General features: G+C 28.2%; 5 protein-coding genes and 3 long non-coding RNA genes across 12 annotated transcripts; 3 read left to right on the forward strand and 5 right to left on the reverse strand.

Annotated features, from left to right (window-relative positions):
- Positions 1-34,050: 34,050 nt before the first annotated feature.
- Positions 34,051-38,576, reverse strand: LOC114119818 (protein odd-skipped-like). Of its 2 annotated transcripts, none has more exons than XM_050201305.1 (3): positions 38,168-38,576; positions 35,674-36,361; positions 34,051-35,258 (listed from the first exon to the last, which is right to left on the reverse strand). In XM_050201305.1, the coding sequence occupies exons 2-3, from the start codon at positions 36,324-36,326 to the stop codon at positions 35,045-35,047; spliced, it is 867 nt and encodes a 288-aa protein (XP_050057262.1). In that variant the 5' UTR covers positions 36,327-36,361; positions 38,168-38,576; the 3' UTR covers positions 34,051-35,044. The 2 variants fall into 2 exon arrangements, with proteins under 2 accessions (XP_050057262.1, XP_050057261.1); XM_050201304.1 differs by having other exon boundaries at positions 35,674-36,366; positions 38,168-38,575.
- Positions 38,577-43,822: 5,246 nt separating this feature from the next.
- LOC114119838 (protein odd-skipped-related 2-like) lies at positions 43,823-48,075 on the forward strand. The gene is made up of 3 exons (XM_027981557.2): positions 43,823-44,209; positions 46,439-46,842; positions 47,536-48,075. The coding sequence occupies exons 2-3, from the start codon at positions 46,454-46,456 to the stop codon at positions 47,807-47,809; spliced, it is 663 nt and encodes a 220-aa protein (XP_027837358.1). The 5' UTR covers positions 43,823-44,209; positions 46,439-46,453; the 3' UTR covers positions 47,810-48,075.
- A 23,848-nt stretch (positions 48,076-71,923) lies between these two features.
- On the forward strand, positions 71,924-74,162 carry LOC114119837 (uncharacterized). Its single transcript, XR_007604065.1, has 2 exons — positions 71,924-72,074; positions 73,628-74,162. It is a non-coding gene; the product is annotated as an uncharacterized LOC114119837 (long non-coding RNA).
- Positions 74,163-76,210: 2,048 nt separating this feature from the next.
- On the reverse strand, positions 76,211-81,613 carry LOC114119830 (nucleolar protein 6). The gene is made up of 17 exons (XM_027981545.2): positions 81,220-81,613; positions 80,576-80,758; positions 80,194-80,506; positions 79,959-80,119; positions 79,771-79,891; positions 79,531-79,706; positions 79,352-79,467; positions 78,996-79,284; positions 78,702-78,929; positions 78,000-78,285; positions 77,794-77,948; positions 77,560-77,723; positions 77,243-77,496; positions 76,953-77,173; positions 76,674-76,862; positions 76,494-76,595; positions 76,211-76,426 (listed from the first exon to the last, which is right to left on the reverse strand). Exons 1-17 carry the CDS (start codon positions 81,514-81,516, stop codon positions 76,268-76,270), a joined length of 3,414 nt encoding a protein of 1,137 aa, XP_027837346.2. The 5' UTR covers positions 81,517-81,613; the 3' UTR covers positions 76,211-76,267.
- A 240-nt stretch (positions 81,614-81,853) lies between these two features.
- Positions 81,854-116,158, forward strand: LOC114119817 (CREB-regulated transcription coactivator 1-like). 3 transcript variants are annotated; one of them, XM_027981522.2, is made up of 14 exons: positions 81,854-82,618; positions 104,703-104,994; positions 107,668-107,770; positions 107,832-107,991; positions 108,157-108,354; positions 109,200-109,253; positions 109,432-109,674; positions 109,739-109,846; positions 110,689-110,856; positions 111,051-111,059; positions 112,325-112,396; positions 112,667-112,732; positions 112,806-112,944; positions 113,500-116,158. In XM_027981522.2, the coding sequence occupies exons 1-14, from the start codon at positions 82,502-82,504 to the stop codon at positions 113,718-113,720; spliced, it is 1,950 nt and encodes a 649-aa protein (XP_027837323.1). In that variant the 5' UTR covers positions 81,854-82,501; the 3' UTR covers positions 113,721-116,158. The 3 variants fall into 3 exon arrangements, with proteins under 3 accessions (XP_027837323.1, XP_027837325.1, XP_027837327.1); XM_027981524.2 differs by having other exon boundaries at positions 108,160-108,354; XM_027981526.2 differs by lacking the exons at positions 111,051-111,059; positions 112,325-112,396 and having other exon boundaries at positions 81,855-82,618.
- LOC126550499 (uncharacterized) lies at positions 83,344-86,625 on the reverse strand. Of its 2 annotated transcripts, none has more exons than XR_007604627.1 (4): positions 86,533-86,625; positions 84,660-84,768; positions 84,529-84,591; positions 83,344-83,483 (listed from the first exon to the last, which is right to left on the reverse strand). It is a non-coding gene; the product is annotated as an uncharacterized LOC126550499 (long non-coding RNA). The 2 variants fall into 2 exon arrangements; XR_007604626.1 differs by lacking the exon at positions 86,533-86,625 and adding an exon at positions 84,905-84,997.
- Positions 116,102-119,343, reverse strand: LOC114119822 (uncharacterized). The gene is made up of 2 exons (XM_027981535.2): positions 119,176-119,343; positions 116,102-116,767 (listed from the first exon to the last, which is right to left on the reverse strand). The coding sequence occupies exons 1-2, from the start codon at positions 119,209-119,211 to the stop codon at positions 116,240-116,242; spliced, it is 564 nt and encodes a 187-aa protein (XP_027837336.1). The 5' UTR covers positions 119,212-119,343; the 3' UTR covers positions 116,102-116,239.
- A 366-nt stretch (positions 119,344-119,709) lies between these two features.
- On the reverse strand, positions 119,710-120,927 carry LOC126550498 (uncharacterized). Its single transcript, XR_007604625.1, has 3 exons — positions 120,668-120,927; positions 119,877-119,961; positions 119,710-119,806 (listed from the first exon to the last, which is right to left on the reverse strand). It is a non-coding gene; the product is annotated as an uncharacterized LOC126550498 (long non-coding RNA).
- Positions 120,928-124,081: the final 3,154 nt, after the last annotated feature.

Consider the following 124,081-nt stretch of genomic DNA (forward strand, 5'->3'; position numbering starts at 1 on the left):
TAAAACGAGTAAACTAACACTCACACAACAGATCCATGAAATCTAGAAGTCTGTCTTCCATCCCCGACACCATGCCATAATAAAAATAAATCTCGTCTTCGCGCCGTCACGTTCCTGTCATTTTATTCGTTTGTTTTATTATTTTTATTACTATTATAATATATATATGGAACCTAATAGTAGTAGTAGGTACCTTGTAACAGAATTCGTTGTGTAATCGGGTCCACTGAACTGAGGCGGGCGCGAGATAGATTAAAATCTATATTGGCTTGGGACGTGCGAGCGTTTTTTGTTTTTAAACCGCCGCGGGGTGGTCCTCGTTTGTCTTTTGCGGCAGCCGTCGAGTAGAAGAACCGTACCGGACTGAGCCCGTCGGATGTATTATATTATTTTGTCGTCACGATAACAGTGCTGCGACCGACACGGAATTTATGTTAACGCTCGTCGGTGGCTGTGGTACAATATTATTATAAATTATATTATTGTATACGTGCGCGCAAGCGGCGGCGTCGTGTGTGGCGGCGATGGCGATAATATGGCGACACATTCGACCGACCACGTGTAGTAATAAAATTAAAAAAAAAAAAAATGTAAACGTCTCCTCCGGAGAATAGGCGAAACGTCATACCATACGACGCAATTCAATTATCTATAGTGGTTTATGCTATATGTCTACATATAATATACGATAGACCTATCATATATTATTCTTTCGTGTTTACCCGATCACCGATACACAACGCGAGAATATAGCCATATAGGTATAGTGTCATCCAAATCAACTAACCTGTCTAGTACACGTCATTAGGTCCAAACAGTAACTTAATCAACACCTTCCAATATTAAGTCCCATCTTATGTGAGCCCTATACAATAGTCCCACAATATAATATTATACTACTATACATGTATATCGTACATCATTATTCATTATATACAGGCGCCAGTCGATACACAATATATCTACACATTTACCTACCAACAATCAAGTCACGCTTCTGTCACAATTTGCTAAATTATAATAAATTTTAGATAAATAATTTAAGGGATTGTTATTTTGCCCTTTTTAATTTTACACTATAAATCATAAAGTTATGATATCAAGTGCAATGTGATATTTACATTTGTAAGGTCAAAAGTTAAAATCGGACAAAACGTGGACTGGGTTTGTTCGGAAAAAAATCGATACATAACTTTTTACCCAAGTAACTTGGGCAGTTCGAGTTTTACCCAAGCATTTCGAAGGCTTAGTTTTGTTGTAGTATTGAAAAATAAAGTTTAAACAAATCGTACTTCTACTTCTTAGCCATAATGAGATATTTTATCCGTGAATTTTGATCCGAAACATTTATACTAAACGTTTCAACTGATTAAATCTATAACTAATGAGTCCGATAATATAAATTGTCAAACATTACTTATGGTATTGATTTATTTTTTTTTCAAAGTAATTAATATATTTTTTGATATAATTTAAAAAAAAAATTATTTATATTTGTTAAAAAAAAAAAAAAAAAATTATCCAAATTTTAGTTTGAGTTCTGGTACAAAATAGATCAAATGTAAAAAAACTTTCCAAAATAAATAAATGTTGTAATGTGTATAAACACCAATGGAGGACTATTATAATACTCGTAATTCGTGGGTAACTTGGTATTTATAGCAGTTATTATGTTTTGCTACACTTGATTACTTTTAAAGCACATTAACTGCAGGATAGTCAAAGTGTCAATGAAGCAATTACTAACCTAATACCTACATTTTATTAGTGTAATTTCGTCTCCATTAAATCTAGAGGTCACGTTTATTGTGTTAATTTGGGTATAATTCTGACCACTAAAGGCTAAACTGTTACATTACTACATTTAATAATATTATGTTTTGTATTGCTTGTTCAATGTCATGGACTTTTTATTTCAATAATCTATTAGTAGATTTTCTTTAAAATTATCAATTGTACGACTTATAAGTTATATTATATACCCATATGGCTATAGGTATATGATAAAAAATTAATTATATTCGTTTAAATGACCTATTAAAACGCAATAAATTAAAAAATTTTAAATCAAGTCTAATAAAAATTAACTAGTTTGGATGAAAAATGGTCAGTTATAGAAAAACTATATAAATCAGAAAAAAATTACAGCTAATACTAAAGAGTTATTTTAAATCTAAATTTCTGCAGTTCTGTGCAATAAATAATCAAATCACTCAAAATAATGATTAAGTACATAAAACATAAACCTTAAAAAACATTTCTTTTCTAAGCTTAACACACAAAATGGTAAACGGAAGTACCAGGATCGCAGCTACAAGTAGTTTCGACTGTAAAGTAGAACATAATAATATAATATCGTAATCGACAGTCATATGTACCGGGAGTCCAACGAGACTGTTAAATATGATTTCACTACAGTCATAAAAAAAAAATGATAATTTTAATGTTATCTCGTTGAATCCAACAACGATCGATCTCGCATAAGTTCCTGATACGGATATAGCTGCCATGATTTCCGGTGACAAAAAGAACCAAACAATATTAATAATGAAATCAAGTACCTACCAACACATTTAATATAGTTTATACTTATGTATTTGTGCTTATAATTTTTAGATTATTGATATAGATCTCGGCTGTAGAATATCTTAGAATTTGGATTAACACTCGACCACCGTCTTATACGTAAATGACTAGTCTCGCCATATATAAAGCCGAAATATTCTAACTAAACTCTACTCTATAATACTATTACTATTAAAACACTAATTTCAATAATAATCACTTAAAATTAAATACCATACTGCTCATTTAAATATCCCTCTTCCAATCAATTTATACGTACCTACTCACTTTTTTTATCTTATGATTAGTAGGTATATACAGTATTAATTATAGTATAGATCATTTGAGTTCACTTTTTTTTATTTATTTGAACACGGGTACTCTATTTACCTTTATTTTTTTTATTATCAAACATATCACATATCATTTAAAATACACATACTAATTATTTTATTCATGATATAGATGAGTACTGAGTTATGTTATAATAAATGATTAATGAATAATGTTGAGCGTAACATATAATAATAAATTTATTATTAAGATATTGGAATGTGATTTACCACTGAATGTAAATAAAATTAACATATTATATTCAATTAAACTGTAGATGTTTATATAAATATTGTAACTTGTAAGACATAGTTGAACAAATTAATGCAAATCTTATGAACATTAGTATATTTTTAATCTTAAATAACACATTAAAGTGTATCTACATGTACATGTAAAAGATAAAAAATGTAAGTTCAAGAATTTTTATTAGCAAATTATACAAACATACACAAAGTGCAAAACGATTTCAACGTAATTTATTTTTGTTTTTTTAAATTCAAGACCCATATAATCTACATATGATAGGTATATACTATATACATAGGTACATATATTATATACATAATACTTATGTCTTATGTTTAATATGTTATATTATAATAATATATAATCCATATTAATTAACTAAACAAATATATAAATTAATAAAATAATTGTATATTATGTTTTCAAATGTTTCTGAACTGAAATATTCTTGAACAGTATTAATCTTAATCTTATTTATTAACTCACGCTAAAGATTTTAGTCACGTAAAAAAATTCTATAATTAGGTAATGCTTGGAAAAATAAAGTCATCCTTATTTGTTAAAAGTTAAATAATATACATCTAAATGGATAGTATCATAAAGGATTGTTTTTATTATTAACTACTCTCTTAGCTTTTTTTTTTTTTTTTAAATAATAGTTTTTTTTCTAGTGAATAGTTCAATATTGTTTGAACTGTTTCTTATTATATTAACTATTATTAATAAAATTGTAAATAAATAATTAATTTGTGTACGATGTACACAAGTAAGTACTGTATAATTGAAAGATAATACATTTAATGACTAAATTTTCATAAATTTATATTATATTTTGTAATAGAAACATTTAGATAAAAATTAAAAATTGTTTATCTATAACTTCTTGACTCTTGAAATCTCGCAAATTGAGATGTCTTTATCTTACTAACACATGACATGGAAAATTTTACATTCAGAATAATCCATTTTACTATGCTGTTTTTAGTATAAGATTAATTTAATCTTATTTAAAGCTACTAAATTTAAAGAGGAGAATATTATTCGAGGTTTCACTTTTTTTTGATATTTTAATTTTAAAACAAGTCATGAACATTTTAAAATATTGTATTTTTTTAATTTAAAAATATTCATTGCTTGTTTTAAAATATAAATATTAAAAACCCAATGGGGATCCTAAATGATATTTTTACAATCTTAACTTATACATACCTATTACCTATAAATAAAAAGGTATTTTATATAGCATATCAATTAAGGTACTTCAAAATATTAAGTCATACAAAAGGCTTTTGAAAACCAAATAAGATGAGATTAGAGAAGCATATTCTATAAGATTTGACATTGAATGTAAAATATAAATTTCTTAGAGCATTGAGATTATCAAAATTTGAACACGTAAACACATTTAATAAAACCTAAGTTCAAAAAAGCTTCATCTGTAATTCATTTGATAATCGATATGACTATAGTTTAGATAGGTACATAATAAAAAATAGCTACAATAATATTATTGTTAATAATTTTAAAAAATGGATTACGCTCTACTGATAAAATAATTAAATTCTAATTGGTCGCGGAAACACGCCGTACATGTTATTACGTATTTAACGTATTTTATTCGCTAGTCGTACTATATGCAGATTGTCCGGTCCGCGTCTATATCCGTTTCCGTTCTTCATTATAATAATAATATATGTTATATACTTAATGTGTGATTTCGATTAACAGACAAATTATAATTTCTAGTAATTATTATACGCGGCGGGGTGGTCGATCGGTCGTCATGATGTACTTTGAACACCTCATTTATTTATAAGTAAGTATAATAATATGATGTGTATATTATATAAAATGGTAATGTATATACACTCTACATTATATATATATATATAACATTAAGTGTATGAACCGTACATGTATGGCTATATAGTATATATATTATATACTATACTGATGTTGGCCGTCGGGGTGTGGCGAAGAAAAAGCGCGTTTATATTATTATTTCCGTATATATATATATATAATATTATTATAATGTAATATTATGTTTGTTTCTTCCCCCTTCCCCTGCTCCACATCACACACGACGTCCAACGACACGTCGGGTCTCGAAACCGGTGTTTTGTCACCTGCGCGCACCGGTGTGTGGGCCTCCTTATCACATCAACCTCGGCTCCCGGACCATAAATCCCCCGGGCCCCGAGAACTATCTCTATCGTAAAATATTTACTTAAATTGTATATTGTACGTATATAATATATTATTATACACCTATTATTATAGTAGTGTTCAGGGGAGTTAGGTTAGGACACATTGTTTCGTCGTTTTGTCAATGAATGAATGAACACCAAATAATAATAACTCAAGTGCACGCGCACGTGCAGGATGCAGCAGCGGCCCATTCCGATACGCGGACGCGCGTATTCCAGTACTTACCTAGGTATGGTATATTATTATTTATTATTATATGATAACCATCGGATTCCTTCAAAGATGTGACCGGTAACGGGTTCCCGTATACATAAAAGGGCCAAAACATATAATTCATAAGATATACGGTGTCCAAAGCCTAAAAGTGAATTTACGAGTATGTGACACTAAATGTTTTTGAAGTGTAGTGTGGTGATATTTTAATCATCGATTTGAAATCTTCGAAATCCATAAAATAATCGATCATTGTTCAATCGTTGATAACATTTTTTAGTTCTTTTTAAACAATACAACATATTAATTAAAAAGGCTGTTTTTGTACTCCTGCTTGGACCGTTACTATAGGCAATAGGAATAATAAGAATTTTAGTTTTTTACAAAACCTGTATTTTAATGTGTATTATAATTTATACTATCACCAAGTTTATTCTAAATTTTTTAGGAGTTTATTTAAATTAGGGTTACTTGTAATATTTAACAGTTTAGCTGCGCACTACACAGTATAATTTTATACTATTATAATATATTAAATAGGTATTTAATATAATATGACTTTAGTAAAATGTATAATGTTTGTCATTTGGCATATAAATACATAGTTTTTTGGTCAGTAAAAATAGCTTGTCATTTATTTAAGTTCCTGAAAAACAGGTCGAATCTTAACATCCACAGTATCGATTATTATTGAAATACCTATTCAATTATTATATTATGTATTAAATAATGTTTTTTGTTGTTTTATATTTTATGCTTAAAGTGATATCAATAAGTGGAAACGTATAATAGATTAAATATTGATTCAATCTGTATTTTTTTCCAAGGAAAAGCTGAAACGAAAATTGTTAAGCTTTTAAAATTTACCTTCTATAGATCTACAAGGTTTAGATAAATTGTAAATTAAAATAGTTGAGATATAGAACCTGCATTATAATAGTTCGCGGTATTTTATTTTTAATTAGTGCCTACCCAATAGTATTTTAAACATTTTTATTAGGTAAAATATAACTACGTTGAACTTTTTTAAAATATTATGCTCACTATAATATTTAAAACTTTCGGAAACTTATTTTTTTCTTTTGATAACGAGTATAGTTTCTTATATGAATTAAAAATACGACTATTTTTATACACATATTGATTATTATTTATTTATTTAACATCAAATAGATGTTTTATATTATTATTTGTACAATAAGATCATAATTAGTTAACTCAATAATAATTATTATTTGGTTACTTTTTTAGATTAAAATATTTAAAAATCACAATATCATGACTGGTTTTATAATATTTAAGTATTATTTATACTACTAAGTATATATTTATTATAAAATACCACTATAACTAGAATTATTTGCCTCAATAGCTTACAATGCTTATACGACAGTACTATAATACTTAATAATAATACAGTTGCTTACAAGCTATAAGTTTATACCTAATTACAGGAAAATAAATAATTTATTTAACTCTATACTATATTGTTCGACGTTCGTACAGTGGATTAACACATCAAACAATAATATTGTTTAACTAAAATAAAGGTCATCCATTAAAATACAATAAAAACGTTTTTAAAAAACGTATATTTATCGATTACGAGTAAATCACGTTTATTTCTATGTCTATAACTAGTTATACATTTTATAGTTTTCATTCTTCCGATATTAATATTAATTGTGTAAATAGGTACTTATGGGTACCTTTAGTTGGCACTTGGCCACAGTGTAAGTGAGATACTCAAAAAATATTATACCAAATGAAACGCCAAAAACAACTATCGTTAATAATTGGTTTTATATGTGTAAAAACTATCTGCATACCAAGCAATACATACACGATTATACATGATTATAATATATTCTATTCCCTTTCTCTATTTTCATATCAATAATCACTATGTTTTTCAAATAAATGATTTCCAGATGAAATTCATGATCGAATAAGCGCGGTGTACCGTGTACCTATATAATAACGTATGTCTTTGGGGACGATCACTTACATTATTATTCAACCTCGTTTAAAAATAATAACAACAATCATATTATGTACTAAATACTAAAATATTACAATAATATGCACGTATAATGTATATCTATTATAATTATTAATAATATATGTATTGTATTATTGTATTATGATTGTCGTGTTCTCGCTGCCTTGCAGACGTGCAATAATTATCGAGCGCGGATCTTTCCTTTTTAGGGACCCTATTAAATAGTTATGGACTTATGGCCTTCAAACCGAATAGCATACGAGCATCAGACCCAACAATACGCCACCGGGACAAAAAAAAAAAAAAATAAAACAATAATAATAAAGTCTGAGATTAATTGAGTGGTATATAATATACATAAAATATATCTACGCACATAACATGATCACGGTGGTCGAGCTACACATTGTTTTAGATGTGTAGTATTGGAAACCTCGAAAACATTTACGACATTATTATATTATATTAATATGATTACAATGTATATATATACATACAAATATATACATTATATTTGAAATCAAGACACGACGTGCCACACGCGCTGTTCGAACAAATGACACAAACCTCTTATATGGGTGTCGGGCGCTATATATATATAATATAAGCACTTAACTATATTATAATGTAAACTTGTTTGCCGCGACATTGTCGACACCCACGATTTTTCCAGGACGTATAAACATTTGTGATGTTAAATTGATCGGGACATCGTCACACGTGTGTATATTATAATAAATATACCATATATTCTAAGGTACGCGCATTTATTTTTCTTTCAAGTTCTCGACGATTGTTACAAATTTTAACGTCGCCGCTTGCATTAAGAAGTACGAGTATAAAGGCGGTCGCCACGGTGTAGCAGCGAGAACTGGATTTAGTGCTCAAAACATGGATATAGAATTATGTTATTGTGATATTAATGGAAAAGCTTATACAGAGTTGACTTACTCAAAAAATCACGTAAGAAAAAAACGAGAATTTATTATACGATACGAAGAACACCATGGAAAATAAATTAATTTTAGTGATCAAAAAGAACAAGTTTCAACAATTTTATAATTTAGGTTACAGGATATATTTTTTTTTGATTTATCTATTTACAGTATTTAAATATCGATATTTTTTTGACTCCACAGTCATGACTAACGAACGTTTGTATTAGAGTATAATATCAATATGTACCTATGTAATAGCGAGCGACAACTACTAATCAGATGATGATAAGTGTAAAAAATTATGTTACTGCGATGTTCAATGTTATAAAAAAATACATGTTTTCGATAACATCTATGGTTGCGGGCTAATTTGATAAACATCAAGGATGAAAATTATTTCATTAACAAACCTAGACCAAACCTTATTATAAATAAAAAACAATTCCTGTGGGGTAGTAGGTATACTACATTGAAGGTACCTACTTATTGTTAGTACTAGTGATTATCACACCAATAATTAAAATCTTAAACCCTTATAAATTACAATATGAGTGTTAGTCGAATACGACCCTTCTTAGGCGGTCGAATAACATGGCCATACGTTTTTACTTTACTTCGTTTTAAATATAGGTCCAGTCAGATGAATTTTTAGTTAGATCATTAGTGTGATAATAGTTAAAGGCGTTGTTTTCAATAAGGAGAATTAGTTAATACATATGCAATTTATCTTACCTGATCATTTAGATGTCGATCGTTATCATTGTGAGCATTAATGATGTTAACACTGTGAGCGTACGTATTATTCATAATCACTATGCTGCAGAAGTTATCGTAATGATTGCAAAATCACATATTTTTATTATATTTTCATATTTTTGGTGTTTATGTTAAATTTTAGATAAAAATATGAGCATAATACGAAGTTTATGATGGAATAATTGGCTTATATAAATATATTATATATAATAATATTACATTAAATTGGTAATTCTATTTACAATATTTTATTTGGTATTTGTGACTCGTCCAAATAAATTAACGTATATTACAATATCATATTATACGAGTATTAAGTCGAACAAACACTACATTAGTATAGCGAATATTCTTTTGCCGATTTACCGATTTATTGCAAAAATTAATATATTATTGTTTATATGAGGGTTATACAGTATCTCTATGCACGTACAATTATACTGCTAATTATTATAATATAATGTTTTACAGGGTGCGATAAAACTATTAAAACAGCTGTTGGCAGTTGCTATACATATTAATATACATATCGTGTTATACACACGAGCACTGTGAACCGGTGTGCGCGCGTTATAGCAATACATTACACTATATTATATTGATGCCTACGTTTTACAAAACGTTTCGTGCGATAAACATTTTTAAATGCGTGTGCCGGTCAAGTTTTACCGCGAGATATAATCACAAGCACGTGGAAAATACACATAATACGCCGATAGACGGTGTATTTTTTTTTCTTTTTTAGCTTCGACGCGTGTTGCGGGTATTCACACACATACCTCTAACTGATATATACCTGTGCTGCGGTCGGTTTTGACATATCAGGGGGTGGGGATGGGTAATATATATACATATATAGATACCCGGAGCACGAGGTGGCGGCGCGGACAGATGCCGAGACGTGCTCACGACGACGATATTGTTATTATACATATTATAATACTTATATACACACAAACACACATATATATATATATTATTTCATAATAATCGAGTAAAAGAAAGAAAAAAAAAATCCGTAAAGATAGGTCCCCGCCGATGGGCGTTGTGTGTGACCATTACCGATCATTACCATTAAGCGGCGGCGGCGAGGTCCACGTGATGTTTGTAGTACGACGGCGATTCCAGGTGTACCATGGGAGAGTCCTGAGGGCAACGGGCTAACGATCCCCGCCACTGCCGCCACTGCCGCAACGATAGCCACCCGATTGCCGGGCCGTGCGACGACGGCGACGACTGTTTTATGTACGACGGCGGCAACAAGTGGCGTGCCGTGGATTTCTCGGCAGTCGCGGACTGCGCACATACACACACACACACACACACACACACCATCACATCATGACCCCGGCCCGGGTCCTCGGGCTCCGTTCCAAACACCGCTACGTACACTATGGGAACGAAAAAATTTTTCCTACTTCTCCACCTCCACCGATCGTCGTCTCGTCTCGGTTTATTTTTTTCACAGAGAGACGTTTTACGATTCATAATACATAATAATGTACATATTATAACCAACCGTATTACTAACCGCACCATAGTTTCGTGTAATATATAATTATATATATATTAAAAAAAAAAAAAAAACAATAACAAAAACAATACTACACAAGATAATATAGAACCGTTCTGGCCGTCGATGGTAAATATTATTATACAATACAATCGTTTGCATTTCTTCCGAGATTTCACCGGAAGATATTATTATATTATAGTTTCGAGTGCAACGTTGTATAAGACATAACATTAAATCGGTAAACGCGCGATTGTCGAACCTCTATAGAATATAAAAGAGAGGCCGGCCGAGTAAATGACATTCGGCCCGTGATTTATGGCTCGGGAGACGTTGATTTTCACCATTATTCCGACCGTGATCGTTTGCCCAGATAACGATATCGCAATAACATTATTATCATTATATACTATACAATATAAATGTACGCAGGCAGACGAGAGGTTATTATACTTATATCATAGCTATGCGTTCGGGTCACAGGATTCCGCCGAGAATGGGGTTTATTTTCGTCCTTGCCAGACCGGTCTTATCATATTACGTACATAGATCCCGAACTTCTTGAACGTCTGAGCAGCCGACGAAAAAGCTGTCACACGATCGGACCGATGGTTGATAAATAAATAAATGTTAAAATTTAATGGTTACCTATATATTATATAATATTATTAGTGTAACGACATGATTTCGCCCGCTAAATCGCTAAGGAATAGTACTATAATGTAGAATACCTTCGTGTTATAATGAATAATAATATCCACCACTTTATTCTGAATGCACATCACTCGAAAACATTATTCTTATTCATATTATATCGGTTTGTTCGACCGTCGTGTAGGATTCTTTACGCGTGTTTCATTTTTGTTCAAACGGTTTCAATAACCGGTCCGCCCAGTGTATCGTGAAATAGGCAACTAATATTGCTTACTCGCCCGCGTTCGAGTTTCATTTGGAATTATTGCACCGCAAGGGATACGGCGACGACTAACCGTTCTCAGATAGACCCTATTTATTTTTATCTCGGATGATTGCAGTTATAGTTCTAACCCGTGCCCGTTATTCTTGCAAACTATCTACGTCACCACTAGACGAAATAAAATATTCACTTTTTACTTATTTATGGCGGAAGAACCCAACCAACATGACTTATAATCCCATATTTACAAAAATACAAAAAATTAGGTACTTATAATAATGAGAAAAGTTTCAAATTGACCACTCATACATCTATGGGTTTCATTTGTCGTTTTAATAATATTTTTTAACCGATTTTTTCATAGGTTTAATTAACTCGGTTGTCATCAGACAACAACAACTTGTTAATTCAAGTTACATAAATGTTAGTCTGCTTAGTTATGAATATTAAATTCCAAGTTATTTGTTGATGTCCGTGTATTTAACAGTTATAAATTATAATAATTGAGTATTAAATGATTACAAGAAAAAAAGAACATAACAGTGAAACACGTATGAATTTAATTTAAAACGTCATTATAATATTACAAAGATAGAGGACTTTACTACATCATTAATAGTAAAATATTTGTTACTATAATAATATATTATGATCATTAAAATAATATTATTTCTAAAAAGAAATAATTTATCTTGTCAAACTACATTAAAATTAGAGGCTTATATTTATTTTCTAGTATTAATAATAATTATATAACAGTGATGTATAAATGTCAACTATTTCAACTACTGTAACTTACTGTTATTTTAGTGACATAATTTTTTAGTTTATAATAAGCTCAGTTCATTTAATGTATAAATTATTATTTATCATCGACTAATAATTATCTAAATAATGAATTCGATTATACACACGTATTAAATATTATATATACATATAGCCACATAGGTATACGTCGTATGATGTGTATACTTAAACTAGTTAAACTGTGCATACAAATTTAAAACAAATTGTCAATACATTTAAAAAGGTCCAATTTGCTACTTGATAATCTATTATTGCTAAACCAATTATGCATACACAATTATTTTAATGAATAGATTATGCTCAGCAGAATAAACGTACTTAACTATTAAAAATAGTTTGCTCTCCTAAATATGTTTAAGGCGCATTGATGCAATATATATATATATATATATTATATTATACATATCAAATATATAAATTTTATGTTTAGGCCATTATACTCCAATATAATAGTCACTAAATGTCAAGACCGTACAAAATATGAAGTTCATTAGGCATGATAAAATACTTGAACAAATTTATGTAAATTAGATATTTAGAATTTAATATTTTGACCTGTTTATCTATGATTAGGTATTCGTCTTTATATACCTATGAGTAAGTTTCTATACTTTATTAAAATGTAATTTGTTCAGGATATGTAGTTTAGCTAATAATTTGTGTTAAGTAAATATTATTATGTTATAAGTACTCAATATTATTATTGAAATATTATAAAATATTAGTGTTTATAATTTTGTAATAACTCAATAATTATTGTCGCTATGGGTTTTTAGTTAACAGTTTAACATTCCTATAAGAATAAAAAATATGTCCAAAATTATTATAATATTATGTTTCGGGCTTGTAAACGTTTATTTATTTTATACGACACCTCGAGATATTTTGAAGAATTTCAAACAGGTCGAGACGGGAGATTGTCACGAATGTGATACATTAATAAATTACCGACATAATCACTGCAGCAAGGCCAGACTGTACTGCTACAGTGGAAGTATAAAAAAATCAAACAGTGAAACGTGCACTGTAAATTTTATTATAACATAGAGCAGACGTTCAATAAACTATAATTGTACGGGTAAACATTTAAATCGACAATGTGTTATTACTTATTATAATTACAAAGGGTGGTCACGTTGTTCTAAAACGACACTGTAATATTATTCCTACGCCGAAAAATGAATATTCAACGAGGCCCATTATAACATTAATATGTATACACTTTACACATACATAAACCAGCGAGCACAATAATCGAGTAATTTACGTCAATGTCGGGGAAACACATTTCGCCGTTTTCGTCATGTGCGTTGGTCAAAATACGTTACGCGACTTATCTGAAGCGGCTTGTTTGCTCTCGTTTATCCTTCGGAACAATAGGAAATAGTTATGCTGTTGTCGGACCACAAAATTCTATTCACTCGCTATAATAATATTATTGTATGTATATTGTGCTTATTATATATTACAGTGGCCTTACGAAGGAGGCATCTCGTCGCACGCGTTAAATAGAATAATATGTTCACTGTGCAACATATAATGATAAAATACATTTTTTTCTTGTAATGTATACTATATGCAAATATAATGAATAATAATAACCATCTAGCCCACTTACTCACTTAATTTACTTAAAAAAACACACACATAATATTATAGATTCACTCATTTATGCATACTTCAAGCTCATCAAGAAATGTACTTTAACGATTGCTTGTTCAGAAAAGTATAATATGATTCTACTGATAATGAATAGTCCGTGATTGGGAAATAGGCAATAGGTTTAAATATGAACTTCCGAGAATAAAGTAGCAAAACGTCTGTATCCGAAGAAAAATCAAAATTATGTATTTTGTATTATTTTAAAATAAATAAGTTTTTTCCAAACGTATAAACGTATAAATATTGTTTTATTTTAAATAAACTAATTCAATAATTTATTCACGTAATAATATTAATTGTAAATTGTAACGCTCGTTCAATAAATATGCCACTGATTTGGTGAAGTCGGCTCATGAAACTATAATAACATGCGAGAAAAAAAAACGGGCAAACTTTGAAGGGTCGAGAATTCGACAATATAATATTATAATAAATTTGAAAAATATGAGATGATCGTTTTACGTTCATCGATCGTAATGTAAAGCCGAAACGATTATTAAAATCTTTGACGACGCATAATCATCGGATCGGAACGCATCTCCCCGCCATCGTCATCGCGTATCTAAAACTACAAGTTATACACAAATTGCGCGAACACCCGCAGACCAGATCACGCGCGGGCGCGGTGTGTAATAACTGGCGCAACAGATACATATTATAATAACGTGAGCGGCGGGCCACTTAGAAAGCCGTTTAAAGTGTGTGTGTGTGTACACTGACCGCGGTGATTTACCGTGAGAATTTTACGACCCAGGAGATAAACTCTTCTACTTGTGCTTCTGGCGTTTCATAAATAACGTTATTGATCCAACCGTATGGCTGCAAGTCGAGTATTATTATATTATATTATTATATACACACCGTCAGTCCCATACACAGGTTTAACGCGGCCGGCACGTGATTTGTCCGCGTTCGATCTCTTTTTCTTCCCATCTATCTGTGGTTCTCTCCGTCTCGCTCCCCGTAACTATTTTTAAGTCTTACTCGCTCTCTCTCTCGTGTCCTTTTCAATGACCACGTCGATCCGGTGACCCTCGAACCTTTATCGGCGAAGTAATTATACGTGCGGACTGCGCATTCGCTTATTATCCACCGCCACCACTTATATTCATTATACTATAACGCTTTATAAGGCATAATATTATAGTATGGTACCGGAAACAACGTCAACAGCTATTAGCTAGCCATCCACACATTCTTCGACCTGATGATTTCGTGTTTCTCAAAATCACATTCTTTGTAGTTAAACATTCTTGTTTTTTTTTTTTTTTTTTTTTTTTATGGGGTACCCAATAAATTATTATTGCTGTTGTTGTCGTGGTGTAAGTATATTATCAGTAATCAACGCATATTAGGCATATAATATTGTTAAATACTTAAATATGTAGATATCTCACATTTTTGTTGTTCTTCTTAATAAAATAATTCATCACAATCATGTTAACTATTATAATATATTACTATATATATTGAATGAATATTATTTAAAAAGAAATTTGAAAACGTAACACTATTAGTATGCGTTAAAACTACATTTCAATATGTCATTGTCATAATATCATGAGATTACTCATATCTTCCAGATACACTCTCCAGTATTTATATTTATTTACACATTTTAAAGCTATCCTTTTTTAAAATCAATTCTAAAATAATGTCTAAATTAAATTCAATTTTTTATAATATTTTATTGACAAATTTAAATTAAACATGTTAAGAATTTGATTTGAATCTGACAAATATTTTATTGAGAACATTGTATTTAGAAAACTAAGTTCTATTCTATTCAATATTTTTTTACAAAAGGTTTAATAAATCTATTTATTATCTACCTATATTAAATTACAGAAATAAAAACAATCCTGATGAGATAGAGTATATTATAACGATGTTATTTAATAACTATATAAATGTATAATGTATAAATAATATAGGTAGGTAGGTATATAGATTCCATAATACCGAAAAGACTTCTGTACGGATTAAATTGCAGGTCAGAAGAATTGTATAAATAAAAAAAAAGATCTCGTTTCATTGCGAACCCAAAAAAAGGACGAACATTTTTTTTTAGCTGCTCTTAAGTATAGTCTTCGAGGACATTGATGATCGGCAGCAGACTCTATCGAATGGACTTAAAAAAAACAATTAAGAAAATTACATGGGTTCTCTCGTCTTCCATACTGAATATAAGCCTGTCACGTGAATATAATACCTCTGCCTACTGTTTCTGCACACATTTTATTTGTTTCGATTACCTGCGGCGTTTTGTATAGGTTACCTACCTGTAGAGTAGTAATTTTGCGGTTTTATTGTTATAAGACCCACTGGCTGCTGCACATATTTATTATATGGTTACACAATTTAACATTCCTCTGTTATTATTATTTTTTTTAACTTCTCGTTAGTGACAATGTCAAAACAATATACGTGACTGACGAGATTAACCATGTTAATTATAAAATATGGTTATTTTATATATACCAGTATAAATGATTTAAGCTTATAAAGATTACATATTACGATACAATAATATACAATATGTCAATATGTATGCTGTATGGATAGTAGATAATATGCAAAACCTAAAATTTCACATAGTAACATTATAATAACTATGTGTTTTATTTTATTAATCAGAATAATTTTAACTCATTTAATGTGCACCTGTTAGGTACATAGGTTTTTATACTTAACTACCTTTATCATTAGGTATTAGTATTGTTTCTAAAGTAGGTTTTGTATTTACTTATAATTAATAAAACTTATTTGCTTGACTATAACGATGCTAGTATAGACAAAGAAAACAGTATATAAGTAATATTAATATGTTAAACAAATGACTTTTATCTTATTGCTAATTTAAATAGGTACTATTCATGAAGCATAAATACAATTGTAAGTCTTGGTTTATCTTCAATTGATTTTAATGTAACTGCATACTTTGCATGCTTCTATAATTTTGTTTAAGCATGTTAAGTGTTAAATAATGATAATCTACATAATATAATTCGACTCTTTTTATTTAAAACAGTTTTAGCTAATTTAGTGTACAATTAGTAATAAGATATTACAAATAATATTTTTCGAGTTTAGAACATTTTTAAAATATTATCAACAATATTACACGTTAAAACTTGAAAGACATAATATTAATCATCAATATGAAATTTATTTTATAATATGTGCCCTGAAGCTATCTAAACCACCTGTAGAAGTGTAACCCGTGTAGTTGTGGTAGCTAGCATACCTATTAACTCCCCGAGGCTACAGCGAATTTCAGGAAGCCACAAAAACCCCAATATATTTGATTTATAACCTTCACATTGGAATCATTGCGGGGGTCAGACAATTACTAACTGCAAATTTTCATCGATATTGAAAATAATTTCTTTATTCCAAAATATCTATTATATTTATTTATAGTTTTAAAAAATGAAGAAATAGATTATTAATTTTTAAAAAACTTTCAAAAACAACAGTTTATTAAAACTGACCTAAACACAATCAAAAACATTTCTTAAAATGTCTATAAAATGTTTGTTTTAGAATATAATATCAAACGATTTCAGTAAAGACAAATCGTTTTTATTTTATACATCAAATTTCAGTTTAATACATTTTTTGTTAATACCGCGTGGTTAACCCAAAACGTGGACTACAGATGTATAGATATAATAGCGGGGTGTAAGAAACGATTAGTCCCTTGATTACGATTGTGTCTGCGTTTAGTGGCAGTATTCACTGTCACACAATAATATATTATATCGCGGACGTCACGTCAAGACTCGCGGGTTAACCCGTTGCAGTCGCTCCAGACCGAACGCAGAAAAACAAACTCTCTCAAAGTGTCGCGATCAAATCAAGAGCTCGCGAGACGAGCGCGAGTGTACACTTATGACGCATTATAGGTATTGCGTCGTGTTCACAGGTATAAGTGCAGGCGGACTTACGCCGTCTCGACAGAGGGGCGGCGGTTCCTGCATTCGCGCGTATATATTACATGTACGGCTTGTGTAATGCTCACCCAAGTACATAATATAATACATATATATATACGTTGCCGATGCCGCAATGAGAACAACTATACACTGCACTCCGCTGCAGTAGAGATCAGCAGCCGAGGGTTCAAAGGGGTTGCGCGCTTCGGCGGCGGCTGCAGTCGCGCCCCCCGAAACGGTCTAATTGACGGTTAGGCAACGGTGGTTGGCGCCGTCGGCTCGGCCCGAGGTCTCCAGTCGCACGCACACACACGCACACAAACACACACCTCCGTACGCGTGTGTATATATTTCTTTTTGGTTTTTTTTTCCCCTCATCGACACTGCACGACTCGCGAACCCGCTATTATGCCGCCGTCGTTTATTAGGACGATATTATATATACTGCGCACCGAAAATCCCGTGACCGTGTGATGATCGCGTACGTGTACACCAACGTCTTTGGCGGCGGTCCGGTACCTAGCTGATATATACACAGGTACGCGCGTGTACCGCCGTTGCGTCTCGATCGACGCCCACGTGTAAACGGGACGCTTTCTCACGGGACGCGCAACGTCTAATTTCGTACGGGGCTTTATTAAAACGATAAAAACACTGGACGGAACGCCCTCGACGCGTACCATGTAATATCTATACCTGCAGTGTGTGCGCGTATATAATGTGCCGGCCGGACTTGACGAGACGCCGTGTCTGAGACTTTTTTTTTTTCATAATATACCGTGTCTGTTATTCCTCCGAACTCGCATATATACCGTATCACTGCGACGAAAACGAAACTGATAAACCGTTTACCGCCTCCACCCTTATACGGTATTATATGAGACCTCTTATACGACCACGGTCTCGAACAATCTGTTTTCGTATAATCGTCGGCTAAAGTCTTTTTCCTACTCGACCGCAACAGTAACTCTTGCAAGTAGAAATAAGTATATTGTTATAATAACGCTTATAATATTATACGGTTTATCGCGTAAACCCCAATAACTCAATATAGAAAATATACATTCGAACAATTATTATATCTAATCTATAAGAACACGTCCATAGAGTTCCGAATCAAATTGCGTTACTCCTATCTGGCTTACATTATTTATTTATAAGCAACATTCGTTCATAGAGATCGTACAAAGGTTCGTGTGATCTTATATCTTCTCAATATTGTAGTTGGTGGCCCATAATAAAGAATTAAACATTCCACATTATCGTCACTTTTGTTCACGCGGTTTATTATGTAATATGATAATAATAATATGAAGTTGATAATAACCGTTTTAATTTACCGTCAACGATTATTAAGTTAAAATTTATACCGAATGGCGGATATTGGTTACTGGTAAATTATTTTACATGTAAATCAAAAGGGACTACATACGAGGATATATAGCACTGCATTGAGACACGCTTATACTTTATACGTATATGCATATTATAATATTATATATATTACTATGGGAGTATTATTACATAATAGTATAATACCTTCTAATGTTCAAGAATTTTTAACTTTGGCCGAAACTTTTTTTATCAGTAAAAATAATTTTGCTATAGAGGAACATATCACAGTAGGTATATAAACCTTGAAACTGTATACTGAAATATTTAAACTAAACACATACGATATTATATACTTGTCACGAACGTTATTATTACACTTATAACGCCATGGGCTATTTGCTGTTTTGGTTATTAAATTATTCGGTTTTGCAAAGTAACCATTATAATAATAGACTATAAACAGTATACACTAAACAGGATATACAGATTAATGTATTACAGAGTTTGTGACCATGTGTAATGATGTGCAGCATAATATATTATGTCGTTGCAATTATGTTAAACTCTATATTAAAATTCAAACTCAACGCATTATTATTAAATAATGGTTTTGGTAATAATATATTATAGTATAGGAAATCAAAATATTTCACTTAACGACTGTTTGGCATTAGTATAATATGGAAAATATGTTTTAATAGTTTTTTTTGATTCAAGACTCAAGTATAAAATATAGTAAATAAAAACCGTCATAATACTATGTGTTTAAAATATTTCAAAAATTGATAATATATTATAAGCCCCTGCTCACGATCAAATATCCCCAAGAGTAGTGTTTAGGGAAAAATTATTTAAAATAATTAACGTTAATTAACACCATACGCAACATTTAAAATCAGATATTAATAATAATTATGTATTATAATATTGTTTATACTAAGGTTTTATAGGGCTATTTCTCATGACCCTGTTGTGTGCTGTTCTCCAACAACCAACTATAATATAATAACAATACAACAAATGATTAACACAGTACGATAGATACCTATACGTATATCAAACGATTTAGCGATAAAATCATACAATGTATACTTATAACGATATTATTATCTTATCATGTTTTTTTTTAATTTAACAAGATCCACTATTAATCTATAAAACTATCATTTAAAATTTTTTTTTCTTTTGTTTTGTGAATTATAGCAGTGTGGTTTTTGTAGACACGGAGGGCGTTAAAAATGAAAAGGTCGGCTAATCTCTTTGTAAGAAAACATTATATATAAGCATCAAGTTTGGGTTTTATGGGGAGGCGTATATAGTACCTAAAATAAAACCCATCCCCTTATTGTGTAGTGAACATCAATAAGAAAACTGATAACAATGATATAATATATAAAAATAAATCAAAATTAAATTAAGGTGTGTTTGATTGAGATTTGCATAAAAGTTAGAACTTTTGACTATGTAATATAATATGTGCTCCTTTAACAATACTATATAAAATAATGATACAAAAATAACTATTATACGACAATTAACTTTGAGTACTTTTAAAACAACTTTAAAATTTAGATTTTGAGCAAAGTAATGAATGTGTTGGTTTTCCACTTATGTATTTTATATGTGATGTCTGTCATCACAGTTAGAATAATAGTTTAAATACTTCAAATTTCAACGCTGAAAGAGGTAATACAAAAATAAATAACTGCATACTTAAAATTTTCAATTTTTTTTTTTTTTTTTTTGGATCTTTTTGTGCTATTTAGAGTTTACAGACATTTTAATTTAAAAACAATGGAAAAAAATTACTATATTTTTATATGTTTATGGATTTATTTTTGGCTAAGATTAGTTAAACTTATTATATCTAATTATTTATGGCAATATGAAGGAATGATATAAGAATAAGACCATTTGAAATATATAGGCTGATAGATCGTTCCCGCTTAGAATTATTTCCCGTACTCAATAATTAATATTAAATTCAAATTTAACACATAGGTACATCGCTGTGACCTACTTAAGAACAAGCCAACAAAGTACACTCAAAACCTAATACATATAAGCAAAGTAATTTTTTCCTTGTAATTTCATGAAATATTGTACATTTATACTCGTGATTCACTTTCAAATTGAAAATTCAGGAAGTTATAAGATTCTTGTAGTTTAAATTGTATTATAATATATAATAATTATTAATTGTTCATAAAATAGAAAATAATCATTCACAAAGTAATAGATGTGTCGAACTTTAAAATAAATTAACATTGTAAAGCGAGATTCGTGTATGTGATATGTGAACGATTACACTCTTACAAACTTTCCATATTTTTCTTTTATCTTGTACGTATATTATGAATTCATGATAATGTAAAAATAACCGATTGGGTTTTTAAATCTTTTTTGGGACACGTCACGGCAGTAATGGGGGTAGTTTACTATTATACGCCCCTACATATGTTACATATAGGGTTGCTGTAAGGCATAATATTACTTTTTATATAATATATACCCATCGTATATCCCGCAGTGTACACGATACGACCCGAGTGTGAATTCGTTCTATGCATATGTTTATGGTTTATTATGACATGATTTCGATCGATTTATTTAGGTACCTACTATTATAATATTATCGAAAATACTATTGTGGCGTTATTGCCGACGATCGTGCGGTGGCTCACAATGATGACGTCCATAAACAACTAACTGCAGATGATGATGTTTCTCGATTATTACGTATTACCGTTGAGCATTAAGCATAGGTATATATGCAATAAATAGTGATTTATTATTCAATATTATATACTCGCCTATATAAATATTATAATAACATTATTATTCGATTATTATGATATACAAGCTTAGATTCGTATATTGTTTATCAGTTGCCAATATACAGATTCAGTTATAGTATGTTCGTATGGATAATTATATTATTATTGACCGTTTTGCGATTGTGTATATCGTAGTTGCTATGCACGATTATAATATGATAAATAATAATATATATTAAGGGTTTAGGGTAGGCAACGATAATAGAGTTGCAAGCCACTCAATAAAATGAAAAATATGTATAAAGCGCAATATAAGAATGAGAAAAAATACGGTAGGCTAGGTTTGATAGTTATTATAAAAATCTAATCGCATTTATTGTGTTTATTATTCGACTTATCGAGGTTCCACTGTATATAAAATGTTATATTATGCTGTTGCCTGTTCGTAATTAAAGTAGTATACAGTACCTAGTATGAACATAGAAAGTGACTGTAAAATGTACATTTTTGATTGTAGGATTAATAATATCAATTCAACTTGATATTAAAAGAAAATCATAGCCGATAATATTATGTAATTGTAACAAACCAGCCGTTCCACATGTATACAATCTGTATTTTCCGTGAATAATCGTAATTCAAAAATCTAAACCATCTTCTGATTTATGCGAAAAAACCACCTACACCTCGTGTACCTACATAGGTTACACGTTAGAGTAAACAGCTTATGAATTTTTTCTTCTATTTTGAAGGAAAAGGTCAACATCGTTACTTGAAAATGGGTTTCGATTGTTTTGTTCGTGCGTGAATAAAAAATATAACACTATTAAATACTCTCGTAAAATATATATAATATAATATACTACAATATTGTCAAGTCTTTGAAATCGTTTTTATATTACATTGACCGGCGGCGGTGGTGGATCGCACGTCAGTGGTTATGTTATTACGAGTATTATTTTTTTTCTCACGCCGCCTAAGTTCCGTGACCGAACGTCGGTCGTAGGAATCTCGGGTATTGGCGATTTTCGTTTCATTTTGATAGGTTTTTTTCGTATAATTACTATAGATGTTAGCAATGTTAGCATTCGCTTTCGTTGTGAACGCCTTCCTCCGTAAACAGATGGCGAAATCCGATCAAAATCGCGCAGATAAATACCTGCAGCCGCAGCGTGTAATAATATAATATGGGTATTGGGCATTATAATATATATATATATATTATTATTGTAGGCCACGCGCGTTCCTTCGTGGTTCTGCCCCGGGAGACAAACGCGCCCGTCCGATAATAAAAATATAATAATATAATAATTTTCGCTTTATTTCCCACCGTATCCCGCACATATACCGATGGGCATGCATATTGCACTATGATTTGGTACAGGCTATTAATAGGTACAAACACAGTGCTCGCCAACCATTATATTTTATATTATTATAATATAATATTATACACACAAGACGAGCGCACGACTGGTTTCGCACGCTTTAACGATAATATGCTGCACTCATCATAAAATTATACCTACGTATTATAGTGGCGTGCCGATGAAATGTTAGCAACCGCGTCGGAAAAAAGTTTGGATGTGCATGTGCGTTGATAGATTTTTTAATATCTATTTTTTTACAACATCATATACCTACGTATAATTTCATATTACGAATGCCTCTCATTATAAACGATTAAAGGCCATAAATAATATACAGCTTTTATTAGGTCTGAAAAAAGTTCTGAATGCCACTACTATAGTATACTAACACACTATTTATTTGTAGCAGATATTTGTTTTTACCCTTTTATACCTAGGGTACCTATGTATATTGTTTATAATAATATAATACATACCCATATACTAAACAAAATTATTAGTCGACTTTTGATCTAATACTTATCTTGGGATCTACAAAACGAATACTCAAATCAAGAAAAAATATAATTAAACAAATTATAATATGACATTAAATAATTTAATAATATATACAATAATGTATACCCTCTATATCATGTGTGGTGGTCAACGAGGCGCTGTCGTAAATCCTTCATTTGCGTATAGAGATACCTAATTCTCATGTCGGTTTAGATATATCGAAAAATTATACGCGTTTTTCATTTTAAAGTGGTTTGACGAGTAAATATTATTCATAAATCTATATAATATTTATCTCTGCCGACCGAAAATGGTTAAATAGTTAATATGGAAAGATATCATATTATGAGTATTTGCCCGAAGGCAACATAACAACAATACGTTCACACACACAACCGTATTATAAATTATAAAATATTATCCGTAAACCCAACTCACTGCTATACATATATTGACATTTTAAATGATTTTTAAGTTGTTATAACCCCTACTTTATTTGAATATTATATTATTTTATGTTTACCATACAGATCCCATATTCGATTAGTTACACCAGGTATAAGGTATAAAAAATTTTGAAGTTCATCATTTTAATTAAACTTGTATTATAGAACTTGCAGTAATTATTATAATAGTTGGTACTGTCATAACAATTACGTGGCTTACTGGAAACATTTATGTATTTAAATAAAAGTAGATTATAATATGAATATTGTTGACGTCAAAGCCTTGCAGATAATAATATTAAAAATAAGTATTACACACTTCACATTAATTTATTTCAAACAAATTAATTCCTCGGTAAAAAAAAAATAGGCATGTTCAATGAACTCCTTAAATTTTAAATACTTACACAACATTTATGGTTTTTATGTTTTTTATAATATTATTTTACAGGTATAATTTAAAATTTAGTTCTGAACTTATAATTTTTAACATATATCTTTGAAACCTAATTTTGTATTTTATTTATTTATATACATACAAGTATATACCAATATAGTATAACTAATAACTACATAGGTACCTAATAATATTATGTTCAATGGCTTATGAAGATAAATTTGACGATATGAAATTTTGTTTATCTACTATTCACATCTAATCTAATCTAACAAGAGCAGTTTTTCGAGGTAAATGATCAATTTGATAAATGTCTATAGTCATTCAGTTTAGGTAAAATATGTTAGTTCCACAGCTTGAAAAATTCACATTTGACGATCACCCTTAGATAGGTACGTTATGTTGTCTATGGAGGATTACTAACAAACATTAACTATTAAATATTATTATTATAATTTGGAGTATATTGTAATTACAGGTTTTTTTGCCAGCTAAAATTATTATTAATGATAAACGTTTAATTGATTTCGTCTGGGTATTTATATAATCGTTTTTTCTCTTTGACATAAGAAAATAATTGAAATATTAATAACGACATTTATTAAAAAATTGAGTCACTAAACGGTAATTATTACGGTAACTAACCAATATTGTAAAGTAGTAAAATCTTATATGCAATATATATTCGTAACACAGCTACAAAAAATGTAGGAAAATTACACAAGTACAATATTATTTATTTTTACTGTATTTACTATTTGAACCACGGGTTGCCAAATTTTGAATTCTGCTAAGTATTTAGAAGTTTTAACATTTTTAGAATTTTATTTAATAACTGCTATAGAAATTCGTCAAAAACCGTTATAAATATTTATATTTAATATTGATCATTAATAAATAATCATCAATAATTTGAATACCACTGGTTTGGTAAGTTTGGTTAGGTTAGGTATTACACATAAAATGTTTGTTTTCCAGTGTCCAATTATTCTGTGAAATATTTTTAAAGAACGTTAAGCGATAAAACCATTTATAGGTAAAATTATATTACAACCTTTAAGTTGTAATATTTATACTTTTTAAAAAAAACATTTTGTAGTCGTATTATATTAATACCTATAAACTTTACTAAGTAAATAAAATAATTACCACTAAATATAATATAATATAATATAATAAAAGCAACAATACATATTGTCTGACAAAACTGCATGACTACAGTCTGCTGCAGATTGAAACGACAAGAACAACGGTCTACGATGATATTGACAATATAATGTTAATGTGATGAAAATAATATTTCGCTTTTAGTCCACAGAACAAATATAACTTAGGATTTAATTTATGGCTTTATATGATAAACACGCAGAATAATAATTACAGTTAAGCAAACTCAACAGTTGTCAAGTGGACATACTTTACGAGAAAAAATTAAAAACAATTACTATGTGCATTGCGCATATATTTTATACTTAGTAATATTTATATATTAAATAACTATCATACATTTGACAGTGAAAATGTGAAATAGATTACTGATTAGTGATTACATAAATTATTTTAAGTTCATCTCAATGAAAACGACTTTTAAATGTAAAATAGTAATTTAAAAACTTATCAAGAAGTTTGGATTGATTTATTTCTTTAAAACATGAACGGTGTTATATAAATTTATCTAAATCAATGTAAATTTCATATAAATATATTTAAGCTCAAAGTTAGAGTAGAAAAAGTTGAAATAATTTATATATATATATAATTCATGCGACGACTAAAAATTAAATCGGAAGTATGATTTAATAAACAATTTGAATAATCTGAAAATAGTTTTTTTTTTATAAGATCCTGCTATATAAACGATTATGATTTATATGAACACGTATTATAGGTTATACTAATAAGATATAGTCAGTAGGTTGAACTAATGTTAAAGGTTGTATCTCGTAAAAGTGAAGTGCATAATAGTTATCATATTCTATATATTCTACACTTTGACGTCATGAAGAATACATAATACATATCAAAAGCTTTTTAGACTTAAAGGCTTGATTTTGGTTTTAACCTTGAAAGTATGTTTAACATGTTCAATTATATGTGGTTTCATTATAAAAACTGCATTTATTATTAAAGTTATTTCCTAGAAAACAAACTACGCTTTACAGTTACAACATATATAATATAGCCTTCGTAGTTCGTATGTGCCCATATTAAATATAGTATTTTGTATATTATAGGAGGTGCACGCGTAAAAAGTCACAACGTCTTATACGACCAATGTTTTGGGGATTTTTTTTAAAATTTTTTTTTCCTTTTTGTAGATATGTTTACCGCTTCGACACAGTATTTAGGTGAAATTATTGGTCTCTCGCAGGGCGTGAGATACACGCGCGAGCACGCGGGAGAGTGACTAATTCGATTTTGTCGTGTATAATACAGGCGTGTGTGTTTGTGTGTAAACGGGACGATAAGGAAATTTCACGCGATTATACCATTGCAGCCGAGTAAAGTGTAGCACGTATAATACTATACGGGGAAGTAAAATAAAAAAAAAAATGAGAAAAAAAATTGTTAGGACCGTATAATATGGCGTACGCACACATCGCGATGAACCGACGTGGGAAAGGGTCACCAAACTCTACGTGAACCCGGAACGACGACAAATCCTTTACGAACGCACACAAACACAAAAGACTCGCCAGTCTCACGTTTGTGTGTGTGATTTACAGCAGTACACAAGAGAGTGTATTTTTTTCTTCCTGGTGGACGTCACATTGTTTGACCACATTTCCCTGTTCCTGGCCCAAAACAAATCCACAATATAAAGACGATAATATAGCGTTTACGCGCAACACACGCATATATGGTTAAGGTATATACATATGTATATTCGAGGGGATCCCATTTGTCTCGAATGCACTTACCTATATATATATATTATATTTAGGTACTACATATCTATAACAAAGTAATATAATATAATATCCCGTCGTCGATACGGTTATTAACGGCAAACGACCAAAAGAGAAAAAATATATTCTACTTTTTTGAAGTTTAAAAAAAAAAATGTTTTCGAAAGAAATGAATATAGCGTTTAAGTGTTGTTTCACTTTCGTTTGATAAAAAATACACTAAATTTTTTTTTCAACCCTGAACGTTTGACAGTAATATATTATATACTTTTTTCGTCCGTTATACTCATACACCGTAGTATAATATTAGGTACGCAATACGCATATACGATACGACGAAATAACTGCAGTTTCACTTTTATCCATAATACGGTTTTGTCGCTCGTGCAAGAAAAAAACAATTGACAGTGATAGTAATATATTATTATATTTTACGGTATATACACAGCACTGTTATTTTCCTTTCTGTTCCGTTTATATATAGAAGTGACAACGCGTATACATACTACATAATATATACGTGTTGTCGTCGCTGATTTGGAAAAAAAAGAATAAAAATCTTTTAAAGTATAGCCATTCTATACAGATAGGTAGTAAGTAAAATAAGTACCTACATGGTATTTATACTTATGTATCTATGTTCATTATCCAATGTAATATTCTTATAATACATTATTGTAAGAAGTAGGTACATACAATATTCGATTCATAATAGTAGATATATAATGTTTTCAACAGATATTATATTTTAAAACAATAAAAACTAGAAAACCGTATCAGAGTTACAAATATGAATAAATGTGGCTAAATCTTCTAGTTGGTGAAATAGTTTTATCATTTTGCGCATAATTTTTATATTAGACCGAAAAGAGGAAATAATTCAAATGTCAGAGAAATATTTTAAGTTAACACTTAAAAAATAAAGAATAATGTAGTACTTACATAATATGAGAAACGGTGTGTTGAGTATTTTGCTTTAGAAGATTTTATTTTTCCGAAATGGTATTTATTCACTTTTGAAAACGGGAAAGAAAAAAATCAAAGGCGAGAGCGAAAAACAAATAACGATAATATAGGTACATCAGTAGGTACATGAACCTAAACTCAATTCTACGATGTGAATTTTAATACATATGGGGTAAATTATATTTTATAAGTCCATTATTAGTATGACTTTATGCTGCGTTTATACCGCGAATCAAATTGAATTAATATAATATAGGTCAAAAAATACCACACACCGTCAAATAATGTATAATATACTTCCGAGTATAATGCAATCGTATTTAAGATCCAACTGTTATATAGGTACGAGTACTTTATAACAAACGCCGCTTATATTATACTAAAGGCGTACGTGCGGCGTACTAGTTCTTTGAGTCACCTTTTATGTTTGCCGCTCAGTATCATTTTCCTTTTAAACAATAATAGTGGGTATTCCGGAAAACGACAACTCTCCTATGTCATTTATACAATATATTATGTAAGTAGGTACATACTTAGCTATATGATATATATTTGTTTATAATATTAATATATCAAACGTAATCCACTGCTGCAAAAGTAAATATATAAAAGTAATATGTATATATTATAATAAAGTGTTCCGCCTTTCTTATATCCTCGAACAATCATACATTGCCTAGTCATGCCGCAATGTGTTTCTTCAAAGAATTACCAAATAAAAATCCGACCAACATTTCGATATGGCTGTTTGTGCTGAACATACTCATATAATATCAAAATAAGCAAACGTAGCTTTATGATGACAATGTTACTGTATAATTTATACATTACTTTATTTATAACTGTGTATACCTAATCAACTGAATATTATAATATGTACTATGATTTAAAATCAAAAACTAATAACCTTTGCTGTTGATGTTTTTTAAGTTCATTAATATAATATGTATTATTGTATTATTATACCATAATATATTATGTAAGAAGATCTATATTATTTGATCTGCAGATATCCGTAAACTACTGGTGAGTGTATAACTGTTCTATAATAACACATGATGGTATTTTAATCACGCAAATGGTTTAAAAGGACTGTATGAGATTAAATTATTGCTTATTAGTAATTAGTTGCAACTGTAATGGCTTAAAATCATCGACAAACGATAAGGCTACCTATATTATAAAGTAATAATAATGTACTATAATGTTATTACAAACTTAAAATTATAAAAAAAAATATTGTTTTTATAGTTTTTAAACATAATGAACAAAATATTATAATTTGAAATTTCTATATACCTATTTTTTAATCGCTATAAGAAAAAAGTATAAAGAATTTAAAGTTTTATACCTACAAGGCTAGAAACAAAACTGTTATTAAATATAAAACAAAAATTAACTCAAAAAATCCATATGTCTATAAATTGTTTAAAAACATAATATTTTGAAAATGTTGTTAAAATATTTGATATTTACAACTATGTAATAAATTAATATTTGCCAATATTTACTAATTGTTTAAAATATTTGTATTAACACTATATTATACACTGAATAGTGATTATAGTCTATATTATAATTTATAGGCTATAGACTATAATAGACTATAATAGAGTAACTAGACACGTCAACTCTTGAAGAAACATTTCCATTGATGAAAATATTTAAAATTTATTTTATAGAAATACTCGAACACTGCAGTGATTGAAGTAAGAAATCAGTAATGAGTTTTTTTTTCTAATTTACCTAATTTTTATCTCAAAGGGATGTTCGAGATAATGATCTCAAAATCAGGAAATTTTTAAATACTTTTATATACTTTTATTACAATAACCTTTTATTTTTTAGATATGAGACATAGTAAAACTAATATTTATTTAGTTTTGATGTACATCTTAATTCTATTATTATTGATGGGGGAATTATGACCCCATGACTAACTACATACATTCAATCTATGTTTTCATGCTTAGACCACCCCATAAATAAATCCTAAGAACAATAAGAACGTCACTGTGTGTACTGTGTATGTAATATATGTGTGTGTGTGTGTGTGTGTGTGTGTGTGTGTGTGTGTGTGAGTGTATACATAAATATAACATTATAATAAAATATTTATTTTAAACTTTCACTTGTATTAATTAATGAGTATATATAGCTAAAAATGCATACTTAATTCAACATGTAAAATATTAAGATCTTACAGATCGGTTATATTAGATTTATTTGTACTTAAATAAAAAAAAACTTATGTTTAAAACTTAAATTTAATTTTTTTCAGTTTTCATTGTTTTCAACAATTTAAAAAAATACAAAAATTAGAGTAATACTAGTGACTATTTTATTATAGTAATTATTTTTAAATATATTAACTAGGAAATAAGTTATTGTCGTTTATTTATTGTAATGTTTATATAATTTTATTTTTTAAATACGTATATTATAATATCATACAACTTACAACTTTTCTTGTATTTTTTAAAAATATGAATTTATTTAGAAACGGAAATATGTAAATAAGATCGAGTACTATTAAAAATATATATATACTTAAGAGTAATTTTTACATTTGTAAGTTATTTGGTACTATAGTTAAACATGTTTACTTAAATTTACTAACATAAATAAATTTCTATATGAATAATAAAATATAGTAAACGAATATTGCTCTCGGAATCTTTTTCTACGAATGTGAAGATACAGGTACTATTACACAATCACACCAATAATAGTTTATAAAATTGAAAAAAATATCCGCTTCAATATCGTTGTCTATCATTCACTTGCCTTGACTGTCTTACCATGAATGCTTTTTTTTCTGGTTTGTAAATCAAAATAACAAATGTATCGATTTCTTACAATATTATGTTTAATTTAATGACAGCTTAGGTTTATCAATTTTATATAGGAACTGTAATTATTCATCGTGTCATAATATTATTATCGATGTATTAGAATTTATGATAGGTTAAATATAATTTTTTTCTAGAAGTTATACTAAAATGATGTAATACAAGTTTAACATAATAATCGATAATCAGGTATTTTACAATTTTCATTTTTTTCTTCTGTTTTGTTAATAATTTGTTTATTTCAATGAATCAATATACCACTTATTTTAATTTCACTAATTTCAGTTAATCTTCTAATCAATAAAAAAAAATATTAATACGAAGATAAACTGCATCACATGGACGGTGAGTGCAATCTATATTAAATAAAAAATATCATAAGCTATTTATTTTAAACCGAGATTAAATTTTCCTATTGTTTTCAATAAAATATTTTTTTTCTTGTGTTTTTAATTATTTATAATATTATATTATAAAGTTACACTTTATGACATAATTTTTCTCTATTATCATTATTTTTTTTAGTAAAAATATTATTATACTTTTTTAGGTAGAACATTCAGTAGTATAATTATAAATTTTTGAGATAATTACAAAATATATTATGTACATTATATACCTATTGTCGATCGTTTATATTTTTTATGCATATACCTATATAATAATGTAAACAATATAAATCAGCCGGGTAATAAAATAATCAAATTGGTCTTTGGTAAAAGATAATTTAGAACAGATCATATAAAATTATTTAATCGGGTCATTTCGAAGTTTCCAACCTCCTAGAAAACAAATATTAATACCACAGCGATCATTCTGATATTGGCCAACTATATTATAATATTATATAATATATCGGATACCTGTATAATGATTTATGTTTTATTATTATGTATACATAATAACAATGCAATCCTTTCAGTCTCTGCTCGATTTCATATATACCTAATATCTACATATCTATATTTAGACGTAAATAGACATATTATAATATCATATATAGTATAATATACTATACCTACACGTATTTATTATAATATTATGTAAAAATTATAAACAATACCATTAAATTATTATATGTTATATAGGTTGTGTGGAATTCATTATCAAAATATAGGTATATAGTATATACATATATAACACACATTTTACTTACCTATATATTATTTTGACTGCCAGACTGACTCGGCTCGACACTACGCATTATTATTGCAGCTGATCGCCGACGGAGTTGTAAAATCAGCTGCCACTGCTGTTTTATTTTTATACACAACACATTACTTAAAAATTATTATTCTCGCTATAAATACACTATTACTATACCTAAAGGTATATGATATATAATCATTTATCGGCCACCGGAGTAAAATAATGCAGAAGTAATGCACATATATTGTACATGCGTATATACCTAGGTATGTTGCGGTAGTAAATACATTATACTATTGGCCGCGAGTGGTATACAGTAGTGATACTATATTATATAAGCTAAATATCTTAAGTATAATATTATTGTGATGCAGGAGGTGGCGGCACGACTTGAGGGCGTCGACCAAAGACGAAAACGCATACATACATTATAACAGGTATATTATAGGTATACGTTTAATCAATACGCTGGTAGGTATGTATAATCGGATTCCGCTGTGTGTGCATAGGTTATACGCATGTATAATATTCAATTCAATTATAAAAACAGGCATCCTTAACACCGGTAGCAACTAGCACGTGACCGTAATATATAATATACGGACGCGAGCGACGCCGGTCCAGGTGATGAGGAAGAGTGAACACGGGAAGGGGTGGGAGGTATAAATCACGCAACGGATATTATATATATATATATATAAAGGAGTACCTACCGTATGCTTGTATTAAATCTAATTAAGGCGCTTTCGATGTGTACAGGTATAATAGGTATACACAGGAACAACTGCTGCTATACATCGCTACCGTGTTCGGCTCGAGGACATAATACATTATATATTTCGTGATAACCAACTTGTATATTAAATATTAATGTTGGCGGTGGTCTATTTACCTCTGTGTAGGTAGTAAATAATATAATATAAGTTTATATACGCACGCGTGCGTCTCCCGCTGCCGGTTGCTATACTCATATATACTGGTACTTACGTCGTTGCCACCTGCTCCGGCTCGTTTTTTTTTTCCATTCGCGAACATCTGTTTCGTGTGATATCACATTAAATAATTACATACACCCCTTAACTTATAATAAATATACGATGATTATAATATTATATTATTATACAGTATGAAAAGAATATCACAAATAATTTATATTTAAAACATCGTATCGCACACATTTATTTTTGACCGAGTATTAAATAGGTAATAGTGTGCATAAAATATATTATGTATGTGAAATTTGTATAATATCAATAAAAATAATAATATTTATATTTATATATATATAGGTATATTTTATAATACAAAGTACATTAGTTTATTTTCAAAACATCTTTGGTAAAAACAATTTCAAAACAAAATGTCATAGTAATAAACAAAAAATATTATTGCGTTATCGAACAATATGATAAAATATTAAAAAAAAATAATCAAAATAATTATTACATGGCCTCGACAGATTATAACCTGCAAGGATTTACATCTAAATTATCTGTAATGCGCGGTAAAATAATAACAAAAAATAAATACTTTCAATCCTTAAAAATGTAAACATATAATAATAATAGATTAATAGGTATACCTAATAGTTCTAATAGTCCTAATACCTATGGTATAATAATATATATTATATACAACAGGATGATATGGATCTATAATCTACAGAGCCGGATCTAAGGGGGACGAACTGGAGAACTTGCTCAGGAAGTCTTGGTAGGGGGCCCGAATTACCAAACAACAGTGGCATAATAGAGGGGACTGAATTATGAGAGGGCGTTAATTTTATAGTTTGTCTCGGATAAAAAATATTCTAGATCCGGCCCTGATAATCTACATAATATAATACATATTATAATATGCAAATGTCATTTTAAAATGACGTGTTACATTTACCGCGTTGTAGATTAGACATATATAAAAAAAATGTTATTTAGGCGAAGAATCGATGAGCGGTAAAATAGTAATTATAATAAATCTTCGTTCTTTGATTATATATATATAAATCATAAATAAATATAAACCACGTTACATAACGGACTTCTACAATATTATATTACGTGCTGTACCGAACATTTAAAATAATCAATTTTACATTGATAGTCACGTATAATATCAATAATAATAATAATAATAAAATAGTCTTTCACCTTCTTCAAACGTCACATAATATACGCACTTGAGATCAAAATAATCGAGGAGTTAGAAAACAAACAATATAACTGTATATTGTGTACGTGCAGATTTACTGCAAGTTCAATATAGAGTTGATGGAAAAGTCTGTGATCATTTTGGGCCTGCGTACGTTGCCGGTGGCGTCCCGTTGTTGTTGATGTAGAACAGTCGTGTCCAAACACATAGAATTCCTGTTGCTCCGATGACTGGACAACGTCCTGGATTGACAGAAACCTTTGCCGCACACTGGACACCTGAATGGTTTTTCCTTGACGTGTATGTACCTACAAAAATAGATACGTTTATATTATATTAAATATGATTGACAAATAACATACGGTAATGTTATAACTTAATAAGAATCAGTTACGCTGAGCTAATATTTTTATTTAATATCGATGTAAAGTTACAAAAATATCTTAGTCGTTTTATGAATACATAAATAGGTCGAAGCGTAAAAAAAACTAGATTTTTAATAAAATACCTATATATACCTATATACTTATTATTTATTAATATAGTGATTTAATAAAATATAGACTGCAGCAGCTTCAACTGCACATATTATATACACGTATTATAATATATGTATTTAAGACATTGATGATCAGATTACGGTCAGCCCGGTGAAGTTATCGTTGACTATAACCGGGGTATAGGTAGATACTTATTATTTATATATTGTTCATTAATGCGTACCTGTGGTCTCTCAAGTGATCCTGTCTGCGGAACGCCTTGCCGCACACGTCACACGGGTAAGGCCGTTCGTCGGTGTGCGTGCGCTCGTGTATGAGCAGGTTGTACGACTTGCTGAACTCGCGCTGACAGTACGTGCAGATATACCGTTTCTTCGGACGGGAAGACGTGGTGGACGTGGTGGTCGGCGGTGACGGCTGCGACCCCGCCGTCGACTTCCGGCCGGCCGACGGACCGACGCCGCAGATGGCCGGCACGGCGGACGGGCGATAAGTGGCAACGGCTCCTCGGCCCCGGCCAGAACGGGCGGCCGCAGCCCTATTCATGTGGTAATAGTTGACCAGCACGTTGCGCCACTGATCGGAATCCCGCCAGAACGTGGCCGGATTCAGCCACGCGGTGAGCGCGGCCGCGCTGGCCACTGCGGACGCAGCCGCCACTGGCCGGCCACCGTTGATGCAAACGCGGCGCGAGTGTTCGTCGGCTGACAGTGACATTTGTGGCGGTGGCGTGTCCGGCCGTTCTACGTCCACTATCGCCTCTTCGTCCGTGCTGTGAGAGTCGTCCGACTTGCCACAGCCGACGTACGATCGCGACGATGACGACGAAGACGACGAAACGACGTGACCGTACTGCTGTCTGGATACCAGATTCATCTCCCGCTGTCCCGTAAGGTGGAGCGGCTACGCAACTGATCTGACAACAAAAAAAAAAACGACGAGATTAATTTTATTTATTTAACGGGCGCGATGCCAAAGTTTAACGACAACATCAACAGTTCACAGAAAAAAATCTCAAATCATAACTGACTATATATATAAGTACTGAAACAATTAACTATATCATACGATTTATGATGAAATAATTACAAACTAAAAAAATAGTGAGGTGTTCAATAGTCATTAACCAAACGCATCATGCGATCAATTAAATGACGGCTATAGTTCCTCCCATAATTATAGTATGAACAATTATAACTATATAACATGTATTGTTGAACTAGGAGATACTTTAAAGTTTATTTTATAGAGTTTCTTTCTCTACAAAAATATAAACTTTGTGGTATATAACAGAATAAAAGCATTAACTATTGAGAAAAAATATAATGAGAAAAGAAACATCAATTTTTTCGTTATAATTATATATAGTTATCATATTTTTACTCTACATTCGCGGGGTTACCAATACGTAAATATATACTGAATATTATCCTCGATATTATATATATATCGACTCATATAAGTCGTTAATCATACGGATAATGTGTAAGCTAGTAGGTACCTATAGTCATTTTTTTATGACGGACATCATAAGTATACATAACGCTCCCAGTCTTGGTTTTCTAAGTTTAACAAACACAAAAATACAGTTTATTGTACGAGTATTATACAATATACATATATATATATACCTAGCTTACATAATATTATAATATACAATACAAACAACTATTTGGTGATTTTTTTTAAGGATGTATGATTTCAACGAAAAAAATAGAAGTATACCGTTCAAAATACGATGAACGAGTCACATTTATCGTGTAACGTTATATTGCTATGTAGGTATATGTATATAACAACGTACAAACTGTCACAACTCTTATAATAATATATAATAGTACGAGGAAACGGCGAGTTTTTTTTTTTATTTTTTTCCCCTCATAAAAAGTGGCAAGTCGTCGAGCATAAAAACGAAAAAAATATATATACACAACTACTCGGTGAGGATCTCGGTCGAACTCGTTGACAACCATTATTTTATACATTGTATACACGTGTAATCCTTTTCACGTCAGCACAATAGGACCGTATTAAGTATAAATCACTATGAGTTCTTTTCATCGTTCACTTTAGAGCGTAGGTATACCTACCTAATGATATATAATATATACACCCAAACCTATATATAAATATATTATATGCGTGTACAGTAGACTCAATAATTCAAAATTCAGGGGAAAATTCGGTAAATAATAGGTATACGATAATGTAATGTGCACCGCACCTTTATAAAATTGTATAGGTATATTATATATTATTACTTATGTAGACGTTTGATACTTCACCTTTTCGTCGAACGGGCTATAATCAATTATGATTAAGTGTGATTGTAATTTGACATTTCGAAAGTGTCATTTAAAAAAGTTGGACAAAAGCGAAAATACGAGCAGGTAGGTACTCGCCTACATATGTGGTGTATTAGCACCCACACATCAACCTGTATGAAAATACATATGAAAAAAAATGTCTTTTCCCTTTCGTTGCAGCCTTTGTAACAGGTACCTATACAATATCATCGCGATTCCATCGATTTGTACGACAACAATACTGTTATGTTTATACACGGGTACTTAACAATAGTAATAATATTATGTACACCAAAAACATTCAAACGCATAACGAGTGCAATAATATTTAAAATATTTCATAATATTATTTATCAATATAAGGGTGCAGTGTTATGTTTTTTGTAGTATATTATTAGTATATATATTTACCTATATCGTGTTCTCTATAAACGTGTGGGCGTATATGCAATAATCAGTATTACGTTACGCGTTGTAAGCGGTGAGCTCGCGAATTTAAAACGCGACGGCACAATGTACGTTTATCGTAATCAATATCGAAATATTTTAACTAAAAAATGTATAAATAATATTGTGTCGTTGTGTATTGTTATTATTATTATTATTGTTGTGGTCGATCCACTCTTTTCGACTGGTGTAAGGTGTATGGTGGACGACCCGTCCGGTGCACGCTGCAACTGGAGCAACGGTGGCGGCGGCGGCGGCGCGAATACGTCGACGACAACGTCGGTGGCGTCGGTGGCGGCGGCAGCAGCGGTACGTTTGAGGGAGCTGACGGCGCGCGGGGCACTGATGCGGCGGCGGCGGCAGTGGCGCGCGAGAGCAGCTGCCGCCGCGTGTGTTGCGCGCCCGGACCACTCCCTGCCGCGCGGTAGGCGGCGACACCCGTCCGCGCCCGCAGCCGGCCATTGGTGCGACGCGCGGCCGGTTTAACGTTTTAAACTGCCGCAGCTCCTACTACGATCGTCATCAAATCCTGGCCGCCGCTGACGATCCTGCGGGGTCACGCTCACCGGTATATTATGTGTACCGTTGCTGCCGCTGCTTCTGCCGCTGCCGTCGCTTCTGCTTCCGCCGCCGCCGCTGTAGGATTTTCTACGCGTGCAGTATATTATACGAGACGACCCGAACTCGCTTAATCTCTCCATCTTTCATATACTGCTCGCTCTCGACAGGCCAAATCGACGACCGAGATTTTTAAAATAATATAGAAGTGGGCTTGATTTACTGTTTTTCGCACATTGCGCTATATTTTATGCTCGTGTACGCGTATATAGGTATATATGTTGCGAACACGAATAACGTTTAAGTGTCGAAACGGATTAATCGATTTTTATGGGATTTTCACTCGGGCCGCAAGTAGAGCACTTGCCACAAGGGCTATAATATAAATTAATATGCTACGTTTCATCCAAAAACTCGATTCCGATAGAGTGGCAGACAAATGCGTTTTGTCGCAAAGTACAAATTGTATTAAATTATCGTTGTCATAAGGATGATATACAAGTAAAAAAAAACCAATTGTTTTACCTATATATTCAATTTACTACTATTGACACTGCCAAACGTTTTCCATTGAAAGTATCATTCGTATTCGTTTATTACCTATATTCTTAATAGTTTAGAATCTATATAGAAACAACTGGCTATGGCTACTGGCGTTACACACTATACAGTATACATATTATACTAATATACCATTACATTAACATTGTTCATTTAATATAAGGTATTACATGCACGATATGTAGTATTCATCGCATATAGCAGTTATTGTATATAATAACATTCGCAAAATGCACCTACTCATTCTCGTAGGTTTAATATAAAGTTCAAAACGTTGATGTGGTTACTGTAATGGTGAAAAAAAACGTCATACGAAAATTAATGAAACATTTTAAACTCAGCTTGCTATAATAGCGCATTATAATGCTACTATTTTATGAACAGTGCGTATAGAGTATATTTTGCAGTTTATATATTGCAACTCATGTTATAGAAGTCTACCTGAAATTTTAAGTCATTTTTATATAATCTACAACCTACGGGCTACGATTCATAATTGTTTATTCATAGTGTATAGTGTATAGGTAATGTAGGTATATACTTGCATATAACATTCCAATTTCCAAACACGTATAGCATAAATAGCATACAACCTAACCTTTGGGAATCGACTTCTATAAAAAACATTGTATAATCGAAGTATTTTTTACCTATAATTATTAAAAAAACATACTTGTATAAAATAATAAAATTATAAAATATAGTTTTATTAATATAAGGAAATGTCCCAATCTCATATCATTATCTGGAAAATCTAGACTGCTAAAGAAGACAATGAGTTCTAATAATGACCATCGGAAACTGTAGTTTGAAAATGTAATAATTTTCTTGTGAGAAAATACTGTTTCATACAAAATTTAAGAAATAGATAATTTCCGGTTATTTAATTTGACCAAAGATGGGCATTTTGATTAAATTTACTTAAAATAAAGTCTACATAATCGACTCTGAAATCATTCACGATTGACCGTTTGTCTGCAACTGATATAATATGGGCTATGATATGCATTATTAAGTTTTGTGGGTAGGTGAAAATCGTCTTAAATACGTTCAAAAATCAATATTATTATAATATATAGGTATATACATAATCGTATAGTAATTAATATTATAAATAATATTTACGATATATCTATACATCTCTATATAATTTATATAATAGTTATAATATATTGTTTAAAAATGTAAACATAATATTATGCGCAGTGAGTATCTACTAATCAAACTGCATAGTTCACATTTGAATAAAAACAATATAATAATAACCAACTATATACATTAAACATTAATAATAATTGTACTCAGTATAATTTAATGCATTTTACATCAATTTAATTATTATTTATTATTATACGAGCAGAACATTGCCTTCTTTACACTATCTCAATGACTATCATAATATAGTAATACCCACTAATACCAATTGTTTTTACTATATAAACCTACTGAATAATTTTAATATATAGTATATTATATACATCGATATTGAATAATACGTATTTATAGCTACTACACGTCGTAACAATATAATATATATTATTTATCTGTATACAAAATAACATAATTAACAATAATTCAAAATTTTAATTTGATGTAGTTTAAGTATATAATGATATGTATAGATAATTATTAGAACCATATTGTACAATAATATTATATATAGCATCGCAGCATCTTACTTCTTACTTAAATTAAACCAACGATGAGATAAAACTAATTTATATAAATATCTCTCGTTATGAAAAGTTGCAATTGTGTTGTATATAGTTATAGTATGAGTATTAAATATCGGTTGCTAGTATAATTGTAACTTAACAATTTATAATTTATCATAGAAAAGAAGCTGTTTTCTTATTTAATTACTTTGTTATTTAATTATTATATAAAATATATACCTATCATTGACTATTAATATTTGTTATTATAGTTATTCATCATATTACAATTTATTTAACAGTATTCAGCAATGAATAAACTATCTAATAATTTTTCATTTCACCGAAGCAATATACTTATTTCACAGTAATAAATATTAATTGAAATCCATCGATTGAATGTGAAGATTATCAGTTTAAATAAATCACACTGTTTTCTTTAATCCAACAATCAACATTCATGTGTATAATAAATTATATAAGATAGCTACATAATAATATGAAGGTTTAAAATCTGATAAGTTCTGTAGTGAAATATTTTAACTTAACACAAATACATTTCAACGAATCATCGGAATAAAATAATAATTTTAAATAGAAAAAATTACAATGTCTTGTATTAATAATAATCGGTTATAATAATGAATAAATTTATATTAAAAATGTTCCTATATATTGGATATTATATGTTTAAAATATTTAAATGTATATTTAACACTTTTATTTTAGAAAATTAAAAAATATCATTTCAGTACCTTCTAACACCCATCATACTTACAATGTTGGTACATAAACATGTGTTTATTATTTTCTGAATTTTTGAAAAACTTGTATTTCAATTCATTCAATAATAAATAAAAACTTGAAATAAAATTTTATTTTTATCGAAAATTTTCGTTTTTATAATTCACATTTTTGTCAAGCGTACTTCTCATCATCCCAAAATATTGTGGCACTGTACACAACAAATTAGTTGAGTAACACAATAATAATACATTAAAACACGTATAATATAAAAACAAAAATACACATTATGACGTACAAATTATGTACAACAATATACAACTAATACGAATTACGATGTTCACACTGTATGAAGTACTAAAGTACCTACTTTGCGCGAGGCTGAGTTGAAATATTAGTGCAATTTAGAGCGGTAATTATGATGAATGCGATGTCCGCCCAAATAACAATGTAGCTTAATTTATACACTTAGGTCATATGCGTACTGTGTACAAAATTATATAACCGAATCCATTGGCTATTGCGCGTGATCCACGTTTTAAGCTCAAAAGTAAAAAAAAAAAAACTGTGGCAATATTATAATAGCGACTACACGAGTGGTGTATACAACATAACTGCAGGCCAATTGCAGGTAAGTATTTGCGAAACCGGAAGAGAAAGCAATAATAATATCGTGATGAATACAAATATAGTGAATATCTAACATTTCTATGACGTAGGCAGTATAAACCATAAGGTGGATGAGATGACCAAGAGAGTTAAAGAGCCTTTTTTGTCAATAATGCGGTAACTTATTAATCTGCACCGGCATGGCGGCATATCACAAGGACATAATAATATAAATCTCAACATCTGAATTAAATTACATCCGAAAATTTTCTTAACAGACTAACCGTCAATATGATCTTGTGTGATAATAACTCATCGTGGTTATAGTGTACAACGTGATATTGCTCATGATGGACGCGTTGGTTACTTAATGTTTTATAAACATAATTTTAATTTTATTAGGCAATAACAGATTTCTACTTCTATAGCTCGTAACTCGAATCGTGTGATGTTAACAATAATTTTTGGTCAATGATATTATGCATTTGTAAATAAGATTCATAAAGAATATAATGTGTGTTTACCATCCTAATAATATCGTATTCCTGCGAAATTGCGTATGTATATCATATTATAGAAGTATGATTTCTCCAGAACAGTTCAACTGGTTCCGCTGTTTTGACCACTTCTGGTCTGGACAAAATTATTTAAAATGAAGCAATCTTCCTGCCTCTATTTAATAACGTCAAGACGATAAATTTTTCATCACGCGTTCGTGAATATCACATTGTATTATATTATTATATATTGCAGTATAATATTATAACAATTTGTTTTTTGAATTTTCACTACATCAGACTAAAATATAATATTTTAGCCTTTAGATACGCTGCACCCATGTAGTCATTATAAAATATTATTGTCCCGTGCAGCAAAAGCGGCCACATCATTATATATTATATTATTATTATTCTACTATTATAGTATTGTCTTACTATATAACAATTTCGTCGCCGCATCCAAATCATGACTTTTGATGCGTTCCAATGTAATATTTTATCGTTTCCATTGTTTATCAACACACATTACAATTACACACATATAATATACATAGTATACACATATGTATTATAAATTATAATATATGCATCACGTACGACCGTATAAGAGCTTGTTTACTTGCATTATAATGTTATTGTACTTGCGTCATACTCGCCGGAGGGCTGTACCATTGTATAGAGTGTATTTTTTTTTATTTAATAACAGCTCCGGGCAGGTTTTTTTTTAATTACAGGCTTGAGCCGGGGATGACACTTACACACACGCATACACACAAGTGGAGGCGTAAAACCGTATCATTAAACCAAAATCCGTATATATAAATATATATAAAGCCCGTCTCGTCGCGCCCTGACAATATAATATAAAAACCCGTCGCTTATGTATAGGGATGATTTTTATTATTATTTCCCTTTTACACGTATATATATATATATATATGTATACTGCACTAATCGTAAGTACGCTACACCGCCTCGCGCTTGTGTTATATAGGCGTGCGGGGACAGACAGAAATTTCACGGATCTTAACGCCGCCGCCGTCGATGTTCGCGACCAATGGGCGCCCGCAAGAACCCACCCTCGCCGCCTCCACTGATTTCAACCCTTATCGGTCGCAGCGGTGGCGGTGGCGGTGGCCCACGGCGGCGCAATCGTCAGTCACCCGACAACGGACCACCGCTCACCATCGACCGTCGACAATCGCATCCCCTAGCTGCCAACCGCACAATATATCCATCTACGTTCTACACCATAACATAATATAATTATTTTTTATTATACGATCGCTGTCGACAATAGTTTGGAACACATTACATAAACACTTACGACGTCGGCCGAGCAAAGTGCTGTAACACTATATCCTGATCAGAAAACCAAGGTAAATTTTTATGATTTTTTATTGCTTTTCAATTCTCTACAACCGTCTTTAATACTTCGGAAATTTCGAATTTTTTTTCGAATTACTTTAATGAATACCAGTTATTAACTTTTTATCATTTTAAAATGAATCTACACTACGATAATACAAAATTATTATTTTATCTATTCTGAAATCGAATTAAACATGCGTATTTTTACTAAAGATGATAATGACATGATTACAATTTTACATACAAATTATAAGTCACATAGTGACCGTTTAAAAATATAGTTCCAATTTAACCAACAAAATTTCAATATGTAACCTACTTGTATAGTTGTATTAGGTAGGTACACTTTATATATTAATGTATACTTATTTTAATGATTATAATAATATTTATTAAATAAAATAATATCAACAACGATAACAGAAATCGACATTAAACTAATATAATATGTTTGAGGTAAAAAATATATAACTATTTGATAATACACTTCAAAAATAAAATACCTCCCGTTTGACTATACTTATACATAATTTTTTTTTTATTCTCAAGTATAAAACGTTTTACTGCGGTAATAGCTATAACATGCATTTATTAAATTAAATTTATTTTTTACCCAACTTAGATAATACCTAATAATCAAAACTGAGTAAATATACGTTTTGTGCGATTTTATAACTTGCCCAATCATAGTATATATAATAAATATACTATATATGTATAAATTTAGTTCATTTTTGAGTCCGAGGTCTATACTCTATATCATACGTAAAATACGCAGTTATCCACCTATATAATAATATAATGTCGAATGTGAACCCGATAATCAAATTAAACTGCAGGACCCAAAAGTATGACCCTATATATTAAATATAATATATATATGTATATACACATGGTGGGAGTCACGGCTACTATTCTACTGAACGCACAGTCGTTTAAAATAAAACACTTACCTATTTCATACATAATAACCCAGTAATGAAACTCCTCCCGGTGTTTTCGGGACCTTCTCGCCACAGCCACGGTATATCAGCTAATATCGTCATTATATATTATACAGATACCGTATACTCGTTCTCGTTCACGGTCATTCATCAACTAAACATTAAATTATACATTATTTGAGCATAGATCTACCCACTAATCAACCTTTAACTTTTAAGCTATATTATAACTTTATCAATAGGTAATTCAACTAAAAAGTATTTAGGTAAAATCAGCTATATCTGGGACTATTATCACTAAAACAAATACGTTCATTTAAAGTTTAGCTAATAAACGAAGCAATATTTATAAAACTATAATAAACGTGTATTTTCCTTTAAATAGTAATCATCTTTAAAAATCATATTAAAAAATATTACATTATTATAGTGTTATAAAGTTATCGACGGTAGTAAATACATTGTGTGTTTACGAAACACTCGCGTAATATACTAATACGGATATCGTAAAATAATATTTTACAGTAGCTTATGTAAATAGCACTTATGCCTCGTATAATATTTTCATTTTTAACTTTGAATTTTGGACTTACAAACCATCCATCAAAGTAATGCCTTCTCATGAATTAATTTCTACTATTTGTTGCTGCTTTTCACTGCAGTACTTCTACCTTTCATTTATCTCTAACCTATAATAATATATTCTTACCCAATCATTCCAACACGGGCTTTCTAATGAACGATATTAAATTTGATATATTTTTCGGATTTATTTCAATTATCAATCCAATTGACCATATAATTGCAGGTGCACGATCCTTAGTCAATGTTTTTTTATGAATTTGCTTTATAGAATTTTACCGTTGAAATATTACTTATAGTTTATGTATTTATATACGTGATAGTTTTATTACGTAAATCCCTACATTTTCTAGTCTATACGGTTACGTGATGTCCACAAATCCGTCTAACGTAGTCAATACAGTATTACTCTTATAATGTATTTCCGGGTGATTTACCATAATATGATAGGTACCTATATCATATTATAACAAAATAAATTCGAATCATATGTGTGCGGAATCACCGTGGTCAGGACCAAGACGATTACTCCATTATAAACTCGTCATTCTTCCATTTCATATAACGTTCGTGTTGTATTTAATTGTATAGTATATATACACGCAGTAGCAGAACGGTGTTAGGTACCTCCCACTAATTTTTTAACATGTACTTATTATTCAACTTTCTGACTTATCTAATATTTTGATCAATGTATCGTTGATTTCATAGACGGACACTACTACCATGATGGCCACCGGAGATTCGATGAAGTTCGCCGCCGCTCGATTCGGTGGCACAGGCGGTCTGCTGGACTGCAACTTCCCATCGTTGTACGTAGACGCGGTCTGGGCGAGATTCCGGAGGCATCCGGGCGCGTTTGCTAGCAGCCAGATAGAAGGCTACGCCCGGGCCGTGGCTCTGTCCAGGAACGTCCAGAAACAGATGGCTACGATCACTGCAACTACGCCGGGTGGCAAGCCCAAGAAAAGATACATTTGCACGTACTGTGACCGAGAATTCAGCAAGTCGTACAACCTGCTCATACACGTCAGGACTCACACGGACGAACGTCCGTACCCGTGCGACGTGTGCGGCAAAGCGTTCCGCAGACAGGACCATCTCAGAGATCACAAGTAATTATATTAAAATAGATATTTTCTGTAGACAATAGTAAAATTAAATTTAACTTACGAAAAATTACTTTTTTTTATAAATTCACTCGGCAGTGATATAAAAATGTCAACTATCCCCAAGAAACTAAAATATCAACCTTTTTAAACGCGTATAGTGGTACTTTAAAATCTTATTTCTAACATTATACTCAAATATAAGTATATATTTATATGTTATAAACGTATTGTCTATTAAGTTAAATAATTATAGTGAACACGACCAAAATTTCAATGATCTTATTATATAGTTGTATTATATTCCACTATTTTTAGTTTAATATTGTGTTCATATACATACCTATTACCTACACATAGGTACCTATATTACACAATTGATATCTATCTGCAGTTGTATATAATATATACCTATGTCAATATTAAATTTTTTTTCTTATTTAACTTTAAATTTTATTTCTGTATAGGTTTAGCTGTATAAGCACAATATTCATGAATAATATAGATAAATCAATGTTTTTTTACGAAACAAAAAAAACTATCTTATAATACCTAGAGTTGCCCAATATCAGAATCTTTATAATAAATTATTTAAATAAAAATATTATCATACAGTTTAAATAAAAAATAATATAAAATATGATTATAAATTGCGTGTTTCTTGTTTTATTTTTTTAACGTTCCAACTTGTGTTTATAGATACGTTCACATGAAAGATAAACCATTCTCTTGCGAATCCTGTGGCAAAGGCTTCTGTCAAATGCGCACGTTGATCAGCCATCGAAAAAACGCACAATGTCAATGGTACCAATACCAACGGCATCAGGCGATGGCAACACAGATTTCCTCCGCCGGGACCGCTGGGACTGTTGCCGCTGCAGCGGCTGCGGTGGCATCCCCCGAAACGGTCCGAAACGCCAACCTTACCGATTTTAGTATTAAAACCTTACTGGGAATCAGCGATGATCAATAACAAAGTAGATAGTAGTACCTATATACACTTAACCTATACTAGCTAAAATATATAGTTGGTTTACTATATTTATCGCTCTCTTTCATACGGTGAAATGTACAAAAATAAGTATGTAAATACAAAATATTGAATTGTATCATTACTATTAACTATTATTTAATTATTATATTGTTGTTATTATTATGTTATTATTATATATTATATGTATAGTATTATTAATATTTAATGTATTATATTTTTTACGAATAAATCGTTCCAATACTGCATATCATCGCATTTATTACTATTGCAAAAACAAAATCAATATACATATATAATATTTAATAAATAGTAAAATATGATCTACAGAAGAGTCGAGGAATGTTATTTTCTCGCGTTTCGTGTAATTTAAAGAGGGCTTACAATTTGACACGTCGTATCGATTGCTGGTGTATGTGAGTGGTTGTATTTGGTAATAAGGTGTGAAACGATATCGAACACCACACGGTTTTCGGGACCTCCTCAGAGTTACCCAAGTAAGTACTATGTATACATAATATGCTAATATACCTAGTATTCTATTGCACCGGATACACATTAGCTTACTATTACAGGCGCTATGTAGAATATAATATACTCAAATAAAAATAATTTAAATATTTACAACGGTAGCCAGAGTTGTAGGTAATAGGTATATGCTGTCTCATGAGACACCACTTGTGCGAACGTTCGCGTTCTTGTTTAAAATCATTAATCATGACACTCTGATAATATATTATATTATTTTATCTGATAAATATAGTTACTATAGCTGAGATCTGAGAGCAACAAATGTTATTATTCCTAACATTCAATGTTTTCTGGATTAGATATAATAAAAAATAAAAATGCTATTGCAGTGATTATTTGTGTAAAAATTATAAAATGTAAATCTCTTATTCCCGATGATTATTCCGATATGTATAGTTTTATCAATTTTAGTTATTTTTAGTATCCTGGTAGAGCTAGATCTGTGAAAATTATAAGTATAATATACTAATGTAGTTAGGTTAGGTATATACTATATAGTAACAAGGAGGACGTATGATTGCGAGGATAATACGTAAGGTAAGACGCACTTTGTAACGTCTATAATTGCTCAAAATGTGTAACTAAACTTATCTGCGTCGTGCTGAAAAAACAAATACCTGCTACGGCAGATTGTGTGATTCAATGTTAAATAATTGTATCTTTATAACGGAAATTTTTCCATTTATCGACGATTTTCGGGCAGACTTGGGCTATTAATAATTTTCGTTTACATTTTATAAAAATACAACAATTATATACATTACAAATCATATTATACATTAGGGGTAGGTACCTCCTACTCGTATTTATAGCTGAGGTTACTTTTTTGTAATATGGATACGTGTTTATAGTTACCCTGCAAAACGATGTGATTATATAGTGGTAGTCTTTAGTCGGCTGCACGCGGCAGGTAAAAGCCCGGTAGGACGATTACATTGTGTAAACGTGTATCCTACAATAGGTTTCCTACCTACGTTATATTAATTATTATATCTAATAATAATAATACCGACGGTTGGGTGTAATAACATAGAGCGACAGACGGGACGACTGTAATAAACTGGCGAGCTTGTGGAAAAATCGTAAAACGCCCTATTATAATACACATCAATATAACTGCAGTTCGTTCGTTCTATATAATATAATGTTAAGCCCGTCATCGGAGATATTATTATTATACACATCCAAATAACAACGATCATAATATTTACAGCTGCACCTTTGGCCCATGGAAATTGGAAAGTACCTCTTCTGTTTTATTATATAATAATAATATTTTAAATTATATCATGTATGTAAAATTACTGCGTTTAGAAAAATATACAATATAATATGACTTAATACTAGAATACCCGTCTTTGACGTATTTAATTTAAGTAAAAACTAAACCGAGGATGTTGGTATATAGGTGCTAGATTATTTTTTGTAGTAATTAAGGAATATCCTATGGATATACAACCATCCGTTTTCAAATGAGAAACTTTCTGTAATAAATTAATTTGTTGCAGATGGTTTTTTTTTAAATGTTGTTATGTCAAAGTCAAATTCAAACAAATAGTTCTTGAGCTATTTAACTAATATTAATAAAATATTTGAAGATATTTTGTAATATTTAAAACATTAACCCAAATAATGTATATGCATATGTATACTTAAATGTATTTATATCACACTATAATACTCTATACTATAGGACATAGAGGTTCCCAAACTGTGGATCGTGACCCAAAAATAGGTAGCGATTATATTTTTGGTGGGTTCCGCTATTATTTTATATTAAAAATAAAAATAATATTAAAAATTTATAAAATTTATCTTTAAATATATTTTTTGTTGTAAGCAACTGATTCACTAAAAAAAGGTCATTCATTTATATTATGGGTCGCTAAATTTTATAAAATTCCCATAATGGGTTGTACAATAAACATTTTGGGAACCTCTGTTCTATGGTCTATGCCCAAATTTCATAAATTGTAAATAACAGTTATAGACGCTTCCTAGTATGAAGTTAATTTTAATTGAATAATTTAAATAAATTATAACTTAATTTAATTAAATCATATTTTACAATACTTGTTGGCAGTAATCTAATAGAAAAATTTTAATTTATTAGATATAGTACTACTATAATTTTTTTATAGTTCTCTGATTATACTCGTATTTTTGCATATATTATATTTGTAATACAAACTTTAACCCAACCCTGTGAACTGGAAAACCAAATAGTTAACAACCGTGAAAAACAAACCGAAGACTTAGCTTTAGCAATATTGATTAACAAAGAAGTACGGAACACGGAAATAAAGAAATTTAAAAAACTCACTTATCCGCTCCAACGGTATAATTTAACACATTAGTATCTACACTATTGTGTAAGTAAGTATGATATTACTCGTTATAGTTTATAATAAAAGGTCTAATAATTGCCATTATTATGATTTATGATATTATATTGACATATTGTGATCATAATAATCGTGTTATATAAAGATACATTATTCTAATATAATATAATTTTTACACAAATTACGAGTGGATCAATTTTATAGCACATAATATTATAATGTTAATGCATCAGTAGACTATTGAATTATTGAATAGTGACGTATATACATATACATAATATATTGTGATAATAAAAATAATATTAATTTAACGTCCATAGCCCTCCGCAATTATAATATTATTATGTAGGTACCGGCCACCGGGTTATCGTTTAATAAGTACGTACAGTAGAGTCTTGATATTCCGGCATTATTACGGCCAAGTACTATATTATTATAATATCATATTATTACTCGATACGATAACGTGTCAACGTGATGAATATTGCACTCTGACGGTTCTGTTATTTCTTTTCTTTTTTCTTCATTTCAGTTTATTTTTCGTCGGATGTTGTTTTTCGTGTCGTCAATCGTCTGTCGTTCAGTCGTTATGTTATATTATACCTAGAGGTTATCATCACACCAACCGCGCTCCTGACGCTTGTCACGACGTGTGTTGTTTATCTCCTCTATAAAACATCGTTATATACGTATTATATAAATTATATGTGTAGGTACAATTATTAATGTTTTAAATGTGTATGATAACAGAAAAGGAAAAAAATCAAAATTTAATTGTCGCCAGTCTGCTTGTTTGATATTCCTATTATTTGTCGTCCGTGCCGTCTCTTGTCGTCCAGACAATAATAATTCGTCACGGCAGCCCGCGGCGGCGTCCCGCGAGCGTACACAAATGTTACAATACTATTATATTATATTTATATTACATACGTATTGGATTTCGAACTATATATACATTGTATATTAAACATAATATCTAATTTATCGACCATAAACACCCAAACACGGTTGTCAGACCTGATGAGGTTCGGACGGCAGAAGGTGAAAGAAAAATTCAAAAACACCGTCACGGTTCTTCACGTTCTGTATAATATATATTATATTATTATATACAAGTACGTGCGTATACGTGCATACACGTGGTGATGTGTACTATATCCGTCTAAACCCTTTGAAGCAATTTATTTTTTTGTGTTGCCCCTGACCCCGTTTTGATAGATATTTTGTCGCGTGTTAGTCAATTCACGGACCGCGACGCTGCTACAGTAGACATAATATGATATTATTTGTATTCGTACTACGCTCAATGCGTGTTATAAAAAGTAATAAAGTAACACCCATTTGGACACGGCAAAATAAAAATATCATAAACGCAAAAACGAGTGCTATAAAATATAAAAACAGGTAAATAAAAACGCACGGCGGGCAGATATAACAACAACAAAATGTAACTACAGGACCGTCCAGACATTATCATAGTATACTTTATGTCTTTATATGAAAAGTATCTAACATTTATTTTATTTAACCGTTTATATTTCTTAATTTGAAAAAACTCGGAAAATATTGTAATTGTTATAGGTTGAAAATGTAGTAACTGTGATTATAAGTTTAATGTTATAATGCGATAATTATAATTTGTAGTTTATACGATTTAAGTATAGTAGACAATGGTTTAAAAATAATGTTATTACACCATATAAATAACTTAATACAATAAAATTGCAACAGCCAGACAAATCTTCAAGTGGATATCATGTTAACAAATAATGAATTGATAACAAAAATAGAAAAATAATTTTCAATCAACGACATATGACGGCTAAATAAATAAGATTTTCACTTCTTAAATTAATATTTATATATTAACGAGATCTCGTAAATGAAAAATGAATTGAAGTTTTCGAATCGCATGTTAAAATATATAGATAAATTATTAATCAATATTTTATATTTTATATAAGTATTTAGTATAGTGTATTTATGTAAGAAAAACCACGGGTCGTGGACACCTGTTGCTTGTATTTTATGATTATTTTTATTTTATATGTTTTTATATGCGAAGAAATTTTGATAAAATTCTAGAAACAGGCTTGCATTGAGTCAGGTGCGTAGTAGATTATTCTCTCATAATAAAAATTTTGAAAATAAAAAATATTTATCGTGAAAGACCTAAAAACCATTTTTTTAAATCATTCATATTTATATGTTCAATGTATGGAGATAACTTGTAATATCTTTTATTTCACTCGTAGAAATGATGGTGTGGCGAACATTATACTCATGAGAAAAATGTTGAATAATAATTTAAATTTGATTGTTAAGGACTGTGGACGTCTGTTACATAATGTATTTTCTAAATATTTTTCATTTTACACAGAAGAATCTTTTTAATATCTGGAACCTATAAAACCTATACAACCTATAAATACTTTCAATCCTGATCAATCTGATCAATCTCCATAGTAATTATATAGTAAAGTCTTGAGTTATCAGTTTATATTGTTATGTCTTCAGAATTTATTATTAAGTGATTAGTGAGTACTAGCTATTTTATAGTATAACTAAAACCGCAATCTAAGTATCTAATTTGTCTATGCTTCATGCTAGTGATTTAACGAAAGGAGATGTACTTACCTACGTTGATATATTTGTAAGACTGTTTTTTAACATCACATTTTACAAAAAAATTTATTTCTATTGATCTACTTAGAATATTAAAGTAACTAATATTTTGAAAAAAGTATAAGCTACAATAAGCTTACAGTCGGTTTTTACCACACAGGAATTAATAGCTCGATCCTCCAAAGGTATTAGTTTAGCCAAATGTAGGTACCTACAAATATAGTAGTCGATTATAAAAACGTTGTACATATTAATAGTAACATCATCATTCGTAATAATTCTCACTCCTATAATATGATATAACACACACATCTATATTATATTAGGATCATGCGCGTTCGCTTAGTTTTCCCACGCCCACGCGTGGGTATAATATAATCTTTATAGTTTAACTATATCATTTTTTCTTCCTATCGGTTTTCGGTGGGGAGATCTACTGGACGACCACTTGTAGACGCTTATTATATGGTACTTTATAATACCTATACATAGAATCACTATTATAGATATCGCCGTCATCATGGTATAGTAATAACCAATAGATAATTATTATTTTATTGTTATTACTTATTAGTTATTATTATTATGCTATGAAAATACGATATAATATACGTTTGTCCGGTAGGTATATATAATATTAAAACGGGTACGATATTTACGACGTAGTGTGTGAACGTACCTATATCAAACGTATGCTATTAAATCTTAACGTACCTATGTAATGTACGAACGTCACAAGTTGTACTTAATACTTATGAATATTATTCTTTATTATACATATACATATATCCCAGTGACAAACATAATAGTAATGCATATAATAGCAATATATAAAATTCGTTTGCTAATCACAAGTGCTTTACACGGATAAATACTTACCTTTAATAGTTAAACTGTAAACTACATGTCCTGCAAATTAATTCATTAATTAATTTAAAAATTATGTATAGGTATATTATTATTTTTATCTATGCTATGTAGGATTTTTGTTTAAATATTTACATTACAGTCATAACACATATTCTTTTGACTTTTCTTACAATCTAGTTCAACCAGAACTATTTAAGTATAACCTTCTACAACTAAAGTTACCACGGTAAAAGAGCTATATTGCCAAATTATGTTATAAAAAAGCATAAAATGTGAAAGAAACAAATTAAATTAGTCACTTGCTATCCTTTTTCAAATCTACACTTTTATTTTCAATGATTCCAAAAAAATGTCTAATTCAAAAAATAGTGATATTATGTATGATAACACAAATGAGTATACAGTACATACCTATACCTACCTCTTATACATATATAATAATTTATAAAAACTTAAACATTACTGTTTCGCTATAAAATGTATTTATTTTATTACTCAACCCTTAAATTTAATTTCATAAATTATAAAAAATGTTTTATAGAATAGTTACATTCTAAATTTCAATCACCTTTTGGAACAGTAAAATGGTTTTGTATTCAACTTTGATTTAATACAACTTACCGTATACTTTTTAGTTCAACATTTGACCTTCCAAGTACGTGGTTAACAAACTTTAAAGGCTTATAAAATAATCTATATAGCTTTGTTACAAGGAACATGGAAGATTACAGAAATCTAATTAGCCAGAAACAATATGCGACGTCGATAAACGGTTGCTTGTGATTTTTCAGTTAATTGAGCGCAGGGGAAACGGCGTAATACAACGTTGTAGTACTTTATGTATACATTATACGCTCACTCTTGTATCACTCAGCCTCGGGGTATGTCGCCGTCGTTTATATAATATTATGAATACAGCAAATCCAATAGTATACACAGTAAATGTTGACGACGGTTTACCCACCTAACCTCTCTATCACTCCGTCTCTCTTTCTCACTCTGTCTCTCTGTCTCTCTGTCTCTGTCTCTGTCTCTCTCTCTCTCTCTCTATATATATATATATTTATGTATTTACATCGGTTAAAAGGACTCTAAACTTTTGACTTTGCAGCGCACATCAAAGGGAAACGCCTCCGGTTGCGTAGTTGGTTTTCAACATGCAAATCCGACGTCGAGTTTGAGTAAATATTATATATATTATGTATATTGTGTATACGTACAAAATATTATTGTGTAGGCGTATCAGCGCCAAAATATCGCCTTTGGGCAACTACACAGAAATCCATTACGCAGAGGCTGTTGCCGTTAGGCGTATAATGTTAAAATGACTTTAGCGGCGTCTGCCACCCTCACCCCTCATTCAGAAAATCCGACAAATACTGGATAGTCTTATGTATCCTATATATATATACATAATATAGGTGCGCGCAATCTTTCCATGAATTGTATTTTTTTCTATTTACCCTTTGAGCGTGTATAGCTCGATAAATAAAAAAACACATTTTACGCGAGGTATCATAAACTCATATTATATATATATCTATTGTAGTAAATTTGAATCTTTGAAAGTATCAAAAAAAAAATCAATTTGTAAAGCATGATTAACATTTTATCCGCGACGTTTAATCGTTGACTATAAATAGTCATTACTCATTAGAAATATTCGATTTTTATCATCACCTGTATACACTACATATTATAGGTAATATAACTATATGTATACGTATTAAACATTTAATTAAAAATCCAAATTATATAGTTTATAATAAACTGTATTATAAATTAAATTATCTATCGTATTATAATACATATATATATGTATAGGTATGTCGTATGTATATATTTTAATGTTTATCAATATTGTTTATTATACATTTATACTGTTATATCATAAAGATAAGCATTGGTGCGGCTTCTAAGTTATAAGAGTATAATTATACAACGTTTGCAGAGATATTATACACTTATTGTAAACAGCGATATTATCATATTTTTTGTACTTGGACTTAACCAAATTATAAATAACAATTATTAACATTAGTATTAATGAACTGTTAAAATTGGTTCGAGTCACCGATGAAACACTGAACTCTACAGTTGTTCACAGGCAGTATCTTCGTGAAGTTTGTACCAACATTATGCATTGTCGCATTAATACTTAGATTTTATAATACACGATTAGTTGTATAACAACAATAATGATTTGTTTTAAAATCAAACGACCATAATATTATTAAAAAAAAAAACTATTACTTTCTATGCATAGAAACGCGTCTATAATATACTCAGATATCTCGTAGTGTCAAACACAATTCTAAATTTGCACAATATAATGGCAGATTTAGCAGGATGTTTCATCGCCACCGGCAGTAACGATGTTCTGTAAGTACTAGCTGTTTTTGTTTCTATTATTTGATACTTTTTAGTAGTTTTATTCGATTATTATTCTTATTATTTTAATTTAAAACTAATAAATTAATAATATCAATAAAAAACTTGTTTTACAATTTTATTATTGAAGTTCTCTTCATTATTAAATTGTTTTACGTATTATTCTTATTGTGAAAAAGACAAATAATTTGTTCGAATAATTGTCTTTATATAGTCATATAGTGATGTTCAATAATCAATACTATCTAATAATGGACTATGTGTCTATGTCTGTATTAATTATGAATACAAAATAAATTTTCTTAATTAGTCTTCAATGCAGTATTATCAATCATCATTATTGATTATAATTAGGTAATACAACTTTAAAGTACTAAGGTATAAAAAAATAATTCAATCACACTTTATAAAATATTGAGCTCGAGTTTATAATTAATGAAAAATCAACCATAAGCGCGTTTTCATAAATAACAATATACCCATAAATATATAGACTATAATAATAATTTAATGTCTTGATTTTACTTAACGTTGTTTCACTATTTAGTACTTTTAGACATACTCAGACACTCGGTGCTAGTATACCATAATATTATATAGTTTTAACTATTGATACAAAAATATAATAATACCAATTTGATTTTATATCTAAACGAAAAATAATTATTGAAATGATCTTATCAGTTATTATTCTTTATCCAATATACCAATATAGGAATATTAGGAATACAGCTGTATCTTAAATTAATCAATACATAGTTCTGTAACACAATATAACATTTAGTTTTAGAAAGTAAATACATACTAATCAGAAATCAGAATACTTGAAATTAGTGGCCCTTGACTGGTCCATTAAATTAATAAATTTTGGATGCAAAATTGAATTTTTTTATCTAAATGTCATTGTGTCGTTGCTTCAATAAATAATCTTAAAATATAATAAAAATCATTCTTTGTTTAAAACTTTTTTAAGTAAAATATATTAATATATTACTTATATTATAATCATTTAAATTGTATAGTTATATATTCAATATTTTTTCCTTAGTTTGTAGTTATCTATAATTAAAAATATTTATTTTTATATAATTTCATATTTATCATTGCTGAGCGGGTTTTTTTTTTTAATACTGTGCCCTTAACATACAGAATACGATTCACCAAACATGGTCATCCAATTTTTTTTTATTTAATTGAACATATAAATTTCAGGTTTCTGAATTTTTAACTATACTAATAATTAAGAACCTTATTTTAAAATACTCAATATTTTTAAACCATTTAAGAAATTCCTGTGGTGTGGTAATACAAACTTATTTTTTCACTGCCTATTATATTATATTATTGTTATGTAATACATAGTATAATTAATAATTATTATATACGTACTATTATAATTAATATTTTACCACATATTATCCCAATATACGTTTTTCAGTTACTCTGCTTAATAGATACACAAAGTAAATGATAATTTTTTTCAGTGTGCAGATAGTAAATAACTATAGTTGGGTGGTGTAATGCCGTAATAGCTACGCTCTCATTTTTTAATCAGTATTATAAACTATTAAAAAATCAAGCTATTTGCACTTATCCTAATTATACTTATACAGATTATGTTATTTTGTCTGCAGAAATAATAAACCTGATTTATATTCATATAATCTTTTATAAATTACACTCTGTTTAAATCAAATTGTTGATATTGTAAAATGCATTCTAATTTCTGATTACAATTATGATTTCCTATTTTACTTTTTAAATTTATTCAAACTGTAAAATAATAATAATGAATTAATGTAGAATTCACTGAAGCAATTGCTTTTAAAAAAATGTTTGATTTTTCCCTGATGGATATGAACCTGATATGAATAAAAAAAAATACTTACTATATAATGTGGAATAACTATTAAAGATTATTAAACTATTTCAATTTTAAGCTATATGTACCTATACATGTTTAAAAAAAATTAATTTTCAGTTTTCAGAACAAAAACAATATTATTATAATATTATGATTTATGATTGTAGTGTAAATTTCGTACACAATTAAAATTTATTATAAGTACATAATATAATATGATGTATTATTTAAGTTAATAATATAATATTAATCTCATATGTATTTTTAATTAATAAAATACTATATTATTACTATTATTATTGATTCAAGAATACATTCAACATAATTAATAACGATACATTTTATACATGCATTCATTTTGTGAATTATATTGCATTAAAATACTTAAATTTCAGGAGTCATTGCATTACATGTCATGAAGAAATATCGACCAAAGAAATGCACCTAAATATCAAAAAACTATCGACACGTATAAAAACTAAATTGGTTCCGAAGTCTTATTTGGCAAGATTCACGGACAACTATTATATTAACCGAGTAAAACATCCAACCTTTTAAACATTTCTATATAATACCTATAACAACTATTACCTAATGTGAATATTGCGTTTAATATACGCGATATATTTTATCAATATAATAATATTATATAAATGTGATTTTTTTTTATTTCTTTTGTTCAATACTATTAAAAATAATTAATCTAGTGTAAATGATGGATTTATGTGACATTCTATGATGTGCTTTTTGTCATTTAAACTTGAACATGAATAATAATTTCGACAATTAATTTTACAAACATTGATATTTTTTATTTCATTCGCAAAAATCCTTAGTCAACAACCAGACGTGTCGCTGTTACTGAATCGTGGGTAGGATAATATCTATCGTGTATATTATTAACACGTATAATATTATACAATATGTAGCCTGGTCGCCGGTCAAGTGTGTGACGTGGAACATATATTTCGCGTGTGGTCGTTGATCGAGGTGGCGTTAATTACGTAAACACGGTCCTTTCAAACGATTTAAAAGAAAAAAGTCGACCGTATAAATTACGAATAATAGGCAAGTACCTCCTACATGGTAAGCTTAAACTCTACGCAAACCGTATAGTATATAATATACTCTTTACATATATTATACAATATATAGCTGTAATAATAATAATGATGCAGCTGTCTAATAAAAACACCAAGTACCTATATGGGGTAGGTACTTAGTGGATCGTCAATCGACTGTCATATTATTATTATTATTCTACACGATTCGTCGTCGTGTGTCGTATGTGTGCAGTCAAGTGCGGTTCATTTATAAGAAGAAGTGGCCGTATCGTGGGTCGAATACATCACATCTAATCGTATACTTGTCGAAACCTTTCGGCCCGGTCACGTGTGGTTATCATCCCCGCAGTCACAATAATAATAATAATACACGGTATACTTGTATGTATTTATACATACATCACCTCCATACGACATATGTGTTTACTATGTATATATATTGTGTTTCGACCGGGACGGTACGCGAAGGGATCGCGAGGGATTTACGGTCGTCTTTATTAATATATATATATGTAGGTAGGTAGTATATATTTTTGCATTATATTATAAATATCGCGCGAGTTCTGGTGCGTGAAAACCGACACGTTTTTATTTTACTTTTTTGTTGGTACCTAATAAGGTGCAGGGTCCCGAGTAGGTAGGTGGTACATGATATTATGTGTATAGAAATATTTTCCGAAAATGTTCTAATTTCCAGTCCCGTGCAATGTAAGTGTACATACCTAAAGTATCATATGGATGTTGCGTGTATAGGTTTATGCGCGGACGGGTCGAACCGGATTATATATAACGATCTAGTGGACAAAAGTGCCCCACACCAAGATGAGGCGTTAAGAAAATAAATCGATATCATATATATTATAATATGTTTATACTGAAAATGTGGATAAACAAACAACCGTTTACCAGTTTATTTTTTTCGGCACTTGAACGCATTCTTGCATGTGTAGTGGTTCAAATAGCCGCCGTTGATATAAAAATGTTTATTTTACTATATTATATAATAATATATCGCAGTATACGGTACGATAATATTATAAATTATAATACATTGTCATCATATTTTATAAAACATATCTATCAATTGTTTTTAATTTTTTTCGTCCTTCCACTTCAACAAATTATAGGTGCACTAAGTTATATGGTGTGTATACAATCATTTAATATGCTTGTGTGTAAATCTCCATTTTACAGCCTGTGTTATGACTGAAAAAAAGATAAATAATTTAGTGTTCTAAGAGCGTCCTTAAAAACTGTATATGTATATATATACATATACATATTTTTTTGGGGTCATTTCCGTCACAACATCATAATTTATCCTTTCTGTTATTTACTGAATAGAGGTATAACCAAAATATTATTAATTTAGGTTCTTAAAAAAACATATTTTTAAAATGACATTCAAAATACCTAACCATGAATCTTATACATATATAAATATTATGTATATATTTAAACATTTTAAACGACATAAATAAACTATGAATCATAATATAACTATCATGATCTGTACCTACTAAACATTCTTAACTGAGCATGTACTGTAATATGATTATAATATTATAACTTATATTATATAATATAGTATTTAATAAGTATATATTAGAATTTAAAACCAACAGCTCAAATAAGCTATAGGTATTTTATTAATTTTGTATTTTGTACACAATAATTGTTAAGTTGTATGCAATACAACTTTTCAATTAATATATTATTTTGATGATGATCGACATATTATTGGTTTATTCGTCATACAAACAATACGTAATGTACATTTTTTTTTCTATAAAAGTTCATTTAACTTTGCTCTCGTATTTCAAAGGTTAAGGATGACAAATTAAAAGAATTATCACAGTTTTTTTTTATCAGATAATTGAATTTTTTACTTAATAAATGTATTTTTTTTTAATTTCAAGTTGAGAATTATACATTCCTGATAGTGCGCTGTCTCATTAGAAATTATGATAAATAGTATGGATAGAGCACATAATAATATACACATTACAAATTTACTGAGAATGTACATATTAAAACAATTTAACTGTTTTTTTTTTCACTATAAATCATTGTGATTATAATAATTATAATATGTATAACGTCGCTAGCCGATATACTAATTATTAATGGTTTATCACTTAATTAAAAAAAGGAATCTCTGTGTTCTAAATTATAAATTACAAGTTTATAAAAAATGTGATTTTTATTATCAATGGAAAATTATTTTTTCTAGTAGCGTTGTAATCAATTGTTACAATATATTATATATCTATATATGCTTCATAAATACATAATGTAGAAGGCTTTAAGTGGCTTACGATCTAAAAATTTAAAAAAAACTTATTATAAAATTAAACCTATGAAATACATATACATTAATGACATATTAACTTATATAAAAGCTATCCTTGTTTGCTATACATTTCTTAAATTTACTGAATTTTAACAGAAAAACTATTAACACTTAGAACACTTATTTTACTACCTTTCAAGCCGTTTTGGTGCTGCAATGTATCCGACGTATACTTAAGCCTTTAGGTATAATTGTTGATAAAATAATTTTTATATAATAATTAATGTTTTACTGTACTTATTAGTTAAAGTGGCTTACGTTATGTATGTTTTAAACTAACAAATTTTAATGGTAACTGAAAATTGTACAGTTAATTTATCTTTATAACCATTAATATTTCATATATTCTCAACTAATTATGGTCAAAATGAGCCACTTCATCACTATATGTATTGAGGTAATTTGGACCCTTCTTTCTACTTAAATATTACTTAAAATATCTATGTATAATCTATGTATTGTATTAAATGTATGATCTGTAAATTGGGTGAAAGCCCGGGTTGTATTATAAAAATATATCTATCAGTTTAACAACGATAGTAAAAGTACCTAATAAGGCTGTATTATATAGGTATTACTCACAGCCGTCGGCACGACTTTTGAGTGGCGAATACTCTCATTATGACTAACAACTTATCGTCGTTTTTCATTCTGATATATAAATATCAAAATCATATATTATATTAATCTTTAAATTCTATACTTTGAGTAAAACAATATAGTTATAATAATATTATGGTATTTTTCAAATTATTTATTTACTATTTGAATAGGAGTTTTCTACAATATTATATATACTTTTATCGTATTTTCTATTTGTGTTAAGACGAATTACCGACAATAAATGAAACATTTTTAAACAAATATCAGCAAAAGGTTAGATAAAAAAAATAATATACTTAATATTAAATAATTAAAAACACCAATATATCCAGTGCTTCTGCGAATGTAATAAGACGAGCGATCTACATCTGATCTTTGCTGTACCTATAGGTACCTATATTCTATCCGAAGTGTTGCTTTATTAAATTCGTGTGAAAATTAGGTTATATCGTTATCGGGAATGAAATCTTAACGGACAATGAGGGAGACGGCGAGTTTTAGGAGAGAAAACGTATTGTGAATTTGATATCTAATAATATATATAATACAGCAGAGGAACCATCTCACACCCACAGAAAGGGGATTAGGGCCAAATTTTATAGCCAGAGGTAATAAAGTAGCCCTCCTGTCTGATGTTTGCTTTTAATCTGGACCTTGGGTACGCCATCGATTAAGACAATAAACCAGGGGTCTCCAAACTTTTTTATTGAAGGGCCACAAAAAATATCAAATGCTCTTAGCGGGCCAAAAGTTTATTAACACATATAATTTTTAATTTTATGAAAATATAGGTATACAAATATAAGTTAATTTTAAATCTTTTTATAAAATATTGTCTACAATATACTTAAATATAATTGGTATAAACTTAAATGATAATAATATATACATTGTAATTTTAATATTTTTTTTTTTTTAATGAGAAGTATGAAATTGATGTTTTTCTGCTAATATTCGATCGAATTGAGGTTGTATGTTGCTAGTTCCAATTTTCAAAATTGACTCCAAGTGTTTGTCAGTTAAGGCCGATCTATATTTCGATTTGATGTATTTCATTTTAGAAAAAGTTTGTTCGCACAAATAAGTCGTAGCAAATACAGATATATATTCAATTGCAAATTTTTTTAAATTTGGATACTGTATATCTGGGAGAAATTTATAAAAATCAACTAAAGTCTCTTCACGATGTTTGATTTTCAGTGCATCATTACTTTGTAAATCAATCATTTCCATTTGAAGGGTAGGAGGTAACTTCTCAATATCACAACTAAACGGGTTTTGAAAAATATTTATTTCTTCCGATTTTACGTCAAGGTCAGAAAAACGTTGTTTAAATTGGATTTTAAGTTCAGAAATTATTTCTTGAGCGAAGTCGACTGGAAATTGTGTTTTTGATTCTTTGTTATATTTATCACAAGTAGAAAAATGAATAAAACAATTTTTTGAAATTTGCGTTTCAAATAAAATAAGTTTTTGCCTAAATGCTTTTACTAATGTGTAAACATCGCAAATTAGAACATCTTTACCTTGTAATTTTAGGTTGAAGTCGTTCATATATTTTGTGATATCCACTAAAAAAGCTAATTTCCAAACCCATTCACTATCTGTAAGTAAAGGCAATGATCGATTCTTATCAATTAGAAATATTTCAATTTCATTTCTTAGTTCAAAAAATCGCGATAGGACTTTTCCGCGACTAAGCCATCGAACTGCTGTAAAATACGGTATATCTGGGTACTCTGTTTCTATTTCTTTCAAAAAATCTTGAAACTGACGATGCCTAAGTGCGCTCGAGCGAATAAAATTTACTGTTGATATTACTGGATCCATAACACAAGACAAGTCTAAAGTTTTTCCGCATAATGCCTGCTGATGTATAATACAATGCAAAGTCATTGGTTTAAAACCTTCTTTTTCACAATTCGTAAATATATGTCCAATTAAACCTTTTTTTGTGCCACACATATTTCTTCCGCCATCAGTAGTGATACATTTCAAATTATATTCTAAAAATGATTTTTCGATAACTTTAAATATGTCGATACCTGTCGTAGTTCCATGCATGCTAGGTTATGTACAGAAAGTAGTTCATTTGAAATTTCTAAATCTTTATTAACACCTCGAATAAATAAAAGTAACTGTGACGTATCAGATACATCTGTTGATTCGTCAAGTGCTATACTAAACGAAATGAATTCTTGAGTCTTATTACTAACCTGAGAATTTAAATTATTACTAATATCGTCAATTCTACGGGTAACTGTGTTAGCAGAAAGGCTAATATTTTTAAAAGTATCAATTCTTTCTGGACAAATTTCTTCAACTGCTTGAATTATACATTCTTTTATTAAACTACCATCAGAAAACGCTTTTCCTCTTTTTGCCAATAGATGTGAAATACGAAAACTAGCCTTTGTGGCAGCTTCATTAATATTTTTTTGTTTTTTAAATAATAATTGTTGTGATGAAAAATTATTTTGAAGTGACTGCAATTTATCTAACCGTAATTTCTCAGTAAATTTTGAAAAAGTTGTCTTATGTTTCGTTTCATAATGCCTTCGAATATTGTACTCCTTAAGTACAGAAATACTTTCTTTGCATATTAAACAAATTATTTTGTCACCTGAATAAATTACGAAATAATCCAACGACCACTTTTCATTGAAAACACGACATTCTGAATCTATTTTCCTTTTCAATCCTCTTCCTGACATGTCGAATTAGTGAATTAATAAGTAAAGAATAATATTTATAATAAAAGCACTGCAAACTTAGACATGTAACTGTACAAACGTTATGAAATGATTTCGTCGTGCCGTTCGTCTATGTGACTAATCTCTCCGTTATCGACGTTAAAACTAAAAATATAAAAGGAAATTGCAATGTCTGTCTTCATAAATTATGATACGTGCCTCCGATAACGACTTTTTAAATTACACATATTATATTTAGATATCTATTTTTATTACCGTCTTATGGGTGCTGCGGGCCGTTTAAAACTTGTTCGCGGGCCGTATCCGGCCCGCGGGCCGTAGTTTGGAGACCCCTGCAATAAACCGTTCGAGATACTGCTGCACAACGTATGTCCTATAAATACATATATATATACTGTACATTTATATAACGTGTCGTCATCGCCACCGCTCATCATCTACGACGCAGTGTTTGTTTTCTTACTCATCCGCAACCGGAACGTGTCTCTTTTCCTCACAATTAATTAATAAAATATAAAACCGTGTTTGATACTTAATCAGGCTGCACCAATGTTTTTCTTACACATTTACGATTGGTCAACATATACGTTTATATATAAGTATAATACAAACGTGCGTACAGTATATATAAATATATTAAAGACTTTCGGACGCACACTAAACGAAAGTCAACAGCAGGAAGTCGTATAATCCATTTTGATCATTAAAATAAAATATTATTATTAACCGTATCGCACTTGAACGTTTCATCGCTTGTGATAAAAAAAAAACCATTATCAGCACATCAAAATTATATAATAATGTAAATAAGAATAATAATATTAATATATCTTATGAAATCTCATATTTTCATATCACTGTACAGAATACTCGTAACTTTTGTAATATTATTTTTTACTCAACATAATATTATATGCTCGTTTTGAGAATAAAAAGCATTATCTAAGGTTTTCTGACTTAAAAACAAATTTTCTGAAATAATTTTTTTCTCAATTCTATATAATTTTCAATAATACATTAATACGTCATTTTAAAATGAAAAAACTGAACAAAACTTAAATTTTAATATGTTCGTTGACTCATTGTACATAATACATATTTTAATTTTTAGCACTACGGAGCTTAGCGTTATACTACTCGATCATATTTAATTTCGTAACTAACTTAATACCAAAATAAATTATATCCTGAATGTTCATTGTTTTACATTCGTAAAAAATTTAAATATTATAGAAAAAATATTTAAAATTTATCATTAGACTATTCAATGTCTAGTGTTATCTAGCTAAGTACTAACAAATTTTAACTTTTTAGTATTGATTTGGTATTTATCCAATCCAATGTTAATTTACTTGCATTTTGTTTTAGTGACTATTTAATAAATAAATATGAATTTATTTTATTTTTTATCTAAATAACATACATAGGCATCTTAGCTCCCCAGTTTAAATTATATTTGCATTATACGTTTTGCTTATTAAATTGTATGATTAAGTATAGGTTGTTTTATTAAATAGTGTTAATAATAGGAAGTACGCTTATATTTGATTAGCAGTTTGATTTTAATGCTTCTCCATCTGTTATGGTAAGTATTCAGTGTTTGTTTCAGGGAGTGACCAGCAGAGTAATACCCCCCTTCTCCAAGAAAAAAAATATATACGACATTTTTATTTCCTTTCGTTATTAAGTTATTTACTCCTATGACATGCCCCTTTGAAAACGTATGATACCCCTTTCCTCCAGAATAAAAGATCTAAAATAAACAGGGAATATATTATTATACATTTCTATGTTAATAGTATTTTTGTTATCTATTCCAAATAATTTCTATACACATGTTAAAAAAAAAAAAAAATTAAAATCTCGATTATAAAATAAATCTTTAAAAAACAATATATGATATTATTATTTTGTATGCACCCGATTGAGATTTATTGAAAAACCACGCTTATAAAATATAAACTTTTTTTTTAATGAATTGACTTTTATTCATCATTGATCGTTAGTCGTTACTATCGTCCATCATTGTCCTCGACGTTTGTTTGTGTACAGTAACAAAATTAAAATAATAACATTATATGCATATAAATCCGGCGCACATGTAAATATCGCTCCGCAGGGATAGCTTTTCTATTGAACAATAATGTACATTATTGTATACACATACGACGTATTAATATATAAACATATTATTATATAATATACACGTAAACACTACGTCGACAGTAGAAAAGTAACAGTGCGCCTTAGTGTTATTCCTCCCCGCGGAGGGCAAAAACCAACCTTGAATTTGTTCTACTGACCCTTATATTGTGTATACATTGCATTATGTGTACGTCATTAGGTCATTTATATATGTATATTTATGTATATACATACAAAAACAGACCTTCAAACGAAAGTGATCCGTTGCAGTATAAACGCATAAAAATGTAAAATATCATGGCACTACGATTGAAGGTTTCGCGCCATCTCAATTTCATATCATATGTATATATATATTATACATTTATACAAATAAATTCGAAACTCAAGGGCATACGCATCAATCCCTTATTTTTATCGACCATACGATAATTGGTTCAAGGATTATTATACGTAACTGATCCAAGGACAATTTATTTATTATGGACATATTGTGTACATGTATATGCATCATCATATCATTTTAACATGTCTCATTATTGTTATTACTTATTAGGTATTGTTTAATTTTTTATTTAGTGAATTAAAAGTGTAACACTGTCAATTTATTTATTGTACACCTTTCAATATACCTAATTACCTAATATAATATAATTTTAAATTATTTATAAATTCAGTTGTGTGTATACTGTATATTAAATGTAAAAAATTTAAAATATACATATAGTGATACTATATAATATAATATTATATATTATTTTTATTTTATACATAGTTATAAGAATATCTGTAGTGCATATACAATTATTAATTACCTACAAGAGTTTAATATTTTTAAATAAGAATTTAGAATGTATAGTATACGTTTATATATCCACATAAAATATTAAATTTAACACTTTTCAATTTCAACCTTCATGTTAACCTGAAAATTCAAAAAAAAAATATATATACATATTATATTTTTATATCTATGATCTACACTTTTTTATAAGAAATATTTTATGTGAATGTTCGAAGATCTTATTATAAATTTTGATTAAAATTTAATAGTTAAAGCTTATAATGGTATAACAGGACGTTTTAACTGATTTAATGTAAATAGTTTATAATTAAAATTCAAAAAAAGAATAACAAAATTCTGCTTAATTTTTTTTTTTTTTTATACGATGATTTCTGATTATCAGATGTTTTTTCTATTTCTAAACATGTATTGAACCCCTATGGCTATATTATGTACACATATTTAAATTAAATATCATTGCATATCACATACGCTATAATGCCATGCAATTGTAATATACGACTACAAAAAATAAAAATATATAATGTTTTATTGTTAACATTATATCCTCTGTAAATAATTGAATAAACCTATGTTTAAAATATCATAAATACTACCGATATTTTATCTGCTTAAAATTTAAATTCAAGTATACCTAGAGTATAGATTAAGCTTCAAAAATTAAGGATTTTAATAAAAAATAATGGGATATTTTATTATTATTCTTAGTACCTATAATTTATTAGCTATTACTTATGAGTTATGACTTAAGAGTTATGATATTATTGTAATAAATGTTAAATGTGTGTAAATAAATATAATAACACATATTGTCTAATTTTGTAATAGCTATATGGCTGACTTTTTAAATTAAATTAGTTTCGGATATTATTGAAAAAATGTACGATGTAATAGATATTTATCTCAGTCAGTTATTAAACTATTTTATATACAACATACATTAAATAAATGTTGACTTATAACTATTATCTATAAACTATATATTAATTTATAATTTTAGGTACGCACATTATACTTAAAGGCTAAAATGTATGATTTACATGTGTAGGTACAAGTAACAAATTATGTGCAACAAATATACCTATTAGTAACAACTAGATTATATCGTTATTCTTTGATAAAAATATTTAATAATGTGCTCTCATAAGAACATAAATTAGAAAAAACAGAAAAAATAGTATTTAGGTTTTATACTTATAAATAAAACAAACGCACACAATTTAAAAAATTACTATTATATGTAAAAATGTCAACCAAAAATTAACACGCTATCGTTCAAACATCAGCTATAAACATTAAGTAATCCAAAATAGCACATGGAACCCACGCAAAAGTAATATCTTTAGTAAATAAGGAAAATAACTATAAAGTTATTGTTTAAAGTATATACGTATTCACCGGGTACAATTGCATCACACTTGGTCACAGACCACAGTCAAAGATTTTAATTGGTTAAATAACAATTTATGCATAGGTATAATACTATAATATCATATCAATATACATTGCATTACAAATGAAATAAATTGACTCTGCCAATCAACAACCGTACGTATATAACATAAGACGTATACGATTAGTGTAAAAATGTGTGGGATTTAATTTAATGAATATATTTGAGAATTCAATTTATTAAAAATAGAAATATATACCATACATACGATATTATACATGTAATAATAAAATATAAATAAATACGTACCTACATTCACAAAACATATTTTGCAAACTTTTGGTTGTAGGCACTGTAGTTACACTTGAGTCACGAAAATTGTATAATATTATAGTTGTATTGTTTTCTCGTTTTTTGTTTTCAAAGGCTATTTTTCATAACTTTATTTCGAGAAAAACATACTTTTTATTTGATTCTATTTAGTTAACTATCGTTTTATTCTAAACCAGCTGGTATTATTTTTCACAAATGAATGTCTTGAAAGAAATTTAAAAACGTGCACATGGAATTTTTCTTCAATACAACTTAATAATAGACGTGCATCAGTAGAACTGTGCATAATCATAATTACATATATAGATGTTATTACTCAATACTTTTGGCAATTTCAGTACGATTCTTTCACTTTAATTCTATACAATTTAACCATCGTTTGTAATATATATATATATGTATTGTTACATTGGCATCTGGAACACTACATAATATGTATAGAAATTAGAAAGTTTGTGATTACAGTAAATCATAGGTATTTGCACGGGGCGCACAGGGCCGCTTAACTGGAATCTTTTTAAGGGCATAGTAAAATTTCAAATTTGTCTATATATTATTTATTTAATTATAACAATATTATCGCGAAGATCATAACAATTTTATCTGTCTTAATAGTGAAATAAAATTAAAAATAGTTTTATACTTGTGCAGTACCACTGTCTACAACATACATTTTATTAATTTATTAATTTAATGAAAACCTTGTACACAAAATATGTACTAGATATGGTTATAGATTTATAGACTATATAGCCGATAGGAAACAGGAAAATTCATTTCTAATCCTTCTTTTATAAAAATTATTACATAATTACACATTTATACATTATATACTAAGCTTTTAAACTTTATATATTATGTATATTGTAAGTACAGTAGAACTCCGATTATCCGGATTAATTATTGTCAAGGATGGTCCTGATAAGCAAATATCCGAATGATTGACATATGACATATCAAAGGTTATATAATTGTATGAATATATTGTATGTATGTATTTATTATTAATATAATAATATGTATGTAATATAATTTAAAATTCATAACCATAAACAAAAAATGTTATTAAAATATTTAATTGAAACAAAATAAGCAATAGGTATGTGACATATTTTAAAACTAAAAAAGCCGACTTTTTCTTTTTTTTCTCGTCCGGTTGATTAGCGTTCGGATAATTGAAGTTCTACTGTATGTACAAGTTTTGTTATTAAACCGAACTTTTTTTTTAAATTTTAAGTATTGTATTCTTTTTTTTTATGCATAATTGTAATTATATCATTTTATTTCAAAGAATTTAAATTTTTATTTTTAACTTCAAAAATATATGTCTAAAAATCGAATCTGCGCCTGTGAAAGTATGTATAAAAGATATTACATGCATCTTTTTCAATATATATAGTTTTCAAAGCAAAATAATTATGATGGTTTTTATTACTCTTTCGTCCAATTTAAATGTCATTTATCAGTTGTGAGAATTTATACGTTATTCAATGTAAAATTTGGGAACTTTAAATAGTTACTCGTAAAAATATTACACGTATGGATTTATTTTAGTTTATTTTATGAATAACTTCCTGATTCTCATATCACTTAGATATGGTATTTAATTATGTTTGTAAGTTTGATGAGGTCTTTAAAAGACAATAGAACAATTATTTTATTTAAATTAAATTGTATAAGCTAATGTGGTACAATTTTTTTATTCATATTTAACCATAGATAATAAGCGATTATACAAAATACAATTTAAAATTTAAATAATTATTTATAAATTTAGTTTATTTATTTCCTATATAATATAAGTTTATGTTTAAATAAACATTGACATTGGACATTTATAAATACAATATCAATAAAAACCAAAGAATAAAAAACCACCCATATATTATAGGTATATTTGAATACTATATATTTTTTATAATTTTTATTCTATTTTCATATGATTTTTTGGTTTCAAATGTTTCAATCATATAGTGAGAATTTATTATTTCAAATAAAAACTAAGCACAGTAACCCCAAAATGTTTATATTATGTTGATATGTATTTGTCGCTAAGCACTCAAAACTCGTTTGCTGGTATCAAACTGTTGACCATATAGCATGACTTTTGTCGAATCTATTTCTAGTGTAGGTATCTATGATAACATTTGCAGATATTATGTTTCAAAAGATGTATTCGTGAAGATGTATCTTTTGTTCAGCTATTAATTGGTTCGTATTAAATTAAACTTATTTTATTCATTTTACATAAATCATATTATACTGATTAAAATGATACGATGTATTACAATTTATCTAGATCAATAATTATTATAGTATGCAGGTAATATACAACGAAATATTTAAAAAAATAATGTTCGTATATTTATACAGTTATTTAAATTCATATTGATGAATGATGAGCATAAAATCGCTCTATTCCTAAGGCCCTGAAGTAACATCTAACATGCTACAGAATACACTCCGTATCACGTTTAGCATAGGTATATCCCCGATATTCAACGCCTCAACGGACCTTTTAATATGGACATCGAATATATTATTGTAGTTACAAATAAAAACATATTAATATAACATTCACACAAAAATAATACGAATAAAGAATAATAGGTCGGCATTAGTACGGCTCGTTAAAATTGTAATTATATTTGTGACGTACAAAGAAATAAGACGAGAGCGCCATAATAATCAAGCGTGAACTTTGAAATCGACCTTGGTAGAGGTAGTATTTTAATGAAAAAAAATTATGAGAATACTCATTTGTAGTGGTTCGCATATATTATATTTATATAGTATATTGTACCCAAGGGCGTCCATTGGTAGAGGCAAGAGGGACATGTCCCTCTCTTGGCTTTTCTGTTTCTATTATATTATGCACTAATACATAATATATGAATAAATATTATAATTGATACATTAAATAAATAAAATTGATGATAATAGTGTTCGTTACAGTTTTTGTTTTAACATTTGATTACCCTTAGTAATATAATGTTTATTACTTTTTTATATAAGTAGTAGTTGTATAAATTAAATAATAAAGTGTATGTTATATATTTTACATTTTATTAGAAATTTGACTACCTATACTAGCTATACTACCTATTTTATAAAGAATTAAATAATTATGATAAATTAACAAATACTTGAAATACTATAATTATTGTATGAATACAGTCATATGATATTATACTACGTAAACTTACATATTTAAAGCAGTTAACAGGTTAACAAAAAGATCAATACTAGGTAGTGAAAAAATACACTGTCCCCCTAGATTTTCGAAGATGGACGCCCTTAAATTTTGTACCTATAATGCGATAATTATTACAAATTAGAATTTGCATTATAATTCGTTCAATATTAACGTGGCTAAGCCCAATCTGATTCTGGATCTTTTAAGCTCACCAAAGATATAATAACTATGTGAATTATATCTGATGGATGAAAATCGCTGACATTTGTTTTGTGTTTTGAAATCATTATTGATAGCAACAGACAGGGCGGAATCCCTTTATAATTAGATAGTCTTACGCTGTAGACTAACTTATTTTTGTCGTGGTCCGTGGTCATTCACTACGCTGCAACTAGATAAGTTATAGCATTTATTATAAATACTATAGTATATTAGTATTTATAATCAATGGTTATAGTGGTTATAATAGCTGTTTTTTGAGTATTCAACAATAAAAGCTGAATATTTACATTGATACAATGCATATTATGATAACTACGATACCGCAATACACTATATATTATTAAAGGGTTTCACATGATGATTTTGACGTCGCAGTATCTTTTGATGGCGATTTTGATGACTTCATACTTGCGTCTTACGCTTCAGGACAAAAATCTACCAGACCATGGGATTCAGGGGAAGACGCAGCGAGACGGTGTGGCAGCAAACGACAGTCCTGCAGCGGCATATTTACCAGCATACGCAATACCCGACGGATCACCGGTGGATCCTTGTGTGACATGCAGACCTCGCCGAACTACGCACAATTGTCGGAGAAACACTTTGGACGGATGTCCAAGTCGGCCCAGCTCGACCTGCGGCACCACAAAACGATGCAAGTCCCAAGCACGTACAAGATCTACGAAACGCCTATGTTCCTCATCGTCTTCTCGTCCTGCTTCCTTCTCTTCCACCAAAAAAACCATGAAACGTAGCAATCGTTCTTCCATCCGTGTCAAACCGAACCACACTGGACTGAAAGATTTAAATTTCTAACCGTTATAATAATAAATTGAAAACAACTTAACATGTCCTTGATATTATATACATTATATATATAACGTGTGTGTAAATATTATTATTTTGATAAAATATTTCAATAATATTATACCCATGAGTGTTAGGAATGAAATACGTGTTGGTTTTTTTAAGTGGGTATATAGGTAATTCTATACGAATAACAATTTTTTTATGCTACCCACTTACATTGCATCGATAATCGATATTGCAGAGGTCTTCCTTATAACAGCCACAAGTCGTACAAACAAATACATACCTATGTACAGAAGTATAAAATGCAACAAATATTTATTTTATTTTATAATATAACATATTACGACTATAAAAAAAAATATATATCAATATTGAATAATATAGTTTAGTAATAACATTAAATTACCAATATATATTTATAATATAATATTTATATCGTACATGTATCTCTTATTGCATCAACAATTAGCAAACAGCAACGCAGTGACTCATTCATGCAATTTTTTTTTTAAATGCATACCTAGGTACCTAGTCGCATAGATAAAGCGATATTAATAAATTATTTTATAAAAATTAAAAATTATTTTAAATATCTTATCCATACCCTGAATTTTTCGTGAAATCGTTTTAATTGTGAATACATTATGTGAGATAATGTGACCGTTATTGTGGTAGCGTACTCTTGTTAGTGAGTTGAGATCATTTGTGTGTGAATTAGAACGTTAATTGTCCAGAAGATCGCGCTTCATAAACCATTTAAAAATGAATGGTGATAATAATATAATATGTCGAGATGACACTAATAAATTAAAACTTCTAGAGAATTAACAAATTTAGTTTTGAATATTTATTTTTATATTATACTGTTATAATTTATTTTAAATATTTTTCTTGAAGATTGAATTTTTTTTATTTACTTGCACTTGGATGTATAATATTTTAAAACTATTATTGTTTATTATGGTTATAAAAGTTATTCCTACATATCAGGGGTGTATTTCAGAAAAGTTAACTTTTAAAGTCAATATTGGTCTGAAGATCTGGAGATATTATGTAATAAAATTGTAATATAAAGATAATAGATCACCTTAAGATAATTACAATCGAAAGAAAAATAACCTCTAACTTCTCTTCCATTGCTGGACACTAAGGTAGTTATAATATTATAACTACCCTGCTGGACACACTCCTGTTATAGATATAGGTACATATTATTATCCACTATCTAGTATCTTTAGAAGGAGCGACCGAATATACTCGTATAGACCGTATAGTTGTACAAGATGTCAATATGTATAACTTTACTATATTAATTATTTATAAATATTAATTTAATCATAATAATTGTAGTATCATTACCACCGGTTAATAATCGGTTGTATTACATTTTTGATAGGTACAACTCGCGGTACTTATAATTTAAAGGCATGATCATGAATTAATTGCACTTACGTCTAACACAAGTACATTGTTATTAAATAAACGATTCCTGACAAATATTGGTTATTATAATATATAATATAATAGATTTTATTTTATATATTTTATATTTATTTAAGGCTTTAAACAGAAACCTTTAACAGATAATATATAATATTAATAACTGATTTAAGTTCAGCCATTAAAATAACTTTTTAGAGAAAACAAAATATTTTACAAAGTTAATTCAATAACTTCATAATCCCTGTTCGTTTATTTTTAAAATTATTTAATAATAATGTATTAATTTTTAGTTTTTATAAAAAATTTTGATATCAATATAAGTTTGACTAATAAAATAATTTATTTTGTAAAATATAAACATGTTTATATCCCCTAATAGAATTTATTATGCTTAATTGTAATTACAGATGGTAGGCATGTTGAAAATATTTATCAAATCATCTTACTGGCAGACATAAAAAGGATACTTTTAACCGTGTCATTTGAAATTAATAATGACAAACAATGCAATGTTACATTATGTAAAATGTAATACATATATTATTATTTAATATATTTTTTAGTTGTACTAAATGATTGAATGGTCATTACTGATGAATAAAAAATGTATAAATGTTACAATTTTTCAAAAAGTATGTTAATGATATGTGTGTTAAATAATAAATACAAAAAATATGTCAATAATTTTATAGTTTTAATAAATTGAACACATTATCTTATTGGACAAGTATTAATTATTACAAAACAATGATTTGTTACATTTTTCAACTTCTTTAACAATAAATCCACCATGTACATCTATATCCTCAATGAAAGCATCTAAATTAAATTCAACCTGTTTTATATTACTTGAAGACTTGTGTAATTTCTGACCATTGACATTAGTTACCTATAAACCAAAAATATTAATTTTAACATGAAATCGTTTTCATGACATAAAATATTTTAACAATCACCTTAAAGTCAACTTTATTAAATACATTAGGTTTAAAAACAACTCCTATTACATTGCCTCCATATGTATCGTGAAAAAATAATGCCTGTTCAGAGTAGCTATCCTGAAATTAATAAACCAAATATTAGATTTTTATAAAAACATCAATTTATTAAATTATTATATAATAATATACACATACCCTTAGGACATTTAGTAACTCTTGAACTGGATTCAACCCAACAATTGGTATTTTTTCTTTATCTTCAGGTGGTTCTAACGAGTATATTTTGGCCATTTTAGCATCAACTGCCATGTGTCTTAGAGGATTCATTATGTTCCTTAGCCTTATTAATATATCATATTTATCTAACGAAGGTCTAAATATTTGCTATTCAATATAAAACAAGATTAAATGGCAATTAAATATAATATGTTTTATTTTTTTATAATTTAAGTAATTTAACTAATTAATAGTTACTTTTAAATCTTCTACAGTGCCATTTTTTAATAAGCTTTCTTCAGCTATATCTAAAGCCTTTCTAGACAAATGCATAAGACGAGCTAGTATTGTAAATGAAGGGCCTTCTTTTGTCCACGACGAACCATCTAAGTCATAAGGTGTAACTAGTAGCATTGCAGGTCTTGAAGAATTTTTTTGTTGGCTAGCAATAGAACATTCCAATGATGAAATATGATCTTCTAGATTAATAAAATAGATCATTAATTACCACAATGTTAAGATTTTGTTAATATAAAATAATATAGTACTTGAAATATCATTGTTGAAATTGATAACAATAAATTCTCTAAACCAGTCAGTTGTAGCTAATTTCCGCAAAAAGTGCAAAAAACCAATAGTTGGTTGACAGGTTACTTTAAATGGTTCAGGCTGTAAGAAATAGCTAGCCACTAACAATTCAATACACATTTCTGGGAAGTGAAAATTATCAATTAGCTGACTTCTAAGCCATCGTTTAGCTAAACAACAAGTTGGTCCAAATGATGGATATTGAACACTGAGACTAAAAACATATAACTTTAATTAATTAATTTTTAAAAAATAATTAATAAATTATATAAATTACCCATGCAATGAACTTGTTAATGTAGGCAACTGCACCATTGATCTCTCTAAATATTGGGATTCTTCAGTATCTCTGTACCGGATCATACCATCTGGCATTAATTCCTTTTTAAGAAGTGATACTTCACCTGGATAATAAATACGAAAACGGAAAACAAAACCATTCTAAAAGTAAAATAAAAATTATTAAATATAATCAGCATATTATATTAGTTTCTGAAGTTCTAGAACATACTTTCATGATATCTATATGATTAACAAATGGTTGACAAGTTAAATTACAATCCTTTTGTAACCTTGCAGCTAGATTTATATAGAAGGCTGTAATCATTCTTTTTACAGCATTTAGTTCATTAGGCCATTTTCCACTGGATGCAAATTGTAATACACCTAAATTTAAAATAGTTTAAAAAGAGAAATAATTATTGCAGATAAACAAACCTTCAATTGGTTTGACAAATCCAGGAGCTATTTTTATTTCCTCATCAGTTGGTGCCAGTATACAATTTCCTTTAGTCTTCCTTTGTTTTTTATTGTCAACGTGAGTTCTAGATAATGGTGGTATAACATCAGCATATCTCAACACAGATGATACTCCTTGTACTGAACTTACAGTTAAAGGTAATCCTTCAAGTTGACGAATTAATTTTCCTACCTCATTAAAATTATCAATACAACACAAACTTGCTGCTTCTCCAGTACCATAATCAAATCCAACTGGCAGTATCTAAAAATATACATAACCTTAAAGTATATATTCTATAAAAATAAAGTAAATATCACAAATTATTTATGGATCATATCAATATTACAGAAGTATTGAATAACAATTTTAATTTATGTACATCTTGATCTTATATAAAGTATACTTAATAATTAGACACGGACAGAGACAAAAAATTTGGCAGGCAAAAGTAAATAAATGGACTATAAATCAAACTGATTACTACCCTTCCAATGTCATAATATTATAATTTTATAATCAAAACATGATTTTGTTTAAAATGTCAACAATCATTACACCCAGTCTTATTTTTGTGAATACTAACATGATTAAGGTCTAATTAATAAAAATAATGTGATATTTGCAATACAAAATTAAACAATTATAAAGATGTTTTTATTATGTTAATGTATACTCACAAATGGATTCTCTAAAACTGATTCTGCTTGATCAGCAATATAAATAAATTTTTCTGAAGAAATTGATAATTTATGTAAAAATACATAATTTACAATATCTCTAATTATACAACGCTTTTTACTAATAGCCGCTTTACTATCAGCCCATACAACTGCTTCGCAAACATCTCCATCTTTAAAACGTCGTAATTGAGATTTTTCACCCCAAAATGAACGAAACTCTTTAGCCTACAATTTATAACATACAATATATAATATTTGTAAAACAAATTTTAGTACTATTAAAAATACTACCTCAGGTAAATTTGCAATTGGACCACGCTCAACCACTGAATTTGCTTTTTGAGTATTTAATTTTAAACCTATCAAAAAATTACTAAATGGTTCTTGAGTTTTTCCCATAACAACAGAGTCTTGAAAAACATTGAAACACATTTCAGTTATGCGATCACCAAGACTGGAAAGTAATAATGGTTCTATAATTTGCTGGAATTGCAAGGCTAAATCTTCCCTTAAATCCAATTTTGATTTTGTATCACTGTGCTGACTAACTATATCCTTTACTATCTTTATGTCATTGAAACTATAATAAAATATAATTATGATTATTAAATATGTATTAATAAACACCTGTTAGCATGTATAACTACTTGATAAGATGATCAAATTGTTGAAGAAAAGAAGCTTTAGTTAAAAACAGACATGGAAACGAATTCATGTTTGAGTTATCTAACATTTCAACAGCAAAATTGCTTTCATTTTTAATCTGTAAAAATATTCAAATAGTATTGATTATAAAAAATTAAATATAATTTTAAATTTAACTTACATGAATGTAGTTAGATTTAAAAACATTGGCACACAAATTTAAGTATCCTGAAGAATCAACAAATACAACTTGAAATGAAGAATGGAAATCTGACATTAAAGGTAGTTTAAGGTTATTATCTTTTTTGCTTTCATTATCCACTAAAGTAATACCATCATTATGCCAATTAGATTGTCCTAAAAAAAAAATAATAATAATTTTGAATTTTAAAATTGAAATTATTTAAATAAAGTAACATACCAAAATTTAACCAAACATTCCTTATTATTTGATAGCTACTCATAAATTTGTTTATTTTATGCTTTTTAAACAAATACACAACATACATTGACAATATATAGTTAGTGATATTTCCAATCCCCTGAAAATGAAATTATATAATTGAATATTTAAATTATTAACTAAGATGTATAAACAAAAACACTCACTCCAAGATTTTTTTGAGCAATCCAAATTTTTAATAAAATCAAAGCATCTTGAACATTTTGATTAATTTCAATTATTTCTTTTAGCAAAATTTCACTTTCATCCATTACTAAATCTTGCAAAATGAGTGAATTGTAATAAGGTGTTGAATAATTTTTCGAATCTGTATTATTAAAAATTAAACTATATACATATTTTATCTTTTAAAATAAAAAAAAAAGTATAAATTTAAATTACCATAATTTTCTACACTTGAATTAAAATACCATTGACCATTAATATTGTTGATATTTGGAGAAAATTTATGTAAGCTGTAAATATCTTTTTCGGGAACCACTCGTAAACAAAAACAGCACTTTTTACCCAATGTACCAATTGGTTTTACAATAAGTGAAGGTAAATAATATGATTGACTTCCAAAAGAAAATTGTACATCATCATTATCGATCATAAATGGTATTTTCATTAATTCTTTAGCAAGGCATTGCAGGTAAAACGCTTTTTTGCGTAAATATTTTTCATCAGCATAGTCTTTTTTATGAAAAAAATTCTATATAATTTGTAAATATTAAAGCAATTAATAATTTCAGTTTTAAATATATAATTAATTTACACTTACTTTTCCCATTACAATTGAAATATCGACTTTAATTAATGGCAGTATGGATGTTCCTAATGAATGGGAACCTACAATTTTTACAGAACATGGCTTGGTAAAACGAAAAGTTCCATCTGTATTATTTTGAGGATTTAAATGAAATGGTGTATTAATTTCAGATAAATTTATATTTGATAATAATTCCTGAAAATAAACATAAGTAAAAATTATTTTAGATCATAATTTTCACAATTTATTTTTCAAACATGCTGAAAAAATTTTGAAGTAAACTAACTTTGAGTTGTAGAAAATTGATTTTGTGTTATTTTACAATAAATGTATTATTATGATAGTTACCTAGATTTTAAGAAACTTCAGTCACTTAGCCTCAAAAATATAACAAACAATAAAATAAGGATTACCTATAGTGGTATGGAAAAAGTTACATTAAGATAGCTAGGTAAGATAACTAAACTGTAATATTTTAAATCATATTTAAATACACAATAAAATTTGGATACCTCATTAGTAATACATAAGCTACCTACTAAAAAAAATTAATAAGTACCTTTCCTAGTGGCAAGTGTAATTTGGTGTGTCAATAGGTAGTGGAATAAAATAGTTTAATACAAATTTTAATAGGTATAGCTATACAGAATATGTACTTTTTTATAATCCGTCGTGTCTATATCTTGTAATACAGCTATGCTAAACTTATCAAACCATTCTTGAATTTTGTCTAAAGTAGATTGTTTTGGTTTCACTTCTTTTAACATTTCGTCAATTTGCAAGCGAAACATATTTGACAAGAAAAGGTTTTCCGTTTCTCGTAGCTTATTCAACTCTTCAGCCGTAGGTGGTTTAATCCTCTTTCCTCCATCAGGGTTTTGTTTCTTTTTACGTTTCGTGCCACATTCGTCGCCGGTAGTCAGCTCCATCGTTGGAATTATGTCCAAAGTCATAATAAAAAAAGAGACGTTAAAACTTAAAAGTGCACGTGCACGTGTTTAATTCATATCTTCCGCTCTTCTACACACCACTATAGTTTCGTTGATAATTCGTATTCTAGATAACAAACGTAAATAAATAAATAAAATCTTAGGCACTGATAAAATGTTTATAAAACGATAACAGTCAATCTCAATGCACAGGGCTGGCAATGTTCCGGCATGATGGTGCGCAGTTAGTGTAAACCTCTTTGGCAACGATTTTCTGCCAAGATACGCCCCCACCATTTCGTCGTTATCACAAATCACAATCACCATCTCCCGAAATCGCGTTGAATTCGGAGAATTATTATTATTTTTTTTTTTTCAATAAGCGCCCGTATTCGCCAACAGGTAGACGTCGTTATCGTGCGCGATCGTTTTCCTCCGTCTCCGTCGCCCGAACATTTTTATTCCATATTATATTATTATATTTCGTTGTGTTTGTTATTGTTTTTACTGTGAACGACGTTAAGTGCAATTTTACAAAATATCATTAATCGACAATTCTTCGCCGTCGTTTTATTGGTTTTTTTTTTTTTTATGATCGTTCAACATGTTAGCGGTGCTGTTGTCGCAAATGTATACCAATTGTTCCGATATTTCTTCTGGGCTTTTGGTTTGTGTAACGATATAATGGCATTTATGTTTCACTATACGTAATAAATCGATTCGCGTGGTTTATATTAAAGATTTTTTTCACTGTTTCTCTTAAGTAGTGATTTCCCGCGTGAGCCCGTAGTGATTAGAAAATGTGTATTATATTATATCAATTGCGCATCGCATCATGTAAATGTAGTGTACGCGTTTTATTGAAATTTTGTTGATGTACCAACAAACGTGTAACAGATACCAATCTACTATTCGTCCTCGAACGAATAAAACGCCGTTTTTGACGGTCTGAACGATTGTTTGACCCCCCCTCCCCGGTAAACGATCAAACGCCAAAGCGTCGTGGACAATGGCAAACCCAAGAAAGTTTAGCGAAAAGATTGCTTTACACAATCAGAAACAAGCAGAAGAAACGGCAGCTTTCGAGAAAATTATGCGAGAAGTGTCTGACGCCACAAATGTTAAGGTATGATGACATGATGTTAGTATATACCTACAACTGTTTTTTACCTATCCTTTACCTCGAACCCATTAACAAATGTGAATTTAAATGTATTCAAATATTTAATACCAGGCACGGATCCTAGGGGACAAGGATCTATGCCCCCCTTTACATCTATCTGGCGCCTGTTTAATATGTTAAGACTTACCTATACTTTATAGGAACCAATTAGTTCACTACATAAAATAATAAATTTTTTCTGAAAAATGAAAAAAGTAATAATTATTTTTTGACTTCAATTGATTTGACTGTGTCTAGTTATATTTGGAACCCTAAATATTATAATTATTAATCAAAATCTATTAGGTAACTTATCTAAATAATAAATAATGATTAAAATTGTCTAAATGTATTTAATCTATTCAAACGTGTTGATTTATTAATTTACTGTTTTGTAAACTGCAAATGAATTTTTTTTATAATTTGCCGTGTATTACCTACCTACATACTTATTTTGATAGTCTATTCATTGCTAATGAAGCTTTAGTTTGTTCTATTTAATGAGTATATATTTAAAATGTTGTATTTGAATCATATTAAAGAATTATGTTTTTATCTTGTATCTTTATTCATTTATTATTTGCAAATATTGTTGTAGGTAGACTTTCATATAATATAGATAAACAAATGAGAAGGTAACTGAATATATAAAATATGTTTATTATGTATCTATTAACATACATGTAGGCTTTCTTCTTACAACAATAATGTTTATACTTAACATTATTATTGAGTATTATATAAACTACACTTCAATTTATTCCATATTTTTCGTCTCTAAATAAGTTGACAGTACATTGGTCTTCCATTAAAGCTATAATTATGTAATCTGTAACATGAATAAATATTATGCAATGTAGATTTGTAAGTTTGTAAACAAGCATGTAAATTATTGTTACCTACCATTTTTAAGTTATTGTAACTTATGTTCTTATGTTGGTTCCTGTTTTAAATGATTATAAAATTTTATATTTTAATACAAATAATTTGTATTAGGTACAAGTTATATTTAGTAAAAAAATATTTTAAACTTATTTAAGTGGATTTAAAAAAAAAATTATATAAAATAAGAATTAGAAATATTTTTTCTATCTATTTTATTTATAATAGGGCATAGGTGATAGACGTATTAGTAATATGAAAAGAAAATAAACATTTTAATTTTTTAAAATATCATTTACTTAATATTTAAGTACACATACTTACAGATATATTGAATAATAAATATTGACAAATTTATATTATGATGATAAACAAAAAGTGAAGGTATGTCAATAGTCAACAATATGGACAAAACTATTTTCTTGCAAATGTTTAATTAAAAAGTTCAAGGAAAACATGTATTATTTAGGTATCTAAATAACTAATTTTCAGTTAGGAAGTTAATAACTCTTCATTCCTACTTATGTATTCTAATTTATAAATAGTATAAGCCTATTGAATATCAATTAGTTTGAACTAAAAATTTTTAATATGTAAAATATTTGAATACCTACTTCATATGTTTATATTTTATGCTAGCTATAATTTTTTATTTTAAATTAAATTTGCTTTGCTTATATTCAACACAATATAAAATGTAATTGAAACATTTTTCATACATAGGTATATTATTACAAATATTAACGTAAGTTTGTTTTGTTAGTGCCACTAATAAAAGTTGGCAACAATGTTGCACATGTGTGGTAGTTTTGTAGTTTTAAGTGGTTGTTGGACTAAGCTTCTGTTATTTAATCGCTATTTAATTCTTGTTTGATGCTATATGAAACTGATTTATAATGAGTATTTACAACAATAAATATTTCTACAAATCATTCAAATTTGGGTTGCTGTCCTGTGGAAAATATAATTTTATACAACTAAAAATGGTTTACTTTTAGCATTATTTAAGCTGGGTAATTTTTTTTAATTTCTTTCTTAATACTGCTTGCTTAATCCTAGTGGTTGAAAAATTGTAAATATTTTTAATATATTATTTCATGAAATACAATATTTTACAAAATACATCATTTTTGCTTTGGATTGTATTAGTTATATTTAGTTTGCAAGTTCCACTTTAACAATCCAAGTGATTCCCACTTGTTAGTGATTTACTTCCTATGTTATCCAATTAACTAAGTAGATTGTATTAAATAACATAAGGAATTAATTATGTGTATAAACATAGAAGTAATTTTTAGAAATTATATTTTTATCTAATAAAAGTATTACCTATGCCTCTGTTATTTAAAAACTGAAGTAGTTACTTACCTGCTATGTCATGAAATTGTGCATGTCAAATGAGTGTAACACAGTAAAGTTGCCAGTATATTGACTGTCAAGGTAAACATTAAAACAGTACAAATGTAAAATAAAAATAAATAACTACGCTGTTTGAATAAAATAATTATGTAGTTAGGAATCTGTTACATACATTAACTTACCTGCCAGCACTTAACATACCTATTTAATATTTTAATCAAAAATTCTCTAAAATTACTATGTAATGTTAATTTATAAACATGTATGTTACATTGAAAAATCCCTTTGATTACCCTCTATATGATGACCATATAAGTGATCTAGATGATATAAAAACTATAAAAAAAAAATAGTTATTCTTAAATCTTAAATTTTAAGCCAGGTAATGTGGAAAGCTTTTAAAATTATAATTTAAGAGCTCTAATTCATTTTTTTAAAAAAAAATTATATAAAATAAGAATTAGAAATATTTTTTCTATCTATTTTATTTATAATAGGGCATAGGTGATAGACGTATTAGTAATATGAAAAGAAAATAAACATTTTAATTTTTTAAAATATCATTTACTTAATATTTAAGTACACATACTTACAGATATATTGAATAATAAATATTGACAAATTTATATTATGATGATAAACAAAAAGTGAAGGTATGTCAATAGTCAACAATATGGACAAAACTATTTTCTTGCAAATGTTTAATTAAAAAGTTCAAGGAAAACATGTATTATTTAGGTATCTAAATAACTAATTTTCAGTTAGGAAGTTAATAACTCTTCATTCCTACTTATGTATTCTAATTTATAAATAGTATAAGCCTATTGAATATCAATTAGTTTGAACTAAAAATTTTTAATATGTAAAATATTTGAATACCTACTTCATATGTTTATATTTTATGCTAGCTATAATTTTTTATTTTAAATTAAATTTGCTTTGCTTATATTCAACACAATATAAAATGTAATTGAAACATTTTTCATACATAGGTATATTATTACAAATATTAACGTAAGTTTGTTTTGTTAGTGCCACTAATAAAAGTTGGCAACAATGTTGCACATGTGTGGTAGTTTTGTAGTTTTAAGTGGTTGTTGGACTAAGCTTCTGTTATTTAATCGCTATTTAATTCTTGTTTGATGCTATATGAAACTGATTTATAATGAGTATTTACAACAATAAATATTTCTACAAATCATTCAAATTTGGGTTGCTGTCCTGTGGAAAATATAATTTTATACAACTAAAAATGGTTTACTTTTAGCATTATTTAAGCTGGGTAATTTTTTTTAATTTCTTTCTTAATACTGCTTGCTTAATCCTAGTGGTTGAAAAATTGTAAATATTTTTAATATATTATTTCATGAAATACAATATTTTACAAAATACATCATTTTTGCTTTGGATTGTATTAGTTATATTTAGTTTGCAAGTTCCACTTTAACAATCCAAGTGATTCCCACTTGTTAGTGATTTACTTCCTATGTTATCCAATTAACTAAGTAGATTGTATTAAATAACATAAGGAATTAATTATGTGTATAAACATAGAAGTAATTTTTAGAAATTATATTTTTATCTAATAAAAGTATTACCTATGCCTCTGTTATTTAAAAACTGAAGTAGTTACTTACCTGCTATGTCATGAAATTGTGCATGTCAAATGAGTGTAACACAGTAAAGTTGCCAGTATATTGACTGTCAAGGTAAACATTAAAACAGTACAAATGTAAAATAAAAATAAATAACTACGCTGTTTGAATAAAATAATTATGTAGTTAGGAATCTGTTACATACATTAACTTACCTGCCAGCAACTTAACATACCTATTTAATATTTTAATCAAAAATTCTCTAAAATTACTATGTAATGTTAATTTATAAACATGTATGTTACATTGAAAAATCCCTTTGATTACCCTCTATATGATGACCATATAAGTGATCTAGATGATATAAAAACTATAAAAAAAAAATAGTTATTCTTAAATCTTAAATTTTAAGCCAGGTAATGTGGAAAGCTTTTAAAATTATAATTTAAGAGCTCTAATTCATTTTTTTAAAAAAAAATTAATGAGTAAATATTTATAGAATCAAATAATAATTAATGAATGTAAAATAACTAATGTATATAAATTATATATTAAAATGCAGTGTATTTTGTAATAAAGATTGTGAACTTTAGGGAACAAAGTATTGAATTGCAACTCCAATTGCAACTGTAAACTATATCTAACCTAACTAATATATACAATTTTAAATTTTTTTATATTTATCAAAAATTATTATTTGTCTTACACCTCAGTAGTAAATTATGTACGATTACATTTTAATCGAGATTTTAATGCACCAATAAACTGTGTATAGGCCTTAATAGAAAATTACTTTTTAAAATAGATACAACAAAAAACTAAAATTTTCTACAAAACAGTATGTAGATAGCAAATGATCGATAATTTATTGTTTTTAATTTAGAAAATAATGTGATTTCAAAAATGCAGTATTATCATAAAAACGCATCATTTAAAATAGTTCTTTGAATAATACTGCGAGTGAAGGCTCATTGCTAATAAATTTGATGATGTATCTTCAAATTTATTTAGCTAGTTTAATATTAGTTTATGACAAACGACACAAACTTAGAATTGAAGAATTTACTAATAAAATCTATCCATAATATATATTAAAGTCTAGCCACGTTTTAATTTGTATCCGAATAAGATAATTATTATCGTAAATTTAAAATGTGTGAGTATTATGAATAAAACTAAGTTTTAAAATTTTATTTTAATTCAAAATTATTTTTGTTTTTTTATATGTAAATAACCTAAGTACCTATTACAATAGTTTTAGTATAAATAGGTACTATTATTATTTAACTAGCTACATATTATAATTTGTAAAACTGTTATAAATCATACATTTTTTAGACAATATTGGTATTTTCTGTTATTATTTAAAAGTTTAAATATGTAGTATACCATAATTGATAAGTCCTGTTCATAATATTATATTTTTGCATAGTAGGTACCTATAATACAAAAATGAAATCAACCAATAACATATGCTGACTTAACACTAATTTTATAAATTACCAAACCAATATAGTTTATTATATTCTTAAAAAATATATATCATACTATCTGTAAAATATAAATTTATGTTTTATTTGTGTATTAATGATAGTATGTTTCAATCATTATACTAATAAATAACAAACTCAACATTTGAATCGAAAATACGAGTGCAATAATTTAGATTACGTAATACGTATTAATTTATATAATTTGTTATTTTGAAAATCAATGTCCAATTACATGATTTTTTTTATGCAATCAATACACTTAATAAAATACCAGGGATGACACTTCTATATAACAGATCTTGAGTATAACTTTTCATTGAATAAATCAGTGTAAATTGATTTATAACAAATAACAAAAATAAATCGCTATTATAAGATTGAATATTAAATTTTGTCAAAATTTGAATTTTAAACGCTTTTTTTTTAAATAAATTGTTACTGTTTTTTAATATTTTTAAAATATCATAAGAACATATTATGGGGAAAATTGTACTCAATTTTTAATCTTTTCACTCATAAATGTTTTATCAGGTACAAATCAAAAAAAAGTACAATTTCAAGTATGTATTAATTAGGTACACAAAAATAGAGCTAAATTATTTTTGTATATAATCGGTTTCATAAGAATGCTATTATTATTATGAATATCTTAAAAATATCAAGTCTATGGTTATTCGTTCTTAAATTAAAACTAAAGAATAAAATTTATGTTTCTCCGGTTTTTCCCGATTGTTTTAAAATATACTTAAAAAATTGTATTCCTTAAGTTTCAACTAGGCCTATAATTACGTATCTATCACTACCAGAAACATGGATGTAAATAGGAAATATTTCCGGAGGGGGTTTTAGTCTAGATATATACATTAAATTTAATTCATAATATTTATTTTTAAATCATTTTATCTTAAATTTCAGGAGGTGTTTGAAACTTTGAACACCTAAAACACCCTCCTAACCTACGCCCATGATCAGAAACCATTTTCAATGATGAATATTGAAGTTTTTTATTTTTACAACAAGCATCACAGACACTCTAAGAAAACACATTATTGTAAAATCATCAATCATTCCATTATTATTATGATTTGTTTAGCTTCTCATGTTAGATTTCCACTACCGTGTCGTAGAAAAATTAATACTTGTATTTTTTACGTAATGTGTTACCAGTGGTGCTAAAGTTCAAAAATTTTTCTAACATTAGACACCTCCGTAGAAAATTTTAACACCCACCTATTTCTTATATTTACCTTACCTTACTTACACCAAGTATAGTTTTTATGTTGCCTATTAAATAAATCGTTTTATCAACATTCAAAAATAACACAAATAAGTAAAATATCAGTATATCTTTATTATAACTACTAATTTTTTCTAAATTTGTACACTCAATGACAAAAATCAATTCCTGCCTACTAAATTTACCTATCATAATAGTCATAGGTAAATATATATTTTGGCGCCATTATGTGTTACCGAATTTTGTTTACCCATGGAACATTGACGGGACACGATGTAGAGGAAAGCCAGTTTCCGTTAAAAAATCCTGCATAATATAGTGATATTATATTTACCTCTTTTATCATGTTTTAATTGTGGTATCAATACAATTATTTTTCTGTATTTAAACTGCATTTTAATAAGTAAATTTATCGGTGTTTTACATGATGTATTTATATACATGCAATATGCAGTTATAGTTAAATAACGTACCTACGTTCTAATAGAATGCAATTCTATGACAGATGGAACGAGTTCAGTTAATTCTAAACGATTTTCGTGTATTCTCAAGGCCAATACATTACTAAATTGTACGTGCTATAGAGAAATTATTTTATACGATTTCTATAGTTCCTTTTACAGTACATGATAATAAATAAAAACATTGTTATTATTATCGTTAGCAAAACGCTAGTTAATGAGCTAATAAAAACATTTTGTTTTTTAGTTATTGCTTCTGTGAGTATTTAGCAGGTAATTTTTTTCGTAATGTGCGTATGTTATTCAACAAGATTATTGAATGACGTTTTGGATCAAGCTGATCAATGATAATAAACTAATAGGTACACATTAACGTGTTGAATGTGCAGTATATTATACAGAGCGCGAGCATAATCCTTATTTGATAATTAAAATAAAAAGTACTTGATTATTCATTAAATTAGGTCTTCTTTTTATACATAGTCGTAATATGTCTATTTATCAAAAAAAAAAAAGACTATCATTTATAATAAACTATAATACAATGTATTCAGTTATTTAAGTCTTTATATTATAGGCATCAAAACTCCAAATGTTATATTCAATTATTAGAGTAGTACATGGATGTTAAATAATGCTTATCGAATATTTTATTTAACTTGCGTACCTATTATATGTTTAGTCCCCGATGTATGCACTTGGCCGATTCCTTCTGAATACGGTCAAAGATCAAACAATTTCATCACAGTTGATAATATTTTAATTCCGTTTTGTTTTTGTTAACGCTATGTGTTTTATTATATATTTTCGATGAAATTAATTTTGGTACTGTTTGTTTTAGCTAGTTTTCAAGTGTATGGCTTAAGTTATGAAGACAATAGATAAGTTATTATATTTATATTGAAATATTGTAACTATGTTTTCAAAAAGAAAAAAATATTTTACTTTTATCCTTATTCACAAAAATCCATAACTAATGAATTTTATACACATTTTTGCACTTGAATAAATATACATAATAGTGTTACAATTGATCTGTTTTTTCTAGTACCTATAGGTACGTAAATACCTTCTGCAACCTCGACACTATTGGTGGGACAATGACGTCATACTTATTACTTGATGTACCAATAACTATTTTTTTCATCAATTTCGAATTAATATTTTTAATCAAATAATCTACACAGTTCTATCCAATTATAAATTTGATTTTCATGTTAAAACATATTTTGATTGACGTTTATTAAAATGTTCTAAAAACCATTATTAATTAGAGGTACTGTGTTTTCCCAGATGAATTTAGACTACAAAGTTGAAAATTCAAAATTGTAATACCATCGCGCATCGTAGTTACTAAGAACATTATTTTAAAGTGTTTAATTTTACAGTGTTATTCATTTTTCGTCCTAAAATATTTAAATGTTAAGATATCTAATATATTTTCTTAAAAAAATATTAAGTTTTTGATTTTACTACAATTCTAATATTGTAGATTCAACTTCGCGTACCTATGTCATGGATTTAACTATAAATCGAGTTTATATATCAGATATATATGTATATAAGGTGCTCAAATGTAATACATTATGTATAACTAAAAGGTTAATACACGTATATGACGTATTGTGTAGTAAAATTTACACGACTATGTAAAATCTGGTAAACTATTTGAAAAAATCTGAGGTCAAATAGCATTTTATGTATTTATTTATTGTTAATAATTTATTTTAATGGAATCATTATCATTATATCATATTTATAATTTATTAATTTATAGGTAGTGCACCTAGCTATGTATACCTAATCATAAATGCTGAGGGAAATACACTGTGACTGCAGTGGAATCTAGGATAAATTATTATTGTTACAGGAATTTATCTCGTTTCGCTCACCTCGGGCTCAGGGTAGCGATGTGATATTACTTAATTGAAATGTTAATGCGATAACCATCTAGTTAAAAAAAAAATGCTTTTTAATAAAGTCTGATCATTTCAAATGTTGTTGAAAATGAAACATTTTAAGTATAATCCGTGTTCACGTCCCAATATTTTCAGAAATAAATAAATACGATATTATTATAAAATCAATAGCTTACCATAGACAATTATTGTATATATACAACTCTTAGTTTCTAGAATTTCACAGGGATTATTCTATACAGTACAATATCAAATAACATTAAAAATATTTCCACGTGAAATAATCTAAATTAATTTTTGATACTAATTTATATATGTTTTTAATATGTTCTACTTTTAGTACATTCCAAAAATAAACTATGCAAAAATAAATAATTTTATCAATCAAAATATTTTCTGATGGAGTGCCTACACACGCATTTAAAATATACGCGTTTTCTCTTTAAAATAATATTATAGTGCTATGGATAACAGATGTAATAATATAATGACTGACGTCTACTATAAATGTACAATAATTCTACATCTCAACTAATAATTTTCTTCCTAAATAATATGTTACATTATAGCAAAATTCTTCAGTAATATGTTTTCTTAGCATGTTATAGGATTAATTTTATGATAAAAATTGTGTTTGTTATTTGTTTCATACTATGATGTTTACAATACATTTTTTTTTAAAAATGGTAATTATATCACTTGCGGTATAAATACAGTTTAAAGCACATTTACATTTTTTATAAATAAGTAATAATACCTACATTTAACATACCTATAAAGGATAAAAATGTGTGATAAGTAATAACTAATAGCCATATTTTACGTACATCAATAAATACTTAAGCTGTTACTTGTTATTATTTTATAATAATTTCTTTATTGTACCAATAAGTAATCCAGTTATAAACTAAAATAAATCTGTTATAAATTATATGCATAGATTATTCCAAATAATATTTTTATAATTAAATTGTAAAGTAATTAATGGGCACATAAATATGTTTTTAAATATAGTTAATTTAGCTACTATATTACAACTTGCGTGTAAGAGAATATATTTTTTTAAATAATTTTACAATTTTAGACTTATAATATTAATATTTACATGATACTTTTGAAGTACTAAACTTCATCTATTCTCTGTACAACGGTGTATGATTATCTTATACCTAGTCCTGAATAACCGGATATCATTAATTTTCAAGGCCCTAATCCAAGGTGAAAAACGAAAATCATAGGTGTTCCACAACTAGGTACTATTACACACTAACTAGACTGTATATAATATTTGCCACAATCAAAAGATTTTCTCTGCGAACCGGTTGTATTGGTAGTATTGGTTTTAATTCGCTAATATTAAACAATGCACAATTTACTAAAAATTTATATTTTTTCATTATTTTCTAGATGATTTTAAATGTATAAATTCATAATTAATTTAATTTACTTAGTTCGGTATCAATATGACTATAGTAAATGGTATGCAACAATACAATTATACCTGTATATTTCGATGTAATATAATTATTTTTACTTTAAAATTGTTCTTTTTTCCTAGATAAAAATACATAAAATAGAAACTATACAACTATTCAGATTTTAAACAGTATTTTATTATTTTTACATAATATTTGATTTTTCCTCTAGCATGAAGGTCATTCTTCATCTTATTTTGTTGTGCTTATGAATTTATGATATTGACATCATACTTAATGATTGTCAATGCATTTAATAACGAAGTTACTTTTGAATAAATAGTAAAATTTTAATTCTATAATGTAGTTGTTAATCGTATTTAGTCTAAAAATTAAAATCGGGTTTGCAACCATTATCATTATATAATAACTAAAATAGTGATTAAAATGTAACATCTGTGTAGGTATCCAATATTTCAAAATTATACGAAATCAAAATATACCATTGAACTTGAAATAAGCCGTAAATTCGTTATTAACTGAATAAATATTTTACCGATAAACTTTATATGTTAAACCTAATTTTATAGTTGTAACTAGTTACAAAATATTTTTAGAACCATAGTTATGTTTGATTTGTGCGTTTCTATTTTATAAAAATGTTGTGCTAGTATATTATGTTATTGTAGAAAAAAAACTGAAATATCGCATGGTTTCTTATACCATTATTAATGTCGATGAGATCCTACAGGATTGTAATTATAAAGGTTATTATTTTATATGTGTGAGGTACAGTTATATAATTGTATTATCTATTCTTCCATAACTTCTTTAATTTTTTAAAAAAAACCTACTTCTATACACAATACGGAAATAGTATGGTTATTATATGTCCTTGAAAACAAATAATTTGTATAGAAAATATTTTTTATAACCACAATATGAAAAACATTTTAATTATACGTCAAAAAAATTATCCGCTGATTTTGGGGTGTTTTTAATTTTTTTCAAATCATAATAATTTAAAAAATGATATTCTTTTGGTAGAGAGAGCTGGTTATGAAATCCTAAAAACATGTTTCTTATGGTTTCTATTTTTACGTCATGTTTTCCAGCTTTTTTTTAGTGGTTACTACTTTTAAGAATACTTGGCCCCTCAGTTACTCTCCTTGCTCCTGTTGTAGTTAGTGGTAAAATGTCTATAGATACAAATATTTCAATAGGTATTATTGCTTAACAATAATGCTTTAAGAATCTAACAATTTAGTTTTAACAATTCCTTTCACAAAATCCCTTACTTACCTTATTTTTTTAAATATTTAATGAAAAATCACCCTAAATTATTCTTCAAAAGACACTCCGTAGTATGCAAATACAGTTCATTCTGTATTTTAAAATTACAATTTTAATAATAATATCTTCTCTTGGGTGGTCCGCAAATTAAGGAAGTATTTCCCACTATTTTAATAATTTATTTCAAACTTATTTTACAAATAATTTTTTGTTTATTATTTATTAAAATAATCATTAAACACTTACTTAACTTTATTGATTATTACTTATCTGGAATCGAAGTACTTATTCTGCCGACCTAATGGCCTGTGGGTTGTAGCTAGTTTTTCAATTATTATTATTTATTAACCTAACATTATTATACACATAAAATATGTATTAAATAAGTCTAGAATCTAGAATTGCCACATACAATGTGCAATTCATCATAATAAAATAATAAAAACATTTTCTATTATTTTATACCTACAACTTATAATACTACTACTTATAATATTGCAATGATAATTAAATTATTAACCATAGAAAAAGCTGGAAAATATGAAATAACTCCTGATGTAAATAATTATAGTATTTACTAAACAAATGTTATTTAAGAAAGAAATTAACTTATTATTTTATTGATGCTTATTCTTTATTTCACGATAAATATTAAAAAAAAAAACAATATTAACATAATATGTTAGTTCATTAATAATTCATGTGTAGATAGGATTTTTGAGCTAATGATAAATTAATTAATAAGGTTTAAAATATTTAAAAACCATTGATTATTTTTATTTAATAAAGAAACAAAGTTAATATTTTTTTATGTGTTATATAATGTTACACGTAAACTAATATTATTTTATTTAATTGTGATAACATTTTTATGAAGAAATTGTCTTAGAAAATGCTTCTTGGCATAGAATTACATTTGTAGTCTTCATCATTTAACGAAACATGGACAATGATTCAATATTAAGATCTCATCCTCTAAAGAATTCCATAACTTTATTATTGTTAAAATATTTCATCAATATAGATTAGGTCACCCTAGGTTTCATGTATAATAAAATACGATGTAGATACACTTCTTGTTGTTTATTAATTTCGGGTATGCTGAAAACGTCGAGCGAAAAACAATTTCAATCACGTACGTCGTACAATTTGAAACTAACTGTGATAACTGATAAGATAACAACTTAGCGTTTTATTTCAAATAGTAGCTAGAACGTGGATAGTATGTATATTTTTTTATAATATCTCATCTAGACTGATTATAATTAATTATTGTTTTTAAATTTAATAGTTTTAATACCGGAACTTTTTGGACAGATTTTCTTATTGAATTATAAATTATATTAATCTAAATAATTATAATTCACCAATTATATGTCTATAGTCGTATTTTCTAATGATAAATGTTGTATTCAAACTAAAACTATTTTAAAGACAATATTTAAAATCACTTTTATACAACGATATTTTACAAAGATAATGTTACTAGATAAGTATATACTCATAAATATTTAAAGTTAAGCCAGTTGCAGAGTTTAGACAGTTGAAGAAAACTTATCATGCTGTTGTGGTATTTATAATTCAAATACAACGTGGTTTATCTCATTACATATGTATACATAATGCATATAATATCAATTGCCGGATTAATATTATTTTCCTACTTTGTAATACATAATAACAGTGGCGCCCAGACTATATTTTCAAAAACAACTCCCTTCTATGCATCCCATACAACACTTAAAATAAGTTCGTCAACCCGTTCTTACTGCTAACACCCAGAACCGTTCAGTGGAGCAACTGGCCCATTTTTCCCTGGTCTCCATTTTAAGAAATTTTCTAGACACCAGATAAACTTGGAATTTTTTTAAAAATTCAAATTAGATAGTTAGATAATAATAAGCAATAAGCATTACTCGAATAGACTTATTAAACTTAATCATTTATGAAATATCAATGATACAGTTTTATTTCATCTTTTTAGTTATTATATTATATAACTAATAACTAAGTTTTTGACAATTCTAAATGATTGAAAGTAATATTGTCTTTAATTATTGTTTAGCGGTGTTGAAATGTAAAAAATAATGATAAAAATATCCGAATTTCTTCGTAGAAATTTGTTATCACATGTACAAACGTGGTGTAGCAGAAATAAACAGTGACTATTACTATTTATACATAATTACTTGTTAATTACCTCATTGAATACTTAATATTTTCGTGATTACTAATTATTCATTGTTTAGTATAGCACAGCTAATATATTGTTGCTAGTGTTATTATTTTAATACTGAAGACTAAAAATAACATTATAACACCAATATCATGAATTTGAATAACCTTGGTTGGTCGCACTTGCTAATAATTTGCAAATCTGGATGATTATTTTATCATATTATCGTATTAGTGTAATTAAAAGGGCTCTACTTTAATTTTCCCCTAACCCTGAAAACTATGCCAACACCATCGACCCTTCTTTTTAGCCAAGTGCAAAAGTTATCAAAATGTATATATATTTAAATATATCAATATTTTACTTCGTTACTTATTATAGTATGAAATTTGAATATACCTAATTATATGATATTAACCTCGTGCGTTTGATTACACTAAATTACAGTCAGCAATTAGCATTTAATGTAATAATAATACATATTACTTTTTTGTCGTCCCCTCCAATTGATATTTTTGGAACGCCTGATAGCGATTTATTAAAATAAATATCCATTACTACATATTTAACAATCAGTCACTATAATCTCACCATACTTGGGAAATGCATCCCTTTTAGACACTTATATAGAGTGTAAATAAAACTTGATTGTATAATGGGACTATTATAAAAAACATCAATGATTTGACGTTAATTCTGTAACGTGACGACGGTAAAAAGTATCTACCAACTTTTACTTTTTAGAATTTATTGGTATCTATTTTTCTTTTTTTAATATTTTAATTTTAAAATAGTATTTGTGTTGTTACTAGTTAACCAGTAGTCATATTAGTAATATTATATTATGTATTCAACCTAATGTTACGCCATGTTTAGACTTAAATTAAACTATTTATTCGTAGCTTTAAAAACAATAGGTAATATTTTATACAACTATTTGAAAAATACTTTTCCTGTAAGTTACCTATCAATTATTTTTTAATTTTAATTGCCATCAAATAGTTACACCAAAACAGTTCATCCCGATAATTGTTATTGTATGAAACTAAAATATGTTGAATTGAAATTTGAAAACAAGTTTAGTATTAATTTTACCATTCGTTCAACAATAAGTAATATTTAATAACCAATAAACAAACTACTTTTGAACTGTGGTGTGATATCCAATTTCGCCCATTGATGCATTGTGAAATAATTTCGTTGATAAAATGTTCCAATTTCATTCATGTGATGGGTTCACGGAGGCCTATTCAATATTTCGCGTTTCTGGACTGGCCGGGATCACTTTGTTGAGCCTGCGTCATGGCCTACATTCATGTTTTTACTTGGGCTCTCGTGCCATTGACAACTTCGCCTTGCAACTAAACAACCGCGAGACTGAACTCTTTCACACCTGTTATACCTTTTTCATTCCTATGTACTTATATATTTTAATAAATAAGCACCCGATTAAAAATTCTATGTTTCTTGTTTGTAGTTAAATTTTAATTTACCTATTTATTATATTCATTGCATTTTAATATTTTTTAACAAATTACTATTTTGATGTTTATAATTAGGTACCTGCAGCCAATATATAATATCTATGTATGATAAAATTCGAGTAATTTTGTTTCGCAATGTAATAATATTTACTCTTTTAAATAGGTAATACAAAGCTACCTTTTTTATTATTTACGTGATGTTTGCCTACGGTTTTTTTTATTGTCACGTGAACGAGTTTTTTTATGTATAATGTAGTATAATTTTAGTTTATTTTATTAATATAATTAATATATTATTAAATAAGTATAGTTGATAATTTTATTACCCAAACCTTCGTAAATTAATTATACAAATTACCATAGAATACAATTGATTATGCTTAAACGTTATTCATCAATTATTATTAACTGACGTGTATTATACTTGTTGCGAACATGTGTGTCCATTGGCCGCTACAAGCATTTTTATTACATTTTGCAATTTGCTGCAGTAACTGTGTATATACGTCCCATCCGGCGGACATCGGCAGTTCACTCTGCAGCATACTAATCGATAATCTACTGTATAACACTGTCTATAATACGTACCATTTTTTGGCCAGCAATGTATTTATAGGATATTTGGATCTTTATGTCAACGTTTTGTATTGAAATATTTGAGTAGGTAGGTACATGGCTTAGATATTATACAGTACCATGCGACACACTATTGCTACTATTTTCGTTTTGCCACGTACTCAATGATAAAACTATAAAATTAAATTAAAATAATAAACAAGCTACCTACTCTTTTATTAGGTAGCCACTTGACACTAAAAATTAGTATTTATATTATACATTATGCAGTCATCGTAATGTAATCAAATTCTTAAGCATTTATATTACGTTAAACAAATATTAATATACAAGAATTATATCAACAAATTCGAGTACCTAATTGTTAAAAAAGAACATTATCAAACAGGTTTTTAATATTTTAGTATTTACGAAATTATAATACAATAGAAAACAATTTTATTGTATTAAATACCTAATAATTATAAGTAGGTACAAATACTTTTTAATAGAATATTTGAACTGAATTCTGTCACTTGTTAATTCTCTAGAGAATTAAACTAGCGAATTTAAGAAATAAGAATAATATAATATAAATCAATGATTATTTATAGTTATTTACCAATTTAGTAGTTCAAGTTTTAATTAAAAAAAAAAAAAAAAAAAAAAAACAATCGATCAATCATAATTTATAATAATGTATTGAAAATGTGTCGTTTTCGAAATTGTGGCATGAATAGAGGTTTTTATAAATGAAACAGTATAATAACCATAACATCAAAATACGCAAATTCATTAATGTGCTGTATTATTTGAATTGCAGTTAAAAGGTACTTTTTACGCTATTATTTTATTATTTATTTCGTACAGATACTTAAACACTATGAAAGATAAATATCAATGCGTATAATATTAGTCATTAGGGTTACGTACAGTCATTGATTATAAATAGCACTGTTTATAATCAACGGTGTAAACGTACAATGAAAGCCCCAATAATTAAAATCTGTACTTCTATTGTATTATTCAACATCTCTGCGAAACCTTCGAAACAAACGAATTTCGATATAGTGTCCATATTGCAGGATACGACTACCGTAAAATTATAGAGACTAGACACAGTACGACGACGCACCGACGGTACACGAATTAACGAAAAAATACGATTCTGTGAAATAAAAACCGACTTCGCTATCGATCTTCGTGCGCACCACAGAGGTAATAATAATATTATTACAATGGACGGTATTTCACAAATAATAACAATAACGTAACGTCAAAAGTATAATATAATCGATAATATTAAAATAAGTCGCAATTAATAATAATATTGTGTTATAATAATAATATTATCATCAATCTGGCGCTGGGAAAACGTTATTATTATTATTATTATTCGCGAACGACGAGCGCGAATTGCGTTTGGGACACGCGCGTCTTGTACGACGGGGTGGGTGTACGCTTATTCTTTTTGCAACAACAACAACAACAACAAACACAACGTCATCGTCGTGTACACAACAATATTATAATAGTACGTACGTCCGCGTCGCCGTTCAATGTTTACGCGTAATATAAATTACCAATAATTATTAATGTTACGCAATGGGCACCGTACGGTTTATTTAACTATATTGTGCGTTCAAAATAATGGCTACTCTGTCGTTATCTCGTCAAACATATATTATTATTATTTATCCCGAAAGAAATCTCGAACGAAGAGGTAGCGGGCCCGGTAGGTTTTTATTTTCCCCAGTTTGTTTTTCCTCTCTAGCCGGCACCGTTTCCGCGCGTTGGCACGTGGCCCGCGGTGCCCTACTTCCGGAGTGCCGCCGCCGCCGCCGTCGGTGCATTTTCTGCGGAGACGGACGGACAGTATTCGCGCGCGCGCGCCCGTCGGCCGTGCGAGCGGCTGTGGCGACACGCGCGCGCACGCACGCACGCACGCATCACACAGGTCTGTTCGGTAATCGTGGCGGCGGCGGCGGCGGCGGCGGCGGTGGATGACCTACTTGTGATCACGCGTTCGAATAGAACGCAACTTTGCTTGCCTACACCACAATCAATATCGCAAGGGACGCGACGCACGCGAAACCCACCCGCCTCTTCCACCGCCGCCACCGATTTTACGCGCCGCCAACGGATTCGTGATACCTAAAATAAATACCACAAAAAAAAAAAAAAATGTTAAATAATCATCGGCGATCGACATACCGTAATAATAAGTTAATTATAATATCTAATGTGTATTATCATATTTTAGACGCGTGTCAAATTATATAACTCGGTTACCTTATATTATGTTTTATCGGACAAAAAAAAACTGTTTGAATAAAATATATTGAATTGTTATTATTATGATAATATATGTTACTTATAATAACCTTCTATATATTATTTACCACGTCACTATTGTAGAATCATAATGATCCTCTAATACCGCTATCACCCGCAAATTGTAGGCTACATTCAGCTCACATCGTCTCGTGAAAATAAAATGTCGTCTTTAATATAAAAAAATTATCAGGCATTGCCGCGTTGGTACATACGGAAGTTGCTTGATGTCTGGTAGAAGTGATGATGTGTGTGAAGTGATCCCATCCCCTTTCCCGTCCGCACTTTTTCTAAATTACACCGGACAGCCACCTTACAATTACCTACTTACAAGTTATAAGCCGTTCAACTCCGGTTTAGTTTAGATAAAGTGTAGGGATTTACTTCACATTCTTGAAACGATTTCTTCATTTTTATCTGAAAATAAAAGATTTTTATCAATCTTTTCTTGATTTTTTTTTCTTGTTTCCAAAAAACGTCAAAATAAAATTAATTTTAAATGACTAGGCGTAACAGTTTCTTTTTTGTTTTTTTAATGAAGATTTTATTATGCGTCGTTGTTGATAACAAAAAATCAACGAATATATTTTCGTTTTTATATTATTTTTTTTAGTACGAAAATACATTTGAATACTATTAATTTTAATTAACCTGCATACCAGTCTACCTAACGCCTATGGTTTGAACCAGTCGCAACAACTTAAAAATAGTAAATTATACAATTATAATACCTAATACCTGAATATTATTTATATTTTTTATTATTAGATACGGTCATAAAACTATTATTCATAACAAAACTGTATAAAATTCCAAAACTCAAGTTTAATATTTTACTAATGAGAGCTTAATCAAGCAGAAAACATTTAAGACGCTTCCAAATATTTCCCCCTATACTGTATGAATAACAAGGTTGTACCTTATGCCGTATGATAACATTTCAATTTATTTTGGAATTGGTTTTGTCAATTCTATTAAAACGTAATCACCGCAGAAAATATATAAAATGTGTTTTAATATTGTGAATTTATATTTAAAATATGATATAAATAGCCACTTTAATGTATGAATTTTCTTTAATTACTATATTATGTGTTGGGAGTAAAACAAAATAAATCTGGGTAACCCCTTAACCCTTCTTTGCAGTTTTACGTACCTACAAGTATACGCAGTGTACTGATTTCATTATTTAAAATTTGACAGTTTAATCCTTTGAAAGTTTCATAATACCAGTTGCGTAATAACAAAGAACAATTGTGAAAATTAAATTGGATTTAGGTATTTTAAATGAATTTATAAAATATTAATTAGAAAATATATTTACGGATTTCACAATTTATTTTTCTATTCAAACTTTAAATTTATGTTCTCGTTGCTCAACGTTAAATTATGGTACATAGTTAGAATGCTTTTATCGTTATAATAAAATTATTATCGTAGTAGTTCCTTGGTCAATATACTTCAAAAAGTAAATAACAACATATCGTGATGTTAGGTCCGCGACTAATGCAACAAATAGCACTTAATTAAAAAAATTTAAAACATCATTCTGCACACTTTTTCTTAACCTATCTTGCATGATGTACATGGAGGGACGAAATTATAAACAATTTTTATAAAATTTAATAATATTTATAATTAATTTGCAATGAAAACTACGCGTACGTATTTTTTAAAGAAAAACTCTTGCTATAAATTTGCTTATACCCACGTTTGTACATTAAAACAGCTGAAGTTGTGGTGCAGTGATGATACCTGTGTGGCTATGTGTACCACTTTTGTGGCTAATACAAATATTTAGATAATTAAATAGGAATACTATTCCTCATTGGTTTTAGCTAATAGAATTTACTTTAGAAATACTCTGATAATAAATTATTCCTAAAAAGTCGTTTAATCCGTTTAAATAACATACCTAATAAAATATCAAAAATTATGTAAATATTATTTACTTTAATTGGTATAAGTATTGTACTATCTTCCTAAGATACCGTGCCATAATCAGTGACAGTAATGCCTGTCTAATTTATTAGTAATAATGATATTTATAAACTAGAATCATGCTAAAATATTTGAATTTAGCAGTTCATAGATAAGAATAAACAAAGAATGAGGTGAATAATCATATAAATTATTTTTTTTATCGACTGCAAGGTACTACATTATATAGAGCCATTTTTCGGATTTTGAAGTATATCCTTCATAATCCTATTCATTCTGATAGGGTGGTGGAGTGCGCTTGTCAAAGTTTTCTCCTGGTCTCCAAATATCTTAAAACAGTACTGATAATTCTATTTGGTATAATGCCAATAGATATGTCTCCGGTTATATAATTTAATATCGTAAACTGCGTATTTTTAAAATGCACTTATTTTGTGCAATATTTATAACCAAATGAGATTTTATTTAGATAAAATCTTTATTATAAGTTTGTTTTTTTTTATTTTATTTTAGGTATTTCATTAAAATAATAGTTCAACAATTTTGCGCCATTATTGAATATTTATCTAATAAGCATAATAATAATTAGGTATTATTGTTGGTTTTTTTTATGTAGTCTTTGTATACAGTTTACACGCACATAATGCTATTTTCAAGTACCTATGTAATTTAAATATAAAACGTACCCGTCTGTACATTACATTATTACTGTTTACCCTTCTCATAGATAATAAGATAAATAACCACTGATAAAACGTAATTAATTTAATATACTCATATATAAACATATAATATCATTTACTTAATATTTAAACGTGTTATTAAATAAAAATAATAAAGTACTAGTGTCATTAAACTTATTATTGTACATCAGTTAATTTAGATATGCATTCACATTAAAACTCTCAATACGATGATTAATTTAAAACTTACATTTTCCCTAAGTAATCTAACCTAACTTATCTTTCAAAAACAAATCATTAAAATGCGTTGATAGATAGCTAAGCTTAAATTATTATCTTTATTACTTATTAATAGAGATAGGATTTTAAAGCATATGCTTTTTTTATATATATATATATATATGAGATAGAAATCTAATTTTTATACTTAAATTCGTTTCACTTCATTCTGATTCCAAATAAACCAATTTATTTTTGCTTTTTTTTCAAATATTGCAGCTGTTTGCTTTTTTAAAAATAAATATATGCTTCTTTTTTTGCTGTTTTAAAATAATTACTTGCTTTTTTGTTACTTATTATGCTTTAGAAATCGAGCCCTACTTACTGGTATTATCATTATTAGGTGTTACTTTGGAAATTCTCTTTGTTATCAATAATTTTTGTGTTCAGATTGCGTATTAATTCTAAATATAGATCCACTGCAATATACATTATACTCTTGGTGACATTTATTCAAGTGTCTACCAACTTGAAGATAGAAATCAAATACAAATGTATAATAAATTGTGAACTGTCCCTTTAAAAGTTTAAAATCAATACTATTATCGGCAAATTTAAATTTTAAACTCTATATAATGTATTTTCTTTCTCCACTATCGTTATTTATTATTAAGATCAAAATATAAATATCTAAAAAAATATATTCATTTTCTTCAAAGGATTATTTTTGAAGATATTTTGTAACTTATTTTAATGTATTTTCTCCTTTCATTTTTATTATAACTTCGTGATATTTACACATCACACACAGCAAAAATACGAAAATGTATAGAATCTAAAATCTAGACAGAATTATACTATATGGTAACATTGCTTAAATAAGTTAAAATGCTCCAAAAATAATTTATTATACTTCTTTCTTTCTTTTCTTCCTTTACATTATCTTTTATAAATTACTAAAATTATAAGTATCATAATAATAATATAAAACAATACTTACAGTTGATGGCTAATGGTTGTGAAGAAGTGGTTGTTAATCCAAACCAACAAGTCCGAGGTCGATCAGTCGGTTACAGAGAGCGTGGCCGTAGTGTTGGTTCAGTGGGTCCAATGCGATCAGAAAAACGATCGTCTGATAAATCACCCTACTCTAGTGGTCCTTATTTATCACCCCCTCCTCCTGATACCAGCTGGAGGCGTACTCATTCAGATTCAGCTTTACATCAGAGTGTGTCGCAAAGCAGTTCTACTGAATCGTTGGCTCATTTACACAGTCCTGGATCTCAGCGTAGAAGTAAGCACTTGAACTATGTTATTTTTTCCTCTTAATTTTTAATTTTTTTTTTTTTACATGAAAAATATAATCCGTATTGTTTAATATAATAAGAATATACGCTAAAAGTAACAAATATGACATAATGATAAACATTTTTGATGAAAGGGGTCTGATGAATGATGACACTTTTCAATGTTTTCCTTCTTTTTTTTTTTATTGAATCTTATAATAGATCGCACTTTACTTTTAACCTTAGGTATTACCTAGTATTGTAGAGGAGACCAAATTTTTGATTAGGAGATTCATATATTAGTACCTTGGTGTTTGTGGAGTTTAACAATCGTTTGTAAAAATATTTGGCTTCATTGATTTCAGTTTTAAACATGAAAATGTAAAACCTGAAATCTGGATTGAGATACTATATATAGCAGAGATGGTGAATTTTTTAAGTAAACAATTTTGTTGGATTTTATTTTCAATGCGTGTCAACTAATTTAATAACCCTTTTTAAAACTTAAAACATATAAACACAAGTAAACGACATTTGACACAAATGTTGAAAGTTACATGTATATGTAAAGTCATAGGTTTGCATATCTGCTATATGGTAATATTACTAATTTTATAGAATATATTTAATATTACTTATTAGTTATTAGTGACCGCGAATAAAATAAAATTCTTCAAAAAAAAAAAAAAATGTATTACTGCACTTCTTTCTTTTCTTTTTTCCTTTACAATCACTTTTATTATGAATTATTTTAATTATTATAATAATATATTGCTTACTACATTATGTAGGGTATAATTTGATACATTTAGGTAGACGCATTTGTTAACTTTCTCAGAGCAATATTTTAGGAGGTGTCAATTTTATTAATATTCGAATTGTTTACAGTTTTAGTAAAGTTTTGAACTTATAAAAATTGTAAGTGTATTTATTACCTATTATTGCATAATATAAAGTGTTAAGCATGCGTAGGTGATTATTTAGAACTAGTCTTTCAGTTCTAATTTACAGAGCCCAAGTTATACTTTGCTCAAATGTAAGATCGTGATATTTAACAGTAAATATAGAGAATAAATTCCCATAAATATAGTACAGCGGCGCAACTAGGGAAGTCTCTCGAGTCCAGACCTTCCTCTTTAGATGGCTATAATGGGCTATGTATATATTTTTTTCTTTAGTTAAAATGTTAGTGTTTTAACACGGGCATGCCCAACCTTTTTCAACTTGCGAGCCATATTTAAAATTTATATTTATACTGCAAGCCATTTATACTTCATGATTTTTTCTATATTCAGTTTTAAAATTAAAATTAAAAATTGCACAATATTTTTTAGTTCTTAAAAGCTTATTAAAATAACCTCTTTTTAAATTATTATTTTTATTTTATACCTATTTGCTAATTTCTAATTTTTATAAAATGGTCACAAGTCAGTTGGAATACTCCCATAGACCATATGTTAGGCACTCTTGTTCGGCGTTTCCGCACTTTTCATGAAAAGTAAGAGGATCATGTTTCATCATCGGCGTAATCAACTACCTATTTATTTATTTTAATTTAATCCACGGCCTAAAATACAGATAACAATTTAACATAGTTAGATATGTATATAATTCAAAAATGTATAAAGTAGATATTATTACAAGTCGGATATAATTATTATTAGTGTATTAAGAGTGGTTAGAAACAAAAAATGTTGTATATAATATGGGATGAAATTCCGCAATGAGGAACTCATTCCGTTGTTATTTCAGAGTGTGTACATTTAAAAGTGATGTCCTGAAAGGGCTGAAAGATAAGATTTTATAATTAAATAGTAAGCAGGCAGAGTGAATCTTTTAAGTTTATAATATAAAGAAGACTACCGTGTCATGTGTGATCAAAAACATGTAAGATGTCTTAAAATGTATATACAAGTATAATTTATTTTCAGTCGAGAGTACAAAAATCGAATAAGATATCGAGCAGCACGTTATTTATATTATAATGATGGGTAGTATACCTACGTTTGAGAATTAATCTTTTACGCACAATTCCAATATAAAATTTATTAACTTTTTCAGTATTAGTAACTATTCTCGGCGATGCCCTTGGAAAAATATATATTGGCGCTTATTTTTGTTTTATTTTATGGGTATAATTTTATAATATTATTGTATTATATTCTTACGTGGTAACCAAATAATGCTATATTTTTTTATATTATTATCATAATATTCCGTGAGTGCTGAGTTATTATAATAGCTGTTATATGGCTGTATTTTTCATACATAAAAAATAAAATAAACATCATCAAGAATTCAAGTCGCAATGTAGTATGTCATTTTTGTACGTTACAGATTTACACTTGATTTTAATAAAACTAATAATTTATGAAATAAATAAATTGTATATAAAAAACCAATTTGATTTAACTCAAATGCGCCAATCTTTAGTTACGGCATTTCTTCGTTTAAAAGTAAACGTAGATGTATTCGATTTTTGTATAGAAATAATAATTTGACGCTAGTAAACGAAGAGATGTACTTAATATGAACAAAAAAAAAAAACACCGTCAATTAAACACTATAAAATATGAAAGCTAATAATGTGTGTGCATATAACAGACAACTTTAACCACGAGTCTCGACTTTTTTCTCTTAATATTAAATTGACTATTACATTTAAAATTTATTTTATTTAGCGTTGATGGATAACCAGCAGTATGATAAGAAAAGGTACTTATCAACATCACCGGATAAAAGACCTAGGTCTTGCTGCGACGTACCTAGAGTTCCTGGAATTCAGTAAGCCATTATTTTTTAATCTCTTAGGAATAGAATAAATTATTATTATGAATTTTTCTAGCGTTTTTACCACTCAACAAGAACCAGGCGTTGTTCAAATACCAATTGGTAACAATACTGGGTCATTACCAGACCTCACTAACTTTCAGTTTTCTCAGCCAATCCATGCCCCTCTTGATCAGGATGACCAGTATAACTTGTCATCTCCTTATAATAGCAACGTAAGATCAATATTATACTATTATTGTTTGTTATTTTTATTACCTTTTTGCATTTTTCATACTAACTACATCCATAAAAAATTAACAATTTAGATCTTTTAAAACATAAATTAAGGAAAACCAAGTTCCTTTATAGTATGTGACTAGATTAGATGGTTGTTTCAGCAGAGTCCACTAACAACAGATGGTTGTAGTCCACAAGGTTCTCAAGGCTCTCAAGGTACTCCGAGCCAGAGTCCAAGTGTCCTATCCCCAGTATCAATTAACAGCCGTACACCACCTACACGGTTTTCATTTACAAGTTCACCACCACCTGATTCTCCTAATCAAACTACCTTAGTCACTTGTGACATTGTGTTACCAGTGAGTTTTCTTCAGAAAATTTCATCCCAGATAGATTTGATGTCATTTTCATTTTCTGTTTTGTAGATTGATTGCTTGAGTTATTTCTTGTAGCCAAAAATTGAAATGTAATATGCGCGATTTTAACCTTATCAAATATTTATATAAAGTATTCATTTGTTTTATTTTCTCTTTGTTTTTGAAAATTAGAGCTGTTTATAGTTGAATCACGAATCAAATTTATTTTTCCAGTGTTATTGCTAGCTTGTTTGTTTCAATGCATGGTTTCACAACATTTTATCAATTTTGCACCATTTAGTAAAGGGGATGTCAGCACACTTTGTATTTTCTCTCTAACTCACACAGAACATAACAAATTTGTATTCAACTAAACTTGTGTTCTTTACTTTAGTAGTTTAGTGTTAGAGTGAATTGACCTATCATCAAACTTCAAGTTAAGAATATTACTTATAAAATGTTGACTTTTAACAATATTTATATTTTTTTACAATATTTTAATACTAGCTGTGTAACATTTTACGATCTCTCTTTATTATAAAAGTATTATTAAAAACCTACTTAAGAACACAAATAATGTCTTAAATTTAAATTTAATAATAGATCAATTCTCTCTAATATAGGTACAATGTAACAACACAAAGTCAGTTATAATGAATGTAAATTTGCTGTGTTATGCTCAGGTCATAGAGAAAAATCAAATAATGTGCTAACATCCTGACAGTTGTATTATAAAAGTATATATTTAATAAAACATAAGTTTTGCTTTGCTACTAATTTTTCTTTTGTCTATTAAGTATTATTTAGATATTTGATTATTCATTTTAAGTACCTTGATATGATTGCAGAATCACCTTAGTGTTCCTTACTTTATGAACCATAGGTTACAACGCACATGTAAGGTTAGTTGCACGCAATTTAATTTTTTTTTTTTTTGTATCATATATGTTTGTTTATATCGTTTGTTTTACTTACAAACTTAAAACGACTGCCTGTATTTGCAAAATAATAGATAGAATAAATTAAGTACATTTAAAAATATGTATGGTATGATTAATTTTATAAACTTTTTTCTTGCAGGGATTTACTGTAGATAATAGTCCAGGAAATGGTAATTCAGGGGAAAATTGCAATAATAACATAAAAATGCAAATATTAAGTCAAAATTCAAATATGAACTGTGTAACTGGCCAAATGAATGGCATAAAAATGAACCCTGTACAAACACTTATGTATCAACATATTCCATTGTCACCAGCACAACAACAAACTCACCAGTCATGTGGTATTGTTAATGGCCAAACTGAAATAAATTCCTCGCATGTAAGTCATTATATTAATACAATCAATATATATTATAATACTAATATTTCTGTTATAATTTTAGTTAAACATAGGAAATTCCCAGATTAACAATATAAACACTTTAGGATCATATAGAAATCAACAATCCAACAGGCCAAGTCCACAATCATCTCCAGGGCTTACAATTCAAGTATGTATATTATTATTTTTAGTTAATGTAAATAATATATAAAGTAATATTAAACTTTAAGTATCAGACCAACTAAATTATTTAGTGTCTTTAGAGTATATACTCTAAGTTGAATTTAACTATTTGAGGTTTTATAGTTTTAATCAAATTTTCAGAATGTCTTATTCTATTTAAAACAGAGTAATATAATATAATATCCAAATTTGTTAATACTTTATTTCCTAATAAAATTAGCCAAAAGAAATTGTAGTATAAAATATATTTAATATTTACACTATTTGGGTTTAACAGCATTTTAAAATATTTGTGTTTATTTATAAAAATGTTTTTCTGAATTTTTAAATTTAAATATTATGTTTGTGGATATTTTTACCTAGATTTTGTTTTAATTGAATAAAACTATCAGTTAAATCTTAAGACATATATATTTTTTCTTTAGATATTCTACTCAACAACAATCTAATTTTCTTAGTACCACTTTAATATCTAGTATCATTATTAGTTATAAGTTAACATATACCTGCCATAAATATCCTTGTTTTGCAATTCTCAGTAAAAAGTTCTATTATTTTATAATTCTTTAGTTTTCACATATTTTTACTCAAGAAAATACTTGCTTATGGTTATGAATTTACATTTTTAACTCTAAACATAATTATAAATTGTCAAATAGAACATCATAAAATAACGAAGTACACCTTACTATTATTACTTGAATGAATTTATTTTAAATTATCTTATACATACTTATGTAATGTATTCATAAGCATTTATATAATTTATATTATTGTGTTATATTTATATGTATATTGTGTATAATATATATATTGTTATTTTTTTAGTATGGAAGTTCCAGTCCGTTATGTGGAAGTCCACAGAGCCCATCCTCACCTAGCAACTCTTCTGTTAGTAGCACTAATCAACATCAAAATTATCAAACGCAAAAAGATTTTTATTCAAATCTGACACAAACTAACAATCTTCAACACCATTTTGAAAATTTCTCTATGGTAAGCCACTAAAGATATTTTATACAATAGCTTTATAGTAATAACAAACCATAGAAATTGTTATATGATATAAATCAAATAAATTATCCAAATACTCTAAAACAGTTGTTTTTAAACAACTGTTGAAGAATTTAAATTTGTTAATTAGTATAATTGAATATAATTTATTTCGGTTTATGCTTATATTAATAAAGGATATGATGGTAAGTAAAAAAAAAAAAACAAAAAAACATTTTCCTTTTTTAATGCTTATAATAAACTTAACATTCATCACAAAAATGGTTGTTACCAGTGGTCATATTTTTTGGTTATAAATAACTAATAAGTAATAACTCTAAACTCTAAGTCTAGACTTGGTTCAATGTAGTTAGCTTTCAAATATTGTGTTTTTTTTCTGTTTGGTTTTATTCTGAATATTTAATACAATGTAATATTTATTGATTCTAGTAGTTCAATCTTAATTTATGATTTCAATTCTTTATAATAATTAATTTTGATAAAAATGATAGTCAACTACCCAAAAGGTGAAATTCTGCGCTTATAATATTTTATTTAAATATTATTATGATTTAAAAATTTAATTTATGATGTATACATTATTTTAGTTTTTTTTTACTAAATATCTTAGACAAAATTCATATAATAGGTTCAAAAGTTAACAATTGTAATTGGCTAACATCTTGAGTGGAGGAGTGATCCTTATTGTCTGACACACTATTTTTTTGGTTAAGGGATAATCCCACTGCACCATTCTTTCTTATATATATATAATATTTCAGAAATAGAAGCTATCAGAGATTGATGAGAAAGTTTTTAATATTAATTTAATTAGAAAGTGCTTTATTGAAATTACTACAAGATTATACTACAATTACTGTTTTTATATTTAAGTTGGATTTTTTAGGGTCATGATTTTAAGGTTTTATTTGATAAATAAATTGGTGCATTGGTTATTAAAAAGTTATTAGTAATTTATTTAAGTTTGATTTCTTAGCAGACCCTTTATCTGGACTCTGTTAGCTCAAATTAATTTTAATAAGAGCTCGTTAAGTTAATTTTGATTTTAAGTGAAAGGAAGAATTTAAAAGCCGGAATTTAATTTAAATTTAGTGATGCATATCTGATAAGTCCAAGTTAGTCTTAAATCAAAGTAAACTCTGAATTTTTTTGTTAAGAAGTTGGGAATCAGAACGTTGTTTTGTACAATTTTTGGTTGAGTGCATATTATGTAATCTTGATGATTTTATTAATAGCTTAATGAATGTGTAAATTTATATTTTTATTTAGCAAAATTTATTTTGTGATTTACTGAAATTCCAAAGAATTTTTATTACTGAATTTAAATATGTTCTCATGTAACAACTATGGAATAAATGCACAATATTAAAATTTGTATTAAAATACCATTAGACTTGCTTTACTTGAAATATCAAACAGTTAATTGTATTTTGGTTCCGCTATCATAAAGCTGGACTGGAATCAGGTGATGCAATCGCTAAAAGATTCAAATCCATCAGCTTGGATAACTGCCCAAATCCAGGTAAAATGGTCAAAAATAGATTGTAAAATGTATACCTTATATAGTTATATGGTACATATTATTTTTTCTAGTTTCTTATCAATAACAAAAAATTAGGGTTGTTGTAGTAGGTATATTTTATATCTATTGTGTATATAATATTATATACTAATGTTTATCTTAGATAACTGCATGTCTATTGATAATTATATAAATTATTTTACAGTTATTGAAATCCTATTTAAAAACAAACTGAACCCAACTGTTTTATTTATTTATGTTTTTGATTAGCTGGATAGTCCTGTGTCTACAGGCTTGGAATATGTGGGCTCTCCAACTAACACATACTTACAACAGGTAATTACATATTCATATTTTTAAATTTATATTTATTATTATTAACCTAGGTATTTATATATTATTTTTGTAGACTGAGGATTATGTAAATTCAGAAATGACAGCTGATATGGGATATTTTAGCACTTCACCATCACAGTCTCTTCAATTTCCCAACCAGACTCATACAACACCTAATACTCCTTCCAGTATTCCTGACATAATACTTACAGGTAATTTATATTATTAATATTTTAAACTTAGACTAAGATTTTTAGTGAGTTTATCTCAGATAATTAAATAAATTCAATTATATGTTGGCTAAATAAAATTTAAAATATAGTATTTTTGTATTTGATTATCTTTAAAATAAAAAAAAAATTATAAAAATTGAATAAATTTTAAGCATAAAATTCAAACTCATTATGTACTTTCACTCTTTTGTGTACAGCTTTGTTCATGACTTAATATGTAGATTTAAATTAACCAATTAATTAGTAGTGCTTGTATTTATTGCATTTAAAAATATCTATCACAAAGTAAAATAGTTAGTAATATAAATAAACTCTTAGCTACAATGAAATATTTAAATTATAGTTTAAGTCTAGCTAATCAAATAACAAAAAAAAAAATATGATCAAGTAGTCTAGAAAAACTTCACCAGTTTACACTGCAATTTCTTTACTTTTCATTAATAATTAATGAACTAATTTGAAGCTAAAAAATTTAAAAAAATAATATCTATCGTTATATTTTAAATTAATATATTTTGCCTTTATTTTATGTAGATTTTTCTAATGGAGATCAATTAGATAACCAAAATGATTTTGTGAAAGAATTAAATTCTGCAAATGCATTTGATGCCGACTTCTTCACCACTGAAGAAAGCATTAGGCAGGGTCTTGTTGATCAGATTGACCTAGATCACTTGGAACATTTACAAATGTTAGCTGAACCAATCAATGATGAATCAACTAACAATGATCACAATCGTCACTTTCAAATGTAACTAATTATATTGACAATTTTTTTTATTATTTTTTTTTTTTATCTGTGATTAATTGATAATATATATCCTTAGAATTGGATAGTTATAGTTATTATTTTTATTACACAAAAGTGCCAGAACATATTGATTATAACTAAGCTGTTGTAATTTTTTTCTTGCTATTTTCTTTTTTCAGTGCCAAAGACTTAAATTTATACTTTTTTCTTATTGCATTAAATTTGTGTTGTTTTTTTATGTAGTTACCATCCGATATTCTAATCATCATTGCATTTTATAACTAATATTATACCTTTTTCATATCTCTGGATTTTTTATAATTATATTATAATAATGTACTGCACAAATTTAAATATCCTTAGCTGCCGTATCACAATTTTAGAACCTATGGTGCATATATTGTAAGATTAATAAGACAAATATGTATTTTTTATACAGTATATATTTAATACTTAATTATAATATAATGTTAATAAGTTCCCTCTCCCACCCTTAATTGTTTTTGTAATATAATTTTTTTTTATTATTAATAAAATATTAAATTTTAAAATTAAAAGACAATGTTCAATTAAATTAAAAGATCTCGTGTTAGATGTATTTTTATTAATATTTTATGTGTACATACATACATACATACATACATACATACATACATATATACATACAAACATACATACATATATTTATATTATATTATACATAATACATAAATATGCACACAAATACATATACATATATATTGCATGCATGTATGTATGTATATATTGTATTTAAGTATGTATAATATAATATATGTGTGTGTGTGTGTAATAATTTGTTTAAGCCTTTCCATGGCAAATTTGGTATGCATGTTTATAATTGTGTTCGTTTAAATGTGCCTTTTAATTTTTATTTTTAAAATTTTACTCAAAATGAATGTTGAAATTAATAAAAAAAAAATAATTATCATTATATAATATATATATATATATCTCGTATATATGAGAAAAATATTAAATTTCAAATTTTAACTAAAAATATTGAATGTTATAGAAAAAATTTAGGAAAATTTGGTCTATATTTAAAATTTTATTTTCTTTCAGTTCATAAACCATGTATATTTTTCCCTGCAAATCAAGTAATAATATTTTTCTTTGCTAAAGACTTAGTAATGTTATTCATACATTTTTAACTTTGCTCTTATTTTAATAGATTTATTTTAGAATAAAAAAAATAAATACTTAGTTATCATTTGTAAATATTTGTACAACATGATTGTACATATTTATTATGTTAATTGGTTAGGTAAAGCATTTGGAACTCTGTCATGTTTTTATAATATTTATTATTACATATTTTATGTATTAAGGTCATAAATAATATATATAATTTATTTGTATTGAACCATTAAACTACCATTCACATTTTATAACCATTTCTTGTCAATTATCCTGAAGATTGATATTTCAAACAAGATACACACTATTACAACATTTTTTCAACAATTACTTATAGTTTATAACTAAAAAATGCAAACATAAAAGAGTTCTAAATCCTTTATTTAGTTATTTAATTAACAACGTTAAAATTTTTTAATAAATAAGAATTCCTACTTACTTGTTTTACAATTTTTTATAATTATTCAAAGAATAAAGTTTAGGATTAATATAAATTTGGAATTTTTATTGTTCATTAAAAAATAAACAAAATCAATTTTTAGCTTTTTGATTTTGTGGTTTTATATAGTATTGATGTGCAAAACTATGTTTGTTGAACATTTCATGAATGGAGTTGTTTTTATTTCTGTACTTACTAAATACTAAATACTAGTCAATAAAAATCAATAAAATTTAAATCCTGTTTTTTTTTTTTTTTTGTGAATTATTTATTATATGAAGTGTTTATTTGTTATAATTGTCTTAAAAAATATATTTATAATGTTAAAAACTTAAAGAAAAAATATTGTAAAAAAAATTGAATTGAATTAGATCAGTGTTTCTCAAATGGTAATATAATTTTGGCCCTAAAAGTATCAAATGACATTAATTTGTGAGTAGATGTTTAATTTGAAGTATTCTTGTGCAAAGAACGCCTTGTCGCTTAGACAAGATATTTTCTGAAAATAATAAGACTGTTGACTTTATGGGGTAATTTTAAGATCATTTTTTCCCTTAGATTTTTTAAATAGTAAACTCCCTTAGCACACATGATATACGTATAAATAAAAAAAAAATGTCTTCAAATTAAAATTGAATCACAGGGTTTTTGTTCGGAAACACGCCAAACGTCGTGGTGCCAAAGACCAATTGAGAAACACTTAGAAGTTATTGACAACATTAGTCAAATTTACCTTGTACTTTTTTTTTTTTTTTACGTAGGTAATTGATTGATAAATAATGAAAACCTTGTTTGTACATTGTCATTTTTTTACTATTAAATTAATTTTTAATTCTTTAAACTTACATAGTCAATAATACATTGGTGGATTTTTTTATTACTATTACTATAATTAATATTATGGTATTGTAGTCTGTCTGTCTACATTATTTTCCATAACCTCCGTTGTTGCCGTAGCTGCCGTAACCCTGTCCACCGTGGACGGCGTAGTTGGAGTAGTCTACCGGTGTGCTCGACTGGCTAGCCGGTGGACATCCGGAAGGTGGCGATGCTGGTTTGACGACGGGCGCGGGTTGTTCGCTGTATCCGCTGAAACTGGCCTGTCCGTACGCCGAATACCCGTTAGTCTGCTGACCGTATACCGGGTAACTAGAGGTTTGAGGGCCGTACGCAGGGTAGCTGGAAGTTTGAGGACCGTACGCGGGGTAGCTGGGCGTTTGAGGACCGTAAGCGACGGCGTAGCTAACACTGGGCTGGGGCTGGGGTGGTGCTGGCCGCGGCTGAGGCTGGTGTTGATATTGGCCACCGTAATAAATGTAATGTGTTTGGCCGGCGGGTGCGGCGAATCCTTGTTTGAGCATCATTTTTTTCGCGATCAAATGGCTGGCGAACGGCTCCAAAAACGCTTCCGTTGCAATTGGTAGTTCACTGATCGAAATCATGGCTACTGCAACCTGTAAGGTACACAATTAATTTAAAATTAAAAAATATACTGCTACAGTTGAAAAATATCGTTTTGATATTCCAAACCTTCTAGAAACTACACTCGAATCAATAGTCAATACTCATTTAAAATTTTAGATATTTACACAGTACCTACATATTAATTTATATTTTCCTCTAAATCAGGTTGGTTCAACCTTTTGTGGTTGGTGGACCAATTTACACTTTCATAAAAACACTGGGGGTCGCCAAAATAATAAAAAATAATAATGTGATGATTGACATTGTTTTATTAAAGCCAATTTTTCAGTATCAATTGAACACCCTGTGGATTGTGGTTGTTAATCTGAAGCACAATTCTAAAATCTGAAGACGAATTGTGAATACGGTTTCTTGATTTAGATTATATTAAATCAATGGTAATATTGCCAATTTACCAATTATTCGTACTTCCAAATACCTAATGACGAAAATTCCGTTACGTTTGGGGAGCTAAAAAAAGGCTTCTAAGGCCGCGGGTTGTATGGACCACCCAGCTCTAAAGCATCCTTTATTGTAATGAGTGCCGGATAAGTTAAATAATATATACGTATTATAGGTGCCTATGATAACATATTAACATATAGTATTTAATAAATATTTCTAAAAGATCTGTGAAGTTTAAGGCTAGATTCCTAACGTTCTGTAGCCTCTACTATACATATGTCTATAAGACAAATAAGTAAGAATAATCAACTGGTAAAGTTTAAGTAGTAAAAGAGTCAATTATTGCAGCGGTCTCTTGAGGAGATGCCATGTACCTATAAAGAATCATTAGTATGTTGGTACTATACCCCCCTCCTCCGAAAAAAAATGACATTTTTTTACATTTCTTATTTTAATTAAAAAAAAATCAAAAATCGTTAGTTACAAATTTTTAATAAGAATTTAAAGTTCAAATTTATACGAAATATGTCGAAATTGCAAAACTTTACAAGTAATTTTGTAGATTGAAATTCATGAAAAAATTTGTTTATATATTTAAGATTAAAAAAATCAACATTAAGTTTTTCATAAGTTTCCCTTCAAATAGCTATATAAAACGAAGCGTCATTAAAGAAAAAATGTTAGGAACGTTTGAATTTTAAATTTTTACGAAATCACAACGATAACGATTTATCATCAAACGATTTTCAATATTTATTATTATTAAAAATGTATAAGTCGTGATACTTGAAAATTTCACCAGTTATTAAGGTTGGCTTTTTTTTTACATAATTTAATTTCCAAAATATTTTGCTTATTTTAAGGCTATTTACAGGCATTTGAAATATTCGTTTTTGTTTAATTTTTTTATTATAAAGATCAATATTTTGACTAAGTCAAAATACTTGAAAATTTAATACAAAATTCCTCATAAGTTGTTCTAATAGTGACTCAAAAAATATAAGAATACCTACATTAGTTCAGTTTTTTTTTATTAGCGTTTGAAGTTTTAATATTGACAAAAATTAGTCAAAATCATGAATATTTGCAAATTATTTTGAAGTTATAATTTATAAAAATTTTTGTATAAGTAGCTAAGAGTTGAAAATTTAATACAAGATTTTTCATAAGTTTGGCTTACAATAATTATAAAAGAACTTAAATTTTGAGGCATTCAGTTCATTAAAACATAAACCATCTTTTTCACCATCCACTGGAAAATATATCCCAGGCTGACAAACCATCTCTGTTCAGAATCGCTTTTCATTTACAATGATATCTGTCATTGGATTCAAATTTTACAGATAAATAAAAGTGACCAACTGTACAGTAGAGCGGTACCCACTTGACCACGTTTTTTTTAAATATAACTTCGAAACGTAAAATCTTATATATTTGAAATTTCTACAATTGTTTATATCATAATTTTACAAAAATATTATAATTCTTTAAATATTTTAACCCTTGGAGTTATTTACAGACATTTAAAATATATTACAGATAAAAAAGCATGAACCCGTATCTAGGTATCATAGATAATGGCGGTAGTGCAATAAATTAGTGCCTACTTAATTATATAGTCTTTCAGTTCTCAAAAATGTTTAAATCACAAAAGTATAAGCACTTGTTGGTCTTATAGATATTATTCTAGATAAGTACTACCTCGTCTTCAATCCTCGTAAATTATGCGCAATCAGAACTTACCAAACAAAAATTTTAATATATAGAATGTATTATAAATAGATACTTTGAGCTAGAGAGGAAAATATCTTTAGAGTAATAAATAATTGGAGTAGGTAGCAATATTCCCGAAATACAGCCATATGGCTATATGGCTACTTAATCTTGGATATAATAATTTATAAAAAATATAATATAAGTAGTTATGACCTGTAGGTATTAAAGGTAATATAATAATAATCTACATGAAATAAATATATTGTTATATACTCACAGCGCAAAAGACGAACACTCTGTTGGCCTTGTCCATCTTGTAAGAGTTTGCGTGATTGAGTCTGTCGGCGAAAGAAAATCACGGGCACCGGATCGACGCGCTTATATAGTCCGCGGACTGCATGCGCCAAGTAGGTATACCTACCGGAATTATGTCTAAGTAGTAAGTATAATACCTATATATCCACGAGCGAGAGTATCTCTATGTATATGATATAATGTATCGTTCACACTATAACATATGCCTATACCTACGCATATTTCGTGTGTATAATAGGCATATAGGAGGCGCACTAACCTTGACCCTGCGGCCGAAGACGGTTTTTTTCGGCAGTTCAACAAACCCGGCATAAAACCAGATTCCTATCGACGTTACGAAATCGCCGACTTAATATCTATAATATATGTGCACATAATATATTACGATATACTGCAGCATTATTATCGTGGCGACGGATGCGCTTGCGTCCGTGGCTGTGCGTTTTCCCATTTCCTGCGATTAGGCACGAATGCGTTTTTCGTGCATTTCACACGACACTCGGACAACAGGTTTCTATAAATCGACCCGCCCGACTACACCACAGGTATAGGTCGTATTATATTGTTATTTGTTGGGTTTCCTTGATAAACGACTACACTTAATGTTATTTTATATTATAACATGTACAATATAATATAATATAGTATTATGTTTTAACCGACCGCTCCGATGTGATGCTCATCCTGCGGCCCAGACTTAGTTGTTGCAACCGGCCTGCCGCACTGGTCCAATCACGATTTCAAACCACTTGCACATAAAATAACATCATATTATTATTACTATACGTAATATGTAATTATCGATTCTGCTAGTAAAATATTATTGCATGACTATAATATAGAGTACAGCATATAATAATGTAGCTGCAGGTACCGGATGTAGGTAACTATGAGTACCAATAGATCTTATGCATTAACGGTCGTCCAGACTCAAGATTTCGATGATGTAACTGGTAGGTAGATAGGAAATATTAGAGCTAGATGCGCGAGTATAATGTTATTTTTCATTTAGTATTAAATTTTCTCTATTTTCTAATTGGTATATAATATATATATTATATAGGTACTTCGTTCCTTTACTACCAAATTTTTTATTTATAATTATATTCGTAATACATTATTGTATTTAAATCATTGAAAATGCTTAAAATCAAATTTATTAAGTAGGTTTAGTAAAAAGTACACTAAAATTTACTAGTACCTACTTAGTATAGGTACCTACCTACTTTAAGGCTAAGTAGGCTACTTACTACTTTTTTATTATTATAACTCAGAAAGTCAGAACAAACTATTTATAATTAAAACGCATTTTATAATTTAATAAAAAATATTAGACAATGATTAATAACATTTTTTTTTATATTAGATAGATATGCAATAACAGCAATAACCAATAATACAATAAAATAATATAACCAATAATGTATGTTTATAGCAGACTATATAAATATTACTTTTTTCCATGTTCTTTGTAAGACCGTTTATGAAGTACTATTATTATAGATCTTATTATCACAAATATAGTTTAAGAATTCAAAAACTACTTTTATGAATTTTGGTTTGGATTAAATATCAACTGCATTGTAAAAAAATCATCTTGTTAAAAAATTACACAAAAAAGGGGTTTTTTAAATTATTCTAAAATATAAGTATTTTAAAATACAAGTACCTAGGTATAGTCTTTAAGAATATTTAAAAATTCCAGAAATCAGAATTTGAATAAATTAATTGTAATTAAAGGGCATTTTATATACGAGCTTATGTTTATTAATGGTTGTTAGGTGTAGCTATGTGCAGTTTAAAAATCAATAGGAGATAGAACTTATTTTGTTGATTTTTTTAATAATTAATTGACTAAGAAACTGTACTGATGACTATGTTAATAAATTATCCATCAAGGCAGAATTTCATGGAAATTTCCCCATAATTTTTAATAAAGTTTATAGTTTGAACGAAATAATGATAAAATGCAAGATTAGAATTGCGCATGCACAATATATATACTCGTATATATATAGATTATAGGTATATACTATAGTTTATTCCACAATATACCTTCACTCGTGGAGATGCCATTGCAACATTGAGCCTTTTGGACTTTGGTGGTGATAGATAATCTGCCTTCGTCCTTCATAATCATATGATACAGAATAATTAACATTAATATTCAATTAAAATATAATATACAGATTACTATAATAAATTATAATATATAAGTATCGTAGATACATCAACTTGTATTTAAATCTTTTAATCAACAGTTTAGTATTTGATGACACAGATTCACTATTACGCAGTTTACCTATACCATATGTCCATATCCATGGACCATGGTCTATGTATTCTTTTAAAACTCAAATTTTAAATTTTAAATTTTTTACAAATGTGAAATGAATACTTACGAGTATATGGTTATATCTATTGAGAATATAGGAATATATTTATATATATTTGTATGTAAAAATATATAGGTACTCTACTCTAAAATCAAATTGTTCTATGTTTTATCGGTCTCCCGGTATAATAAACGTGATTGCAAGTATACATTGTTTTAGGCATCGCTATAAATTATAATTATCATTGTTTTAATATACGCAGTAACATTTATATTTTACGATGTTAAATCACTTAGATTACAAATAAATAACTGCCGCAAAGTTGGTTAAGAGCTAAAAACGTATACTTTTCAAAATGTAAAGAAAACAACACTTCTAATAGAAATGTTTCGCTTTACATGATTCCAAGTTAATACATTGTTTATAAATAACGATTATTTTAACATTTTTAAGAGACTATAGTTTATCAACAACACTCCATGATGAGGCCCTTGAAAATATTGTTACCTATCGTTTATTTCAATTAAAGACGTTTTAATTCTAGAACCAATGGGCAGCTATTTATTTTCCATCTTTTTTTTTTTATGTTATGATTGAAAACAAAATTTATACATATGTTACAGTCTATAAGTAGTATATTTTATACGTTATACATTAAATAAATTGTATGAGATTTAAATTACGGGATGGGAAAGTCATCTATTGGCGGAACCCAGTATATATATTTGCTACCTACCTATTTAAAGCGGTAGGTTTTTGATACTGAAAAACTTAGTGAAACATATCATCCACTTCACGCATTATTGTAATTTGTGGAGTATTGTCACTAAAACGTATAGGTTCAGTAATTTATACCCGGTGACGTAGGTTTACACGAAGGTCAGGTCTTAATAAAATTCCAGGTTCAATTAAAACTTATATCCTGATTATAACTTTTAGCCTCTTAAAAAATATTACCTACTGATCAATCGTGAAAAAAATTCCTATATAGGTACACCATTGTTTGTACCTACTACTTTCGTACTACGTATTGATTAATTTTAGCGGATATTTGATGTACCTAAATTCATAGGCAATCGATATGTAGATACTCTTTACTTTGAGGCGTCCTTTTAGAAAATGGGTTAGGTTCCTACCTAACCTTGTCGGAGCTGAAATGATGGGATTAGAGCCGAATGGGGGCTTTTAATATAGCTCTATAGGCTTTCTTTAACTATGTCGAAATATCTCTGTAACTATTTCGCGGTCATAATATTCTAATACTAAAATATACTTAGAAAAATTTATAAAAAAATTCGGTACCCTACCTATATTGAATAAGGGTGGTTTTGCACTCTAGAAAATGCGTATAAACTAATACAAGTATTTATACAAACGTATACATGTTTCCCCAAGATTTCGTCACTCGTCACATTGCACATTACGCTTTCGCAAATGATGTTTATGAAAACAGAAAATCGGATAAAGGGAAACTAGGAAAAACTGTCGGCGTCTATACTGTTTTTTTATATCTATACAAACGTTTGGTAAATCTTAGGAAAGCGTGATAAAGTCACTAAAATTCTACTCTATACGTCCGTTGAGCCGTTGTCGTTTTATTTTCAATCAAACCTACTGGCAATTGCTTCGTTTTATTATAATGCAGGTTTGGTAGTTGGATTTTCTTGATATAAATATGTATTTGTATGATTTATAAATTACATTTAAATTGGAATAGAAATAAAATTGTTATAGTTATCACTTTTTATCGACCAAAAATAATTGAACTATGAATACTTCCATAAGCCATCAATTTATTGCGTAGACATAAAAATATGCATTAAACGAATACATTTTATAGTCTAATAGTCTAACAGGCCGTATATGGTATACCTACATGGCTACATACCATATTATAATATAGTTAAAACGTTCGGGACCATTATATTTTAATAAGCAGAACTGGTAAAATAATATGTAATTATACAAACACGCACATATTCTATTATAACTATACTTTATATATATTACTTTATGCGTATATAACGACTGATATATTAAAATATATAGGTAGGCTCAGTTGTCTAAAATTGTATAAATTAGTTTGAAACTAGAGAGGTATCATAATCTATAATATAGTGGTGGCATTGGTGGCCAATGGCCATCACATGGTTTAATACAGCTAGACCTATGCCCTTTAGCGTTACATCATCATTCTTATATTATGCAAATGAAGATATACGTATATCTATATAATACGGCGTATAGTTTATAATGATCATTTATACAGACATATAGTATAATATAATATTCACGTTTGATCATTGAGATGAAGAAATATAGAATTAGAATATGTATAATAAAACAAATGTTCACACGAATAAATAGAATATCCCTTATAGAGTTGTAGAGTTTAACTTGTTCATAATAATTGCATTTATATATAGTGATAAATAAAAACTCAAAGATACTGAAATAAACACGAATTTATATAAACCAATTATTATCGAATGTAAAAAGTAAATAAATGTCGAGTCTAGACCAGGGATGGTC

Source organism: Aphis gossypii, chromosome 2 (genome assembly GCF_020184175.1).
Source record: "Aphis gossypii isolate Hap1 chromosome 2, ASM2018417v2, whole genome shotgun sequence".
Classification (NCBI taxonomy): domain Eukaryota; kingdom Metazoa; phylum Arthropoda; class Insecta; order Hemiptera; family Aphididae; genus Aphis; species Aphis gossypii.

Excerpts from the sequence above, each read along its gene's own strand:
- LOC114119818 (XM_050201305.1), bottom strand. The coding sequence starts at position 36,326 with ATGAATCTGGTATCCAGACAGCAGTACGGTCACGTCGTTTCGTCGTCT. Across the intron at positions 35,259-35,673 it reads GATCACTTGAGAGACCACAG|GTACATACACGTCAAGGAAA; the intron begins GTACGCATTAAT and ends CTATTTTTGTAG.
- LOC114119838 (XM_027981557.2), top strand. The coding sequence starts at position 46,454 with ATGATGGCCACCGGAGATTCGATGAAGTTCGCCGCCGCTCGATTCGGT. Across the intron at positions 46,843-47,535 it reads GACCATCTCAGAGATCACAA|ATACGTTCACATGAAAGATA; the intron begins GTAATTATATTA and ends TTGTGTTTATAG.
- LOC114119830 (XM_027981545.2), bottom strand. The coding sequence starts at position 81,516 with ATGACTTTGGACATAATTCCAACGATGGAGCTGACTACCGGCGACGAA. Across the intron at positions 79,707-79,770 it reads GAATGTTTGGTTAAATTTTG|GACAATCTAATTGGCATAAT; the intron begins GTATGTTACTTT and ends TTTTTTTTTTAG. Across the intron at positions 77,497-77,559 it reads TTAACAAGTTCATTGCATGG|TCTCAGTGTTCAATATCCAT; the intron begins GTAATTTATATA and ends ATATGTTTTTAG.
- LOC114119817 (XM_027981522.2), top strand. The coding sequence starts at position 82,502 with ATGGCAAACCCAAGAAAGTTTAGCGAAAAGATTGCTTTACACAATCAG. Across the intron at positions 104,995-107,667 it reads TCCTGGATCTCAGCGTAGAA|CGTTGATGGATAACCAGCAG; the intron begins GTAAGCACTTGA and ends TATTTTATTTAG. Across the intron at positions 112,733-112,805 it reads CTAACACATACTTACAACAG|ACTGAGGATTATGTAAATTC; the intron begins GTAATTACATAT and ends TTATTTTTGTAG.
- LOC114119822 (XM_027981535.2), bottom strand. The coding sequence starts at position 119,211 with ATGGACAAGGCCAACAGAGTGTTCGTCTTTTGCGCT. Across the intron at positions 116,768-119,175 it reads GAGTGTTCGTCTTTTGCGCT|GTTGCAGTAGCCATGATTTC; the intron begins GTGAGTATATAA and ends TGTACCTTACAG.